The following is a 103263-nucleotide window of genomic DNA, read 5'->3' on the forward strand; positions in this document are numbered from 1 at the left end:
AATTTGAAGTCGTCTGAGACTTAGCTTTGCAACGTCAATCAGAAGGTGAGAATAACACTTAAAAATAATATTGATAATACATCTCAACTTAAAATTTTACTTCTTTAATTCATACTTTCAGTACCTTGAGTACTCAACCAACACCTCCTAGAAAAGAGTAGGCCTCTGCACGGGTTACCATAAATATCCTTTAGTAGTCCAAACGTAATGACATATTTCGTATTTTCAACCACTGCGCAGCTTAGTACCCCGAACGTAATGACATCTTTCTTATTTTTCATCAACTGCGCAGTTAACTTCGTCACATCGGACTACTAATTTGATCCGTGCTGAGGCCTTCATTATTCTATGAGGTGTTGACTCAACTCGGTTTTTTTTCCTTTTTGCTATAAAAGCCAGAGCGCGGGAGATGCTCGTGGCATTCGAATCTTTCATCACCCCAACGTCACGCTGCTCCCTGGCAGTACGTTTTTTTCCCCCTTCCTCTTTTTATAGAGGAAGAGAACATCTTTTGGTATGGCGTCACGTCTACCGCCATGTTGGCAAGTCAATCTGCTGTGCTTTCTTTTTCTCTGATTTAATGTCTACTAAGTAAATTCCTGATTGTGTATCTCCTGCTTTTAATATGATCCGCTGCCCAGACACCGCCATTGATGGACTCCTTCACAGCCATTTCTAGCTTTATTGTAATGCTGTTTTAATCTTTCAAAAGAAAATCTCAAAAATATCGGCAGCTGTTCCCTTCTGGAGAATTTTATGATTCAATCCTTTTATCAAGAATTCTTTTTTTGATTGAATACTCTTCTTTAAGACGCACTAGCTTGGGATAGTTCGGTCTCCTGCTCCAGCTACCATTAGTACCCACATTTTTAAGATGTTGTGCCATTGATGATATTTTTTTAAGATGTTGTGCCATTGATGATATTTTTAAGATGTTGTGCCTCACTGTGATAATTTTTAAGATGTCTGCCTAATAAAATCTCCAATAAACAACAAAGATTTAGTAAAAAGAACTGGACTACTTCATTTTGACTGGTTTTGTTGTTGTTTTCCTCCTAGGTATGGATAGCTTCTATGGAGAGGAGGTATGTCTTTTTGTAGAATATATTTGTTATTTTCTGGGACTTTTAAAAATTAATATTCCTTCTGGGTTGTAAAATTTGCAACACAGCTTCAAAAATGTACCACTATATTTTTTTCACCCGGCCATTAATTTTTATATTTTTTTAAATTGTTATCACTTGCTTGTTAGCAACTTTTCATTCCTTTTTTTTATTTTATACCCAACCGTAACAGGGCATGTGGTGCCGTTCCGCTTTTCGGTTGGTGTATATAATTTTTAATTATATTTATTTTGACCAGCGAATTTTTATTTTCAATCTAAATGTTTAATATGATTCAAGTTATTAATGGATATTTAATGTTAAGTACAGTAAAATTTTAATAATTTTTTAATTGTGTATTAGACAGTTTCTCTCGATAATTTTTAATAGTAATCAAATAAACATAATAGATTATACAGTGTATTCAATTTTACTAAGCTAAATTTATATATAATAACCAAATTGATATTTTAAGTTGGGTAAATAATAATTGAGGTATTAATTTGCTGTAATTGTTTACACTTGTTTTGTAATGATGAAGCTGATTAATCATAACTACTGATATTTTGATTAAATCATAAATATTAATTGGATAAGAGTTGGTAAACAATTTTTTTAAACAACAAGTAATAATATAATAAGATTTCCTTGTATTCCTTAAGAATTGAGGTTCAATATTATTAAGAATTTTGCAATATTTACATGTTGGTTCGATTAAAATTTCACATCAAATATTTAATATAATTGTTAATATTTAAAAGTTTGTGCTTCTTATGCTTTTGAAATAGGTCATGTTTGATAATTTAATTGATAAATTTTGTTGAAAGGTTATTGATTTTTAATATGAATTGCCAATGTCTTACTCTCCTATATTGATAAATTATTAGTGTTCTAATCTATTATACTACAATTACATATTTCTGATTGGTTTGTTTTTGAAAATTTTTGGGTGTTTATTTGCACTTTGAAATAATTAATGGCAATATTGTTTTTTTCTAATGGTTGATATTTCTTGTTTAAGCAAGTATCTCATTATATGATTCACAGTAATTTGAAGGGTAAAATAATTTTTAATTGTGTTTTTCTTGATACTTAAATTTATTATGTTTCAATGTTTACATCATTTTCATGAGGTTATCAAAAGGTTACGATTAGTAATAATACCTGTGTAATTGATACTATCATTACTTAATATTTTCATTAGATGACCCCAATTCAAACCCGTAATAGAACTTATTCTAATTCAATAATTATGCCTGACAACGTAAATAACATAGAGGCTAATAGGCAAGCCCCTAAATTCAATTTCAATAGTACAGAATTTTCTGGAAATTCTCAGAACGTAGAGTGGTTTCTGAACCAAATTAAAGATCTTGTGAAATTAAATCATTTTGATAATGATGCTGCATTATATTTGTTAAAATCAAAATTGTCTGGGGCTGCTCTCACTTTTTTTCAGAATTCACCTGAATGTAGGGTGGTCACAAAGTTCGAGGATGCATGTCAGCTGCTTCAAAATTTTTTCAAACAAGAATTATTGTGTAATAATTTTTAATTGTGTTTTTCTTGATACTTAAATTTATTATGTTTCAATGTTTACATCATTTTCATGAGGTTATCAAAAGGTTACGATTAGTAATAATACCTGTGTAATTGATACTATCATTACTTAATTTAGATGACCCTTAATCATTAGATGACCCCAATTCAAACCCGTAATAGAACTTATTCTAATTCAATAATTATGCCTGACAACGTAAATAACATAGAGGCTAATAGGCAAGCCCCTAAATTCAATTTCAATAGTACAGAATTTTCTGGAAATTCTCAGAACGTAGAGTGGTTTCTGAACCAAATTAAAGATCTTGTGAAATTAAATCATTTCGATAATGATGCTGCATTATATTTGTTAAAATCAAAATTGTCTGGGGCTGCTCTCACTTTTTTTCAGAATTCACCTGAATGTAGGGTGGTCACGAAGTTCGAGGATGCATGTCAGCTGCTTCAAAATTTTTTCAAACAAGAAGATTCTTCCTCGGCTGACTTGGCAAAATTTCAGGCAATCAGCCTTTTGCCCTCTGAAACTATCAAAAATCTAGAATATAGGATAGATTCTCTTGCCCATAAGGCATATAACTTTATAAATGACCAATCAGCTTTGTCTCGGATAAAAGCCATGCAGTTCTTATCTGCAATCCCTTTGCACCTTAAGGAGACTATTCTCATTGAGGGAATACAAGACTACCGCGAGATGGTCAAAAGGGCCAATCATATCGTGACAATTCAGCAATCTTTAGCTGGCTCGGCTACTCCTTTAGTCGCAGCTCATGCGGTGACTCAGTGTGCTTCTGCTGCCCCTGATCAGCTCACCTTAATTTCAAAACAGCTCGAAATGCTGACAACAAGAATTGAGACTATGCAGTCTAATTGTAATATATGTCAGAAACCACACAACACTAAATTATGTCCCCTTTTAGTTCACCCTGTACAGAACCAGGATCGGGTTGGACATGAACAACCTCGCCCAACTCCAAACCTTAACTGTGCTTTCTGTAATAGGTCTGGGCATATCATGAGTGTGTGTCGAACGTATCTCAGACATTTAAGACAAAATTCAATGGGGCCATTGGCGATGCATTCTTTTCCGCCACAGTTCCCCATGGTTTCTCCCAGGTTCACTGCACCGCAGTATCCACCGCCACCGATTCCTAGTCAAAATGAACAATTTAGACCGAGGGTTAATAGTACTAATTATAGAGGTAACAATCCTTTAAACTCTCGCAGGAGGCAGTAAGGGATGGCCCTGTCTCCTCATCCACCAAACCATCCAAAATTTTTGATATAAATGAGTTCATGTCAAAATCTATGCATAATTCAAATGTAACCATTAGGGAGTTTTTGACTAACTGTGACTATAAAGAGAATACTGAGCACATAAATATTGTTTCACATGAAAGTAATCTTCCTATAATTGCATCTAGCTTTAAAAATGTTAGTGTAAATTTTCTACTGGATAGTGGGTCGTCAGTCTCATTATTGACATTAGATACTTTCAATGCAATCAGGGCTCATAATAAAGTAAAATTCTTATCAAGAAAAGTCCAAATAAGAACAGTTAATTCTCATCTACAATTCTCGGCGTGTGCTGAAATTTCCTTTAAAATCCATAATAATTTTTTTCGTCATCAATTTTTTATTGCAGATATTAAGAGTGATACCTTTCAGGGAATTCTAGGTTTTGATTTTCTAAGAACACATAATGTTCTTATAAACTTCCAAGAGGAGTCTGCGCAATTTAGTAATTTTTGTATTCCTTTAAATAATTTTGATAAGTTAGCTTCAGCCAATAATGAACAGATTGATGTAGTTTTAAAAAATAAACTCACAATTGAGCCAGGCGAGACTGCCATTGCCCATTTAAGAATTAATTCTTTTGTTAAACAAACAAATAAAGAAGCGTATTTCACACCTACTTATAATTCAAATATTGTAATTCATCCCTCTATTAATGTTGTTGACAATAATTCTTTTGATACAATAATACAAAATAATTCTGATAACACTGTTCATTTAAATAAAGGCTTGAATATAGGTAATATTATTTGTTATTTTGTTGTCCAAAATAGTAATGATGGTAATAATGTAGATTTAAATGGTTGTACTCATCTAGAACAGTGTAATTTAATTACTGCTTCTCAGGATATTTTAAATTTAAGAAAAGATGAACTAAAATCTACTGATTTTGATTTAGCACATTTAGACACTGATCAAAAATTAATTCTTCAAAACGTTTTATTGGAAAATTTTGCTGCATTTTCTAAAACCATAAAAACTTTAGGATGTACTGATCGGGTGGTTCCCTCTTTAACATTGAAAAATGACAATGCAATAAAAACATTACCATTTGAAATTCCATATGCTTTAAGGGATGACATTAAACAAGAATTAGATGAATTAGTGGAAGCCGGTATTATTCATAGGCATGTTAGCCATTGGGCTGCTCCACTAGTCTTAGTCAAAAAGAAAAACTCAGAAAATAGTCAGGGAAAACCTAAGTATCGTTTAGCTTTGGACTTAAGATTACTTAATGCAGTGGTAGAAAGCTCCACTTACCCTTTGCCTAAAATAAGCACTATAATTAATGAAATTTCTTCTTATAAATTTTTCACAAAGTGTGATATACGAGAAGCCTATAGGCAGGTTATGCTTCCTGAACACCTACAGGACATACTAACTTTTACTACTCCATTTGGATCCTTCGCTAATAGACGACTCGTTTTTGGCCTCAAAACGGCAGCGAGTACTTTCCAGGCTTTAGTAGACCTAATTATTGAGGAATTAAATACTGAGGGTATTAAAGGTATCCATGCTTATCAAGATGATTTTTTAATCGAAGCAAATTCCTTTGAGGAAATGACTAATAGAATATCAGCGTTACTTAAAATTTTAACTAAATACAACTTAACTTTAGCTTCTAATAAATGTTCTTTCTTTAAAGATTCTGTTGAATATCTCGGTTTTGTAATTTCCCATAAGTGTATAACCCCTACTTCATCCAATATAGCCAAAATTACTTCATTTGCTACCCCTCGTAATGCCAAACAGGTTAAGAAGTTTATAGGTGTGTGTGGCTTTTATCGCCATTGAATTCCAAATTTCGCCCAATTAATTGCTGTTTTGACTAAAGTTGCTACTAAGCAATCTAAATTTAAATGGACTGACGAACAACAGCGGGCATTTGATGCATTACAGAATGCATTTTTTTCGAAACCTTTGGTTCAGTTACCAGATTTCAGTAAACCGTTTTTCCTAAATACTGATGCGAGCAAATTAGGCATTTCAGCAGTTTTAATGCAGGAGCATGAAGGATCTCCTCGCCCTGTCTCTTTCTTTAGTAAGGCTTTGTCCAAGTCTGAAAAAAACTATCCCGCCATCAAATTGGAGCTATATGCAATTTTTAAGGGTGTTACAGCATTTAAATCTTACCTCTATAATAGAAATTTTACAATTCTGAGTGATAGTAAACCTCTAAAACATTATCGCAAGGTTACATCACCTGCTGATATTATCACACGTTGGTTGCTTGCTTTAAGTGAATATACTTTTGAGTTTGTACATATACCTGGTCATGAGAATGTGTTAGCCGACTGGTTTAGTCGTTCTCCTGATCCTAATTTTTGTCAACCTGCTTTAAATGTTAACGATTCTGAACTAATTTTACCTTTCACTGATATAAACGAAGACCATGCAATTCATGCTTTAACTAATAATGACTCCCCTCTTGAAATTTCTTTGGACACATTTAAATCGGAACAATGTAAAGATCAAAATATTCAGGAAATTATTTCTCTTTTAAACAATCCCACGTTAATTAATCAATCTAAGACTGAACATTTCTTTTTAAATGATGGTATATTAATGTATGCCACTGAGGTTTTTCCTCATAAACACAGAATTGTAGTTCCAAATTCATTAAAATCGAAAGTGTTAAATATTTGTCATGTTTCCCATTCTGGTATTCAAAAGACGTATGAGCTTGTGTCTAAAAGATATTTTTGGAAAGGTTGCTATAGTGATACCTGTAATTATGTTAAGTCCTGTGAATTATGCCTTAAGCATAAACAGTCTGCGAGCAAGCCTGCTCCCTTAAGATCAATGTGGCTACCTCAGAGGCCTGGACAATTTGTCTCAATGGACATTGTAGGACCCATTAAAAATTGTGGATATATTTTAACTTTCATAGATCATTTCTCTAGACATTTAATTTTAAACCAACTAGTCAATTTAACCACTGAGACTGTTTCTAAACATTTAATGAATTATATTGCTCATTATGGTAGAATGTTATACCTATTAACAGATCTAGGCACTCAGTTTAAAGCTGAGGTTTTTGAATTAATCAATAAAAAGTTAGGCATAAAATTAGCCCATAGCAGTGCAGCTCATCCTCAAAGTAATGGAATGAGTGAACGCATTAATCAAGCTATTAAGTCTTCTGTTTTAACTTTACACGAGAAAGGTGTGTCATTTGCAACCAGCCTATTAATTCATCAAAATATATACAATGGTTCAATTCACTCTTCAACCAAATTCACCCCTAACTTACTTCATTTTGGTCGTAATTTGGCCTTAATTTTTGATTGTTTTGAAACTAGTGTTGAACCAATACATTTGGATAAATCTCACTATTTATTGGAGACCTTAAATGAGCTCAATATTGCATATGAAAATGCTTACCATAATTCTGAACGAGCACAAGTCAAACAAAATTCGAGACAAGGTGCGAAAGCAAAATTAAGATCACTAAATATTGGTGATATTGTTTACTTAAAACATACTAATGTTTTTAAACCAAGATTTGATGGTCCGTTTACTATTTTGTCAAAATTTAATGATGTGGATTATGTAATCCAACTTTTGGACAATACTAAGGCACCTAAACTAACTGTTCATATAGACCGCTTACGTCTATGTCCTCATAGGAGGCAAAATTTGCTTTTTCATCCCTCTTTGGATACCTCCCCTAGTGTAATTGATAGTGATATCACTCTCCCTAAGGCTTGTCCTTACAATTTAAGAAGTAAATAATTTTTTTCTAATAAAATTTGTTTGAATGTAACATTGATATGTGTGATGGGTGTTATTTGGGTATCGGTGTATATGATGCTGGCCGTCATATCCGCGGAACATTCGGGATCCTGTAGTACTTGTCAGGCAATACCAGTGATTTTTTTGGTTAAATTTTTTTGTGATATACAGTTCTTGTAACTAATTTTGTCAATAGTTCTAACACTTTTTTTAATTGAATGAGGTATTCAAATAGTGATATGGTTTCTTATGGTGGATGATGAGCAGTGCCCTCCTTTTTGCGACTCTACAAACTTATAACTATGGGTTCGTGTTTGATTTTGGTTGTTCATGTCTAACTGATTACAAATTTTTTTTAACAAATATTTCATGGTAATATTTGTATTTTTTTAAATTACTTAAACACATAATTGTAATTAATTAATGATGCCTGAATTCGAATGCCAATTTTTTTTGTTTTTCGACCCTGTAGTTCTGTACAGTATAATCTTTTTCCCTTTTCTAGTATGTCTAAGTCACTCTTATTACATACAAATTTTTTTGGATTTTTGCAGAGTGTGAATTCTCTTTGCATATGTAAGGTATAAAAGTACACCTCATTGTACATCTCAAGGTGTCACAACGTTTGTTATGATTTTTTATTGTTTTGTGATATTTTTTTGTACAAATTGTTGATGCTGAATTTGTTAAGTGTATATTGTTCAGCAATTTTTTTAGGTAATGCTTTTTGTAAACAATGTGTCAAGGCTTTGTTTTTTTATTTTGTTTTAGCAATTTTTTTTTTTTTTGGTCAAAGTTCTGTGAGTCAATTTGTTGTTTTTTTAAGTGTGTAAATTCCTTGCAGTTTTTGTTAAGTTTAATGTTTTGCCTAGGCTTTTCCTGTTACAACTAGTAAGTTTAATTGCAATTTTTTTTAACTTCCTTCAGGTCTTAAATTAATAATTTTTGTGCACTTATTGCTCTCACTAATGACTTTGATTTGTTTCAGGTATACATTTTGATGTGTACTAAAATTTTTTTTTTTTTGTCGTTTTAACTCGGATTACTACTTATCAATCCTGTTCGATTGGTTTAAATTTTTTTTTCTCAAAATTCACTTAATGGATTGGTGTACAAAATGTTGTTGTACAAAGTTTTTTTCGTTTAAGCTCGGAGTATTGCTACAATGGTAGCCTGATTTTTCATTTGTTTGCAATTTTTTTCATAATAAATTCCAGCAAACAAATCAATTTATTTTCAATTCCTTCTTACAAGGAATATTTTGAGTTAATGTCCTTTACCTCAAAAATTGTTTTTCCACTATTACTAAGTGAGATTTTTTTTTGAATAATCAATTATCCACTTTACCTCCTTAATGTTATTTTCTTTGGAGAAGATTTTCTCAGTCTACTTCATGTAGCCTGAATTTTTTTATACGGGTGTCATTGCGCTTATAGGCATTCACATGTAACAAGGCATATGTTGTTTAATTTATATTACATGTGTTGACGATTCTGTGTCAAAATGTTTTCATTTAGCAAACAATTAAGATTGTTTTGTGTTTTTTTCGTCCATTTATCAAACAATTAACATTGTTTTGCCATTTCACTAATCAAGATGCAGCCAGGTAAAGCTGCTTATATGTATGTGTCGTTATGTGTTACTAGTTCTTTGTATGTCTTATGTTTGGGGCACAGCTTTTCTCATTTCAGACTCTTACTATCAAAAGTTTTGATATATAGATTGTTATGTAAACATCTGACTATTTGTAAGTGGAGAAGTGGTGAACTGGAGTTGCAGGCTGTTAGAACTTAATTTCATTTATAAATTTTTTTGGATAAATATCTCTTTTTTTTGGCAAAAAAAAAAAAAAAATTTCTTCAAAATTTTTTTTCTGCAGTGGGGGGTATAATGTGACATTAAGTCACAGCCTAATTTTTTAATATCCTGTTTTGTTAATCAAAATACTAATTGTTTCGGCTTAATTTATAATTTTATGATACAATTTTTATTCTCTTCATCTTTTTCTTCTCACCCCTTAACGCGTTAGCGCAATGAGGACATTTTCCCCAGGAAGTTCCTTGCACATTCCTCAGACACTCCTTTTCGTGGAAAAAGCTGTCGGCGTCGTTTGATGTAGCACGAGAATTTGAAGTCGTCTGAGACTTAGCTTTGCAACGTCAATCAGAAGGTGAGAATAACACTTAAAAATAATATTGATAATACATCTCAACTTAAAATTTTACTTCTTTAATTCATACTTTCAGTACCTTGAGTACTCAACTCGGTTTTTTTTCCTTTTTGCTATAAAAGCCAGAGAGCGGGGAGATGCTCGTGGCATTCGAATCTTTCATCACCCCAACGTCACGCTGCTCCCTGGCAGTACGTTTTTTTCCCCCTTCCTCTTTTTATAGAGGAAGAGAACATCTTTTGGTATGGCGTCACGTCTACCGCCATGTTGGCAAGTCAATCTGCTGTGCTTTCTTTTTCTCTGATTTAATGTCTACTAAGTAAATTCCTGATTGTGTATCTCCTGCTTTTAATATGATCCGCTGCCCAGACACCGCCATTGATGGACTCCTTCACAGCCATTTCTAGCTTTATTGTAATGCTGTTTTAATCTTTCAAAAGAAAATCTCAAAAATATCGGCAGCTGTTCCCTTCTGGAGAATTTTATGATTCAATCCTTTTATCAAGAATTCTTTTTTTGATTGAATACTCTTCTTTAAGACGCATTAGCTTGGGATAGTTCGGTCTCCTGCTCCAGCTACCATTAGTACCCACATTTTTAAGATGTTGTGCCATTGATGATATTTTTTTAAGATGTTGTGCCATTGATGATATTTTTAAGATGTTGTGCCTCACTGTGATAATTTTTAAGATGTCTGCCTAATAAAATCTCCAATAAACAACAAAGATTTAGTAAAAAGAACTGGACTACTTCATTTTGACTGGTTTTGTTGTTGTTTTTCTCCTAGGTATGGATAGCTTCTATGGAGAGGAGGTATGTCTTTTTTGTAGAATATATTTGTTATTTTCTGGGACTTTTAAAAATTAATATTCCTTCTGGGTTGTAAAATTTGCAACACAGCTTCAAAAATGTACCACTATATTTTTTTCACCCGGCCATTAATTTTTATATTTTTTTAAATTTTTATCACTTGCTTGTTAGCAACTTTTCATTCCTTTTTTTTATTTTATACCCAACCGTAACAGGGCACTGATATTAAGGATAAAATAAAAAATATCTACGTAAACTTAGGCAAAAAACTAAAGATCCCAACATTTTAAGAAAATAACGTAGACTCCAAAACGAGATTAAATCGGACATATAGACTTTGCAAAGGCTTTTGATAAAGTGCGGCACGTCGGCCTCATTCAAAAGATGATAAACAATAAAATACCAGACGATTTAATTCATATGATCAACAACTATCTCTCAAATAGAACCTTCAGCATCAAAACAAACGATATCATATCCACTAATAGAACAATCCAAGCAGGCATGCCACAAGGCTCGATTCAGGGATCTATTTTATTTTTAATCTATACTTCAGACTTCTCAGTAAACAGGGAAGATCCTAATATGAATACAACATTCTATGCAGACGACACTGCAACAAAAGAGCCCAAAAGATCCCGATCAACCTAAATTAGGTAGAGAAGTGGTGTACTACATGGAAGACCAAAATCAATCCGACCAAATCAAATCTCCTTATAATTCAAAAATGCTACAAGAAAAATGACCGCTACTATAATAGTATATATAGCTATATGTTTTGCTAATATGTTTCAATAGTTTTCGTCTTTATCGTTTTTTTTCTTTCATAAACGAGATAGATCAGTTCTTATTTAAATTTAATTTTTTTGTGCTCTCACATCTCATGGATTTAATATCTTCAAGATATAGAAAACCTAAAAAAAAGCCTTCTAAACGCACCCGTGCAAATAAACAAAACATTAAAAAATCTAAGCGTTTCAAAATCGAAACTGCTGAAGAAATGAGTACTACTCCTGTTAGCAGAGTATACACTGATGAGTAATAAAATGTGGGATTTTTTTTTTAATCTGAAATACCTTGTACCTTTTGTGGACCGAGTATATTCTCTGAATATATTCTAATAATATTCAACTAAGTAAAAACAACCTACAACTATAAGTTTCAAACAATGCCTGTAATTTCTTTCCTTACTTCTTATTTTATTTTTTATTTGCCACCATCATGATGCATAATTACAAAATGTTTTCCTACACTGTATATTATTTTATGATGTATGGGATAGAGGCCGCTGCGCGGCCCTTTAAGTGTGATTTTTTGGTACTAAATTTTTCTTAAGGTTGAAAACTCCATATGAATTCTTTTCATATTTTTTCTCTCCAGAATTAATTGATTTCATAGCTTGTCAAAGTGTTTTGTATAGTATCCTGCAAAACCTGCCAATTTATCATTTTCAGACAAAGCCCGACATCACTTAAAGCAATACATGCCAGCTAAACCACATAAATATGGTTATAAGTTGTTAGTTTTAAGAGGCATATCAAGTTTTGCCTATAATTTTGAAATTTATTCTGGTCAGGAAAACACTGATATCAATCGTCAACCCGAGGAAGCTGATTTAGGAGCAAGTAGCAACGTAGTAATAAGATTGACTCGTTCAGCCCCCCAAAATGTCAATCATAAACTATATTTTGATAATTACTACACATCAGTTTTACTGTTGAAAACTTTAAAATCAAAAGCTATATTGTCTTTGGGAATTGTAAGAAGAAATCGTCTCCCTGATTGCAAGAGTTACCGTCTGATGCGGAATTAAAAAAAGAACCCCGAGGTAGCATCATTGAGTATGTAGCAAATTTTGAAGGTTGCGAACTTTCGAATGTTTCCTGGAAAGACAATAAAAGTGTTATGATACTGTCCACATTTGCAGGTACTAATCCTGTAAGGGAAGTTAAGCGTTTTGATAGAAAAGTAAAATGTCATAAAAAAGTGACATGTCCTTATGTTATAACCACTTATAATAAACACATGGGAGGAGTAGATCTCTTAGATAGCTTAATTGGAAGGTATAAAATAATTATGAGAAGTTAAGAGTGGTATTTTCGCAAATTCAATTATTAGTTGATCTTGCTGTCATAATTGCTTGGATATTATCTAAGCGTGTAAAGGAGAAACCTGGAAGTACAGAAAGGTAAATAACAGGTGCAACTAAAACATACTAAAATATAATTTTTTTTTTCAATAATTTTTCATTGACTTACACAGCTGTGAAAAGGAAAAAAAAATTTCAGGTAAAAATAAAAAATCATGCATTGTAGAGTTAACAATATTGAGGCCCGAAGGCAAGCCCCAAAATGTAATTTTTCCATACCCGAATTTTCCGGCAATTCGCAGAACATTGATTGGTTTATCAACAACTGGTTAAATTAAACCAGTTTCAAAATAATGCAGCTTTATATCTTTTAAAATCTAAATTGTCAGGGTCTGCTCATACGTTTTTTTAAAATTCTCCTGAATGTAGGGCAGTTACAAAGTTTGAGGATGCATGTCAGTCTTTTGCCCTCTAAAACCATTAAAGATCTCGAATATAAAATAGACATTTTGGCTCATAGTCTTATAAATGATCAAACAGCCTTGTCAAAAATTAAAGCCATGCAGTTTTTATCTGCAATCCCCCGCTTCGAATTATTTTGTTACGTTAAAGTTTTGTACGTTATTTTTACCATCTTCCATGGGTAAATCATCATACAATCAATCAACTGGTTACAGGTCCAGAAAACGAAAGTTTTATGAGCGGAAACTGTCAGATACTGCACAAAACATTTCTGCATCTGCAAAGAAACTGCAATCGAACTCCTCCAGCTGTGATTCAGATTTAAAAAATGAACTGTCTGGATTCAGAATTATTGATGTTTCGATTTTATTTACTGCTTTAGAGGATAAATTATGTTGTAAAGTTTGCAAATCCAGCATAAACTTTTCTGAAAACAGTGTCAGAGATGGTGCATCATCATTTTTAATTAATTGCCAATGCCCAAAAGAGAATAAAATAAACAGCTGCGAGATATTGGGAGAAAAAAGAAATATCCCAGAAGTTAATATTCGAATGGTTTACAGCATGAGACGCATTCGAGTTGGTTTACTAGGATTGCAAACTTTCTGTGCTATGATGAACACTTTGCCTCCCATATCTCGCAAATGTTACAATGACATAAACAAAAAGATAATATTCGCCACCAAGAATACTGCACAATTATCTATGGTTGCAGCTGCTCAAGAAGAAGCGGAAGCAAGCCAGAGCTCTGATGTTGTTGTCAGTGGTGAGGGGACGTGGAAAACTAGAGCGCATATGTCAAAAATTGCTGTTTGCTCGGTCATAGGAATAGAGACTGGAAAGGTTATCGACGTGGAGCTTTTGTCGAATTACTGCAAAGGATGTGAAAAGAATGTCTCAAGAAATCATGTAGGCTCTGCTGGATCCATAGAAGTTGCTGGAATGAAAATTTTTTTCCTGCGATCACTATCTAATCGCAAAATGGGATATGTGAAATATCTTGGCGATGGTGACACAAAAACTTATAATGAAGTTTTGAAGACCAAACCCTATACTGAGGTTAATAAACGGGAATGCATCGGTCACGTCCAGGATCCAACGGATCTCAAAATTAAATTGGGTGATTGTGGTTTAACACTATCGCTTATGTTACTGACCATTTGGCCTTCAGGGATTTTCCCTAGTTAATTCTATTTATGCATATTATTAATATCCCTTTTTTAATCTAATTATTACATGTATATGTATAGATATTATCAAATATATGTGTATATATATGTAATATCTAAAATACCAGCTTAATAAAATTAAAAGGATCTTTTGAGACTAAACTTAAAAAGAATTATATCTATCTGCAAATAAGCTTATCTGGTTTCTGAGAACATTAAATTTCTCTTTCACGTACTTAACTTAGCCCTTCGCATATATAGTAAGTTCCGTTGAATAGCGATGAAATCTTTATTTGTAAAATGAATCCACCCGCGCAATAAAATATCTCAAAGAAATTTTTAGCAAATTTAATATTATGTTTTTGCAGTATTTGGCGAATAGCTCGCTGAAATAAAGATGGGGAGAAGAAAGAGAAAAAGATGATGATTCTTCTGTTGAAGATCAAAACATCCAGCCAGTGTGCAAACGGCGCAGATTGAGTTCTTCCAGCGAAACCTCTGCTAATAAGAAAGGCGTGAGGCGCATTGAAAATGTGGGTCAAGCAGGCCCATCACGAATGAACGAGCCGCTCCTCCCGACTTGTCCATGCTGTTGTTTACCTGGAAGCCGCAAAAGGCGTTATTCATCCAGCGAAGATTCCTCACCCTCTCACGAGGAGAGTAGAGTCAAGCGCTCCAGGCGAAAATATGAAGAGCTGGGAGCTTTTGGTGTCCACATGGAAACCATGCAAATTAAACAGTGGGGCAGAGGACACAGGTCTGCCATTCTTGAAGCTATCCAACAAGAAAGATCAAGGCTGGAGCATCTGATTTTGTTACTAAATTTAATCGCCTAAAATCTATACAAAGTCTATTTCTTTTTCCCTCATCTTTTCTAGTAACCATCGTTACAGGGGCTGAATAGGGACTATGTGAAGGTTTAATAATATCATTTTCTAACAACTTTTTAATTTGTGTCTCAATTTCTAGATTATCTTGAGGAGAGCAACGATATGGACGTAAAGATATTGGCAATTCAGAAGTAAGAATAACCTTCTGAGGCTCTAATCTCATGAGTTCAACATCATATCTATCCTCACTAAAAATATCATTATATTTTTCTTTTAATAAGGATAGTCTCTTATCTACTATTTCCTGTGGTGAATTACAATCCACAGATTCAAGTGATTTAGAATATTTACTCGTTGGTGATGAGCAAAGACTATCCTTAATTACACCGAGACAACACTTTGAATGAGTTATAATATTTTTAGTGCATTTGATTTCATTTTCACCTTGAATAACAATTCTTTTATCAAAATCTAATTTAATATTAAATACGTACATGTCAGGTAGTGATAGCAAACAATAATTCAAATCCGTATTAATACTATACATTTTAATTTTATTTGTCAATTTACCGATACAAACATCTATTTCAATTAAATCAAAATCATGAATTGTGCCTTGTGTTTGTTGCAATGGCACTTTATATTTTTCTTCAATTTTTCTATATTTAATATTTTTTAATAATTTTGATGGAATAATTGATATAAGTGTAAGCATCTATCCAGGAGCTCTGCTCCGTGTATATATAATTTGTAAATAGATTCCTTATTCTTAATCTCAATAAAAGCATAGAAAATGCATTATGTTGTCATCCTTATATAAAGGATATTAAAAAAATGACTGCAAATTCCTAGAAAATGCAATATAATGATGAATGAAAAGCCACAGCTAAAGAGTTTACGAGGAAAATAGAGGAGGAGCACTACATATACACTGGTTATCATAAATTAAGGAAAAATCACAAAAATAGCGATAACTCTTTCAAAAGTAAGCCAAACCGTGCAAAATTTGCATATGTTGTCCACTAAGAGTAGCTGAGTAAAATTGCAATATGCAAATTAGTGGCGCTGCACTCGGCTTACGTCATCTGCCTGGAGCATAAAAGTCCAAGTTTGAGAGAAAGCACACAAATTTTACTGTGATTGCGACATTGAAAATCTGAGATAGCCAATTCGTAATAATGACCTCTAGGCATCATTTGCCTGAAGAACTACGATGGAGAGCCATCGGGAGACTAGAGGCAGGGCAGAGTCAATCAGAAGTGGCCAGATGGCTAAATGTGAGTCCATCTGTGGTTCATAGACTTTGGAGGCAATTTCAAACCACAGATTCGGCATCTAGGAGGTTCAGTCAAGGACGGCCAACTGTTACGACCAGTGCCGATAACCGATATTTGACATTAAGTGCACGCAGGAATAGAACCGCTACTCCGACACATCTTAGATCCTCTCTTGCTGCAGCCACCGGAAGGTTGGTGTCAACGTCAACTGTGCGCAGAAGGCTCCACGAAGGTGGTCCGTATGCGAGACGACCAGCCATTTGCGTGCCGCTCACATCACGCCATAGGAGAGACCGTTTGCAGTGGGCCCGACAACATGTCCACTGGACGTCAGATCAATGGAGGCCTGTTCTCTTTACGGATGAGTCCAGGTTTAGTCTAGAAAGTGACAGTAGACGTTATTTGATATGGAGAGAACCTGGGACCCGTTATCATCCATCAAACATCCGTGAAAGAGATGCATACGGAAGAGGCAGTGTCTGTGTTTGGGGAGGCATATCCTTAGGAGGGCGCACATACCTCCATGTCTTTCCAAGGGGAACCGTGAATGCTCAGGTTTATCGAGACAACATCCTTGATGCTTATGTGCGCCCATATGCCGGGGCAATTGGTGATTGCTTCCTGTTACAGGACGATAATGCAAGACCACACAGAGCTCGCATTGTTGATGATTATCTTCAACAGGAAACAATTACTCGCATGGAGTGGCCAGCTCGATCCCCGGACTTGAATCCTATCGAGCACGTTTGGGATGCTCTAGGGAGGCGTGTATCTGCCATCAATCCGCCCCCTCAGACCCTTGCAACTGCTTTACAAGAGCAATGGCTCTCACTTCCTATTGAACTGATAGACCGCATAATTGAAAGCATCACACATCGCTGTTTGTGCTGTATTGCTTCTAGAGGCAATCATATTCCATATTAAAGGTACTTTTTCTATTGCAAACCGATACTTCCAATTTGTTTATTTTATACATGTGCTAATTTCTATACTACTATTAATGTCTGATAATTTCTTTTTATGTTGTTTAATACCTTACTATGTGTTGTATATTGTGGGTAAGTTTCATAAAATTCCATGTGTAATTTCTTGAGTTATCGCGATTTTTGTGAATTTTCCTTAATTTATGATAACCAGTGTATATATCTCTGGATCAATAGAATTGAGCGAAATGGCATACCCCTTTTTTTTATTCGTAATGTAATGACATTTACTTTGACACCCAGTACAGTTAAGTAACTTTGCTACAGGTTTGTGCGTCATTTTATCTCGTATTTTCCTTTATGTACTTACCATCTAATTTCCCCAAAGCCGGTGTTATAACTAAGGTGCACCACAAAAAAAACTACGGTACACGCCATAGTGACGATAAGCAGTGAAATAAAATAAAAAAAATGGATCCTTAGTGAGTGTCTATATCCACGTCTCTACGTCGGAAGTAGAAGTGCGTTTTGTTTCCCCCCGGCCTCGGTGCTTTCTTTTGTAAGAGGAAATGGAAATTGAATAAAATGTGATGTGTCTAAAGATGAACGTGTACAGAGACTTCTTTATATTTTTCTCCTTGAGTTCTTATTGCTTGTGTTCTGCAGACTTCATCCATGAAGGTATCTTGTAAGGGTGAGTAACTCTCTATTTCATTCTTTTGACGTTTTGTCTGCCTGGGCTATGTCATGTACTCACCATATCTGTGTATTCTGTTATTAAGGTTGTTCTCAATTTTTATTGATCCAGTGGGTTTCCTGTGGACGTGTTTAAAAATCGTTGCTTGTTAATAATTTGTGTTATCTCTTTTATAAAAAAAAAATGTGAAATGAGTACATGACCAACGGATCTCAAAATTAAATTGGGTGATTGTGGTTTAACACTATCGCTTATGTTACTGACCATTTGGCCTTCAGGGATTTTCCCTAGTTAATTCTATTTATGCATATTATTAATATCCCTTTTTTAATCTAATTATTACATGTATATGTATAGATATTATCAAATATATGTATATATATATGTAATATCTAAAATACCAGCTTAATAAAATTAAAAGGATCTTTTGAGACTAAACTTAAAAAGAATTATATCTATCTGCAAATAAGCTTATCTGGTTTCTGAGAACATTAAATTTCTCTTTCGCGTACTTAACTTAGCCCTTCGCATATATAGTAAGTTCCGTTGAATAGCGATGAAATCTTTACTTGTAAAATGAATCCACCCGCGCAATAAAATATCTCAAAGAAATTTTTAGCAAATTTAATATTATGTTTTTGCAGTATTTGGCGAATAGCTCGCTGAAATAAAGATGGGGAGAAGAAAGATGGCGCCAAGAAAGAGAAAAAGATGATGATTCTTCTGTTGAAGATCAAAACATCCAGCCAGTGTGCAAACGGCGCAGATTGAGTTCTTCCAGCGAAACCTCTGCTAATAAGAAAGGCGTGAGGCGCATTGAAAATGTGGGTCAAGCAGGCCCATCACGAATGAACGAGCCGCTCCTCTCGACTTGTCCATGCTGTTGTTTACCTGGAAGCCGCAAAAAGCGTTATTCATCCAGCGAAGATTCCTCACCCTCTGACGAGGAGAGTAGAGTCAAGCGCTCCAGGCGAAAATACGAAGAGCTGGGAGCTTTTGGTGTCCACATGGAAACCATGCAAATTAAACAGTGGGGCAGAGGACACAGGTCTGCCATTCTTGAAGCTATCCAACAAGAAAGATCAAGGCTGGAGCATCTGATTTTGTTACTAAATTTAATCGTCTAAAATCTATACAAAGTCTATTTTTTTTTCCCTCATCTTTTCTAGTAACCATCGTTACAGGGGCTGAATAGGGACTATGTGAAGGTTTAATAATATCATTTTCTAACAACTTTTTAATTTGTGTCTCAATTTCTATATTATCTTGAGGAGAGCAACGATATGGACGTAAAGATATTGGCAATTCAGAAGTAAGAATAACCTTCTGAGGCTCTAATCTTATGAGTCCAACATCATACCTATCCTCACTAAAAATATCATTATATTTTTCTTTTAATAAGGATAGTCTCTTATCTACTATTTCCTGTGGTGAATTACAATCCACAGATTCAAGTGATTTAGAATATTTACTCGTTGGTGATGAGCAAAGACTATCCTTAATTACACCGAGACAACACTTTGAATGAGTTATAATATTTTTAGTGCATTTGATTTCATTTTCACCTTGAATAACAATTCTTTTATCAAAATCTAATTTAATATTAAATACGTACATGTCAGGTAGTGATAGCAAACAATAATTCAAATCCGTATTAATACTATACATTTTAATTTTATTTGTCAATTTACCGATACAAACATCTATTTCAATTAAATCAAAATCATGAATTGTGCCTTGTGTTTGTTGCAATGACACTTTATATTTTTCTTCAATTTTTCTATATTTAATATTTTTTAATAATTTTGATGGAATAATTGATATAAGTGTAAGCATCTATCCAGGAGCTCTGCTCCGTGTATATTGATTTGTAAATAGATTCCTTATTCTTAATCTCAATAAAAGCATAGAAAATGCATTATGTTGTCATCCTTATATAAAGGATATTAAAAAAATGACTGCAAATTCCTAGAAAATGCAATATAATGAAGTTCCGTTGAATAGCGATGAAATCTTTATTTGTAAAATGAATCCACCCGCGCAATAAAATATCTCAAAGAAATTTTTAGCAAATTTAATATTATGTTTTTGCAGTATTTGGCGAATAGCTCGCTGAAATAAAGATGGGGAGAAGAAAGAGAAAAAGATAATGATTCTTCTGTTGAAGATCAAAACATCCAACGAGTGTGCAAACGGCGCAGATTGAGTTCTTCCAGCGAAACCTCTGCTAATAAGAAAGGCGTGAGGCGCATTGAAAATGTGGGTCAAGCAGGCCCATCACGAATGAACGAGCCGCTCCTCCCGACTTGTCCATGCTGTTGTTTACCTGGAAGCCGCAAAAGGCGTTATTCATCCAGCGAAGATTCCTCACCCTCTCACGAGGAGAGTAGAGTCAAGCGCTCCAGGCGAAAATATGAAGAGCTGGGAGCTTTTGGTGTCCACATGGAAACCATGCAAATTAAACAGTGGGGCATCAAACTAATGAGTAAAAAAAAATGTAGTTAGTTAAGATTGATTGAATGTAGAGTTTAATGGCACAAAACCCAAATGTGGACATGCTGCGCCAAACAATATGTTTATACATGTCAAAATTGAAGTGCATACTTATTTTCCTAAATATAATTAAAAATTGATAAAATCATATACAAACAATCAACGGTAGTATTGGAATAAAATCACGTCAAAGTTAAAACACAGTAAAATAGTATAAAAGTAAGAATATCCTTCTAAAAATGAATAAATTCATGAACAGAATAAACTTATATACAATTTCAAATGCCAATAGCACGTAAAAATGCAAAAATGTTCGGATGATGAGAGTCACCTAACAAACCTCCCATAGATAAAATAGAACTGCCAAAAAAGGCAAGACGATGTCTGTTAAAATACGGGCAAGTGATTAAAATATGGTGAGTCGAAAGTAAAACATCACAAGTGTTGCATTGAGGAGGTGGTTCACCAAACAACAAATGTAGATGGGTAAGCTTAACATCTGCACTATGTAGTCGCAACACAGGGAAGGGTTCCAAATTTGACTTATGAGCGTGCAACTTATTATTCACTTGGTTATCCCACTGCTGCTGCCATAAAGATTTTATATACTTTTTAATATGTATTTTTACATCTGAGAATGGTATAGATAAATTTAAAGTAGTAGTAGCAGATCGCGCTGCTGTATCGGCTAAATCATTGCCAGGGATTCCAACGTGACTTGGAACCCAGCAAAAGAAAATATCGAAATCATTTTTATGAAGATTAAATAGCAAATGCTGTATAAAACACAAAATGGGATGAGTTTCATTGTCAAAATGGTTGAGTTGGAGCAACACGCTCATACTATCTGAGTAAACGCAGTATTTTCGATTCAAACTAGCTGAAATAAGACTTAATGCCAACAGAATTGCAACTGCCTCAGCGGTGAATACGGAACACATAGTTGGTATTTTATAACTGTAGGTGTCGTCAGCAATAACAATACCACAGCCTACATAGCCAGGACATTTTGAGTCATCTGTGAAAACCGGAACATGTTGACAATATTGATGACGATGGGCTTTGTATAGTTGCTGAAAAATGATAGGCGCAACATGAGATTTACTATGTACATCGAATGGAGAATGAAAATGATATTGTGAAACGTTCCAAGGTGGAATAAGCGAGTGATCGACACATTGTGTTGTTGAGTCACAGATATTGAATGATTGGTTGAGCGAGCATTAAAAGGGCGAACATGTGAGGGTCGAGCATCATAAATCCGCTCTAAACTTACTGGAAGTGTTTCACGTTTAAGAGGGTGTGATGTGGATGAGACTACGTGAAAATAATATGTTAGACTGAGCTGCATGCGTCTCAAATCTAGAGGCAATTGGTGACACACAGTACACAGGCTTTCATGTAGTTAGTTAAGTCAAAGGGAGCATAGGCATGCCAGTTTGGTTACAGTAACAGATGTAATCTTTAGCATTATCCCTATGTTGTCTATTAAGAGAATGTATAACTAGTACAGGGATGATTGTGCTTCTGAAAATATCCAGATATTTCGCTGACCGTGATCCAGAAGTTTCATTAAATCACCGATCACATTTATGTATAAAAATTCTTGTATATTTTATTTAAAAATATTCGAACTAGAATTTATATTTGGCATCTCTGCCATTTGTAAATATTTTTTCTGGTAGAATAATAAATGGGATTAGAGATAAAAGTAAACTTATACATAATTATTCATTTAAATTATGCTGGATATAATTTCTTTAGGATTTCATGTTGTAAAAATATCGATGATTTAAATTTATAAAGACATTAATTTTTTGAAATGTGTCATTCATGATTTTACTCAAGAAATTTTCAGTATTTTTGAGTTGGGCTCACAATCACCCGCTAGTAGTACAGAATCTAGTATTAAATAAAGGAATTGTTTTTCTGCTTTCAACAAATATTTCTTTTCTTTCAATTCATTAGACAATGTAAATTCCAATGATTCTACGGAAAATGCAAACAATTTTATTGAAAAAACACCTAAGCAGAGTTTGAAACTTGTGAAGAAAAGTAAGTAATTGTTGATTTTAGATTGAAAAGATAATGCAATTTGGTTTTTAATTGTTTATTTTTGTATTTTTTAGATATTCAAAATTTTTATATATGTGTGTCTATAGTTTCAAATTTAAAAGACTATCATTTGATTTTGAAAGGGATTTTTAAATTTTCTAATTGATTTTTTCAGTGAATAAATAACAATTTAAAAAAAAAGTTCAGAAAAAGTAATTTAAAATCATTTTCTTAAAATTTCAGTAACTTGAGTTTTCTAGTTATTAGAGTTCCAGATAATTGAGCTTTTGCTGTTCTTGTCGATTTGTTTCAGAATTTTTAAGAATTAGTATAATATTACAAAGAGAAAAACTTGATTAATTAAATTTTTCCATGATTTAGTTTTTAAGAAAGTGAATTGATATTTATTTGCTATTTCTTTTATTAATACATTACAATACAATAAAGGCATGAAACAAAGAAAACAAATTAAGTAAACTAGATCCTTTTGGATCTCAAGTTTCATGTCAGTGGCTTCAAAATTGGGTTTATATATTATGATAAATAGTACACACAGATGAAGGTATATACAAAAAAAAATACAATTATAAAATTTAAAGCATATGGTTGGAAAGCAGAAATATTCAGTTTTAAGTCATATAATCTAATATTATAATTAAATATATTAAGTTATTGTAATTATATTATTATATATATATTAAGATAGTATATATATATGTATTAAGATATTATAAATATACATTATGATATTATAATTATATTACTAATATTGAGTCACATAATTTTTGTACATAAAATCTCAGCAGTGTAAAAAAAGATATAGGGTGTATAAAATTTCTATGCAACAAAATCTTTATTAAATTTTAAAAAATGTAAATTTTTCTGTTTAAGCTATTTGCGTTTTGAATTTTAGCAAGATGTAAATCAAAGCTTTTTGGCGATGAATACTGAAAACTTTTACAAAAAATGATCTTGCTAGGCATGGCTATGAAATAAATTTTGTTAGGACTTCTCATTCTAGCCGTGACTTTTTTCTTTCTTTTTTTGTTACAAGCGTTTGGTTTTTTTAGAAAAAAAGAGTGAAATAATGAAGGTTTTGCATTTGTGTTTTTGAAAAGTGAATGAAATAATGTAAGATAAAATCAAATTTTATGTTATGAAAATTAGTTGTTTCAAAAATTTAAAACGATCTTTTTTGTGCAGTTTGTTAAAAGTGATTTTAACCCAACTAACAGTTTTGTTAATTGGATTAAAATCAATATTCTTATATTATTTTAATCAATTTATAAAATGAGAGGTATTTTAATTTTTTGTTTGTTTAATGTTTAGTAGGATTTAAAATTAATGAAACATTTTAATTTTAAGCATTAAGTTTTGATTGAAACTATTTAACCAAATTACAAGTTTATGCAAAATATTTAAACCTGATATTGGCTTTTAGTTAGAAATTATTTTAGTCATGAAATAATTTTAGAAATTATCATCATAAAGTTAGTTTAGAACTCTTGAATTACACTATTCCTGATTACGCTTGATGTAGCAACATTTTGTAAAAAATTATAGTAAGTCCCTTCAACTACAGACTATACTTATTCTATAAAAAAATTTAATTTATTAGATATTTTACTTATTATAATGATTCTTTTAAATAGTAATTTATATTTAAATTTAATTTCTGTTTAATTGTAATTTATAATTTGAAAATAATAAATGTATCTAAAGTTTTAATTTTTTTGACTTTTTTCTCCTTGAATTTTTCTAACAACGCTTAGAAAAAGTATAACTGCTTTATGATTAACATCTTTATACATACTTATGTTTTGATAATATACGAATTTAAAATTGCACTTTACACTAATTTTTTTGAAATTTTTAATAAGATGATGTCCTACTCAAAGAGTCTAGCAAAGCAGCCAAAAATTCGCTTGAACGAACGCCAAAGAAAAGCTTGAAATATATAAAGAAAAGTGTCAATTAATTTATTAAAATGAATTATGCTATAAATTTATTCTGCTGATATTGCTACTTTTACTATTGAGTAAAATCTCAAAATAATAATTTTTTTCTGTGAATGTAACAGCTAATTGTATGTATAAGAAATATTTAAAACAAATCAGATCGCCATTTTTCTTGAATAGGTTGTATACATGGGAATGTTAGTTTTAAAAAGTAACAAGTAAAAAATACAAGTACAGTGTACAAAAAAAGATATCACCCTGAATAACTTTCGTTCTAATATTCAGACTTGCCATGTACAGTCCGCAAAAAAAAAAAGATATCACCCTGAATAATTTTCGTTCTAATGATCCGATTTTCACGAACTAAGTGTCAATCTTAATGGTTCCTGGGGGTGACCTCAAATATGCTAATTAATTAGTGCTAACTATTAATTAAGTTACGAAATCAGACACAAAAACGTACTTTCTCTGAATAAACATATATTTTTTTTTACATATTTGGAATCTAGACACTTGAATTAGGGGGGGTAGACAAAATTTTAAAACAATTGGGTCGTAAATTGGGTTGCAATAAAGGTTTATATATTTGGCGATAGTCCAGAAAACCGCCAAAAAAAGTCGCCTGCGCAAATAAATATTTTAAGATAACCCTTGACTGATTCAAAAGAGAAACGCTTAATTTTACTAGGTTGCTAGGCAACCAATTTCTGACTGTAAAAAAATTGAAATAATGTTTTGTGATTGCTCTGAGAGGTTTAATTAATACTTAATAGAAAACACCTCGAAGTTTCTAGGCAATAGACAATTTTTAAGTTCATTTATGTCCAAAAAGCAAAAAAAAAAAATAAATAAATAAAATAAAAAACTATTTTAATCTCTTTTGAAAAGAAAATTTGAATCGATTTATAAGTTTTCAGAATTTAAATACATGAACTTTTTATCTGATATTATTTAGATTATGCTATTTTTGCTATGTTTATTCGAGGATTTCATACTAAAATCAAATTAACATAACTTATAATAGCTATATACAAAATTTTAGGGATAATGATTTTTACAGCTTTAATCGAGTCTTCTAGGCATGAAAGTTTGAAGAAAAAAAAAGTGCATGAAAAATAAAATGTAGATTGTATAGTAATTCTAATGCACATTCACAAGGTTTTCTGTAATTTACGATTTCTTTTTTCTATAACTCAAAGAATTGCTGAATGTTTAGTGGCATTTTAAAAACATTGAAATATGTTATGTTTAAGAATAAGATATTGAAATAATATGTTGCATATTGTATGATTCATTGTTTAAAAAATTGCTCCATTTTGCTAGATATTTACGTTACATGGTTTTCTTTGGATAAAGATGATTAGCAAATAGCATCCACATGTTTCGATACACTTTGAAACTTACGTTCGCAAATTCACCATAAAATGTCGCACAGCATATTCTTCAATTACGATAAGCTACATTTACCACCAAATACTGCTACTATGATTATTTTTGTGATATATATATCTGATATGATACTCTCTTTTTAAACAGAGCTTGTAAGGCCCTTAAGATACTGAAATGGGGGCACGAAAACTTAAAAGATTTTTTTTCTTCCTAATGCCCGCCTGTGTTAACATCAGTCAATTCAGGCATCTACAGGGCGACAGATATCTGTGTGGCCTAAGGATTTCTAACGAGCATCAAACATTCTCAAAATTAAGTGTTCATTCACTGGAAAATTTAGTGTTTATTCAATTTAAGAACTGTTCCTTCACTTGGTTATCTTACTACTTATTATTTAAACCACCAAAAGCTTAAAACAATATTATGTAAGTTATCTAAATTTTTTTTACATAATTTGCATTTAATAACAAATATGTCGACATGCATTTAATAACAAATACGTCATTTAGCTAAAATTACAAATTTTGAAATTTTTTTTTTAAAGACAAGCTAAGCTTAAGTATTCCTTCACTGGTTAGTTTACCCTATAAGATTTTGAGAAATTTGCGATGTTGTGAGAGATGCTTAAAAATGTTGACTGCGTATTTTTATTAATATTTATAAAATATATATTCAAGAAATTGATGAATATTTTATTCCAAATTTATTCATTCGTATGTATATTATTGAAATTTTATCAGTTATTGAGAAAAAAAAAATAATCACATTAAAGAAGCACAATCTGTTGTATAATCATATTCTATCAGAAGCATGCTTTTATAAAACTCCACATTCTCTGAATAAAATGTATTTTATTCAAATTTCTTTACTAAATTGCAAATAGAATTTTAGACGACTAAAGAAGAAACATCGCATTTTATAGCTTAAAAAAATAAAAATGAAAAGATAAGCAAACGATTATTAGCGAAAAAAATATGAATGAAATTTTATGTTAAGCGCGCGAAGTCAAGTTCCTCGCAAGTTTATCACATTTTAATATTAATCGCTCCATTTAATCATTTCTTCATTGTCGCCAAATTATTTTTTTAAAAATAATTAATTTTAATTTTTCTCAGCTTCTAATAAATAAAAACAGTTGAAACTTTAGATTTTTCAATTGAAAAATATGTAGATTAATATGGTATAAAAAAATTCATACCTTATAATTCAAAAATTTTTCATCCTTAATTTAATTAATTAATAAAAAATAATTAACAATTATTAAAAATTATTTTTTTCGTGAAATTATCTTTGGGTAAATGAGTTTTATGACTGGGTGAAATTTTCTTCGAATTGCTTTATTAGTTTTTAAAATATGACTAAAAACGTAAAAAGTGAAATTAACATTAAGGGGTACGAACTTTGGATCGCTCTCCTGACCAAACTATGGGGACCATATTTCCCAGATTGCGGCTACCCCCTATATTTTGAAGGTTAAAAATCCAAATATGTAAGAAAAAATATATGTTTATTCAGAGAAAGTGCGTTTTTGTGTCTGATTTCGTAACTTAATTAATAGTTAGCACTAATTAACTAGCATATTTGAGGTCACCCCCAGGATCCATTAAGATTAACACTTAGTTCGTGAAAATCCGATCATTAGAACGAAAGTTATTCAGGGTGATATCTTTTTTTTTTTGCCGACTGTACAGTCCGCAAAAAAAAACGAATCACCCTGAATAACTTTTTTTTTACATATTTGGATTTCTTATCTTCAAAATATAGGGGGTAGCCGCAATCTGGGAAATGTGGTCCCCATAGTTTGGTCAGGAGAGCGATTCAAAGTTCGTACCCCTTAATGTTAATTTCGCTTCTTGCGTTTTCAGTCATATTTTCAAAACTAATGAAGCAATTCAAAAAAAAAATTGCACCCACTCATAAAACTCATTTACCCAAAGATAATTTCATGCAAAAAATAATTTTTAATAATTATTTATTATTATTTAATTAAAGTGAGGATGAAAAAATATTGAATTATAAGGTATGAATTTTTTTATACCATATTAATCTACATATTTTTCAATTGAAAAATCTAAAGTTTCAACTGTTTTTATTTATTAGAAGCTGAGAAAAATTAAAATTAATTATTTTTAAAAAAATAATTTGGCGACAATAAAGAAATAACTAATTGGGGCGATTAATATTAAAATGTGATAAACTTGGGAGGAACTTGACTTCGCGCGCGTAGCGTAAAATTTCATTCATATTTTTTTCGCTAATAATCGTTTGCTAATCTTTTTATTTTTATTTCTTTCACACTATAAAATACGATGTTTCTTTTTTTAGTCATTTAATAATTTATTTGCAATTTAGTAAAGAATTTTGAATAAAAAACACTTTATTCAACAAATGTCTAGTTTTAAAAAAGCGTGCTTCTGATAGAATACACCAGGTTGTGCTTATTTAATGTGATTATTTTTTATTTTGTTTTTCAATAACTGATACAATTTCAATAATATACATACGTATGCATGGATTTGGAATAATATATTTATCAATTTCTTGAATATATATTTTATAAATATTAATGAAAATACGTAGTCAACATTTTTAAACATCTCTCACAACATCGCAAATTTCTCAAGATCTTATAGGGTAAACTAAACAATAAAGGAACACTTAAGCTTAGCTTGCCTTTAAAAAAAATTCATAAAAATTTCAAAATTTGTAATTTTAGCTAAATGATGGTTTCGACATATTTGTTATTAAATGCAAATTATGTAAAAAAAGTTAGATAACTTACATAATATTGTTTTAAGCTTTTGGTGGTTTAAATAATAAGTAGTAAGATGACCAAGTGAAGGAACAGTTCTTACCAGTGAATAAACACTAAATTTTCTAGAGAATGAACACTTAATTTTTATAATGCTTGATGCTCGTTAGGAATCCATAGGCCACACAAATGTCTAAAAACAAGATTTTTCTTGGAATTACGACATATAACCATAGTTAATTAGGAAAATTTTACTTTTTTTTCAGTCATGGAATGGAAAGTAAAATATGTTTGAATACATAATTTTAAAAAAATGTTTTTCATTTTTTTCTCACAGTTTAATAGTCCGTTCTAAATTATGAATGTTTATCATTGTGTAATCTGATGATGTTTTTATTATTATTATAATTCGATCATTTTTTTGTTTAATCTTTTCCTCATATTTTTTAAGCTTTTTTTAAAAACCTTTTTAAGTATTTTTTTTCTCTTCGTCATGAGTAATTTATTTCTTTTGATTTAACCTTCCTCTTTTTTCCAAATTTTTGGCCAATGTAAATGTATCTTCGAAATTCTTTTGATTTTCCAGTTCCATTTCCAGAATTCCTCACTGGATAATAAATGAGAAAAAGGAGTTTCGAAGTTTGAGTAAAACCCATCTCTCATTGACTTATATCTAGTAGTTACTTATGAAACCAATCGTTTTTGCAACTAACAATGCCTCAAGAGGACTTATCTCAAAATCAGTTTTCAAGATACTTTCATTATTAATGTTAGTTGTCTCAGCTTCAGAGCCAAAATTTGATTATACAATTGTTCTTTTTGAAATAAATTCTTCAATATTGAGAAAAGCACAGGCTATTGGATATTTGGGAGATTAAACTTTTCTGTCAATGCTCCTTTAAAAATTTGCAACATAACTTGTGAGATTTCCTTCTCAAGCTTCTGAAGAAATAGCGCATCGTTACTCTCGAAGCATGTGTTTTGTTGATAAGTTGTCTTGCTCATTAACTCTTGGTGTCTGTTTTGCATGCATTTGTTACAGTCAACGTTTTCTACATCGAATGAAAAAATATCGCATTTCATAAAAGCATTTTAACTTCATCAGTTGATGCCTCAAATCTTATTTAAAAATGGATGTAAAATTTTCAAGACATATTGTTTTACAATTCTTTTGTTTTCAAGATCTAAGGAGATTTCCAAGAATTACGTAGAAAACTAAATCAGAAAATTTGTTTTGAGGAACAAAACTTGCTCAGTTTCAAATTGATAACACAACATTGATAACAAAGTTATCCACTCAGACGTCGTGATAATGCATCAGAAACTATTCCAAACTGTCAGTGAATGCAATTTTTCAGTCAGGATTTAGTGTAAACAATTATACCCCCCCCCCTTCTCACTCATAATTCTTGCGTATGCATTTGAAATTAGACTGATTAGTAAAAACTAGTGTCTGTTAATAGGTAGTTTTGATACTCTAGTCTTCCCTTTAAAGACCAGACTTCCAAAAAAAAAAATGTTTGTGAAAGGAAGACCGAAAGGTATGACGAAGACAGCTATAGTCCTAATAAAAGAGGAAAAATCACAAGATGGCGAACCATAAGAAAGGAGAGGGGCTGAAACGGCCACATGAAGGAATTATAAAATTCCCGAAGAAAAGGTAGAATGTATTTGACAAAAATGTCAATTTTGCTTTAAGTTGATCACAGTATTTCGAAGCACGATTAAAAAACTACATATCTGAGAGAAAAAAAAGATAAAAATCACTGGGGCACCTCGGGGTCGTGAATCCCGTATTTATCTGAAGAAGATAAATCCCCTGAGGACACAGTTGGTGAAACAATGAATAAGTTAGCTACGTCTGATTTTATAAATATTGAGGATTTTACTGTGAGAAATAATGAGCAAGTGAAAAATTTCAATTATACCCATTTATTTCTGTCTCTAATTACACATAAAAAAATTTATAAAAATCACAATTAACAAGTTTTAAACTTTATTAATATCAACAAGTGTAAATTTCTACAAAGAGAGCTAGTTAAAAAGTTTTAACATTATATCACAATAGTTATAAAATAGTAGCATTACCAACATCTTATAACATAAAAATACAAATTGTTTTGGAAGAATATCTAAAATACTCTCTCAGTAACTGGATCAACCACATTCAGATACTTTACTAAGGATGAAAATCTTCAATAATAATCACAGTCATGAAATTTAAGCAAACAATATTATATGTTTAATGAACAAGAAGCAGCTTTATAATTTTTAAATTTAAACTAAAATAATTTATAATTTGACATCATATAATAAACTTTAAATAAACTTACTTTTAATACTTTTTTTCACAATTCGCATTCTAAACTTTTTATATTTAAATTAAAAGAGGGACAAAAAAGGAACACTGTCAAAAGGGAAAAAAAATAAAATAATAATAATTCTAATTTTCAAAGCAACTTAAAACATAATTTAATAATTCACTTTTTTATCCAAAGCCACAAGAGAGTTCTGGTTTATTGCTTCACCGGCATCATTTCAGAGGACAGGTAATGAAAGGGTTAAAGTAAAATTTGATCCATTAATTTAACTTTGGCTTTAGTTTTTACAGGAAAAAGATATCACATTACATATCAAACAGATTTTCGGCATGGTTACTAAATCAGGAATCATGCCAGTTACATGGTTAAAGAAATTATTATTCACACACATTGTTCAAACCTTGCTCACAGTATACCATTTTTTTCATGTTTAAGTAACCATTCCTTTACACCATTTCCGCCAGAATAATGTCCTATGCTGCCATCACTCTTAATAACCCTATGACATGGAATGAGTATTGGAACTGGATTATTTTTCATCGCAGTACCCACAGCTCTAGAAGCAGATGAATTTCCACTAAGTTCAGCTAAGCCACCATAAGAAATGGATGTACCAAAGGGTACACACGTAAATAGTGTTTTCCAAACTTTTTCAGTAAATTTCCCTACGAAGAAACAAGATACTATTACACACACTAGCATGACACATTTCAAACAAGCACATGCAGAAAGTTTAATACCTACTACAAAAAAATAAATAAAAATCATTTTATAGAATTGATCTATATCAAAATGAAACAGTTTTTTTTTTTAATCAAGTTCCATAGACTAAAAAATTTGTTGTGCTTATTTATTGCTCTAATCCGGACATTCAAATGTATGGTATTCAAATGGAATAAATGAACACATGGTACAAAAAAAAAATTTTTTTTTTTAAATTAAAATTTTTACATCTTGCAAATTTATAAGTAGTATTGCACTGCCAGTAATTTATTTACTGGCAGTATAACTGCTCAACAATTAAAATTTTTTTTGCTCCTTAACAATTTACTTAAAATTTCACAATTTGTAATATATTTTATTAGTTCTTAGCTTCTCTGTTTTCTATTTATTTAATCTCAGCATCTTTATCGCCTTGTTGAATCTATTTACTAATATTTTAGCATTGGTACATGAAAATCTATTAGTACTAACATATTCCTTACATTAACTTTATTTTTCAAATATACTTCTATTAATGCAAAAAGTGGTCCCTAGTTAAATTTCCTAGTCTTACTCTTTACCGACCTATTAGTGTATATTCAGAGGTAGTTCTAAAAAGGTACTAAAATCTTAAATATTTTAATAATAAAGAAAATATAAGTCTCAGTAAGAAGATGAGGTATAAATGCCAAAGAGTTGGCAGATAAGAGACAGGTACCCAAAAAATGGATAAAATTAATCAGAAGAAGATAAGTGTATACTAAAAATTTACCTTTTGAAGATAAAACAGTAGGACAAATAGTAGGAACACCCTCAAAAATTTTGTTAGAAGCTTCAAAATAATTCTTGAGCCACACCATCAAATTAGTCAGCACAGAATTGTAATCGGCTTTGATGTCTCTAAAAGCCAAAACAAAAATAATAAAAAGCAGTTTCCAGCCTTTTTAGTTGTGCAGACCATTAATTTTGAAAAAAAAAAAAAAACATTTGAAGCCTACTATTTAGTCAATAATTATAATAACCATTTGAAACTTATTTTATTTTGTATTAGTTAAGAATATCCCCATATTCTTGTCTAAAATATCTTTTCAAAGGAAAATTCAAACCTTTAAATTATTTGATGAATTTACCTATGGAAACTAAATTCCAATAAGTTAATTTTTCCAATAAGAGAATTCTAATAAGTTAAATTTTCTTAAGTTAAATAATTAGCTCACTACCGTATTCTAAATTAATTTAAATTGTTAATAAATTATGCTTGTTTAAATGTTTACATTATAGCACAAATTACAATGAATAAATTAATGCATAATTGATTGAATATGTCTTGTTTCGGATTGAAATAGTATTGTGTTAATTTAGCCATATTTTAAAAATATTATTTAAAACTACTCACAGTATACAAATATAGAACTATTTATAATATATTTTATACATAATTTTTCCAAATTTATTTAATTGTGATTCTAAATAAATATATATTGCATCTTGTTATAATAACAGTTTCAACAGTATTGTGAATTAACATCTCAAAAAAATTTGAGAACACCTTAGTACAATATTTCTATTCGCAATTTTTAATTTCATGTTCATTAAAAAAAGTTTTAGCACAGCATATAAAAGTAATGGAAATATAAATAATTGGAATTTGTATTTTTTAATTTTATTATAAGTTACATATTTAGAATCAATTTGTTAACAATAAAATTCATTAACAGGCTTCTTAGTGGGGTAAAGTGTAATACAAGCTACTATTTAATACTATTATTATAATTTATAATACTATTTAAGTGTAATACAAGCTCATTTATCAACAAAAAATAATAAAATTACTATTTTATAATTCAGAATTACTTTATTTAGAACAGAAAGTTTAAACAGTTCTAACATAATCTTATCAATACTGAATAACTCGTAATAATTTCAAATCAATGCATAGAAACATTAACTAAGAATTAGCTATTATTCCTTCATAGATATGGAATTAAAATTTGTAATTGAGTTAAAAACGCCTTTTATCAAATAATTTTAAATTAAAGTTTCAATAATATTGAAATGAAAACAATGAAAATCTCAATTTCTTTGTACAAAAGTAATTTAGCAAATGATGCCCCAATCAACTATTCAAAATATTTGTGATATCATTACTGCATTATTCATTACAAACGATTATATTTAATTTCAGATGAAAAGAAATAATTGGGAAAATAAAAAACTTCACTAAATAATATTTGTTACTGCATTTGCTAAAAATAATAAGTGTAGGACCCCTGAATTAATCACTTGAAAACTTGATACTATGAATTTGTTACCAGTGTTTTGTTTTCATATGCTGAATTAACTTCGAAAAAGGTATTCTGCAAATAAGGGTATATATGCCTGGCCTGAAGCAAGTAGATATTTGTAATTAGTGAACAGCTCTCAAGTTCAAAATAACAAATTTTACTGATTTTCACTATTATAAATTCTAATAAAATCACAGAATCGCAGTGACATTGTAGCAGAATGTTACAGAGTTCAAGTAGAAAGATTTTTCCTTTGAAAAATACAGAAATTTACAGCATAGTAAAAATTAGATAATCAATGTAAAATGAACACAATACTTTTATCAAGCATTTAGATAATAACTTTTTTATGCTCTCAATTTACGCCGATAGTATCATAAATCGATGTAAATTTTTGATTGTATTTTAGGCAGTTATTGATATTTATTTTCACCTGGTTTTTGAATATCCAGAGGTATTTCAAACAATATCGGAAATTCGAATCCTGCATTTGAGTACGAATCAATAATTCTACTGAATTTTTTGCACTCATAGATATTGAATTCTCAATAGTTTTTAAATCTGACACATTTTATACGAGATTATTTACTACAAGAACCTAATTTCAGCCGAAACATGTACTTGAAGAGTCCGATTCGAGTGATTTTGTCATCGATCTTTTTTTCGGCAATTGGTAGGGTGACCCGGGGTAATTCACAATCACTCTGTTTCTGAGGTAAATAATGATCACCTAAGTTTTATTTTTAAAAAATTATTATTTTTTTTTTTAAATTTGAGACATGGACAAGAATGCTTGTACATTTTACTAAAGTAAAACTACATTTACTTAATAATAGTTTTCTGTTTAATCTAACAAAATAAGTATTTTTTAAACTGCTTTCTGTATTTTCCATTTCAAAGATGGGTTTTAAAATATGCACATTTCTGCAAAGATTATCTCCTTCCTTCTCTTAATAATAAATATTTTGAGTTACTTTCTTTTTCTTTGATATAAAAATAGTGTAAGCTTTTGTTTAATTGCTTCATATCTACATTATAATTAATTATTAGAAAATATATCAAATGTTGCTTCCTACACATGGGGTAATTATTGATCACTGGGGTAATTCCTGATCAGTCATTTTTTCTCATAAATAGTATAAAAAAATAGCTAACTGTAATATATAAAAAATAGCTAACTGTGTATATTTTAACTGTAACTAGAAAATTTGTTTTTAACTGTATACACGGCAAAAGTGTTCTATTTTCACCATTGATGGTTTGTCTTACCTCTTCTATCTTAATTTTATGTGTGTACATTGTTAGAATAATTTTTGAGTGTATAAATTAGCCTAATATAAATAGTGTGAGAAATTATAAGCCAAAAAAGGATACTAAGCTTCTAGAAAGCAAAATAAGTCAATTCCTTCAATGATTGAAAATGAAAATTTCAGTGTGAAAGCTGCTGTCAGAGCTGTTGACATACCTTACTTAACTTTACACTCTCACTTAATGAAGTTAAAAAATCCAGCAAAAGTAATCTATGCGGGAACTCTTTCTTACATTCCAGCAGAACATGAGAATGAGTTGGCTGCTTGCCTAAAATGTATGGCACGACGCAAAGATTTTTTGAATCTTAATCTTTATTCTTGCTTTATTAGCTGCTTAAACATATCTCTTTGGTTTATTTGTTTGATCTTGATGTCCTGTTTGTTAATTACCACTGTTCAATATTTTAAACAGCCCCTATACTATAAAAACTCGTGATCAGTAATTACCCCAGAAATGATCAAGAGAAGAGGTAATTCCTGATCACTAAAACAGGGGTAGAAGTGACCAATGAGAAAAAAATAGGATTGTTTTGAAAAAAATATAGGATTTTCTAGAAAAAAAATATAGGATTTTCTGGAATAAAAAATAGGGCAAAAAAGATCTAAATTAAATTGAAAAGTATGGATCATATATGAATAACTTTAAAACTTAATTATTTAACACTAAAAAAATTCGATAAAAAAATTATATAAACAATTTTCCGCAGCTGAATGGTGACAATAAAATCATACATACCTTATTATTGCTTTAAAAATTAAAAATCACATAAAAAAATTGACTTTATCAAACTAATGACTTTTTCAATTATTAACATTTTATTTACTCCTCTTTATTACATTAAATTATTTCAAAAATTATGCAGCATTGTTTTTATATTCATTTATCATTCTGCAAAGTGTTTAACTTTTTGTTGCCAGCATCAATAAGTGCTTGTCCAGCCTCAATATCAGCCATAGATTTCCGTTTGAGTCCTTGTTTTAGCCTCTGGTTTCCTTCTTCAATCATAGCCTGAGCTGAATAAACATTTTCCTTAAAACCTTTCAATTTCTCCTCAGTTGATTTTTTTACAGAAGTACTGGGCCTAGGCTCTAAACTTTTTTCCTTGAGGTTTTTGAGCTTTTCCTTTTCTTTTTCTGCCTTATATTTGCTGTGGGCTTCTTTGTAGAACTGGATCATCTCTTTTGTTATTTCCACACAAGAAGCATTTTTTCTAACTGAATCTTTTATAAGTCTTAAGCCTACTAGCGTGTTTAAATTCATTCTTGACCTTTCATTTGTCATAATTCGTTTGCTAATTGAAAAGCCACGTTCCACAGAGGCTTGCCTATGAGAAACAGAGAGGACTGACTTCACAAGTTTAGTTAAAAAGGGATATTTATCTTCTGATTGTAGGCAAAAAATATTCACTACAGGTTCTTTCTTCACAATAGGGTGCAAAATTTGTAAGGATTGTAACAGTTTATTTTTCAAAGGCAATTTCTGGAGGAGGTATTCAATTATTATAACATAAAATTTCTTAGCATTAAATAGAAATAACTCCTTTTCTTCACTTTTTACCAAGTTAAGTACCCTACGAACATTATTGCCCACATCGATCTTTTTTAGGGGCAAGGCATCTTTGTTCAAATCTACCTCAAGTAATTTGTCGCCACCTTTGTCTTTCAAAACTTCTTCTTTAATAAAGCGTTGCATGATTTTTATTATCAAATCACATAACTCATTGTATAAAGGGTGAATCAATGAGTTTTTTTCTTGTAATAGCTTTAAAATATTATCAAAAATTGATCCAACACTGATAAGGAAATGCAAATAAGCTGATAATAAAGGATCTTCTAAAACTTTTTTAATGCTTGGAAATCTATAAAGCTTTACCAAACTACTTTTCTGTTTAGGTAGATCTTCTATAAAATACTCCTTTAAAGGAGGCAAAAGATGCAGGACTCTTTCGCAGACAGTAACAACAGAAAGCCATCTGTTGCTCACATATCTCAACACTTTAGAATATTCACAACCAAAATGATCAATTTCTTTTTGGAGATTCACTTTCCTGGAAGGAAATTTGGAAAACCATGAATAAATGTTTTCCAAAAAATCAATAATATTCCCAAATTCTTCAATAGCTAAACCTTTTCCAAAGGCATTATGAATAACATGTAAATTACATGTACCCACATTTATTAATCCATACTTCCTAACTTTCCGTAACTTCTTTGTCGAATAGTTGAAAAACACATTTATTAACATTCGGCCCATCAGACCCAAGCATCACTATATGCTTTAAATCTATTTCACAAGAATTTAGAATTGATTTTATTTAATTAAAAATGTTGAGAGCAGTTGCATGCCCCAACAGTTCTGAACCCAAGTATCTCTCGGATATACCACCATCACAAGAGCACCAATATCGAATGTGCACATCAAGTTGTTTCAAGTTTTGCTCATTAAGGGTCTCATCAAACATTAATGAGTAATAAGGTTTTTCTCTCTTAAATTCGTTGGTGATTTGCTTCAAAAAGTAAGGACCAAGTCCATGTGATATAGAATAAGACACTTTGGTGGAACATAAGGTCATCCCAGTGCACAAATTTGAGTCTGGGAAGACAGATGAAAATACTTCTTTTATAGCATCCTGCGATAAAAAGGAATAATTGTTCAGGGCAACATGGATTGTCCATATAATTTCAGATCGCAATATTTTGTCTTCAGAAGTAAGAGTCCATACTTTTTTTGATTCAGTAGAGCTGGATCCTGGCTCCAAACAAACACTATTGCCAGCAGCAATTACGAGACGCTTTTGAGAAATATCCTTTTTCTCATTAAAAGTCTTTTTATGTTTTTTAGTGCCTGAATGCTGCAAAAGCTGAATTTTGCCACTATTGCTGATGTTTACAGTAGCCAGACAAACAGTACAGTAGGCAGAATATTCATCTTTACCTTTTTGGCACCAGTCTTTAACTTTACCATTATTTTTATCCTCTAAATCAAGCCAATCATCACGAAATCGTGTCAACTGATTTGGCATCTTTTAATTGTACTTATAAATTAAATGGATTAAACGCAATAAATATAAATTAATCAAAGATAATAAAATAAAAACTTAAATAATCTAATTGAAAGTTAAAATTTTGAAGCAAAATATTAACATAATAATTTAGTTTGCCATCTACTCAGAAAAAAAAAGTCATACAAAGTAGTATAAGCTTAGAAAGCACTAAAACTAATTTTCTGTGTAGTCAATGACAACACTCACTACTTCCAAAGGGTAACTTAAAATGGGTGATGAAGGTCCAATCAGGTAACAAGTTATATTCACTCCTCTGAATGAACCAATGGAAGTTGACAGAAAAACTCCCCCAAAAAGAGGAGGAGACAAAATTAGTTAGGACAATTCCTGTTACTTCCATAGAAGAAAATAAAACTGGTGAATAGAAAAAAAACTGACCTTGAGGTGTCTTCATCTTTGAATAGAATGAGTGACCCATGGATATTGAGGAGAGATACAGCAGATAAGGAAAGAAAGAGTTTGACAGACAACTGCAATTTCCACAAAACCCCCCTCTGACTTTTTTAGTGACATTGATAAATAATACTCTATGATACATTCCATTCATGCTACTACTGGTTCTCTGTTATTTCACCCTTTATAGACAAAAGGGGTGTTGTTCCACAAATCTACCCAGGCCCTAACAATAGGAGTCCACACACTAACTTAGTCATTGTACCTTGAAACTTTTGTTAAACAACTACAAGAGATAGGGAGGGGGGAGAACACTATTTATGTGTTCACTTACCCATTGTCATTAAGCAGTATTGAGGACAAGTGAATTTCAAAATGATCATGACTATCTGAGGAAAGAAAAATCTAGAAAATTGTCTTCTATAGTAAAAAAAAAATATTAGAGGGAAAAAAATATAGGCCAATTTTGAAAAATATAGGAAATAAAGGAAAAATAGGAGGCTTTCTTATCTTTTTATAAAAATATAGGAAAAATAGGAAATATAGGAGGACTTCTACCCCTGCTAAAAATTTAAAATCTTTTAAATTCTAATTAGATTTTCAAACAAAAGAAGGTAGCATAGGACTCGCCTCATATAGCCTCAAACTTCCAATAAATATTAAAATTCTATCTTGAATAGTTTTTTCACAAAATAGATGTTTGCATTTTTTGATCAGAAATCACCCCAGGTCACCCTACTACGTATTTCATGATTTTAAATTATGTTATTTATATTGTGATGATTATTTACAAAATGCGAAGGAAATAATTTTTATGTTCCCCTGCTAGCAAAATGCAAGAATACCACCCAAAATATTAAATTAAAAAATTATTACAAGTTAAATTTAAAAAAAAAAAAACTTTTTTCTTTTCGTAAATACAGTGTTTTTATTATTTTAAATTTGTAAAATATATGATTGTTACTGTTACAATAATTTTGCAGAAAGATATTAGTGCTAGAGTTTTGTCACTGATAGCTCGAAAAAATTCTGCTGCATGGCAAGATTCTGATTATCCCGTTATTTAACTATGATTTTATTACGACACGTGATCGTTAATCGCGCAATTAAATAATCACTTTTTGATACGGTATTTCGGTACAGTTTTATCGTAAATCCTAGTTATCTTTCCTTCGTTTTTATTTCCGCAACGAATATGATTTGGTCATATGATTTGGTGATTTGGTCAAAAACCAAATATTCGGCAAAAAAAGTGAAAAAATCGACTGAACGCAGTACAATTGGGGCCAAATAGCAAAATCTTTTACTGCTACTAAACACTGAAACTAAAATTTTAATGCTCAGAATAATATTTCCTGGAAAAACGTATTCATAAATTAACTCTAAAAAGAACGTCTTTGTCAATCAAGAACCTTTTTGAAAATGTCGAAAAACGAAACAGAGAACATAAAAATCAATCTTAATTTTTAAAAAATGTTTTTAAAGCTGAACATCTCAGTTTTTCAATTACCAGAAAAAGCCAAGAAAAAAGAATTAAGTCATTAGAAGTGCTATTAAAAATTACTGCGTTATAGTGACAACGTCTAAAAAAAGTTGTTTTTTTATTTCAAGAAAATAAAAAGATAGAAAAAACGTTCTTAATTTTTAAAATGAAAAACTTATGCCGAAAATCTCAATTTAAATTTTTCTCCTTGCCATAATTTTAGAAGAAAAAAAATTGCTATAAAATAAACTTTATTAGTAACTTTACTCTTAAAAAAAATGCTGAGTCATAATAAAAATGCCCAAAAAAAGAAAAACAGAAAAAACAAATTTTTCTTAGTTCCTGAAACACAGCTTTAATACTGAAAATCATACTTTTCTATGTCACTGGTTATTTATATTACAGTACAGGAAAAGAGTGATAATAAATTAATACTATGAGACGTTCTGCTAAAATGTTGGGTTATAATAAAAGCAGCAAAAAATGGAAAAAATTCCTTCTCAATTCTCAAAGTATCGAAAAAATGACAAAATTGTCTGATTATAACTTTTTTTAAAAAAAAGTAATATTTATAAAAATTCAAAAATAAAATAAAAACTTAGAAAAATACATTTCTAAAAAATATTTTGCCGAATATTTGACTGATCATTCAACCAACTGAATTTTTCACAGAATGGCCAAATACTCGCTACTACATCCCTCCCTAATTTAAATGCAATGTTATTTCAACTTGAGAAATTCATAAAATGGCGGAAAACGTGAATTTTTAAACTGCTCACTGTTTGTAGTTTAGATTTGAATTTTTTGTTGCTTAAGTGATCTTTTTCGATAAAAAAAAAGGAAAATGTTTACGACATAAAAAAATCTAATCATTAATAAAATAAAATAACAAAGTACATTACAAAATAAGCATTGAATTTTATTTTGAACTATCATAGTTTTGTTTTTATTTTAGGCTTTTGTTTAAAACCTATAAATTTTCCTCAATTAAAATATTTAATTTGAATTTATAATACTTAAATATGACTAAACTTTTTCCTACTTTCATTCTGTGGGCATTGCAGTTTTTTTTATTTATTTTTTATTTTTCGTATTGCATGATATAATAAAAAAAAATCATTTCTTTTCTTCAATGTTTATTTATTTTGATAAATCTATTGTTCGTATAATAAATATAACAAGTTTTTTTCTGTAAAAAAGTAAAAAGTATAAGTTTTTTTTAATTTTTAAATGAATTCTAATAATGGAACACTACTAAGTTATTGATATTACTAAGTTTATTGATAAAAAAATGGAACACCAATATTTAAATAAACATTACTACATTTGTCATTAACATGTCTAAATACATGTGCGGCCCTTCGTTAGCCAACCTGATGTGCAAGTGGCCCTTCACTCAAAAAGGTTGTGTACCATAAACAATTTCACATTGATTTTTTTTGTAAGTTAATACATAACTCTTAAGACAAAGGCAATAGTTGTATTAGGCCTATAAACTGTTAAATTAAAATTTTAATGTAAGTCAAATCATAACTAAAATTTTAATCATTTATAATTGTTGGGGAAGAGGTTATTCCTCATGTGTTGAAAGAAGAAAAGAAATATTGTAATATCAGTGCTGGAATTTGATATCTAGTACAACCAGCCAATCCTCTCAGTTAAAGCATATACCCAGCTTCAAAAAGCTGCTAAGTGGACACAATTAAGGCAAAAAAAAAAAATTGATGGACCTTGATGTTGAGAAATAAAGGGGTAGACTACATTTAAGGGTGCCCCTTGATTCTCAATCGTGATTCTGATTGGTTTAGATTTTAGCGCTATTTTTCAAAGGTATTCAAGTTCAAGGGTATATGTAATTTCAGAGATCCGTTAGTTCTTCGTTGGATACCGCCTGGTAAGATTACTTTTGCCTCTGGTCAATAAGATCGAAGGTATTTGGGCAGTCATAAAGAGACTTTAGCAGACCCTGACTAAGGCTGTGGCAGTTGCCCTAGATCCCCACATCAAATAGAATGTTTATTTTAGGTTTCATTCTTTCATGAATTTTTTTTAAACAAAATATCAGTACAATGTAAAATACGCCAGTTTTATGTTAGCTTATTCATTAATCTATCGCATGAACACAAAAAATCCATATTTCATATTATATGGCTTTTTAGTGTGAATTCATTTAAAGTATAACAATTAAGATGGACAAATTTGGCCAATCAAAAGTCTTCTTACTACATATCGTGAAATATGATATGTTTACAAAAATACAGGCCTGACAGAGCCATCGTAATTGCAAAAATTAAGCTGAATTTTCCCCAAATGTCAGCAAGGATAAGAATTTTCCGCAGCTATATTACAAAGTTAACAATCAAAAAAATTGCATTCGGCATGATGTACTTAAAAATGTCAAAAAAATCAATAAAATGGACAGAATGATATTTCGTCTGACCATTGTAGAGAGGGGGATATTTGTAGCTATTTTAGGTTCCAGTCAATTTTCTTGTCATATAATGAGGTGAAAAATTTAAATACCTCCATAAAGTTCAGTTCTTCATTACTGAAACAGTGAAGCTGGGGACCGAAGTAGTTCTTGCCCTGGGTCCCAATTAGGCTAAGTCCGGCCATGGACGCCATTTTTTATTCTTTTTTCGCCGAATTTATGTGGCGATGGAGGTACACAGATTCTATACACAGTACACAGATAAATTTAGACAGTATCTAACAGCTATTAGAGAATTCGGTGCAGCTAAATCTGAGGATATTCAAGATGAATGAAGTGAGTTTTTCTTTTTCATTTTCTTTCTGTGCTTAATCCATTAATTTTTGTTTCGATTCAAAAGGCATTTTATTGAGTCTATTAATTTTGCTCATATCGGGCTGATGTTTTGTTGAAATTTTCCAATGTTCTATTAAAATATCATTATATTTTGGCAGTCATTCCTGTTACCACGCGCAAACAGGAATGGCACCAAACATAAGACGCCAATTTCGCCAAGGGGCACCCTCAAGTATATTTTTAGTGATATTTATTCTCAACAATAAAATTTAAATGGATATGTTACGTCATCTAAAAACATTATCTTAAAGGGAAGTTTGAGACATTTATCAATAAACATACGATAAAAACAACAATTTCAAAAACAAAAGAAATGGATACATACAATTCTTCAAGGTTTCGTTGCTTGTTAATGCAATTCTTTACGTCAATGGAATGCACACCTCTATTGCAACAAGAGATAAACAGCACACCAATAGAAGTATTGAAAAAAGCACTTTGTACAGTACACATTATCTTACATAAATTTACAGATTTTTTGAATTCACGAGTCAAAGAAAGACATTCATCTTATTCGAATTATTCAGTCATGGCGCCTATAATCGCTTTTAACTGTTTAGTTTTGTGACAAACAATTCCAAAAATTTGTAGTAATGCTCGTCGCTCTCTTTTCAAATTCCAGTGTAAACCCCCTCTAAGCTACAAACTACAAAATTTTATTAGTGAATGTGTTCTATACGTTTCGTAAATCGAGCAAAACTAGGCAAACCGAAACGAACTAATAAATGCGATTTGTTTATTTTTCAATTTTGTGTATTTAAATAATTTTTTAAAGTGATAAGTCTTAAGAAATTAGAGTTTTAAGATATACTAAAGAATTAAAATTTAAGTCACAATTTTTATTAGTTTAATTAAATATTTATTTTTGATTATTGATGAGTATGGATACTTATGGAAATATATCAGTTTTACCTGTGGAGGTAATGTTTAATTATCTGTAGTAGTGTTCAATAAGTATTGTAGAAAATTGGGTAATAGTTTACAATAGGCAGTACCTCTTATTTTTGGTGATTTACGGGGAACACATTAAAGCATTTTATGTTAACAAGGAATATTGGAAACATTTAATATGGATGTTAATTTATAATCTTCTTAAAATTATTAGGAAAACTGTATTAACATAAATACAAGCACGAAGCTTTACAAAACAATGAAAATTGCTCTTATCTGTGAATTTCATTAAAATTTCTTTTCTTCATCATCAGAGGAGTGAAACTTGTATAGGCATAAAGTCCTAGAGTGAATCAGCTTCAGTGAGCTTATGCAATACTGGGGGATATTTTCGTATCGTGATCTGTAGCTGCAACTACAAGGTGCCGAATAGATTTTAAACTTGCAATTTAAAGAAAAAAAACCTGAAGATGTTTACTGGTTTGGGGTGGCTACGAGTTATACCTTTCGGGCTGATCCCATTCAGTGATGCTTTTTTTTAGTTTCTCATGGACCACTGCCCGGAAGTTGCAAAGACTTGGCGATTATTCTGCCACAGATCATGATGTGGAAATCTCCCCTCTGTGAACTTCATTAAAATTTATTTTCTTCAACTTCATAAGAGTGCGGCTTGTATACATTGCATAAAGTCCTAGATCAGCTTCCATGACCTTATGCAATACCAGTGTTTCCTATTAAATTTTTCAAAATACGAGTCGTAGATTTCTTCGGATGACTGGCAAAAATTGAAATTTCTCGCCAAACCAAGGGGGCCCCGATTCTGCACTGGAGCCAAAAATTGAAATAACATTACTGTAATGCGTGTACAGTGGGTATTTTTATTCATGCAGATACCATCGCTTAGGGGCTAAAACGATTTAAAGTAAAAAGAATAAGTAATGATTTGTCTGGTGGTGGCTACGAGTTATAAAATTCGAGTTGCACCCCCTTCTGTTTTTATTTTATTTTTTGCGTGCCACTGCCCAATCGTCACCAAAATTTAGTGTAAGAATTATTATTTACAAGATCTCTTCTTGGAAAGTTTCATTCTTCTTTAAGCAACATCCTACCAAAGCCAAGCACCTACCCCCATTTTTAAGGCATTATCTTTTATTGCAAATTCTTGACTTATTCGTTTCACTGCAGATTGCAATTCAAAATTAGTTTACGCAATACTATTTCAAGTGTATGATCAGGGGTTTGTTTAGGAGAAACTTGAGTCCTTTAATTATTGATCTGTTATATTGGGTCTTTTCAAATTATTTCATCTGAAAAATGAACTTTTTATAATATCTTCATTTTCTTAGCAAACAAATTAACTTTAAAAAAAAAAAGATAAGTTAAAAAATTATTAGAAAAACATATATTCATCTCCAAGAAGATATATCATGTCCAGGTGATTAAGAAATACCGAAGTAGAATCAAATTTTAAGTACAGTACACTCTCGATTATCCGTGCGCGCATTATCCGGTTTGCGGATTATCCGTGCTAATTCCGGAGTCACACGGAAAATATAAAGAGAAACATTTTAAAGATGAAAAAAAATTTTATTCATGCAGTTATAACAGTACCAAATTTTTGAAAGCAATATCTGTTATTGGATTGAAGTATATCGAATATCAGCAGCATGGTCAAAGGTAAAATCGTCTACTTTATCACGATCTTGGCAAAAGATAATATCGCTTGATGAGCAATCTTCTTCAGATGTTCAAGAAAAATATGATAACAATATTCTCGAACAAGCAAAAGAAATCTGAGGTTTCGAAATTCTTGACGAAGAAAATTTTGAAGGTTGGTTTCAAAGTGATGCATGTGAGCCTGACTTCTAGCATTTGACAGATGAAGACATCGTTATGTTAATAAATCAAATAGTGATGATAGTAACTGATGCAGAAGATGTAGTAAATGAGGGAAATACAATTTCTATTTCTGCTGCTCTGTGGAAATTTTATTAGATTATATGGGAGGATTTTAATACGTTGACATTAATGCGGTTCGTAAAACATGTGTAAAACATATGACGAAGACGCATTTACACAATTTTATAAAAGGAAAATTCCTAGTTTGATGTTATACAGCATGCAAATGTCAGTAATTTTTATATTTTTTGTACTAATATTGATTTTTTCTCTAATTAAAAGAGTTTTCGGATTATCCATGTTTTTCGATTCTCCGTGCTCCCTGTCCGGTGATTAACCCGGATAATCGGGAGTGCACTGTATCTGATTTTTTTTAAATTCATTCCCTCGAGAACTATTCAACCGATTTCACTCAAACTTATATTTTAAAATTACATTCTTTAAAATGATTCAAAAAATTTTATACCTTAAGATTCAAAATATTTTTGACCATCCTTAAATAAAATAATTAAAAATAATATATATTTACTAAAAGTTATTTTTTCCATGGATTAACAAATTTTATAATTGTTTGTAAAAGTTTTTCAATTAGCCCAAAAAGTTCTCGAGATATAGAGAAATACGCAAAAAGTATAATTAACATAAATGTTCCAAACTTTGGAGCTCTCTCCTGATCGAACTATTGGGATCATATTTCCCAGATTGCTGATACCCTATATTTTGAGGATCAGAAATCTGAATCTGACGAGAAAAAAATGTGTTTATTCAGAGTAAGTATGCTTTTGTGTCTGATTTTGTAACTTAAAATATCATCGGAGCTTATTAATTAGCATACTTAAAGTGACCCCCTCAAGACTTTAAGATTGAATTGTAGAACGCGAACAATCCAATCATTAGATCAAAAGTTATTCAGGGTGGTCCTTTTTTTCCTGTACTGTACAGTAACTTATTTTCAATAGATTTTGTTTTATTGTATATAAAAGTAATGAAACTTAGCATTTTTTTTTCTATTTATCCCAGGTTGTTTAAAAAAATTAGCGAAAAAGTTTTCTTCACAGAATTTTTAAAACTATTGAATTCATGGCAATATTGTTTTAAGATGAGTTCAATGTATATTGTTGTTAATGTACGTTGCACAGTTTAAATTAAAACGAGTGATTTTTCAACTAACTTTTACAAGTAGGCAAATGTTATAAAACTTATTGATCCATCTATTCCAACAGAAAATAGAAAACAATTTGAATTTAAGGAAACTTTTCTTATTCAAACAATGATGTTTATTAAAATTAAAATTAAAGTAATTTTCAGTTATTATAATGGTTATCATTACTTCATATTCATATCCAACTTAAAAAATTTTTGTCCGACACCAAAGTAAAAAACTTCAAATTTATTGTATGTCATCAAGTTAAAAACTGCATAGCATTTCTTATTACAAATGTCAGCTTCTAAATTCAGTCAAGGTTACATTTAAATTACTTATAAATTCACAGAGTTTAGACAATTTGTAAATGAATAATCCTTTTTGCTTTCATGTGATTTACATCAGACAAACATTTCTAAGGAGACTTTTACGACGGACCCTTTGCTTGCCCTGGATTTCTTGAGAGTGTATGGAATCATTGATAATGTCTAGCTGCCGCTGGACAGTGAGGGGATTGGTCACACACACACATATCTGACAATCAATCCATTTAATTTCATTTTATTATAATAAGTTTTTATGAAACAAATTGCTTTTTTTCATAGATTATGATTATAAACTGAATATTTTATGATTATAAACTTATATCTTATAACAAAATTTTTTTCTAAGCATTTTATTTAATTTTAAAAAAAAATAAATAATCCAAACTAAGAAGTCGTGTGATTAGATTCTTTAAATATTTTAATCTTAAGTGAGGGGGAAAAAAATTATGTAAAGAATTTTATCTATGGAATATGCTACAAGAAATTTGACAATTTTGCATTTGCGACATTCATTTTTGAATACTGAATATTGCTGATTCAACATTATTTAAACATTCGATTTTAGATATTGGTTTAAAGAAAATATGATTAATGAATTTTTAACGAGCATTGTTTGGATGAAATACAGTATAAAATGGCTCTATATTGAAATGTAAATAAATATAAAAATTTATTTATGTATTATCGACCTGAATTATTTATTTTGCTTAATAAAAATACTTTAAACAGTACTTATCCATGGTTTTTTGGATCTTCTGTATTGGTGCAATTCTGTACACTTCGAGCAAAAGCTACTTAAAGTAACACCTTAAAACATTTTTTATTCAATAAAAACAATTTTTCCTACAAGTTAAACATATTATTTTCTAATCATCTATCTTAATTTTTTTTTTAAAATTAATGTTGTACCAAAACATTAAATATTTAAAAAAAAAAAAAATCTTGCTAAGTTGTTAAAATAAATTTAGTCTGGCTTTTCAAGATGATATATTAAAAAAATAAAATTTTGAACTAAATAGTTTATAATATTGACACTTTATGAGAAAAAAACCCGCTAATCCGGAAGTTTTAAGATTTTTACCCCCAAAAATTTGCGAAATTTGAAACCTGATTTTAGTGGCTATTCTATAATAGTAAAATCACGTGATCGATATATGGAGAGATACAATAAATTTAATTCTTTACAATACAGCAATATAGATTTAGCTGAAATATAGTGTATATTTAATTCAGTGATGCTTAGGCATTTTTTAGTACAGACAGCAATACCAGCAGAATGATTATAATTTCTAGAAAAAAAAATCATAATTATTGATTGAAGAAAAACTTTTTTCGTTATTGCAAATCAAGTTTCAATCAGAATTATTAAAGCTGTATTATCAAGTGAATTAAGAAATAGAATTATCAAGGTTAGAGCGTAAACTTATTTTGCATAATTATTTATTAGCTATGCGAAGATAGCCCCCGAAAATGAGGAAATTCAAAAATTCCAACTGCATTCGTTTGACCACAAATGACCACCTTTTAAATTTTTTTGACCACCCTTATTTTGGACATAATCCTGAAAATTAAATTCGGGGGCTAACTTCGCATTTTCACGCCAAATGAATAAAAATCAAATTTTTATATTGTATTCGTTTGACCACAAATGACCACCCTTATTTTGGACATAAGCCTAAAAATTAAATTAGGGGGCTAACTTCGCATTTTCACGCCAAATGAATAAAAATCAAATTTTTATATTGTATTCGTTTGACCACAAATGACCACCCTTTAATTTTTTTTGACCACCCTTATTTTGGACATAATCTTAAAAATTAAATTCGGGGGCTAACTTCGCATTTTCACGCTATATGAATAAAAATCAAATTTTTATATTGTATTCGTTTGACCACAAATGACCACCCCTTAATTTTTTTTTACCACCCTTATTTTGGACATAATCCTAAAAATTAAATTCGGGGGCTAACTTCGCATTTTCACGCCATATGAATAAAAATCAAATTTTTATATTGTATTCGTTTGACCACAAATGACCACCCTTTAATTTTTTTTGACCACCCTTATTTTGGACATAATCCTGAAAATTAAATTCGGGGGCTAACTTCGCATTTCCACGCCAAATGAATAAATGCTAATGAAGAATTCTTAGCTACTCTTAGATTTGAGAATGTAATTTAATATAGTGATTAGATATGTGTTTCTATTTTGTATATAACTATTTCTATATTTTACAAAAATCAATGTTTTTAAAAATAAAATGCCTAAATGCTAATGAAGAATTCTTAGCTACTCTAAGATTTGAGAATGTAATTTAATATAGTGATAAGATATGTGTTTCTATTTTGTATATAATTATTTCTATATTTTACAAAAATCAATGTTTTTAAAAATAAAATGCCTAAATGCTAATGAAGAATTCTTAGCTACTCTTAGATTTGAGAACTTAATTTAATATAGTGATAAGATATGTGTTTCTATTTTGTATATAATTATTTCCACTTTTTGACCACAAATGACCACCCTTTAATTTTTTTTGACCACCCTTATTTTGGACATAATCCTGAAAATTTAATTCGGGGGCTAACTTCGCATTTTCACGCCAAATGAATAAAAATCAAATTTTTATATTGTATTCGTTTGACCACAAATGACCACCCTTTAATTTTTTTTGACCACCCTTATTTTGGACATAATCCTGAAAATTAAATTCGGGGGCTAACTTCGCATTTTCACGCCAAATGAATAAATGCTAATGAAGAATTCTTAGCTACTCTTAGATTTGAGAATGTAATTTAATATAGTGATTAGATATGTGTTTCTATTTTGTATATAACTATTTCTATATTTTACAAAAATCAATGTTTTTAAAAATAAAATGCCTAAATGCTAATGAAGAATTCTTAGCTACTCTAAGATTTGAGAATGTAATTTAATATAGTGATAAGATATGTGTTTCTATTTTGTATATAATTATTTCTATATTTTACAAAAATCAATGTTTTTAAAAATAAAATGCCTAAATGCTAATGAAGAATTCTTAGCTACTCTTAGATTTGAGAACTTAATTTAATATAGTGATAAGATATGTGTTTCTATTTTGTATATAATTATTTCCACTTTTTGACCACAAATGACCACCCTTTAATTTTTTTTGACCACCCTTATTTTGGACATAATCCTGAAAATTTAATTCGGGGGCTAACTTCGCATTTTCACGCCAAATGAATAAAAATCAAATTTTTATATTGTATTCGTTTGACCACTTTTTGACCACAAATGACCACCCTTTAATTTTTTTTGACCACCCTTATTTTGGACATATTCCTAAAGATAAAACTGGCGTGAAGTTAGTCCCCAAAATTCAGGAAAATAACAAATTTCAACTGCACTCGTTCAACTGCACAACATTTTTGACTACAAATGACGACCTTGAAGTTTTTCCGACAATTCTTATTTCAGTCTTTCTTTTAGCAATATCAATATAATATATTTTAATTATAGCTGACATCTAAACGTAGTAATGATCAAAAACTTTTTCTTGCAATATAAAAATTTTAAAAATAAATTCCAAAACGACTATGTACTTCAAATGCAATGATTATAATCCATAAAAACGAGGAATGCTAAAAACTATATGTATAAATTTTGTTCACATTAATCGTATCTTTATTTTCTGCAATGTTATTTTAAAATTGTTTTACAAGTAGAAAAATAAAAGTTTAATAAGATGTAGTAAATATAAAACATTTCTAAAACAATTATTAAGTAGTTATACTGTTTAAAAACATTTTTCTCAATAATGATATATAAAATTTAACACATTTCCTCTATAAAAGAGTAGAAATAGTTTCATAGCAATAAAGTTATTTTAGAAACCAACCTTAACACCTTTTTCTCCAGTAGTGTATTAGCTCGCATCAATATTATATATATATAGATAGTAAATAGTTATTCTTCTTTAGCCATGGTACATAAAATCAGTTATATATTAAATTAGCATACAATAACAAGTATTATTTAGCTTTACTATCTAAGAATTCTTCATTAGCATTTAGGCATTTTATTTTAAAAAACATTGATTTTTGAAAAATATAGAAATAATTATATACAAAATAGAAACACATATCTAATCACTATAATAAATTAAATTCTCAAATCTAAGAGTAGCTAAGAATTCTTCATTAGCATTTAAGCATTTTATTTTTAAAAACATTGATTTTTGTAAAATATAGAAATAATTATATACAAAATAGAAACACATATCTTATCACTATATTAAATTACATTCTCAAATCTTAGAGTAGCTAAGAATTCTTCATTAGCATTTAGGCATTTTATTTTTAGAAACATTGATTTTTGTAAAATATAGAAATAGTTATATACAAAATAGAAACACATATCTAATCACTATATTAAATTACATTCTCAAATCTAAGAGTAGCTAAGAATTCTTCATTAGCATTTATTCATTTGGCGTGAAAATGCGAAGTTAGCCCCCGAATTTAATTTTTAGGATTATGTCCAAAATAAGGGTGGTCAAAAAAATTTAAAGGGTGGTCATTTGTGGTCAAAAAATGGTCAAACGAATGCAGTTTGAATTTTTGATTTTCCTCATTTTCGGGGGCTATCTTCGCATAGCTTTATTTATTTCGTCATTGTAGATCCAAGTTTCAATCAGAATTATTAAAACTATATTATCAAGTGAATTAAGAAATAGAATCGTCTAAGTTCAAAGTTAGAACGTAAACTTATATTCGTAGGCAAAATATTAATTATGAACTTACAGGTAGACGTTAGAGAGTGATTTAATTTATCATTATTTTCAATTGTTTAGAACAGATTGAGATATTTTATTGATTCAATGGAATATTATTCAGATCTGTTGTTTTTACATGGACGATTCATCTTTTCGAATTAATATTTTCCCGTTTTGAATCCAACTGAACTTAAATCTCTTTTTCAACTTTAGTAACCCATGTGTGATAAAATATAGTTTTAAGTTTGGGAGTTTTTTGAATTAACTTCATTAATTTTATAAACTCATTTAATGAAGTGGATGCCACAATGAAACATGGATGAACTTCATATGCTGTTAGCTTACGATTTTTTAGTATATAATTTTTATAATTTTTTTCAATAAATCATCTCGTATTGTTATGGATTTTTTTGTTATTGTCGTAGGCTATTAAGGCAAGTGGCACGATTGTTCTTGTTTTCCAGTGACGCCATCTGCAGCCAAGTATTCGACTTCTGCCATACCCGTTCGTCGCACCCATTTATAGTGCTGACCCATTCACACATCTGTTCATTTATCCACATATTGTAATTTTGACCTGAACCAGAGAACGATCAATCTCTAATTCAGTATCCCCAGATGCATAATTTGTTATGGAAACATGGAGGACTTTGTGACTCGATAGATTTATCATGCACCTGTCACCATTTACTACACGAGGAGTTTTCGGCCATCTGGATTCGAACTCCCTTTCTCACAAACGTTAGTTCAGCGCCCTGCTAACCAGGCTATCCCGGTCTGTTAAGGATTTTACTTGAGCAATATTGAGATTTTGGTTTTTCTTTATTGCAACTGGAAAATCGGTGCGCTGTAATTAAATGCTCAGCTATGTTGGTATTTGAAAGAGTATCAAGCTGGGATGTTATTTATGAGATGTTTTCTTTTTAGATTTAGGTAAGTTACTAAGCTTCCTTTAGTTCACTGATTTCTTTTTTTAATACCAAGTTTTTGTGACTTAGTTTATCATTCCTTGTTTTTGCAGATTTTTGTTTGTGAATCGGTCAATTCAGTGAATTCGTTATATTTATGAGATGAGTTCTTTGTTTTGCCATAATATAAGATATCATAAATATCTGAATTGTGACTTGATAAGTTTCAATGTAGACGAACGACATTATTGAATCAATATTATAGTAATTAACTTCATTTTACTTGTCCAGTGCACAAAATAAAAACTTACCACCCTGAATAACTTTCGATCTAATGATCGGATCTTCACCTTCTAGCACTCGGTCTTCCTGGTTGGAGGGGGTGACCTCAAATATGCTAATTAATTAGTGCACACAAAAAGTACATTCTCTTAATAAATTTATATATTTTTTCGACGGAATCGGATTTCTGACCCCCAAATTATAGGGGGAACAATTTGGGAAATAATGTCCCTATAGTTTCGTCAGGAGAGCGGTCGAAAGGTTAGACTCCTTAATGTTAATTTCCCTCTTGCAGCGGCTGTTCTGGATGATAGTGCGAACAGTTCTGAAGAGAGAGAGAGAGCAAGATACACACAGATAGACAAACTCTTCATTTTATTATCAAAGATGCAAAATTTCACAAAACCGGAACCTTATTGTCATACTTTCTTAACTCTTGCTTACATAATATGATTATACACTAATTTTCGATTCACAAAATTAGATTCTTCACTAATTTATTAACACGGGACGGGTTCTCTCAAAAAGTCTGGACAGATAATTAAAAATATCAGGCTGTTTTAAAGTTGCCATTAAGGACAATAAGGTTTCTTCAAAAAGAAAATTCAAGTTTCTTTTAAAACAAAAAGGCAACCTTTTTATTCTGGACACATTTCTGGTACTCTCAAAAAGTTTGGACAGATACTTGAGAATATCAGGCTGTTTTAAAGTTGCCATTAAGGACAATAAGGTTTCTTCAAAAAGAAAATTCAAGTTTCTTTTAAAACAAAAAGGCAACCTTTTTATTCTGGACACATTTCTGGTACTCTCAAAAAGTTTGGACAGATACTTGAGAATATCAGGCTGTTTTAAAGTTGCCATCAAGGACAATTAGGTTTCTTCAAAAAGAAAATTCAAGTTTCTTTTAAAACAAAAAGGCAACCTTTTTATTTCTTAGATTTTATTATATTAGGCTTCAGTTTATTCTGTTTTTATTATTATTATATTTTTTTTTCATGTCTGTTTGTTTTATGATTACCTTTTAACAGTAATACTCTTATTACAGGTGATTGAAAAAATTTTCCTCTATCTCTCTGCCAATGACAAACTGAATGTTTCTTTGGTCTGTAAGCAATGGTTGAATATAATTGATCAACCTAAACTTCTAAGAAATATACTTGTCTTTGTCAAATATAATACAACATGCATCATTCATTCAACTTTCACACGCAATTTTAGCCACTTTATTTTTGATGATCTTGACATTACGTTTGAATGCGTTAATTTTTTCTTGAAACATGGGCAATATATAAAGTTCATAGCATTTAAAAATTGCAGCATTGAATTGAAAGCTGAGTCAGGGTGTAAGAATCTAAATATTTGTCCTAATCTAGAGTCTCTAGAGTTTGAGGATTGCTTTTTAGACATTTTCTATCATCTTCCGTGCCTGAAAGAACTATCTGTCAGTAGCGAAGAAACTTTTTCTATCACTGATAGAGTTCTTTATGTATTTCAAAAAACAATGCCCCATCTGGAAAGATTTGTGCTCCACCATCCTGCAGCTTCTGCGAATGTTGTTATCAAAAGATTTTATCCGAGACAAAAGAAATGGACTGAAAGACCATCTGACTTAATTCTGACCCTTCCTGCCATTCGTGATTTTGTTCACACCCGATCCAAAACATTGATTCACCTTTCTATAAGGAACAAAGATATGCAACCTAATTATGCCCTGAGTTTATTTAAAAGTGAACATTTTAAACTGAGACGTTTGTTTTTGAATAAGTTGTTTGAGTGTGTTAATATTATCCCCCAAATATGCCAATACCAAACTTCATTAACAGAGCTACATTTAACTTGTTTACAGATCAGTGATGCCGCCATAAAGCTAATCTGCTCCATTTTACCATCCCTCGAGGCTTTTACGATGCAAAATAATCTATTGTTAGATTCTAGCATTGTTGACATTTTCCAATTGAAGTGTTTGCAAACTTTGGGTCTTGAGTCTTGTTCAAACATTAGACTGGAAAGCTTCAACAATGCTCTAAAAGTGTTTCAGCTCCATAATCTAAGATCATTAGATCTTTCATCAACTAAACCAGATGATGAATGTGTTAGAAATGTATTGAGACTAACTCCTAAGCTCTGGTCTCTGAATTTAAGCTCCTGCTTGTGCATTTCTGACGAAACAGTTCATATTATTTGTGTAAAACTGAATATGTTGAGATTTTTGGCCCTCAGCGGCTGTAAGAATGTTACAGATCACGGTCTAATAAGTTCACAAGAACCAAAAGTGTCTCTCTCCAATATCAAAGGACTCAGAGAATTACACTTGAAAATGTGTCCTAAAATAACTGTTAACGGCTTATTAGAAAGTGTAAAGTTTCTGGAGTTGCAATCTTTACATATTCAAAACAATGAGTTTAATGTTTTAGATACAATGCAACGATTGAAAACTCAAAATCCATCTCTTCGATTTGATCCTTTTTTACTGGCAGAAAAACGGCAGAACATGCTTTACCCTTATTAGTTTTTGCGATATTAAATCCAATAGAAATAAATTTTTTATTATTAACCACTTTTATCTAGATAATCTAGATAAAATGCTAACTTTCCTGTGCCAAATACCTTAATTTTTTGTTGTCACTAAAATAAAGACATTCAAATTTTTTAGAACTATGAGTTTCCTCTAATGTTTTCTCATAAGCTCCATCATTCGTCTGCAGAATTTCAAAAGCTTTAATTGTTCATCGAGTCACATTTTCTGCTTTAATTAAATCCAGGTTTCTTTCTTGCAATGCTTTAGAACATAGAAATTTCTGTCAAAATATCAATCACTGAAGGACCAGATATTTTAAGGGAGTTTTTATTTTCTAGACATTTTTGCATGACTGCGAATTTTTCATTTGATTTGAAGAACAAATGCAGAGATAGATAAGCAGCCAAATTGCAGTTGCAAGTTAAAGAGCATGCTGCCCCAAAACACATCCAATCTTAATGATTTCAATTCCAGTCTGCTCCGAGATATTGACTTGAAAAGTTCAATCTGATTTTTGTTTGATTGGGTAAAAAATTTATAAATTTTATCAATTAAAAACTTAAAATGATTAACTTCTTTGATTGAATAATCTAAAACAAAATGAAGGCTGTGATTTAAACAATACCAGACTCTAACATTCAGAAAACAACTCAAAATTAGAACACTGTCCCCACCATTACATCGGCTCTATCAGAATAAAATGTAATTAGATTTCATTTTAAATCATCGTTGTCAAATCCTACGCTATTTAAAGATTGCATTAGAATTTCTGGATCTTTCACTTGAATAATAATTACAAAAACTGGTTTGCTTGAGACAGAAAACCTCATCAATAATGCAAATTTTTAAGTCCTTTTCTATTATTTTATCAAATATTTCATTTTTTTATTTCGTTGGAAATAAAGTCCACAATTTAGCAATCAGTCATTATGTCTTAGCATATGGTACTAAGTGACTAGTTTTGCACACTTTTCGTTAACTAGCCGAAAAATGCATTGTTCTATTTTTATCAATAATAATAATTTGTCCCATTTTTCTCTATAAGTGGGATATTTCTTCTTATATTGTTATAGGATTAATATTACTAATTTTTAATTGTGCTAGTTATATTTTACTATTAATTTAATAAAAGAGATTGAAATTTTATTTTAATTCTTCAGTTTATATTGTTATTTTTCTAAAAATCCTAAAAAGATCACTGTATAAAATTGTCGCCTTACTATTTTATGTATTCTCATTGGACAAAATCAATTGATATTATAATTATTATATTTTTTGGTAAGCAAATATGTTAACTAAACATTTTTACCAGTCATCAGCTTACAATTAATGAAAGTTAAAAGAATAATGTTTATGTACCTCTTAATATTGTACTCAGTTATTATTAAGTTTTTGATTATTATTCAAGATTTAAAAGTTTTGTTCCATGACATTATTAAATTACGGAAAGTAATCGAATTAATAATTAATGATTCAAATTATATGACCTTATTTTGCAACATTTTATGATAAAAATATTTAATTACTGTGTTACTATTATTAAACGTTTAATTAGTTTTGTTTATTTGTTAATGAGTTGTATTTACTTTTATACTAAAATTTACATAAAACTATGTTCAATCAATATATGTTATTAACAAAAATATTTTAAATTTAGAAACAAATTGATATGAAACTTTTTGCACTATTATCAATAAATTAATAAAAAATCATGTATTACAATCTATTATTAAAAAATATTAAACAAATTTTTAAAATAAATAAAACAAGAGTATAAATTTAAAAAAGTTTGTGGATGAAATTACAGTGTTCTTCCTAACATTGCCTTTTTACTCGTATTCCAATTTTAAAAAAAATAATGACTCACCGTTTAAATAATAATTACACACTGATAAAATCATTTGTGTGAGTAGGTTTAATTCTGATTGCTATTACATTTTTCTTCAAAGGGCATATTAATGTATTTTAAGTGATTTTAAATTCTAAAATTATTTTTTAAATAAATACCTTTTTTTAACAAAACTGTGCCTTTGAATGTTCAATTTTTTCATAATTTTCAGTTTATATTATAGATAAAGCTTTCAAATTATTATGTTAGATAAAAAAAAAAGATTAGATTTATCAATTAAACATATTTTTAAGTTTACTTTTTTTGAAAAAAAAAATTATATGCTCTGAGGTTGTCTTTTAGCGTGTCATTGTTTTTTTATGAGCTATGTATTTTTCTCTTGTTTTGATAACGAGTGAGAACTACTTTTTGAAATATATACGTAAACGATGTACATATTAGAGAATGATTTAAAAATTGTTGAGGATCAAATTCACTTATTGCATAATATTAAAAAATTAGATCAATTTTTAGGGTGTTAAGTGAGGAGGAAGCTCCCTTTTTTATTCCTAGGGTGAACTCTGAATTATAATGGTTACTGAGTAAAATTGAAAGGTTTAAATTTTAACTCAATAAAATCAGAAACTAAATTTGTTGAACCAAATCTATTTGATTACAATACAAAAATTTTGAATCATATAAATCATGATTGCAAGGCAATGATAAGTCATATTTGTATGTATAAAAAAAATATTGATTTATATTTAACATTGTGATAAAGTGTAATTTCTAATATTTATTAAACATTGTGATAAATTGTATTTTTTATGTGTATAATAAATTGTGTGCCAAAATGTTACTTTTTTTTTTTACGTGGAATAAGTTATATATTCAATATAGTACTTTTTTATCGACGTGATACATTCTTTTACTACTTCATAATTTCCCCTGCATTTCTTCCACAATTTAGTTGCTTTCCATAATAATAATATAAATGTTACTTCATATGTTATCAATAGATTCAGATTTATCGTGTTATGTCATTATTTACAGTAGATCTTTATGACGCAATCCTTGAATTTTGAGGCTTTGTGTTTTATAGATCGTATCGTTAAACTTATGTATTAAATGCGAAAGTAGTATAAGTCTGTAACAGATCAATCTTAAAATAATTTTTAGTTACTGGCTCTTCAAACGCACAAAAATATGCTCTTAAATATTTATTACTTACAGAAAAACATAAAAAAATTTCTCGAATTAAAGAGCAGATATTTAACAAAACAAATGTATCAATTTTGGTTTGCTGAGCTTTTGAAATGATTATCTCTAATGGTAATGCAAAAAGTTCTTGCTTAGTAACAGAAAATTCTTAACTATAATTTTCATTGTTAACATCCGCGAAGTTAATGTGGTTTATGCAGAATTTTGTGAAGTAGATGTAAAAATAATAATATAAGTATACTCCCGATTATCCGGGTTAATCACCGGGACAGGTCGCACGGACAATCGAAAAACACGGATAATCCGAAAACTCCTTTTATTAAAGAAAAATTCAATATCAGTACAAAAAATATAAAAATTACTGACATTTGCATGCATAACATCAAACTAGGAATTTTCCTTTTTAAAAAATGTGTAATGCGTCTTCGCCATATATCGATACACATATTTTACGAACCGCAGTAGTGTCACCGTAATCAAATCCTCCCATATAATCTAATAAAGTTTCCACAGAACAGCAGAATGAGAAATAGTATTTCATTCATTTACTACATCTTCTGCATCAGTTACTATCATCACTATTTGATTTAACAACATAACGATGTCTTCACCAGTCAAATACTGGAAGCCAGGCTCACATGCATCACTTTGAAACCTATCTTCTAAATTTTCTTCACCAAGAATTTCGAAACCTTAGATTTTTTTATGCTTGTTCGAGAATACTGTTATCATATTTTTCTTGAACATCTGAAGAGGATTGTTCATCAAGCGGTATGATCTTTCTCCAAGATCGTGATAGATAACGTAGACGATTTTACCTTTGACCATGCTGCTGATATTCCATATACTGCAATCCAATAACGAATATTGCTTCCAAAAATTTGGTAGTGTTATAACTTCATGAATCAAATTTTTTTAATCTTGAAAATGTTTCTCTTTATATTTTCTGTGTGACTCCGGAATGAGCACGGATAATTCACAAACCGGATAATCCGCGCACGGATAATCGAGAGTGTACTGTATTATAGTAATCATTAATTCTTCTGTAATTGTTTTGTATTACACAACTTATAATTTATTATTTTTGTTTCTACTCAGTAGTAAATTATAGTTTAGGATATCTAATAAAACAATTACAGTGAAACCTTCAGGAAAGACCCACCTCTATTTACGACCACTTTTGGGAGGAGCGGAATTTCCGTATTAAAGAAAACCTTTAGGGGATATCATTAAAACCTCTCCCAGGTACCGGGCAAAACCTCTGCGCCAAATGAGAAAAAGTTCAAAGAAGGAAACACGAAAAAAAAATATTAAAAAAACAAAAAAGTATATTAAATGGTTAATATTTGTATGAGTCTCTTATTTAGAGAGCTCTTTTTGACGATCTTTAAAAGAGATTGACAACCTCATGTTGCTCTCAAATTGGACTAAAGACGATGATTTATCAATTATTTTTAGAGCTGATTATTTTTTTAAGTTGAAAGTTAAACTACGAAAAAATAGTTATCTTAGAAAAAACTGAGCATCTCAAACAAACATCTTCTCATCTTTTACAGCTAAACTAATTTTTATGACATAAAAATAAATGAAGACTTGAAAAAAAACATCATTTTTTATTTCTTTAAAATTGTTCTATCATTCTTATTTGGTAAATTTGTTTTTACACATAATTATATCAGAAGGGATCATTTGTATTGACTTTAAATTTTAATTCATTGATCCGGTTTTCATGACGTTAACACAAGTAGCATTTCCGGACCAAGAAAATGACACTGACTATTGTTAAATTCGAAAATCATGTACCTTCGATTACATTTTAAAGGTAAATGGAGGTGGGTCCGACGATAACTCAGAGTCACAAAATTCTCAATATAATAAAAATAAAAGTTCTCAAAAATCTCATAAGCGGACTGTAATAATTAAACACCACTTTATTAACACAAGTCAATTAGAGAAACACTGTTTTCACACATCCGAGCTCTTCGGATTCATAAGATACACTAATTTTTCATAGATGGCGCTTCTGGCGTCAACATACCGCCGGGCGTTGAATGACGCAGCATTCAACAAAATAGAAATAAAAACAAAACAAATAAAAACAAACCAAAAAAATACAAATATATAACAATAAAACATAAACATATATCAACACAATTTTTAATTAACATGAGGCAAAGTTACTAATTTAATTACTGGCCTTTTAAATGTACCATTTTTATCCTTAAGTGTTACAACTCTGGTTCTGTTATCCTTACCTGGATGAGTTTTAATAACCCTTGCTAAATTCCATTTTAAATGACAATACACATCTGGATTTTTTACTAATACTAAATCACCTTCTTTTATATCTATGTTACCCTTGTACCATTTAGGTCTATTTAAAAGCTTATTAAGATACTCTACTGACCATCTTTTCCAAATATGTTGAGTCATTTTTTGAACCAATTGCCATCGGCTAAGACGATTCATTGGAACCTCAGTATAGTTAGGTTCAGGTATTGCTACTAAAGTAGAACCAATAAGAAAATGAGCAGGTGTTAGTGCTTCAACATCATTTGGATCACTTGAAAGAGGACAGAGTGGTCTAGAATTTAAGACTGCTTCAATTTGAACTACGAAAGTTAAAAATTCCTTGTAACTTAAGATTGTTTTTCCAACTACTCGTTTAAGGTGATATTTCAGAGACTTTACACTTGATTCCCATAATCCTCCAAAATGTGGAGTAGAAGGGGGATTAAAATACCATTTAACTCCTTCATTAGTCATAAAATTTTCTATTTCCTTTTTACTCTCACATTTAAATAGTAATTTAAGATATGACTTTAATTCTCTATTTGCACCTATAAAATTTCGGCCGTTATCACTAAAAATCTCAGAAGGTTTGCCTCTTCTAGATACAAATCTTTTAAAAGCAGCTAAAAATGCAGCTGTTGTTAAATCATTCACTATTTCAAAATGTACAGCTTTTGTTGTGAAACAAACAAAAACACAAATAAATATCTTTTTTACCTGCTTACTTCTACCAATAAAGCTTTTAACTACAAATGGTCCACAAAAGTCAAGTCCAGTTCGAGAGAAGGCTCTAGAAATGGTTACTCTAGCAGCTGGTAAGTCAGCCATTTGCTGTGGTTTAGACCTAGAACTTACCTTTTTACACACAATACAATTAAAGACAATTTTTCTAACAACATTTCTTGCAGAAACAATCCAAAATTTTGATCTTATAAGAGATAATGTAGTTTCTGCACCTGCATGAAAATAAAGAATATGAAAATAATTAATCACTGTTGAAGTAAAATTATGTTTGGTAGGCAGAACCATTGGATGTTTTTGAGATTCACTTAAGTCACTGTTTTGAAGTCTGCCACCAACTTTCAGAATTCCATTTTCATCTAGAAAGGGACACAAATTTAAAAGTTTACTATTGTTAGGTATTGGTAAGACTTTTTCCAAACACTGAATTTCAGTCACAAATGAAGTACGTTGAACGTTTCTTACAACACACAACAAAGCTTGAGAAAGTTCACTTGTTGTCAACGTTCCACGGGTAGGATGCAATGGATTCAAAGAATTATGCAAGAATCTCTTGCACCAAGCCACAATTCTTAAGATTTTCATGTAAGAAGAACATTCATTAATAACACTTAGAGGCTCAAATGTGTTAATTAGGACACAAATTTCACTAACTACTGGTGGTTTTAATTCTCGAAGAAACAGTTCATCAGACTCTACAGATATATTATCCGTGCAATCATCTACTGACGATTGTTGCAGAAATAGAGGGCCACTCCACCACAAGTCACATGTTTTAAGTCTCAATGGATCGATACCTCTGGAAACGAGGTCGGCAGGGTTCTGTTTTGAAGCAACATGATGCCACTGTTCACTCACAGTTAATTTTTGGATTATAGAGATTCTATTGGCAACAAAAGTCTTTAGGTCTCTACACTCTTTTCTCATCCACGCCAGAACGATAGTACTATCTGTCCAGTAACAAGTTTTAGAAACCTCTAGCTGCAGGGCACTTAATACTTTCCTCATTAGTTTCACCAACAAAACTGCTGCGCAGAGCTCTAGTCTAGGTATTGAGACACACTTCAGAGGAGCTACTCTGGATTTACTGATAAGTAGCTTTGTTTTTGAATCACCAAGAGAGTTGATGGATTTAGAATAGATTACTGCACCATACGCCATTTCTGAGGCATCGGAAAATCCATGTAATTCTACGATGAGAAATTGTTCACTGAGAATCCATCTTGGGACACTGATTGAGTTCACTGCACTCAAGGAATTAAGGAAACTGTGCCATTCGGCGTTTTCTTTAACTGGAAGAGCATTACACCAATCCAATTTTAATAACCACAGTTTTTGTAAGAACACTTTAGCTCTAGTGATGATTGGTCCCAACAAACCAAGGGGATCAAAAATTCGTGCGATTTGAGAAAGCACTGTTCGTTTAGTAAAAACCTCACTTTGGTCAATTATTACATTAAACCCAAAACTGTCTTGTTGTGGTTTCCAAAGCACACCTAATGTTTTAGTTTCATTAGTAAATGAATAACTCGATTCATTAGTTTCATCACGGAGAAGGAATTTGTTATTAGCTGACCATTTATGAAGCTCCATTCCTCCCTTTTCTAACAACGATATAAGCTGTTGTTGAATGTCTCTTGCTTGTTTTAAACTCTCTGCACCGGAAACTATATCATCCATATATACATCATGTAACAACACAGTTGATGCTAATGGGAAGTCTCTTCCTTCATCTCTGGCTAACTGCTGCACTGTCCTAGTTGCCAAAAAGGGAGCACTTGTTGTGCCATAGGTAACAGTAGACAGTTTATACACTTTCACTGGATCATTAATCTCTGCCTTAAATAAAATTCTCAATAAATCTCTTTGGCTATGATCTACAAGTATCATGCGATACATCTTTTTGATGTCAGCAACAAAGGCAAATTGATGTTTTCTAAACCTAAGCATGATGCACAGTAAATCATCCTGAATTATACCTCCGTTGTACTGTAAACAATTTAATGATTTTCCAGTAGAAGTTAATGCACTTGCGTTAAACACAACTCTCAAAGGGGTACTTTTGGATTCAGGTCTAAACACGCAATGATGAGGAATATAATACTGCACATCTGGTTCTTCAGACTCTTGTACTTCCTCCATATGACCCATATTTAAATACTCTAACATAAATGCTTTGTAAAGTTCACAAAATTGAGGTTCTCTAACAAGGCGATTCCATAACGAATTCAAACACTTTACAGCTTTTTTCTTAGATTCACCCAGACACGACGGATCTTCTCTAAAGGGCATTTTAACAACATATTTTCCACTCTCAGTTCTTGAATAATTTTCAAGAAAATGCTCTTCACAAATTTCAGCTTCTTTAGTTTTAGAAATTTCAGACTCTCTCTCTACATCTTCTATTTCCCAAAAAGTTTTTAATGTTTTTTCTAACTCAAAATTATCTGTAACGAGCCCACAATGTATTTTATTTTCGTTTTTGGTCGGAAGACTCCCACTGACAATATACCCGAAAACGCTATTTTGTAATCTTAAATTTGTATCCTGAAGGAAAATTTGACCCGATTTTAAGATTTCATAAAAGTGTTCTGCTCCTAACAACAAATCAATAGGACTCGGAATAAAGAATTTTTCATCTGCTAGTTTAATATTATTTAGCGATAGAATATTTATATCAAGAGGATTAGCTGGTGTAAGCTCTGTAATTTTAGGAATTACTAAAAAATTTAAGTTTAAATCAAAACTCTTATCTCTATTTAAAATAGTAGCATTAACTTTCGATTTTATGCTCAGAGACATATTATTTATTCCCGATACAGTTATATTTGTACTTGACCTATTTAAACTAAGAGAATCTGCTAACCTTTTACTCATAAAATTAGAATTCGCTCCCACGTCTAATAATCCTCGAACTTCAAAACACTTATTTGATTCATCTTTAATCACACAAACAAAAGTGCTGAGTAAGACTGTTTTTAATTCCTTTCCCATTGTAGCAGAAGAAAATATATTTTCCCCACCCTCACAGACGACAGGCGTCTCATAATTCACAGGCATTTGGAAAATTGGTGCGGAAGAATTCAAGGACGATTGAATGTTCCTATTTTCATTACACATTTGATTCGAAACTATTTCTTTATTTATTTTTTGCTCTCGCGGAAAGTGAAGAGAAATATGATGCCTTTTTCTGCAAATACTACAAGAGATTTTGTTTCTACACTCACTTACTTTATGATTATTTAAACAGTTAAAGCATAAATATTTCGATTTAACGAACTCAACTCTGTCACTTACAGACATATTTTTATAAATAGTACATTTATACAAAGGATGAATTTCATCACATAAAATACATTTAGTATTTTTTACATCCGTTAGAAACACTTTTGACATAGTTCTCGAATTATTTTTATAACTCATTCTAGCATTATCAACTACGGGTTTCCCCCTAGAAGTATAGAATAAATCAATCTCCTTAGCTAATTCTACAGGTTTAAACCAAGAACTTGCTTGTCTTACATTTATAAAGCACATAACCTCTCTATCAAGTGTTTGATTAATTTTATCAGATACTATTAATTGCTTCAAAGTTTCGTAGTCAGTTACATTTTTTAACTTTAAATAATATTCCCAACTCGTTATTAATCTAGACGCGAACTGCACGTACGTTTCACTAGTCATTTTTTGCGCTTTCCTAAAATTCTCTAAACAGATTTGGGGGGATGGCTCGAATTCTCTCAAAACTATAGTTTTAACTTTAGAATAATCTCCTAATTCGTCATCTTTAATGTATGTAATTACATTTGTGGCTTTTTCCCCTAACAGATTGAGAAGAATTTCAGCTTTACATTTCTCAGGGACATTTTTTGAAATAAAAGCTCTTTCTAATGACGAAAAGAAATATCCCCATCCTTCTGGTCTATTAGGAATTTTAAGAGTTAAAGTCCTCACACTTTTAATGAGAGAGTCTAAAGTTTCTACACTTTCGTATTTTACACTATCAACAGGTAGTTCACTTTTAGATTCGATTCGCAATTTAGCGAGCTCAAGTTCCGATTTCACTCTTTCAGTTTTTAATTTTTCAATTTCAATTAATCGGATTTCATCACTTTTTCTTTCTTCGATTATGTTATTTGCTAACTCTTCAACTAACTCAGCGTTACTTTTATACGTATCAGAACTCTGAATTGCTGCCATAAGATCAACTATAGTTTTCAGATTAGAAATGTCTACATTAAGCTCGACAGCAAGCCGAACATAGTCCTCTTTTTTAGCACTTTTAAACATATTGAATTTCAATAACTAAATAATAAATCACGTACCTTTATTAGGTATATTATCCACTAAATTTCACTACTGATAACTCCGATAGACAGGACCAACAAATGGGTCCGACGATAACTCAGAGTCACAAAATTCTCAATATAATAAAAATAAAAGTTCTCAAAAATCTCATAAGCGGACTGTAATAATTAAACACCACTTTATTAACACAAGTCAATTAGAGAAACACTGTTTTCACACATCCGAGCTCTTCGGATTCATAAGATACACTAATTTTTCATAGATGGCGCTTCTGGCGTCAACAGGAGGTAACCTCCATTTTCTGATTTACTGTGGAACAGAGACCCCCCGAGAGGTTTCTCTGTACAAGGATTTTTCTACTTTCGGACAACTTTATACATTGAAAAACAAAAAGTTAAACACATCTGATCGAGGAAGTCATAAAGGTTTAAGTTACACAAGTTCATGATGAAAGGTGGCTGTGATCCACAGCCACCTTTCCTTCCCAAACAATACTTACCCATTGATATAAAGCTGGGTGAACTTCAAGCAGCCATTGGGAATAGAATCCCAGCTCAGTGCCTTAACTATTGAGCATTATAGCTCACCGAAAATATATACCTTATGCATATATGTAAAATTTTTTAATTAAACATTATAGATAATGATTATAGGTTGATGTTATTGCACTATCAAAATTTTTTGTTTGTATTTGATCAATCGTTACATTTCCTTTTTGTTCAAAAAATTGTTAAAAATTTTGGTTTGCATTGGGTCAGTCGTTAAATTTCTTTTTTGTTCAAAAAATTTTGATTGGAAAAAGATTTTAAAGCTTGCATATACGTAATATTTTTATAAAAAATTATAGAGATAATGATTAAATGATATGTTAAAGATTGATATTTTTGCACTATCAAAAATTTTTGTTTGTATTAGGTCGTTAAATTTCTTTTTTGTTCAAAAAATTTTTAAACTATATTTTATGAAGAAGCAAAGAAATCAACTGATGTTTTAGTGTCATCAAAAAAACATCCGAGCCATTCACTGCACGAATTGATTAATTCTATAAACAAAAATAAGATGAAATAATATATTGAGCTTTTAAAATCCTCTTGCAATATAAATTAATAATTAGTCATTTAGAGGTGATATTTATTATTTGGGTAATTAATTACGCTTATATAGCTTAGAACGAACTAAGGGCTTTGTTTGCCACTTAAATTTCAGATGTTTGAAAAAGCAGAGTTAATTGATTTGTAGAGTAAGAAGCTCATATGTTTGTATGCGTACAATATTATTTTTGTGGTTTTCTTTTAAGGACAAGTAGATAAAATTTGCTTTGCAAAAGGCAATATTAAGATGTGTGAAAAAAGTTTTGTTTAATTTGAATTTTTTGAAAGAGTGCTTTATATTTATGAGTTAGAAATTATGTTGAATATTTATTTATTTTGAATTATGTTTTGAGTGTTTAAATTTAATGAGTGCTAATTTTTTATTAGATTATAATTTATATATTTACTTTGAGTAGATACTTTTTTTATTTTAAATAAATAAATTGAGGAGATACAACAAAGAGTCTAGTATTCTTATTTATGCTTATTCTCACTTGAAATATTGTTTCTAAACAATTGACAAATTATCCTTTGATTAAAAAAAAAAAAATGATTAATTTGAGAAGCAGTAGATAATTCTATTTATTGTTTTAGGTAATTATGATGAAAGATACACTCAGCAAAGAAAAACAAATTCTGACTTTCTCCCGAGTGTTTTAATAATTAATTTTTCTGAATTTAGTATCTGGTGGCATAGAGCTGCTATGGCGAAGGGGATAGAGCAATTGCATCCCAATAAGGTGACCCAAATTCGAATCCCAGGTTGATAGAAATTCTGTCCCCGATTTACCGTGCCATTGGGTGGTTTTCCTCTCCATATGTAACACAATTGCAGGTTAGTTTCATTAAAAAAAAATTCTCCTCGAAGGCTAGTATGCCTCAAGAGTTCCCTTGTCTTCTGGGTTGGATTCAAAATTAGTCGTAAGCTCAGAATTGGGTCCACTGTTCAATGAGGGCAATAACATAACATAAAAACTGGTGGCAAAAATTGTAATATTCATTTTCTTAAACCTTGAAAAAAAAATGAACTATCTATATATATTTTTTAATACTTATTTCTAAACCAATTATCTTTAACAATAATTTGCACTTTTAGGTACCATAAAAATAAATTCATTAATTTTCCTTGATGTTTTGAGTATTTTAGTTAAATTTTCTGATTTTCTCAAGATTAATGAAATTTGATGATTTCTTCTTGTTCTGTGGCTACCTTGCATATTACCACTTATAATTTCAACTTTTCCATATATATATACAAATATTTTTAAGAAAGAGTTTTCTATTTTGAAAAAAAATTGATTTTTCAGTTTTTAAGTTTGAAATACGCAATAAAAGTAGCTAAAACTAGGCTATATTCCTATTTTGTAATGTGACTCAAAATAAAAATAATCAAAAAGTAGCTAAAACTAAGCTATATTCCTATTTTGTAATGTGGCTCAAAATAAAAATAAACATTTTGCAAGAGAAAATCGAGATATTTTTTGATACACACATACTAAACTATTTTTAAAAATGAGATCATTGCTACGGTAGCATCGTTTTGTGCAGCACATTTTTTTCAACTTCCACAACCTAAAAAATTATATATACAGTGATACCTCACATTAATGACACTCCTTTACAACAGACGCCTCTCAATACGGACATACTTTTAGTTTCCCTTGAATCTTCTATTAATAAACCAAAATCGCAAAACAAACACTTGACAGTCATTTTTGCCCCAAAAGGTTATTTTTTACCTGTTCCATCATTTTTACATTATCACCATTTTTCTAAATTAGAAAAAAAAAAAAAATATTTCTGCTTTAAATTCTAAGAAAAAAATATGCAACTTTTCATCATTTTCCTGTTTCCTTTAATCTTTGCAAAGGAAAGAGAGAGAATGCCACTGTTCATGTGAAATATTTCGGACAGCAGCATCTTTTGATCTTTTCACCTGGAAGACACAAGTTACGAGACCTCATAAGTTGAAATGACACCCTAAATGCTCTCAATACCTCTTCCCTATTGAAAATTTCTTTCTTCTAGTCAATTTGAAGACTGTATTTATCACAGCTGGGTCTTAAAAATAAAAACAGAAATCTAGTTTATAACTCTTCCATAGATATAAACTAGTTTATATCTATTTTGACAATTGATAGTCCGGGCCTCCTACCTTACAGCTATGTTTTTTTTTTTGTGCATCTTGTACCTTTCAGGAGGTATTAATTATGTTTCCTATCAAGTAATATAGAGGTGTTAGGGATGTAAACCTAATAACTGAATTCAAAGGAGGACTAAATGATCACATGACTCACTTGGATATCTCTGTAAATAAGAAAAACATATTCATTTCTCTGTAGCTACATCTAGAATTATTAATTATATCAAACTTTTTCATATATTCTTTTTGTGTTGCAAATAAATATTTTTTAAAGCTTAAATATTACTTAGAAATATCACTGTGTTATTTCTAAGTAATTGAAATTATTCTAAAAAAAATTTACAGTGTTTAACTTAGTTATTAAGGTACCCTTCCCATAAATAGGTCCCAAAAGTGTCTGGTTAACTGAGGTTTCACTGTGTATATACATATAAAAAAAAATGGACAATCACTCAAATTTTCAAATAAAAAAACTGAGATAGGAACAAGTTGATCAGAAATGAATTTAAAAAATGTGTTAAATGTTTAACTGTTAATTTTGCGTTAGTGTACAGATAGCGAGAAATTTCGGAACCAGAGTTATCTTGTATTCGGTTTCTCAATATAAAAATAGATTGAAATAAGTTTTTAAAAAAATTCATAATAAGTAATTTCATGCAACAATAAATTACTTCAAAATAAATTGTATATAATGTACATGCTAATAAATTAACAATTACAAAAATAAATAATAAGAAAACCAAGAAACTAAACCATTACTTAAAGTAAATGGACCTCCAACAATGCTTTCAATTTTGCAACAAATGAAAAACAATGTTTCCTACAATTCAACGCTAAAAGAGAAATAAAATTCTACTCGCAAATATTAATAAGCTTATCCATTTAACACCACTATTGGTAATCGGACATATTAAGAAAAAAAAATTCGACAGCAGAAATGCAGTTTTTTTCAAATGATGATGATCAAAAGTCTGAAACAAGATTAACCACTTGTTTCAGACTTTTAACAGTTGAATTTTGCTATTTTTACTAGCATTACTAAATTGAAAAAAAAGTTAATACTCAAAACTTTCAATTCTTAAAATATATTATTTAAAACCTGTACTTGAATTTGTAGAAATTGAGGTGCTCTAAATAGACACAGATATCAGGACAAAATTTTTTTTAAAAATAGTAATTGAAGGACTGTTTCATAGTATTGTTTCCAGATAAGCATTTGCAAAAGTCTTGAAATTCCGCCAGCACAATACACAAACATATCTTGTCATTGTCTACATGAAATCAAAGTGTTTTCTTTTTTAAATCAAAAACAATTTTTATAATGCTCTGGAAAATTCGGAAAACTAGCATATTTCATTGCTTTAATATATTCAATTACGGAAAAATTTTTTTTGCATATGCTTATAGTGACAAGCCTGTTATAATGACAATCTCATCAGCTATTGAGATCAGTTTTAATCATCTACAAAGCTATGGCTATTTTTTTTTTCTGAAAGTATTTTTAAACAATTTTGACGCTTGTAATAGTAATACATGAAGTAAAAATAAGAAGGTTCAATCTGAATTAGGATACAAACAACTATTTATTGAATATTTCAACCAAGCTCTTTTTTTTTTTCCTTTCAAAACCATGTACCCTATTTTTATTTGAACAGTTTGACAAAAAGTGAAATAATAATGAAATACATTTATTAGCTGAGCGTACAGATGCAACACAAGTAACTGCGAATATTTTACTCTTGCATGCAACCAAGTATAGTTTAACATACAGTGTCTATCATATTGAAAGATTATAATCACACAAATGACTAGATAAAGTAATACAAAAAAAAATTTTTTTTATATGTATATATAGTATGCATAGCCTATTATGTACACACTACATTAGTTTATTAAAAAATAAGGGTATTTCAGAGTTACAAAATTAAAACTAATACCTAGTCAGATACATCAACATTGTAAAAAACTAAATGGAAAAAAAAAACGAAGTATTTTGTTCCAAAAAAACCACCTCAATCCATTTTTCAGTACAATGAAACCCCATAATTCATAGAAATTTGGACAACAGTCTGGATCAGGGGTCCCCAACCTTTTTGTACCTAAGAGCAAATACCAGAATATCGGTCGAGTGGCGGGCACCATTAATTTTTGCAAGATAAATTTATAGTTGGTAGACATAGGAAATAATATACACTGCATGTAATGCACAAAAAATTTTATTTAACATATGAATATAATTAGTATTAATATCCTTGAGTAAAATAAATTATTACGAAATTGCTTGAAAAACATACAAAGTATAAGAGTTCATATATTCAATTCGCGAGTGGTCAGCTATATTTTGCTTTGTGCTTATATCTGTGGGAATGGAGATCCTTTTCCTGGCGATTTCTATTTTGGTTAGGTTTATCATCCATATTGAGAAAGCAAAACAAATTATATAACGTTTTATGGGAAAATTGAAAACGGAAATATTTTATTGTTGAGCACAAGTAGCGGGCGCACCTAAACCGATCGAAGGGCGCCATGGTGCCCGCGGGCATAGGGTTGGGGACCCCTGGTCTGGATTATTAAACATTTCTGCGTAAAAAAAAAAAAAATGTCCAATATAAATAAAAGAAATATACTGAAGATTTTTAGCAACACAGCTAGAAGCATTTAATTTTGCAAACTCTAGCACTTCTCTTTTTTTTTGGAACATCCCATCATACACTTAACATGAATTATGGCATTTTATCTATCATTTTTCACAAAAGCTTATTAAAATTTGCATTAATAAAATTTTGGTACCATAATTGAATCTAGAATTTGGATAATACTATGGAAATAGGATAATAATTTTCATGCTGCACACATTAATAATTTATAACTGTGTATACATGAAGTATCTAATATTGTCATTAAGTGATCACTTTTTGGTATTACACTATTAATTATAGAGCTAATTAAGCTTTCGCAGTACACAAACCATACATATTTGTTAAAACTTTTTATTATAGGATATTTTAATAAAATAGACACTACCATTATAATCTCTTTTTTATTCAAGTATTACATCCATTTAGCATTCTCTAAAAACACTTCTGTGATTTTAATTAAAAATGCCTTTTCTTTAGCATAAAAAAAAAAATCTGAACTTGGGTATTATTTTTATGATATTATTTTGAAAACAATACACAAATTTTTTTTCTTCTTATTTTCTAACTGTAATACAACTCAACCAAAAAACACGTTATGTACTGTTGGTCTTTGCAAACAAAATAAATTAAACTATTTACAACATTTACATTATTACACTTATTCATTTTAAAAAATTGAATGCTTCTATATAAATTTGAACTGAATAGGGTACATGGAATCATATAAAATAAAAACAAGTAATGTAACTTAATATTTTTTTTTGTTGAAGATTTTATTAACCTAGATTCAGATTTTAAATGTGGGTTGGTTCAGAAACTGAATGCCTAACGTGAAATTTTACCTAAATCAAGGGTTTCAAAAAATGGGCTGAGATGGTGAGATGGTCTTGAGATCAAATTATTCTATTAAACATCAGATTCTTCTAGTATTTAAAAAACAAATAGTTATAAAAGTAGAAATTCATTTCTTAAAAATGTAGAACAAATAAAATTCAACACACTTATTAGTAATGAAATTCTAAATTAAGAGATTTTTCTTCTTTTGAAATTACTTTTTCTTTTAAAAAAGATTATTATTCTTTTTACTTCAGACAAAATTTTTGTGAAAATGGAAGTTGAAAAAATATTTTGACTATAAAAAAAGTTTATTAACAGAAAATTTTGATTTAAATAAAAAAAAAAGTTTTTCAAATATTACATTAAAGATGAGCATTTAATTGAAACTTTTATTACAAAATTTAAGTGCAATGAATTTATACTGCACTTAAATATGGTATGCATTTTAGTAATAAATGATTTTTATTGTGTTAGAAAAAAATTTAGAAACTTAATCAGCAAAAAATCAAACAATATACAATAGTCAATAATTATTAATAAGAGCATAATGATAAGCAAAATGATTATTTAAATACATACGCTATACACTTGTAATGCATCACATAAAGAACTAGGCGATATACATACAAATACATGAAAATACTTAAATACAAAATAGTTTTTAGTACAGACAAATAATATACAGATTAGACCAAAAAGTTCTTAATTTAAAAGTTTTATAAACATAAAATACTATTTTATTTATGTATAATATATCAAAATATACAGTTTGAAGGAAAAGACTATTTTTCCAAATTTTTATAACTATTCAATGAATAAAAAAATTGCATGATAAAAACAGATTGTAAGACTTAAAAGTATTAAAAGAAAGTTATAAAGCACAAATTATGGAGATTTTTTAAAGCAAAATTGTAGTTTAAATAGAAAAACTTTTGAAATTAATTTTAATACATAAATATTAAGGACTCACTTTAAAAATGGTTACCGGCACCAGTTGTTCTTTATTTTACCGAATGCTTAAAAATTTATAGAAATCAATAGCATCACCTTACAGTAATGTTTTTAAAAGGATATTGTTAAATTTAAAATATTATTCCTTTTTTTCATTTATTTACAAGAATAAATAATAATAAAATACCAAAAATTCAAGGAACAGGATATCAATATACATAATTAATAGCACAATGCTAAAACTATTTATGCATTTCTCAATATTATATTTTGTGAAACAATACTTTTTTTTTACCGGAATATCATGTTGTATATACAAATAGATTTTTATATGTTAATAAAATATTAAACTTTCGAAAAAATTCAGGGACGCTTATCCGTGACGGTGCTCTCCTCAAATCATGAAGCTGAATTTCTGAATGAAATAATATAAAACGGATATGTTTTCCACAGTAATGTTAAAATTTAAAATAAAATGATTTGGTATTCCATTAATTACACTTTTTCTGAACAACAAAAAAAGCTTTAATATACCTAACTGAACAAGGAATAAATTAAGTTAGTGGGATAAAACTTTTTATTGATAAATTACAAAAAAAGTTAGTTAGTAGATCAGAAAATCAGAGCTTTCTATGTACTTTTTTTTTTCTTCTTAAATCCATTTTGAGAGTTAATATCTGCAAGAAATACTGAAAATCCAGTAGCATTTATGCCTGAAAAATACTTGCTATTGTTAAAAAATTTTGCTAAACTTAATGAAATTTTGTTTCTTAAATAGAACTTTGCATATTTTTTGTATTAGCAAGCAATTATTATCAATAATGATAATTGTTATTAATAAAGATGATTATTATTAATAATGATCTTTAACTATTGAGGAATAAGTACAGTTTCCTCAAAATGAAATATTGAAGAAAAATAATTAAATATTTTTGAAACACACTATATAAATCACAACTCAGTTTGGTTAAAAGAAACGAGGGTAATTGGAAAATGTCTTTTTAAACCATCAAACTGACAAAGTGAATGCATTACAAAGTTCATAACAAAGTGATAGTGTGGGCACTTTCAACAGCATCCACCAGACTGGTTTGATCCCTGACCGCTCATCGGCATGTTAGGGTTGGTGGGAGAATGTTGTGGTCCAATTTTAATTCCATTTGCCTACAATAAAAAGACCCAATTCAATCATTTCTACAACAAAAGAAAATTTTTTAAATAACTGTGATGTCACAATAGGCATTAAATATTTCCTAGCTTTTAAATTTTTTTTAATTTCTTAAATATTTTTAATCATTTTATTAGATTTTTTATTAAAACCTATTTAATTTTTATTACATTTCATATTATTATTTTCTTTACAATCAATTTTAACGGCTAACTTTTTATTTCAATAAAAATGTAAAACTTGATCAACGACTGTCGCGACTCAATCGAAAAAAAAAATATCTATTAATAACTCTTTATTTCTTACCATAAAATTTTTTCAATTACATGGTTACACTAATTTTCACAGTCTTTTTGACAATTAGCCATAACCAAATTATTTATAAATTTAATATTGATAAGGGGGCTATTTTATCTTTGGCTATTTTATCTTTCGATAGATCGCCAACCATGAATCTTTTCCATGTTCTCAACTGTTCATTGGGAACAATTCACTTACTTTTACTCTCAAATTATATTGGGGGGGGGGGGGGATTCAGCCTCTCAGTTTGAATTTATAGCTTTACAAAAATTCTTGATGTTAAGAAAATGATTCTCTTGATCTTTTCTTTCATTTCATTATTTCTAATTATGGCCATATTCTCTAAATAAATCAATTTTTCTCAAATTAATCTGTTTATTTTTCTGGGATAAATATCTCTTCTTCATAACAAAATTAGAATGTATCTCAAAATGCCAAAAATTATACTAAAATTTTACAAAGAAATTACATCCACGATACAGCAAAGAATTTGGACTACACTGCTTTGAAAGTAGTGCTTGCCTTAAAAGATAAAACTAACAGCTCCCACAGGCCAACCAAGTGTAACAAAAAACTGTCAGCCACTGGCTACCCCATCACTTTTTTCGTCAAAAATTCACCCCATGAGCCTTTAAGTATAAAATTATTATGCATTTTTTAAAATATTCTACAAATTAATTTATTTCACACTTGTTTATCCAAAATCAAGTGAATCTAAAAATATTTAACATATTTTCAAAAGTGTCTCAAAAGAAATGCCATACATCAATAATATCAGCAGTTTTTTTAATTGTTTAAAATGTAAAATTTTTGGTAATTGTTAAAAATGCTACCAGTGGTCGGTAGCAAAAATTTTCCAATTATCTCATAGAATAGCAATTTTTTAACTGAAAAATGAGCAAGTTTTTTATTTCTTAGCTTCAATATACTGTAGAGATAAAGAATTATGGGATAAAACTTAACCAACTTGTTTATTGTTATATCAGAGTTTGAAAGCATAATTGGTCTGTGACTACCGAAGTGTGATTTTGAGTAAAAAAAGAGGTCTTTACAAAAAACAGTTAAAAGGATTATAATTCATACTAATAAAGCTAGCTTTTGAATTTTTTCTTGCAATTTAATGGACGCTAAAAAAATTGCCTAAAAATAAACATTTTCAAAAAATAAATATGAAAATATTAGTTGATTAAATGTTTTTTATTTATTTTGATGTCAATGATATTTGATTTTTTTCTTCATTAAATTCTATTATTTCTATTCAGTTATTTATAACTTATATTTAAGCTAACTTGAATCTTTAAACACAATAGTTCAAACAGAATCTATTTCCTGAGGAAACTTGGGGGAAAAATTAGATCTTCATGACTAAGACTTAGTGTTATTTTAAGCACAATTTAAAAACTTGACATATTTGTGAATTAACAAGTTATAATAAATGTAAAAATTTCTTTAAAAGTTGCTTATTTCTTCTATTTTACTTTTTTTATTGTTTTATACATTAAAAATGTTTTATGAAAATAAACAAAAATAAATTTAACATTGAAATCAACGAAACATATATTTATTTATAGAAAATTTAAGGAATAAAAATAAATATTTATAGCAAAACATGGCTGCAGAAAGCTTTTTTTAGTAAATAAATCTTTGTTTTAATTTTCAAATAATCATTCGCCTTTAACCAGTTATGGTTAAAGAAAATGTGTAAAAAGAAATTGTGGTTTGATACATTCAGATCTTAAACATCTTGAATCAGTACCTTTACACTTTATAATTTAAATGTCAGCTATCTTATTGTTTTTTAAAACTTTAATATAATTACAGTATACTCTCAATATCTCAAAGTTGAAGGGAGGCTAAAAGATTTTTGAGATAACAAGTTCAGAACTAAATATCTACAAAGAATATATTTTTCGAATATATTTTTAGAATAGACTTAGAATATATACTTTAGAATATATTTTTCTACAAAGTAGAAAAATATATTCTAAAATATTTTCATTAATAAGTAGAACCATGAAACAAAAGAATAATCACAATTAAATATGTATGTATAGTTGAATATAGTTGAAGTCTAAATACAAAAATGATAATTTTAATTTTATAGTTAAGGACAGAAATAATTATACATTACATAGAAAATAAATGGTTTACATTAAATTCATATGATTTTTCCGAAAAAATTCATTTCCTATTTCGAAAAATATTCAACATAACAAAATTTTATAAGAAGACCTTTGACATAGGTATTCAAATTAACATTAGGTGCATAATCAGGGTGGCCACTCAAAACAGATTTCAAATTTCCCTGATTTTTCCAGGTTTTCCAGGTAAAAATCTTAAAATTTCCAGGTTTGTGTTTTTTAACTTTTTTCTTATAAAGTGTAGGATGTGTACAAGAAAAGTGTCTGTATTATAAAATATCTTATTCAAAATGTCATTTTTTTAAACATATCTTGAAAAAAATCTATTTTTTTACAAGATATTTTTTATTATTTTTTAATGTTCTGGTACAACATTAATTTTTAACAAATTAAGACGTGGAGAAAATATGCTTAGCTTGCAGAATATATTGTTTTTATTGAATAATTTTAATTGCTTTTATTGAATTTAATGTGATACTTTAAGTAGAATTTGCTCAAAGTGTACCAACAAAATGACAAAATCAGAATAACCAATAAAACCTTGGACAAGTATTGTTTAATATATTTTCATTAAGGAAAAGAAAACCGTTTCAGGTGATTATATATCAATAATTTTTAATAATTACGGTGACTCCCAAAAGTGCTCACTCACTTATAACTTATATTGAAATAGGAAATAAAAATTCAATAATTAAAATGAATATTTCACAATGGGTATTTGATAATAAGATGTATAATCTATTCTTAGCAAAACTGCACAGAATATTTTAAAAACAAAGCAAAAGCTAATTTTTTAATCAAATAGTAACAAAAATTCTACCCCACGAAAGTAATCGTACATTTAAATGTTTTGGACCTCAGAATTAAAATTATCGTCAATTGCTTTTTTTATTTAATTATTTTTCATTAAATTTCTTATTTCTTTATTAGCAATTTAGTATCAAACCTATAATAGCAAAATTATATTTTAACTTTTGCTTGCTAACTCCGTAATATTTTATTTTATCATTTAAAAATGACTTGTGGTTGTAATAAAATAGACCAAATTTGATTATTTGTCTTCATAAGAGGTAAATCAGTGATGAATATGTTAAATTAGTTTACTGTATTCAACTGAACTGTGCAATATGTGATAAAATGCTTAAAAGAAGGACTTCATATCAGAGATTAAAATTATAAATTTTGTGGAAAAATTAATAAATTTGCAATTGAGTGTTGTAAAAGTTTCTGCAAAAATTTTAAAAAAATATTCTGCACGAATTTCACCTGACAAAAAAAAACTAGTTACACGTATTTTCAACCTTTAAAAGCTATTGTAGATGCTAAAGGAAACACCACTAAATGTTAATTTAACGAAAAATTAGATTTACTAATAGACTAAGTTTTTTCTTTAAAAGTGTATGATGACTTTTGTGGGATCAAGTTTTTGTCACTTTTTGATGATTGATTCTTAAAAATAAACTTTTCCTTTGTTTTTAAAACATTTCATATTGTCATTTAAAATATTTCAGTTTTGTTACGATTCGAACACATTTTTTATCATTAAATATACATTCTGAAACATTCATTTTAATTAATGCATAGTCTTATTTCATTGAAAGTCATAAAGTGTATCAACAGTTTTGTGAATCACTGTAATTACATTTCAATATAAAGCTGTACTATATACTGCATTATATTGTATTTCATCTTACCAGTGCTTTTTATAAAATTCACTGATCATATTTTCCTTAAACCAATATCTCAAGTCAAATTTTTAAATAACGGTATTTTGAAATAGCATTTTTATTTTAAAAGATTCAGTATAAAAAAATAAATGTCAGAAATGTAAAATTGTCTAATTTTTAGTTCTATACTCTATAGAAGAAAAAAAAATAGATAAAATTCCTTAAAATTTATACTTTCTTGATTTTTTTCTTATTTAAAATTAAAACATTTAAAGAATTCCAATCTAAACGCACAGTTTTTTAGTTTAGCATAGTTAATTGTTTTTGTTTGTACAGTGCAGAACTAAAACACTAAGTTTCGTTTTCCTTCTCCTGACTAAACACATATGAATAAAAAAAAATATATTTTATGTATATATATCATTTAACATGTTTCCTATATGTTCCTTATTCATTGTTAGCTTTTTGAGGTAAAAAGAGGAATAGTTTTGAAATATCATCTCTGGAATGCAAGCAACATTTACGAACTTTCGATATTATGATAACTATACAATTCGAATTTTTAATCAAAAAACTAATATTTACCAACAAAACCGTAAAATTTGATATCAATATATAGTTAGTTCTAAAAAAAACTTCTTTCAAAATAAAAATATACTATAAAAGGTTAAAATGAAATAGAAAAAATTAGCATTAATGCAATAATTGTAACAATTTGTCGAGAAACATTGCTGTTAGTGACGGGGGGAAATGCGTGATTGGTTGGCTTGCTGAGAAAAAATAATTTACAGATTTCTTTGAATGGGAGTTCAAAAGCTTTCAGAAAAATAGTGCAATATTATTATTAAATTATAACCAATTAACTTTTAGAGAATTTAATAACGTTAAAAATACAAAAACATTTTCTCATTTTGTCAAAATAGAAAAAAATTACCACTCTCAATTGCGAATAAACTTGAATCATTGTGTGAACAAACCCACGGACAGCATTTAAAAACCGAATCCACCATAATCTTTGCTTTTCCTAAATTGCACAGTCCCATAGTCTGCATACTACATTTGCATGGGAGAATTTTATGTTGTATTCTAGTTTAACAGGGTTATAATGGAGCAAATTTTGAAGAAAGCAAAGTAGATGATATTATAACTGTTTGGAGATACATTTCTGTCTAAAAAATGTGGGTGTAATGGATAAGAAAATTAGCAAATAATTTAAATTAGTGAAATTAAAAAAATATATAAGAAAAAATTTCCAGCTTTTCTTTAAAATTTCCGGGTTTTCCAGGTTTTTATCCATATTTCCCTGATTTTTCCAGGTTTATTCCAGTATAAAAAAAATTCCCTGATAATTTCAGGTTTTCAAGGTTTTCCAGGTGGGTGGCCACCCTGATAATGCCAAGAGAAAAAAAGTTTTTTTTTTTTTTTTTTTTTGACATAACAAGGTTTTTGAGATATCAAAAGTGTACTGTAGTTTGAAAAGCATTTTAAATTTTTTCTTCTTCACATGTTAATTGGTGTGTTTTCAATTAATAGTTGGGATCAAGGTGTAGCCTGTGAATTGATCATTCAAATATAACAAGAAAAAATTTTAAAAGAAAAATTTAATTATACCTCATTGTTGATGTCGAAAACTCCTTCTTGAATTTTCTCATATATTTCCTTAGCCGTATTTATGAAAGCCTAAATACAAAAAAAAGTGAATATAATTTACACATACCATTTTACAGATATACTGAAATACCTTATCATATCTTTATTTTCATAAAAATAACTATAAGTATACAACCATTCTTCAACCAGAGGTTTATATGATGCTCAAAATGAAAGACAAATTTTTAAAGACCAGGGAGAAAAAATAGATAATAACCTTGTAAGAAGCAATATTGAGGAAAGCCTAAAAACAAAATTAATCAATGAATAGAGTTACCCATACTATTCAAGCACGTTTTCAATGCTTAAGAAATATTTTCTCATCCCATTTTGCACCAAATACACTGAAGTACCTTACTATGCGTATACTGTTCTTTTTAAATAGAAAACTATCTTTAACTAAAGTCCTCAAAATGCAATCAGCTAAATTCATACATTTTGACCAAACTATAAGTGAAGAAGAAAAATGGATAATATCTCCACGAGAAAAAGAAAACAATGGTAAGACACAGAGAAAAGAAAATAGCAAAACGAACAGAAAATAGCAGGTTATTAAGTTTCCGGTTCAATTGACACACAAATGCAAGACATTTCAGAAACACATAAAGTTAAGAAAAATTTTATACTATTTTCTAATAACAATATTTTAACATTCCATTGAAAATCATTTCTCAGCAAGTTTAATCCACTGCGTTTATAAGAGCGAAAGGAAAAGATCAAAGGGAAATTATAACTCATTAACAAACTATACAATAATACCCCATTAATAGGTAGATTGTTCATCTAAATTCAAGCAGCGATACCTTGACTTCGCTGGCTTTTGCGTTAACGCAAGACACAAATATAGGATGAAGTACCATTGCTGCTATAAGTAGCTACAGCATACATTTGTTTCTGAAGAGATTCAACAATGGAAGCATTTACAACATCTGCTATTTCTGACATAATAGCAGCAATTTTTGTTCGTTCAGCACCATATTTTTTTGCAACATCTCTTTCAGGGAACATTTTCCTAAATAATTGGCCCCGCATGATCTGTGACACAAGATAGATTGAGATCTACAATGTATGATGCAGAATACACATCAGCCCATATTACTCCAGACAAGTTAGCAATGATTATTCACCCATATTGACGGCCGCAGTTATGTAATCCCATATATCAGAGGTCCAACTAGCTCATTTTGCAGAGGCACATATCCACTCTTATTGGATACCGATAATCTGTCTTTCAAGTGATTGGCTCCCAAAAACAACCCAATTACAACTTGTCTCTGACTCATTTTTTAAGTGAAGAGTTTCATAATTGGTATTTAAAATTTGTAAATCTTTTAATTCGTAATTTACAAAAGAATATTGTTATTTTAATTTTTTTCTACTTAAAATATGTAAGAATAGTAAATAAATATGCAGCAGTACAATTTCAACACTTGCACGAACGACCGCACAATTGGATAAAATACCGTACCTTGCACGGCAAAACTGTACATGTTGGCAGGTATGGCAACGAGTCCAATAATGGTGTGATAATAACGAGCTTGACAAAGCAGAGTATTCTTTTTCTGTCTATGATTATTTTACGAGCCACTTACTAAGTTTGCAGTATGATGTTGAACACAATAACTCAAAATATGCAATTCTAATAAATATTTAATTTTAAACTCAGACTTTTAATAAATACACAGTTAAAAATATAATTAGTTTTAACTCTCAGAAAGAAAAAGATATCTGCAACCAAGTCATGATTAGGATTTCATCCAGAGCAAACCTATCCCTTCATTTCAGGGGAAGTGGAAGAAACTAAAAATGACTCATATTATAAAATTAGCGATTAGTATTATTAAATTAATTAAAATTTAAACAAGTTAATATAGTACCAGAAAGTTTTTCACAGATACTGTAAAAAACTTTTGATATTTAGTTTAGATTTGTACAGAATTTTAAAATCTATGTATATATCATACACAGAGCCGGATTATACCTTTCGTAGGCCCTAGGCACAGCTGTTTTCGGGGCCCTTCCCTTCTTCCCCCACTCCTCCCCTCTTTTCAAAATATATGCTAAAATTTTCTTGCATATTTTTTTTTTACATTTTTCTTACTAAGGATTTTAATTTATAAATTTGTTTATCGAACTTTATCTGCAATACCGACATACTGCCGATATTGCAGTTGATATCGATAATACGTACCATTATGATTAGCTCGATCGATAACTATGTAAAGGTAAACACTTCACGTCAACAATCAATTCAACAACAAACCAGCAAAGAAAACAGTGAAATTGATAGTGAGATTAATTACAAGAAATATTTATACTACAAATAGCTTCATAGTTTTCATGATACTACTATGATAACTAAGTGAAGGAAATTAACATTGTCAAAAGTAAATCCTTTGAAATTATTTATAAATGAATTTGCAAGGTAGGTCAAATGTTTACCAATAGAAAAAAAATGATTTAATACTATTTTAATAAAATGTTAGTCACGTTTTGTCAGGAACGTATTACGCCATTTTAGATGTACTAATTTCAGAAATGACTAAAAGTCGTAAAGTTTACAGTGATTTGTACGATAATTTCGGTTTTCTTGTTCACAAAAATCTGTCAGAATCTGAGATTAAACTAGAAGCGCAAAATTTGGTGAAAATTTACTCATCCAATTTAGAGGAAAACTTTGTAGATGAATTTTTACTATTTTCAAATTTGTATGAACATAAATCTGCAATAGAAATGCTGAAGGCTCAAATTAAAGATAAACTTGTGAATACTTTTCCTAACGTTCACATTGCATTAAGAATATATTTGTCGATTCTTGGATCAAATGCAGAAGGAGAAAGACCTTTCTCCAGATTAAAATTGATAAAAAATTATTTGCGTTCAACAATGAATCAAGATCGTTCGGCATCGTTCGCACTTATGTCTATTGAATACGACATTTTGCGTAGTTTGGAATTCGACAGCATAATACAAGATTTCGTTGAATCCAAAAATCGCAAAAAAGTAACATATTAGATCATAAGATTATGCAAAATAATTTATTACCGAAAAATATTATATTATTATTTGTATCTTCATATTTTTGTGCAAAATACACTTGTTGTTTTTAAAGCTAAATTATTTTTGTCAACAAATTTTTTTCTCCCAAGTTTTTCGTAGGCCCTAGGCACGTGCCTAGTGTGCCTATAGGTTAATCCGGCCCTGATCATACATATTATTTAAGTATTGAAAGTATTTGATTCGTATTTGAAAGTATTTGATTTTAAAAATTAGTATGCTAAGTATGAAGTTTGTTAATTTAATAACATTGACAAAATTTATAATGATATTTTAAAAATTGTATAGAGAATTATAAAATTAGGTTTTACTATACTCTTTTATGTAAAATATTGAAAGAAGAAGTTAGATTTCACTTGTTATATGAAGGTTGTACATTTAATCCTGTTATTTAAATCAGATTACATTTATAAAATGTTTTAAAAAAATTTTCGTATTTCACACCTCGTTTCATATTTTATACCTCTCATGAAAGAGTTTCTTCCACTAAGGATGGAAGTAACCTATTTCTCTTATAGTGTTTTTTCCCCCATAGAAAGAACTTGGCAACCCTGAACCACATAAATTGCAACTTTCTCACTTCTCCATAATAACAATTTTTTTTTTTAAAACTCAGGAGCAGAATTATCTATACTGTTCTGCAGTAAGACTTTTTAATAATTACAGATGTTCTGTAAGCATTGTCAAAAGTAAATACTCTCACTATTAAAACTATCATTTTTTTAAAATTACAAATAATTTTATTTTTCAAACTAAAAGAACCTACATTAATTTACATCTATTTAATCAACAAGAAATGCCTGCAGGTATGAAAGTGGTTATCAGGTATGAAAGTGGACTAAAATAAAAATGCTGAGCTTTTACAACACAGACACTGGGAGGGAGTGTTTTATGTAATACTGTGATATCAATAAGATATATAAAACCATAATTTCTAACTTTGCCATGAGATTTTTTATTTCATAATAAAAGTTGCAGAAGCATTTTGACAGTGAAATTTAAATTTTTCTTGAATCTAATTTTAAACTTCTTAGACCACAACTAAATAAAAGAAAATGAATCAGTATATAAGGCTTAATAATCATGATTTTAAACTAATTGCCAGTCAATCATTTTAAACTAAAACAGTCACAAACTTTCACTTCAATATCTTCTGATAGATCGTTACCAACAGTTTTGACTGTTTCATTTAACCAATCCAACTTTAATTTATATTTTTCAGCTGCATACACACTTTGTGTTCGTCTATCAAAACTTCCTTTGTTAAAATACATTAATCTTACGATGCACCGCATGAAAAAAACACAAGTAAATAAAGTATAAAAATGTGCATGGTTAAACACAGGAACGGCTAAAAAATACACATAACCCTTTAACAGTTAACTCCCAACTTAAGTTTAGATACAACTTCGTCAAGGCAGATACTGAGCAATAAAATCTTTGTACAAATTTGGCCACATTAGAAATCAGTTAAAGAATAAAGTGCTACAGCTTGGTAATTATGAAATTAAAAAGCTTAATGTTTAACAATAAAACAAAAAAATTATTTACCTCTTCAACATTAGCAGCTGTCTTAGCTGATGTTTCCATAAATATCAATCCATGTTCTCTCGCAAAAGCTTCCCCTTCTTCCTTTTTAACTTCTCTACGAGATTCTAAATCACTATTCAAAATTCCATTCATGTTAAGAAACTTATTTATACATAAATCAAATGATAAAGTAAGCATTCTAAGAGTATTTACAGCTAGTTAAGTCTTGACAAAATGTTTTTCAGGCAACTACTTTAGGTACAAAATAATCAAATTTTTAAATTTAGAGGAATTGAGAAATTTTTTTTCAATAAGTACATTCAATGTTTCTGCTAGTTTGGAGACTAAGAGTTCTCGGAAACCAAGGCTTGTTTGTGTATTAGTGGATCCCCCCCCCCTTTTTTTAAATCAAAGAGTGGGTCCTAATTCAAAACAGTATAAATCCAAATTTAAAAGATACACATGAAAACTAAAAATTTTATGTTTTAAATTTTAAAAAAAAAGTCTAAAATCCCCTGAATCTTTATAAATTACAAACTTTTATGTTAAATAAAATACATTTTCAATTTAGACAATGTTTCAAAAATTAAAACATAGGTAGAGGGAAAAAAAGTCTTCAAAATATATAAAAATATATAAAAATAAATACATATAATCTATGATATATGAGTAGATGATAAATTCTCTCTCCTTATCCATCTAATATGCACATTTATAGGTATTCTACCAATTGGTAGTCAAAACAAAAAAGAGCAGTATTTAAAGAATCAAAGCTTTACATTTCATAAAATTAATCAAACATTGACACTGAGGAAAAGCAACAATATAATTTTATATCAAGGAAATTATTTTATCCTTCTCATATTAATACAGTAATGAAAAAAAAAAATTTTTTTTTTCCTTTTCAAAAACCTAGCCAATATGAGTAGGACTCAGTGGTGCTGGTTTCATTTTCTTTCCCCTGAGATTGAAAATCAAGTGTAATACTCTATCAATCAATAGAATATCTATAAGTATTTAATTATTGTGTCCCGTCAACAATTCTTGATGCATTTGTGAAGCTATAAAGAATAAGCTGAATCACTGATTTGTACAGTGTGCAATAATAAAATCTGAATAACTAAACTATATGCTTAAAATTTTTTAGTTATTATAATTTAGCTATTGCAATTATTATAATGTTCACGTAAAAGTTACACAACATCTTTAAGATTTAATGTTAATAACCATCTAAAAAACTTAAAATCCTTCCTCATTTATGGGCAATTCAAATGCATAAGTACAGAAATAACTACATTTTTCAAAAATAAAATACCTTTTATTTCCAATTAACATTATCACCATATTTGAATTGGAATGTTGTCTGGCATCTTCAAGCCAAGTAGTAAGGTGGTTGAAAGTGTCTCTCCTAAAGAAATAGATAACTAAATTAAACATCACCTATGTTGTATCTTTACTCCAGCGCCATCTACAGTAACTATTTTGTAACACTCAGAGTAGCAATAAACAAGCTGTCATAAGGTTGTAATGGTGCTCTCTCTCTTGTCGTATTCCAATGCTAGCATTTACCAGATTTAGAAAAATAACTAAATTTAGGTCTTACCAGCGATATTACAGTCCACATTAATTAGAAGGGAATATTCATGGATAAATTACCCCCCTTTTGTTACCCCGCATCAACAACAACCTATGAAAAAGAATTTTTTTTTTTTACTATTTTGTAAAAAAAAACATAGCCTATGCTATTTGTTATTAGTAAAGAAGCACTTTTTAAAAGGGATGCAAGGTACAAAATTTTTATATCAATTGATAATAGCTACATAAATAATATTGTTCTTATAAATTTTAATATAATAAGGACAATATCAATGAGTCTGAAAATTAAAAGACTAAGTATATGAACAATAATTTTATATTTAAAAACACATGAAGTTTAACACTTTTGTCTTTTTTGAAAGAATAATATTTAAAGGTTTACTTTCTTTGATGAGAATGGATTTTAAAATTATCATTCTATATATCAATATTCAAATGAATCTTCAAAGTAAAATTCTTTTAACATTTTTCGGTAGCAGAAAATATTCGTAAAGAAAAACATTAAAAAAATACAATGGGATAGAATTAAACTCATTGAGGTCTGAATTAGTACCTCTACATTTTCGTATTTTAAATGTAACTATTACATAACTAGTTTTTGAAAGTTTGTATTACTCTAAATTGAAATTAGTTTGTATTACAGTGATAAAATTTCTTAAACTAGTCAAGAAATTTTTCCTATTAGTTTTTGATTGTAAAGCAAAGGGCTGTTCATTGACTATTTAATGGCCACAGGTTTGTATACTCCTTTTGTAATTTGTTGACATTAGCAGGAACAAAATTTCAAAAAGGACAAAAAAAAGGGGGGACATTTAAAAATTTAAAAAAAAAAAATTAACATTGATTTGAATGCAGTATAAGCTAATAATAATTTACAGCAAGTTTTTTATACTTTTAAAAAAAGGATCGTCACATCCAAGTCAAAATGCATAATATATGGAGAAATTTATATATATTTTAAATTATCTTCTAATAATTGAATGATGGTAACTTACTTTTAAAATAAATGAGAATACAATACCACATAGAAATAAAATTATTAAGATAACAAAATTGATTATAGTTTGATTGACAAAAAATAGCTTGATGAAAATCAATCAGTGAATGACTCTTTAACTGAAAAATAAAACTTGCCAACACTTCATTTCAATCTTTATCAATTAATGGATTTAAAACTCTTAGTGATTAGCAGGGCTACGATGTAATGATAGGTGCATTTTTGGTTACTTTCTCCTCTATAGGGGAGCATTAAAATTCATAATTATTTTTTAGATTTTTCGTTTTCTTAGTCATATTTTATAAATTTTGTTTGATATTTTTTTTAAAGCAATTTGCTTGGGAATTAGTTTTTTTTCTTTATAGTTTATTGTATATTTTGCATTGGGTCATGTATTTAATATATGCTCTTATAACATATGATGGTATTGATCCTAAGTTTTCAAGATATAGCATTTGAGAGAAAGACGTTTTGACTTTAAGAATACAAAAAAGATTTAATAATACAATGTACTTATGATGTTTACGAAGTTTTTTACTTACAGTTAATATATCCTTATTTATCTTTATGAGGTGACATTCATGACATTCTATTTATAAATTACATTTTTATTTTATTTCTTATTAAATTCATAAAAAAAGAACTTATAACTGAATAAGAAAACAATAAAAAACAAGGTATCAAGAATTTAAACGGCATTATTTTGCATCTAAAGGTTATTTTTGATGATAAAGGTTTCTTTTTCTGCATTTAAAAGATATTTTTCAAGAATTTTTAATCTAGCCCTGATGATGATTAGTTTCACAAAATTTACGGTAGTGTGATTGTTCAGATATATAATAAATATAATCCTCAGGAAAAAAACAAAAAGTAAATGAATACCTAAAAATTAGAAAGAGATTGGTAACGAAAAAGAAAAAAACGATTCTACAGAAGGATCTCATGTTTGTATTAATTATGTGAGTTAAACGTTTTACCTAGTAATATCATAAACCAGCAGAGCTCCAGCAGCTCCTCTATAATAAGATCTTGTAATTGAACGAAAAGCTTCCTGGCCTGCCTAAATAATATAGTTCTACATTAGAAAACAGAAAGATAATACAATACAATAGTAATAAAATAGATAAAGATAATAACAACAGTAATAAAATAAAACTTTATATTAAAAACTGACAGTTTTGTCTTATTTGGCATGCATTAAATAACTCAACAAATTACAATTATGAGATTTAATAACAAAATAAATTAAGTAAAATACAGTATGATTAGAAATAGAAAAGACTTCTTAAAATAAATTTTTATTTCTTAGAATTCGAAAGCACAAAATCAAAGCTTTCTGAAATTCCCTTTTATTTGTAGGAAAATTAATACTAAGTATGCAATTCAGAAAGAGTTACAGCATTTGGCTTCTTTTTGAATCATGGAAAATTAAAAAATGTAATTTTTGTTAGTTAAGAGGCATTTTTGCACAACAAACACTGTACAGTTGACATTGCATGACTTGCGCTTTCAGTTTCGTGTTAAAAAAACATATTCAAATATCTCATAAAAAAGTCCTTATTTGTTAAAATTTGATGTTAATTAAATGGATACCAAATGATTTACTTTAATCAATTAATTTACAGATTGTATGAATTTTGCCTTAAAGGAAATAACTAGAGATTGCTTATTGTCATTTATGCCATATAATAGGCATCTTTGAAAGTTAAAGAGCTCTTATATTTGAAATTGAGCGACCTTGATACTTTTAAAATCTTTTTAACTCACAATAATGCTAATTATTTAGTTTATGCTCTCAGCCAGGGTGCGTAGCTAAATCTTTCAACAAAAAATAAGCACCTTTAAAGCACTTTTTAAGCCCTCAAAAAATATTTTTAAGCACCATATACATTAAAAAAATGCTAAACAGTTTTCATGATCGTGATAAAATAACTCGTTTTTAACAAAGACCTCTTTTCTTGATTATATAAGCTATTAAAAATTGATCAAGAGATTTTTCGGTTTGAATTCACAGGGTGGAAAATGAAGCTAGAAATTGAGAATACCTTGTAAAATGCAGCAGAGTTGCACATGAGAGTGCAGTATTTTCACTATACGCACATTAGGACAAATCAAATCCGTAACATGATTGGCGCTTTCATACGCTATGGACCGATGGTATGCTAAAATAGATTGTGGTTGAATGAATTGTGAAAACGTCGAATAGAACAATGCGAAAAGCATGCTTTTGTATAACACGAGGCAAAAATTGACCTGGTAAAGAAAAAAATCTAATTTTCGAAAAGGGAAAATTAAGCACTTTTTAAAAACACTCAATGAAAGAAGCACCTTTAAGGGCTTTTAAAAAATGTAAATCGAAAATAAGCACTTTTTATAAAAGCTACACACCATACTAAGCTCTACACAACACATAAAATATTCACGAAAGATTAGATTTAAGATTTCAATTTAATGAAAAATTAAATTTTTTTTTTTTAATTTTTACTTCCATCTGTTATCAACTAAGGCTATTGTATCTTTGTTAGTTTCAGTTTTACCCAGTATGTTTGTGTGCTCAAAATATGTTATTCTAATTTTAGTTCTTATTAAAAACATTAAATTATTATTAGTAGCGCTAATGTGTCATGTTTAAAAAGGAATTATAATCAATTAACTAAAATTCACAACCAGCAAGAGGAACAGAATAATAATTTTTTTTATTTATCAAGTAACTGAGAATGACTGGACGAGGCATAGATAATGAAAATAACCATCTCAAGCAGTTGTTTAAATATTTTGCAGCACAGGTGATATTCATTTACATTCTTTTGCAATAGCTCATGGACCAAGTGGTCAGGGAAGTTAAGACTCTGCAATTTTATGAATATCAACATGGCAAAGTGGTCAACATTAGGATCCAGCTCTTCATAACGACAATTTCAACACTACTATTGATGATTACTCATAGGGGAGGGAAGATTTGTAAAGAGGAGATAGTCGATCATCCTTTTATTTTTGTATTTAAAAAATTGAAAAATCAATCAAATTGAAAAATTTCTTATTACATGAACACCAACATTTTAGTAGTCATTCAAATTAAAAATGTGACTGCTCAATTAAATAGTAATAATATAATAAAATATATTTCAGCCCAAGAAAAAAGATAACTTTAATGGGTCAAGCATACTAAAAAAGTTGGAGATCCTTTGAAATTACTAAACATTTTTGAAATAATTTTTTAAAAAATGAGTCTTTAATTTCCTTTTGGTATCCTTGAGATAGTTTGCCATACTTTTTATAAACAAATGAAATATCACTTTTTGGGAGAAGAAAAAAATAAGACAAAGACGAACATGCATATCTTTACTTTTAAATGTGATTATCTATCACTAAAACAAGAAATGAAAGAAGCAATTTAAAGAATTTTCGAAATAATCAAGCTACACAATAGAAGATTAATTAGAAGATTAATTAAAATATTAATTAAAACTTTTAATTAAGATATAAACTGAATACTGGTAATTAACATTGTTAGTAGAATAATTAAAAAAAATAATAATATCTTTATATTACTGTATCCCATATTTGAAGCTTGATTTGCTTTCCATCAATGGTTATCATCCGAGCGCCAAACTCAACACCTACAAAATAAGCAATCTGTTAATAAATTGCTAAAATTCAACATTTTGAAACAAATACACGATAAAACAAGCATACAAAAATTTAAATACATAAATACTGTATGAAAAGGAAAAATAAATATTGCTAAAACAATACATCCTCAATAGCCTGAATTTTCAAGGGCAAGGAAAAAAAATTGGTTTAGCAAAGGTCATAATAAAAAGTAAGATTTAAAGCTACTTCCTGCAATGAAACACATTACTCTACTAGAAGTCACACTGAGAGCCAGGGTGGTTCAGGGGATAGAACGCTCACCTCCCAATAAGGTGAACAATGTTTGAACCCCAGCGACCACTGGTCGAAACAGATTCCGCACTCCGCTTGTACCAACCACGGTGCTAACACGAAATGTCCTCAATCATGGGTTAGAGTCCTCTTGCCGTCAGGCTAACTGAGGGAGGTTTTCGTGATTTTACTCTCCATGTAACGCAAATGGGGTTAGTTCCATCAAAAAGACCACCATGAAGGCAAATTTCTACCAATGCTTGATCCAGGAGTTCCCTTGTCTTCTCGATAGAGTTCAAAATTACAGAGCTACGGAATTGAACATTAGTGTAGTCGTAAACCAAAAAAACTGGGTCGGCTGTTCAAGAACGGTTATAAAATATAAAAGAGGTCAACCTTATAATTACTAAATTATTGTACAGTATTCAATATTAATTCTTAATGATCAAAAAAAAAAAAAGAAAAAAAAAAGAAAGAAATTTACCAATAGTTAGATCATGGACTGGTTGAAATCTTTTATCTGTAAACTGGAGCAAAAGGCAAGATTTCCCAACACCTACAAATTAGAATTGAATAAATAAGTATAATTACTATAATAAAAAAAATAATTAAAAACCATAAAATTCAAGAAAATGAAATTTAAGACATTACTTGAAAAGTCAATTAGGTAGCAGTAGGTTTTTTTCTTAAAATTAAAAATTTAATTACTTATGTCAGACTATATAGTACATCATAAAAAAATTTCACAAAATTTTATCCTACACACAGTATAATATAAACTAATTTCAGCACTATATAATACACTATAAATTAATTTCATTGTTCAATAACTTTAAGCAAATAGCAATGAATGTAGCAAACAAGTAGTGCGCAGTGGTTTTGATCAGCAAAACATTAAATAAAAAATTTTTTTAGATTACCTTGTACAATCTTTATGTGCACATATTCTAATAAAATTATTAATTATTTTTTAAAGGACACATTTCGTTTCAACCTGTTTTACTTTTGCATACTCATATATTGCTAATTAATTAATTTTAAATTTAAACATATAATATTTGCAGGATTTTTTCTTTTTACAGAACACATTACACATTCAAAAATTTTTGACTAATCAATATTTGACTTTGTCAAACATGAGTAGTCTCATTAAAAAAAATTTCTTGGTCTGAGTGTTTTTTTAATGATTTATTAATTAGGCAACCTACATATAAATTCTAAACTAACATTAAAGATAGAATCACGTAATATACAGAAAAATTTTTCAACTTACGTGAAAATTTTTTAAATGTCATTAAAAAGGGTTATTTTTTTCCTTATAAATGGAGTCCTCAACAGAATGTTAGTTTGTGGAGAGATTTCCATATCGTGATTTGTGGCAGAATAATCGCCAAGTCTTGGCAACTTCTGAGCAATGCCCCCACAAGAAATTTAAAAAAAAAACATCACAGAAATGTACCAACTTGAAAGATATAACTTGTAGCCACCTCAGGCAAATCTCAACATGTTTTTTTTTATTTTAAAAATGTGCAAGTTTAAAATCTATTTAGCACCTTAACGATTGTAGTTGACAAATCGCGATTTGGAAATAACACCGTTTGTAGTTTCTCACGTTTTAGTAGCCTCAAATTTATATTTCTAAGAGCTTTTCACAATTTGTGAAGTAGTAACTTTTTAGACTAGCTGGTTTTGTAACTTACTAATTTTCATGAAATCAATATCATTTAACCTGATTAACTTAAATACTTTCAATAAATGTATAGTGCTCAGTGTATTTAAGCTATTCAATTTTAACTTCTAAATTTTGAACCTAATAAAGAAGACAAACTTTCAAATAAAGTATCAGAAATTTTATAAATTATTACATTAATACGCAGAATTTTAAGTAATATTAATTGAGTCATGCATTATAGATGCAACAAAATTTTTTTAAGTTAGATTTTTTTTCCTCAGTTAAACCTTTTATTGGTAAAATCAATCATAGATTTAAATTCAAGAAAGTACATTAAAGTCTATAAGTATAATATATTTATGTAATTAAGTATATTCATAAGAAAAAAAGTATCTTATGAATAGGGACACTGAAATAAAAGGGGGACATTCCCAAAAGCAGGCTCGGAGCAATCCAGCCTTGCTTCTATTCAACTGTTCAAACTTTAAAAATTATCAATAATAAAATAAAATTATTTTAGAGTACAAAAATCTTTTACATATAATATAAAATTTACGTCTCAAAATTAGTATAAGGTGTTAATTATTTATATGAAATTGTATTTGTTCCTTCAACCCAATTAAAAGAAATCAGGCAAACTATTTCTATTGCTTAGAATTTTTTTTTAAGGAAAAACAATTTTCAAGCAATCTCTGTATAGTAATTAGATTTATTACATGGACACGCATGACGCACAACATTACTCATTGTACACATATGTCAGACTTATCAGAATAAAATATAGACAAAGATTACAACATTCAGAGTTCTGATCTAATAAATACCTGTATCTCCAATAATTATATATTTAAATAGGTACGCGTAAGACATATTAAAGTCTTTGTTAGGAAAAAATTCTTAGGGAAGTTCTTTTTTCACTTTCAGCAACAACAGCAACAAATCTGTCCTTAGCCTGAATCTGATTGTTGCCAGCAAAATGATCCAATTTAATTTGATAAGCCATTAAATGATAAAAAATAGTTTTTGTGGCTAAGCATATTGCATGAAATTAAGTATTATGAAAAGATAACTATTGAGCTATGACCAGATATTATTAATAGCTATTTTAATCAAAAGAAAATTTACATATATTTGAACATTAGTGACAGTGTCACTAATGTGCTTGTTGGTTTCGATATCTGAAGTGAGCAGAACATGCTTATTTGTTTACTTTTCTCTTTTCTGCTGTAGTCCCTATAACAGCTAACTGGCTTAAAAGTCGTCCTTTCGATTCATTTTTGGGATTAATGAGATACATTTATGTCTGCATAAAATTTTACTGTGTTAACTTATGTTTACCTTATTATTTTAGAAATTATATTAATTTACTATGCCCTACGAAAAAAGAGATTTTTGCTTTGCAAATCATCCATAACCGATTAACTTCATGGATGCTTTAAAGAATTTACTTTTGTACCTATTTATTCCTCTACTATGTATAGTGTTTTATTATTGCATTGAAATTTATGTAAATAAAGAGTTCTTGAAGCATTTATTTAAAAACTCCTTTAATAGAAATGGGGAAATACCTCTTTCAAAGTTGTATTCTTCTGTAATTTGTCGAGGAACCAATCACACTGATAGAATTTGTCATTTCAAACATTTATGTTACGATCCTCAATCTAAATCGTTTGTTTTTCTTCATAATCAGAAATCAATACGAAGTGGATTACCTCATGATAGATTTTCTCCCACTTTAATCGATTTTTCGTCTGTTGATGATCATAATACTCAGTATTTCAATTTCGTTGAATTACCCGACACATTTATATCTAAATTTAATATCTCCTACTTGAAAGGAAACTTTCTGATATTCAAGCGTTTCAATCCCGAAAATTTAATGCATGTATTTCACGACGATCTCTTACCTTCTTATTCTACTTTAACTGAATTATATACAAATAGAGAAATTGAGGAAGGCGTTGTATCATTTGTATTTGCTGATGACCGGGAACCTGGTCCTTATCGACATATTTATGAAAATTTTCTCTATAAAAAACCACTTTACATTAAATTGCTTTCAAAAGAATATTTATATTGTTTTGAGAGAACTCATATTGGACTAAATAAATATTCAACGTGGTATCAGTATGGCTTTAGAAAACCTCAAGGTGCTCTACCAAAATCTAATTTGGAAATATCTCCAATAATTTTGGCCTTCCGAGAATATTTCCAACAAAAATTCTCGTTAAAATCGCACGAAGAAAAAAAATGTGCAGTTTTATTAACAAGAAAACGCAATAGGCGACTTCTAAATGAATATGAAATAAAACTGAGTATTTTTGAAACTTTAGGATTAGATACATTTGTTATGAATCTGGAAGAAAATTCAGTTTTTCAAATAATTGAAAAAATCATGAAGTGTCAAATTATGGTTGGAATCCATGGATCTCTTTTAATTTTGTCACTGTTTTTAAAAAAGTTTTCAGTCTTGCTCGAAATATTTCCGTATGGCGTTCCTTCAAATATCAGTACTCCGTATAAAACTCTAGCTGAGATACCAGGTTTAAATTTAATTTATAGAGCCTTGGAAAATAAACTTGAAAAGAATTCTGTACCTCATCCAGAATATCCACCAGAACTGGGAGGTATTTTGCACCTCTCTGATTCAGAACAAAGTAAAATTAAAAATTCATTTGTTTCCCCTTTTCTATGCTGTGATAATCCAATATGGTTGTACAGAATATATCAAGATACTTTTGTTGATATTATATCATTTAAAAATTCTTTGATTGAAACTCAAAATAAAAAAAATCAAAGTCAGAAAAGAGAAATTGTGCACTATAATATTTACCCTAGTACAGTGCGTGACTGTGTTTGCAATATTTCTATGGATGATAGTAAAACTTTGACATTATATTGGGAAGTACCGTGGAATATTGCTTTCATGAATGTCAGTTACATTGAATATGAAATATGGGTTCAGGATACCAGCAACGATGATGTTCAAGCATTTATAACCAAGAAAAACTATTTTTATTTGAAAGCAGAATTATTTGAGAAGACATATTATGTCTGGATCAGATGTTATTCAAATGGTCTAATTGGACCCTTTAATTCATCACCATTAATATGTCCCTAATTCATGTAAATAAAAACAAAATACTATGCAATTTTTTTGTTATATTTTTCAAATAGCAAAATGGAAGGTTGGAATTTCTTCTGGAAGAAATCTATTTCTTCCTGGGCACAGTAAGAAACTGGATGAAATGCAGGAAATTAAAAAAGACTAATATAATTGTTTAAAAGTAATTAAATTTAATTTAGTGACAGAGAGTTTAAAGTTTTTCATACATACTTTGGTAAAATAAAGTATTTTCATATTATTTGAGACCCAGTATGAATATTCATACTTAATGGTATATTTGGTTATAAAAATTAGTTGACTATTTGTAATTGTGAATTCTAATATGTGTTTTTTAGTATTGTTTATGTTTAGAATGTGATTTGTGTTAATTAAGTAGAAATGCTGATAAAATTTGACTTTTCTATTTTTAACAGTTCTTCATAAAATTATAGAACAAGGTTTTACTATACTCATTCACATAAAACATTAAAAAAATACAGTTATTTTAATTTCTCTAGAAATTTGATATTTTTTTTCTTTCTAATTGTCGCTTTTTAATTTTCCGTATTTAAAAATAATATAATAAGAAGCTTGAAAATTAATATTATTAGTTAAACTAGATTGCAATTATAAACTGCTTAAAAACTGTTTTCTTTTGTAAAAAAGAGTTTTTTCCTTCGGGTTGACAGATACCTATTTCTTTAAGATAGTTTTTCCCACTTTTGGGAAAACTTCCCATCCCCTGCAAAATATTAATGTTATTTAGATATTTTTATAAGAAATTTTATTACTCAGATTCTATAATGAACAAATTAAGTAAAAAGTTATGATCTTCATGTTTCAAGGGTCTAAAAACGTCTAAATAATAACTATCAATTAAAAAATGAAATCTGAGACAAAAACAGAAATTAAACAAAAAAATAATAATTCATTCAATGTTATTTTAGATGCGTGAAAATGTAACTATTTTTATGTTATTACTTGTATTACACAAGCCTGCAAAAGTGAAGTTTTTGAAAAATACAAGAGAGGTTATTGTTGAATTATATGTTATTTGATGTGCTGATTTCAAAAATACCTTCATTTTCTCCCGTCATGTCAGGTTTTTTTGTAAAATTGATATTGATGTTTTTACTAAAAAATCTTATTTGGAAAGGAATTCTCTCAAGCAATTTTGCATGTACTATCTGGTAACTGTTGTCTTTATTCAATTTGATATATTTAAACTTGAATCTTGTGAAAGTAAATTGATTTATGAGTGATTGGTTAATTTTTTATAGGTGAAAATGAATTAAAAATACTTTTGCCTGATTGCATAAGCAAATTCTGGTCGAGAGAAAAACAATAAGTTCCTTGAATTTAAACTTTTTACATCAGTTTCTAGAAAAAAAATCACCAATATAACATTTTAATTTATTTTTATTAAGGTAACTGACGTAAAATTGACGATTGACCAAGAATGGCAAATATTGTGTATGTGTACATGTACAGTTTGAAATAAAAAACAAAGCCAAAAAAAAAGATTATATTTAAGTACATACTCGCTTTCCTCTGAAACCTAGTTTTGATTATCTTCTTTTTAGCTCATTTTCCATCTTTTGTGAAGAACAAAAACCTTTCATTAAAAACAAAAAATATAATTAGGGGACTCGATGTTAATATTTATCTAAACTAATATCGCAAATTCTTTTATTCGTTCTTTCTCTTTAACTTTTGTGCCTTCTTTTCCTTTTTCCCTCATATGATTTGTCATTTGTGACGTTAGACTACCCTTTTCTCTCCTTCAGAGGAATTATTTTTCAATTTAAATACTTATAATTCGAATTTTTAAACATATATTGTGGATTTAAAATTTTTCTTCCAGCTTGCATTTTAAAGTCTGTATTGCGTGTAAAATCAGTCAATTAACTTCTTCCGATTTGAATTTTTATTCGTTTGGTTGCAGGTGATACAAGTGGTCCATTTTCTGAATATTTCATTTCTTTTTAGTATTCCATCCCAAAATTATTTATTATATGATTTATGGGATTGTGAAAAATTATTTCTCCATTTTAGCTCTGAATTTATTAATTTTTTATATTTATGTATCAAATACTTCGTTATTTCTTTCATTGATTTTTAATAAAAGAAAAACAATCCCCTTACAACCCATTGCGAGCCAGTGAGGTGGTGAAGGTTAAGATTCCACAATTTCATGACCTATGGTCTGATTGTGGCAGTGTGGTCGGCATTATGCTTATGTCAGTCACAAGCTTCATGCCATCACTGAGGCAAGGGATTGAACTTCGGTTCTTCACAATAACAGTTCAGTGTCTTAACCTCTGAGCTATCGCAACTTTTTCATCAGTATAATTAAGCATAAAATTGTTAAATCGGTCAGTATTACAGCAAAAATTAACATATTATGAAAATATTCGGCAAAATGAGAATTTTCCCCCTTCCAAAAATTTTAGTTCGTGGCACCCCTGACCACCAAAGTTGCCCAGGAAGCTATATCTAGTGGCCGTCGCTATGACAAATCATTACATACTAATTCCTCATTTCCATAGTATACAAAGGGTTGCAATTTAGAATATTTAGTCCCAATAGCTTAGTTAGGATATCAGTAATTTTAATTTCACTTTTCGCTTATTTCGATGTATCTTAAAAACTTTTAAGGGAATGGAATGTATGTCTGCAAGGTGTTATCTCCTTTAATCTTATCTCATTTTCCTCTGACAATCAAACAAGTTTTAATATTTTTAAGTTACCTTATTCAATAGTGATACTTAAGATTTAAATAGTGTTTTGTTTTTCCATTGCTTAAGTATCGATTTATGTGCAAAGGAAAAAAAATAATAGTTAATGAATAAAAAATTAATAGAATTTTACTTCATTTTTGAGGATTATTTTAAAGATGTCTGAAATGATCAAAATGTGTACAATTACATACATGGCTTATAGGATTTGATCATTTTCCAGTGTTCCATTACTACATGTGCTAGAAAATGCTGTTTTTTAGTAACGTTACGGTAAAATTTTTTTCACCCCCCCCCAAACTTATGAAAGCTTGAATTTTTTAGCACTACAACACTGCAAATAATGCCATCTATCTAAAATATTCTGAATCACTATGAGTAAGGTATTGATAGGACTAAAAAAATTTCAATCGTTTTTGTTAAATAAAAAGTCCATTTAAAAGACCAAAAAATTAACTTGTTACTGTTAGATAGAGAGATTTTAAAAGTTGAACTAAAAAAGTATAGGTACTTCAATGAGAAAAAATGGTTTTTATATTTGTATGTGGTAAGAATTGGGAATGGGATTTCATAGGTTTAAAAAATCAATAAAAACATTTATATTTCAAATCATGCTTCAAATGTATGAGATAATATAAAGACTTCTTTAAACTATGTATTGAACAATTAAAATATTCTTCATTTTAGACTATTTGCACAGAATTACCTGTTTATATTTAGAGTATATTTTTATCAACAAACACTTTCATGTTAGGAGTATTTGAATTCCCAGACATGTGGTCACTGCCAAATGCCAATTTAAGACTTCTGACTAAATGTGACTTTTTGTAGTGTTATCTGTTCTGCCTTCTCTTTTAAGATCCTTGTTGACCTTAATTAGTTTTCAACAACTTCTGACCTTCAAGACTAACACTTTACTGTGAATAATTTTTTTTAATCAAATTAATTTGTATTATGTTGCAAGAGGAAAACTCTGATTATGGGACAATTCCTAAGGCAGGAAAATCTTTACATAAATTTTTTTTTTTTTTTAGTTCTTTGTTTATTAACCATAGAGCATGGATTTCTGTATACTTTAATCTATCCTATCTTTAGTTCAGAAATTAATGTAATATGTTTACAGTTGTTGGTCAAGAATGGTTGCACATGGATTGTTAACCTATTCAAAAGAAGAAAAAAATCCAATTCATCGTAAATAAATTTGTGATCATCGTCAAAGTTATTATTATTTAAAAAATTCTGTCATCTATTCTTTATTTCAAAACCATCATAGTAGTTATAAACTGTTTTACATTTTCATTATTTTTAAAAATAAGGAATTGTCCAGAAATAATTATTTGTGAAATGTATTTTGAGAAGGTCTTGAATATTTTATATTTCATTTCTATTAAAATTTACAACAAAGGAAGAATAACGTCAATGTGCCATTAAGTAAAATTACAGTGTATAATATATTATTACAAAATATTGTTTTTTATTAAATTATTTTGTTAAGTTGCTGAGTATGCTTCTTGTTTTTATATAGAGACAAGTATATTTATTTTTACAATATACATAACATAATTACTCTACATGGAGCAATTGTCGCTGACCAATACTGGGAAACAAGGTGTCGAACGATGAACTGACTTTTATATTCTTGTTCTTTTCAGTTGTGTTATTTCTATCCTGTGTCAATCTCCTCTGCCATTAGAAATAATATATATATGTGTGTGCGTGTGTTTATTTTTAATGAGTATTTACACACGAGATAGTTGTACATACATACGTATGACATTAGTAATCACTCTAAAACTGCTCATAAAATAAATTTATTGTTCTCATATATAAACTGATTTTATTATATATACAGAAATAATACATTCTATTATTACAGAACAGAAGTATTATTACACATATTGTAGAAAAATGTGTATTTGCATCACAATATGCAAGTATCACTACCCAATTAATTGCATGTTTAATTATTACAGTAAATATGATTGTCAATGGTTATCATGGTTAAAAAAAATATTAACAATTCAAAATAAATGATACATTTGCTCCTCCATAGTAGCTTATTTTTCTTTTATTCTCATGATTAGCTGCTATAAATAAATTATATGTATGATAAAAAGTTTCCAAAAACAGACTCCTCAAACAATTTTAATATTTTCAAATTATTATCATAAAAATTAAATTGGAAAAATATGTGATTTAATATAAATCATAAGTAATTTTAATGATTTTAAAAATGAATTTACTGTTTTGAATTATTTTTGTAAATATATTAATATTATTTTAATGTTAGAAATTTGTTTCTTAAGGTTTGAATGTTATGTCAGTGATTATATTGTTAAATGGTCATGATTTTGATTGGTTAATAATAATTGTGTACTAGAAACCTGTTGAAACAAATAGTGAGGTCTAGCTTTAGCATTTTTTTAAAAACAAGATTCCAGATTTCCTGTTGGTTTTCGAAAGAAATTGCTAAAAAAAACTTAATAAACAAAACTGTGTAAAAGTTTAGCTTGCCTTGACAATAAAAATGAAATTTTGTTTTAGATAAACTAATGGAAGTCCAATAATATTTTTTTTCTTATATAGCATGTAACTTGTGTTCTTATTTTTTTTTTTTTAAAGTGTTTAATTGAGTGTGTTTTTAGGATATTTTTTCTTTAAGTACAAACAATTTCTTAAAAATCTAGATACATAATTAAATAAATATACATTAAAATGAAAATTTTCTAGATGCTACAATTATGTCAAATTATAAGACTGATACATCAAATATTAAATGCATAACAATCATAATCCTTTCTGAGGCATAAAATTATATGTTCTAAAAAAGTTAAAAACTAATTTAGTATTAACTAATCTATCTGCATCAATATAAAAAAGTAATACAACCAATATTATATATATAGTAACACAACCAATATGATTCATGTGGCCATCTCTTGATAAATTCAGAAAAAATTAATTTAGAAAAATGTGGGTAACAGATAGTAAAGGTTATTGGGAGTCAAAAAGAGAGTGAGCTGTTTACAATTGTGCATTTTGTGTTTGATCATTTCTCATTGACTTTATCTGTAGCTGTAACCACATGATTTATAAATTATTTAGTTTGTAAACACAAAATATCAAGTTTATGGCCAATTATTTAGATAATTTTGAAAAATCCAACCCATTTTCCCAAACAAAATGGTTATAATAATATTACTAGAAAAATAGCTCTTAAAAGGCTTAAAAATAAAATTAGTTGATAAAAATTTCTAAAACACTTTAAAAAAATTTTATATTCTTAAGATGCAATAAAATAATTAATACCAATCCTCAAAAACAAAATCCCGTATTTAATAATATAAATGCTTCTATCATGATTATTATAAACAGGAAATAAAAGAGATTTATACAATCTCGTAAAATATTAAAACATACTACAATAAAAATGAATCAATATATACCATTTGTTACAGAAGCAACAAGAATCACAAAAATAGCTATAATGATAAAAAAAAAAAATAACATAGTACAAGACAACTAAAGCAATACAAGGGTAAAATATCACAACTGATGAACAAATATGAGGTACAAACTTTTTAGGCACAACCATAATTGATAAGTAACAATCCATTTCTAGTAAGTAAAAAATAAGTAACAATATTTCTCTCAAGAAAACAATATGAGATACACCGACAAAGAACACCCTTTTAAGATAGAGCTAAAAGAAACAAACAATTTAAAAGTTCCAATATGTAAGTAAGCAAATTAAGCTTTCAACAATGAAAAACAAATTAAAATGGTTATAAAAACATACCAGAATAATAATTCTGTATTAAGCAGCT

General features: G+C 29.2%; 4 protein-coding genes and 1 long non-coding RNA gene across 5 annotated transcripts; 3 read left to right on the forward strand and 2 right to left on the reverse strand.

Annotated features, from left to right (window-relative positions):
• Positions 1-30744: 30744 nt before the first annotated feature.
• Positions 30745-43717, reverse strand: agt (O-6-alkylguanine-DNA alkyltransferase). The gene is made up of 3 exons (XM_016056974.4): positions 43477-43717; positions 32561-32688; positions 30745-31751 (listed from the first exon to the last, which is right to left on the reverse strand). The coding sequence occupies exons 1-3, from the start codon at positions 43602-43604 to the stop codon at positions 31492-31494; spliced, it is 516 nt and encodes a 171-aa protein (XP_015912460.2). The 5' UTR covers positions 43605-43717; the 3' UTR covers positions 30745-31491.
• A 129-nt stretch (positions 43718-43846) lies between these two features.
• On the forward strand, positions 43847-58560 carry LOC107443185 (uncharacterized). The gene is made up of 2 exons (XM_016056973.4): positions 43847-44071; positions 54406-58560. Exons 1-2 carry the CDS (start codon positions 44027-44029, stop codon positions 55867-55869), a joined length of 1509 nt encoding a protein of 502 aa, XP_015912459.3. The 5' UTR covers positions 43847-44026; the 3' UTR covers positions 55870-58560.
• A 1685-nt stretch (positions 58561-60245) lies between these two features.
• Positions 60246-66892, forward strand: LOC147803157 (uncharacterized). The gene is made up of 2 exons (XR_015429807.1): positions 60246-60759; positions 66591-66892. It is a non-coding gene; the product is annotated as an uncharacterized LOC147803157 (long non-coding RNA).
• A 5580-nt stretch (positions 66893-72472) lies between these two features.
• On the reverse strand, positions 72473-94573 carry Rab2 (RAS oncogene family member Rab2). Its single transcript, XM_016056969.4, has 8 exons — positions 94417-94573; positions 92405-92476; positions 91588-91655; positions 89013-89095; positions 86758-86850; positions 85464-85575; positions 80817-80885; positions 72473-75093 (listed from the first exon to the last, which is right to left on the reverse strand). The coding sequence occupies exons 1-8, from the start codon at positions 94460-94462 to the stop codon at positions 74998-75000; spliced, it is 639 nt and encodes a 212-aa protein (XP_015912455.1). The 5' UTR covers positions 94463-94573; the 3' UTR covers positions 72473-74997.
• A 201-nt stretch (positions 94574-94774) lies between these two features.
• Positions 94775-97960, forward strand: LOC107443180 (protein O-linked-mannose beta-1,4-N-acetylglucosaminyltransferase 2-like). Its single transcript, XM_016056968.4, has one exon. The coding sequence runs from the start codon at positions 95019-95021 to the stop codon at positions 96711-96713; it is 1695 nt and encodes a 564-aa protein (XP_015912454.2). The 5' UTR covers positions 94775-95018; the 3' UTR covers positions 96714-97960.
• The last annotated feature ends 5303 nt before the right edge of the window (positions 97961-103263 follow it).

Source organism: Parasteatoda tepidariorum, chromosome 10, assembly GCF_982258835.1.
Source record: "Parasteatoda tepidariorum strain Cologne lab strain chromosome 10, Ptep-v5.0, whole genome shotgun sequence".
NCBI classification, from domain to species: Eukaryota; Metazoa; Arthropoda; class Arachnida; order Araneae; family Theridiidae; genus Parasteatoda; species Parasteatoda tepidariorum.

Coding starts and splice junctions, on each gene's coding strand:
- agt (XM_016056974.4), bottom strand. CDS start 43,604: ATGTGTACTGTACAAAGTGCTTTTTTCAATACTTCTATTGGTGTGCTG. Junction 32,689..43,476: donor CAACGAAACCTTGAAGAATT/GTATGTATCCAT, acceptor TTTGGCTTTTAG/AGACATCAAAGCCGATTACA. Junction 31,752..32,560: donor TACTGTTTTATCTTCAAAAG/GTAAATTTTTAG, acceptor GTTTCTTCGTAG/GGAAATTTACTGAAAAAGTT.
- LOC107443185 (XM_016056973.4), top strand. CDS start 44,027: ATGAGTATGGATACTTATGGAAATATATCAGTTTTACCTGTGGAG. Junction 44,072..54,405: donor TATCAGTTTTACCTGTGGAG/GTAATGTTTAAT, acceptor CTCTTATTACAG/GTGATTGAAAAAATTTTCCT.
- Rab2 (XM_016056969.4), bottom strand. CDS start 94,462: ATGTCTTACGCGTACCTATTTAAATATATAATTATTGGAGATACAG. Junction 92,477..94,416: donor TATAATTATTGGAGATACAG/GTATTTATTAGA, acceptor TCTAATTTGTAG/GTGTTGGGAAATCTTGCCTT. Junction 85,576..86,757: donor ATGTTAATTGGAAATAAAAG/GTATTTTATTTT, acceptor AATTTTGAATAG/TGATTTAGAATCTCGTAGAG.
- LOC107443180 (XM_016056968.4), top strand. CDS start 95,019: ATGGATGCTTTAAAGAATTTACTTTTGTACCTATTTATTCCTCTACTA.